This window comes from Lampetra planeri, chromosome 24, assembly GCF_965212315.1.
Source record: "Lampetra planeri chromosome 24, kcLamPlan1.2.h2, whole genome shotgun sequence".
In the NCBI taxonomy this organism is placed as follows: Eukaryota; Metazoa; Chordata; class Hyperoartia; order Petromyzontiformes; family Petromyzontidae; genus Lampetra; species Lampetra planeri.
In genome coordinates this window covers 12144541-12288719 of record NC_136130.1, presented here as the reverse complement: position 1 = coordinate 12288719, position 144179 = coordinate 12144541, and the positions used below count along the sequence as shown (strand labels likewise).

At 50.1% G+C, this 144179-nt stretch overlaps 2 protein-coding genes across 6 annotated transcripts; one reads left to right on the top strand and one right to left on the bottom strand.

Moving 5' to 3' along the window:
- Positions 1-46607: 46607 nt before the first annotated feature.
- On the bottom strand, positions 46608-106988 carry HSDL2 (hydroxysteroid dehydrogenase like 2). Its single transcript, XM_078605744.1, has 11 exons — positions 106593-106988; positions 96596-96759; positions 94087-94185; positions 92613-92727; positions 86138-86241; positions 84409-84507; positions 83030-83224; positions 77027-77098; positions 74611-74769; positions 49150-49278; positions 46608-47641 (listed from the first exon to the last, which is right to left on the bottom strand). Exons 1-11 carry the CDS (start codon positions 106607-106609, stop codon positions 47529-47531), a joined length of 1266 nt encoding a protein of 421 aa, XP_078461870.1. The 5' UTR covers positions 106610-106988; the 3' UTR covers positions 46608-47528.
- A 1786-nt stretch (positions 106989-108774) lies between these two features.
- On the top strand, positions 108775-143576 carry LOC144726812 (polypyrimidine tract-binding protein 2-like). Of its 5 annotated transcripts, none has more exons than XM_078605743.1 (17): positions 108775-109160; positions 110558-110597; positions 110749-110797; positions 112291-112342; positions 112829-112998; positions 113765-113911; positions 115187-115321; positions 115577-115687; positions 119508-119697; positions 122686-122736; positions 124746-124790; positions 132049-132263; positions 137111-137144; positions 139430-139522; positions 140432-140642; positions 141696-141773; positions 142670-143576. In XM_078605743.1, exons 5-17 carry the CDS (start codon positions 112876-112878, stop codon positions 142800-142802), a joined length of 1566 nt encoding a protein of 521 aa, XP_078461869.1. In that variant the 5' UTR covers positions 108775-109160; positions 110558-110597; positions 110749-110797; positions 112291-112342; positions 112829-112875; the 3' UTR covers positions 142803-143576. The 5 variants fall into 5 exon arrangements, with proteins under 5 accessions (XP_078461869.1, XP_078461866.1, XP_078461864.1 ...); XM_078605740.1 differs by having other exon boundaries at positions 110749-110964; XM_078605738.1 differs by lacking the exon at positions 110749-110797.
- The last annotated feature ends 603 nt before the right edge of the window (positions 143577-144179 follow it).

Below are 144179 nucleotides of genomic sequence, written 5' to 3'. Positions count from 1 at the left end.
CACCACCATAACTAGCATCACCACCACCATCATCATCACCACCATAACCAGCATCATTACCACCACCATAACCAGCATCATTACCACTAGCATCATCACCACCACCACCATCATCATCACCACCACCATAACCAGCATCATTACCACTAGCATCATCATCACCACCACAACCACCATCATCATCACCACTACCACCATAACCAGCATCATTACCACTAGCATCATCATAACCATCATCATCGTCATGACCGTCATCATCACCATCATCGTCCACAGCAGGAGGCCGTGTCTAACCGCACTTCCAATGAGCACGGTGGGCTATGTGCGGTACGAGAGAATCTCACGCAAACTTCGCCACGAGTCATAGGAGCAATTTCCCACCACTTCCGTGTGATTCCTCTTATACGCGAAATAGTCGCACATAATGGGATCACATTTGCGGATACCAGAATTTTCTGTGGATAAATGTTGATCATGGATAACGGAACTGATGGATGATAGGTTTGCAGATAAGACGAGCTCCACTGTAATTATTTCTAGGCATCCTCTTGCCGGGGGGTTGACGGTGGGTAGGACCAGGCACCGAAACAAGACGTGAGAGAGTGCCTGGCAGCAAGAGCTGGGTGCCCCAGGGATGGACGCGTTGCGTTACAACACAACGCCCGCACATCCTGCCCGATACACTGCAATAACGCCAGAATTATTCCTTCGATTTTGATTTCCTTTCATAGCCTCGCCTCTCCCCGCGCCTTTGGAGCGCGGCCACAGCCCGGGCCGCGCGCCTCTCACGCGCCGCGCGCCACGTGGCCGTGACGCCACGTGGCCTTGCCGCCAGCTCCCTACAGCCGGCACCCAGCGAGACGCAGCATGGTGCTGCGCCGGCAAAGGGGAAGATAATTTCCATCTCTCCTGGGCCCCCCCCCCCCCAGTATTGGGACGTAAAACATTGCAATATTCGTCAGTTGCGTGATACTACGCCGTTCTAGACAGCGCGTGCACGTGAAGGTCTCCCCCGCTCCCTCGACCGTGACGTCTTCTTCGTCTTCCCTTGACGCGTCCCGTTTTGTGTACAGCGCCTCTAGGGTGGCGACCCTCGTTGGGGCAGAGATCCAGAGCCGCTGCAAGGTCACGATCACGGCCACGTTCTCTCACGAATTTTGTTATTCCAGCGACCTCAGCGAATATTGCTCTTGAGCTTGGTCAAACAGCCAGATGCCACGTGGTTCGGACATGCTCACCCACTCTGGTTAAATGACTGCAGTGTACACAGCGCAAACTAAGGATACTCTGCAAGTATAAACGCAACACAACGTACTCAGAGAACCCTTCTGCTCTCACACCCAGCTGGTATACCCAACTCCGGAGTGCACGGCAGGCCACACTGATGATAGGAGACTCGTTCTGCGCTTTCCCAGTTTCGTTCCTCCAGCAGATGTCAATTGTCGTGTAAACACGTCATAGGTTACTTTGGATTTCACATTATTTATCGTTTTTTTGTTACCACTGCACAAATGCCTTTGTAGACGGTGGAAATGTATTTCACTCGGTGGAAATTGTTGCAGCCATACAAAGCTCTCGCAACCCAAGGTTTAAGTAATTATTTTTCTTTATAAATAATACATTCCATTTACAGCATTGGAGCAGATATGGCGAGGCTGCATCAAGTAAGCAGCGAGACGCAATGCCACCACAGTTATTCAGAGCGAAGTTATAAGACAGTTTCTGAAAAGCAATCCCTGCGTGAACATACGTGGAGATGGCGTAGTCATTATAACAGCAGAAACGAGCTACAGCAAACGATAGATGTAATGAAGACGGCTGCAGCGTTAAACTCAGGATATGCAAGAGCAAACTAGCCTGAGCTATTCATAGCAAAGTCACATTCATACATCTATCATTATGTGCAACCACAGGCCATTGCGAGCCAGCGTTCTAACTCTGCACCTCCGATGAGCACGGCTGGCGACGTACATTCCTATGACGGGGCCCGGTCTTCCCACGGGACAAGGGCTGGTGACGTCCATCAAAGTTGTACTTGCTTTATCGCCCTAGAAGGATGATGGAATGCGTCGACACATGACCGGAATTTTAACTGACTGCCTCTCAATCATGAGATGTGTGCTCTGCATTATTGCGCAGGCATGATGCAGCACAGCCGGTAGCTCTCCGTAGCCATACATAATGCGTGCGCAGGTAGCATGTTGAGTGATGTGTAGATGCTCGCACTAATGCAATGTCACAACATAAACACCGTTAGGCCCATATCATGTTTCCAATAAATAGCATTTGTGGAATATCATGGCCATTATGTAGCCGTAAGCAAAGATGATATTCCACAATCGGAGCTATGGATACAGATCGTAAATAATACTTAACGCCGCGCCGGGCTGTAATTCTGTTGTGGTTGTGGTTGTTGCTGTCACGTGCAATCTCGACACGCTGGCCACCAAACCAAGAGGTGCACTCCACTTACACATCACTCAACTAAAAACGACTCTACTCTTTTTATTTTACCAGGTAAGGCCCACTGAGCTATATAACTCTTTTTCAGAAGCGACCTGACTGCCACAAATGATCGACTAATGAAGTGGCGACCACGGGGAGAACACGCAAACTCCAAATATACAGCAGCAGGCGTCAGGGTCGGGATCGAAGTCACGGCCTCCTGTAGACCAGGCGAGGTAGTTAACATCTCGCAATCGCGGCGCCCCTTACTAATGAACACTGCGGTGTCAAATACAGCTTCAGTTTCTTCATCTGTGGGAAATCAATCTTAGCCGTGTGGTTTTCACGTGACAAGATTCATAGATATAAAACCAAACATACGATGTAACTGGAATTGGCCAAACATCTCAATTCTGAAAAAAACCCTGCGAATGATTCAATTGGGATTACATGCGGCAGCAGCGGCAGCATCGCCCTCAACTGCGAACACTTGGCAGGACCCTCCTGAAGAAGAGTCCTGAGACTCAGCGAGGCACTGAACGGTGCGGATGAGTCGTGGTGCCGCGTGAGGCTACACTAGGATGAGTCGTGGTGCCGCGTGAGGCTACGCTAGGATGAGTCGTGGTGCCGCGTGAGGCCACGCTAGGATGAGTCGTGGTGCCGCGTGAGACCACGCTAGGATGAGTCGTGGTGCCGCGTGAGGCTACGCTAGGATGAGTCGTGGTGCCGCGTGAGGCTATTTTTAGCAATGCTGTGCGCGTCGTGTCGGCAGCGGGCTGCTGCTGCTGGTACCACGCTGCGTCTACCTGACAGGGCTCTTCAACAACTCCTCAACCGTCAATTACATTAAAATCACTACTGTGGAATATTTCATTACACTTAACACGCACACATTCGCTACCTTTAATTACATTTATCAAACTGCCTATCGCACACCGTTAACAAGGAACATTACAATCCATGATTTTATCTGTAAATTGCAATGTATTATTTGCAACTGACAATTTAATGAATTTCCTTCCAAACGCAGTAGTATTATACTGCGACGTCTATGCTCCCCGCCTGCAGCAACGCGAACTGACCAGCGTGGTGAAGTATGGTCAAATCACCCCCACGAACGGGGGCACGGCGTACTGAAGGCCCTCAAACAACACTCTATTGGCACAAGCGCACGTGTATATACATGGACTGTGAATGTAACACGCAATTATTGCCTGCCCGCCTGTCTTTATCAACACATCCGTAGCGCAGCATCTTAAACACATTTGGCTTTGGGCGAGAAATGCCCCGTTGCCAGGTGTGGGTTGAACGAACATCGGCGCGATCACGTAAACCTGTAGAGGCAGCTCAGATTGACTTCCACTTGGGTGTGGATGGTCACGTGGGATGACAACGGCGACGAGACGTTCGCTCCCCGCTGCTGCTACGGTCCAGCGGGGCGTGAAGAGGCGGGGCTCGGAGGCTCCGGTGGTTGTAATCATCTGTCAGGATACCCACAGAGACAACAACAACAACATCTGTCAGGATACCCACAGAGACAACAACAACAACATGTGTCAGGATATCCACAGAGCCAATAACAACAACAACATGTGTCAGGATACCCACAGAGCCAACAACAACAACATGTGTCAGGATACCCACAGAGCCAACAACAACAACATGTGTCAGTATACCCACAGAGCCAACAACAACAACAACATGTGTCAGGATACCCACAGAGCCAACAACAACAACAACAAGTGTCAGGATACCCACAGAGCCAACAACAACAACATGTGTCAGGATACCCACAGAGCCAACAACAACAACAACATGTGTCAGGATACCCACAGAGCCAACAACAACAACATGTGTCAGTATACCCACAGAGCCAACAACAACAACAACAAGTGTCAGGATACCCACAGAGCCAACAACAACAACATGTGTCAGTATACCCACAGAGCCAACAACAACAACAACAAGTGTCAGGATACCCACAGAGCCAACAACAACAACATGTGTCAGGATACCCACAGAGCCAACAACAACAACAACATGTGTCAGGATACCCACAGAGCCAACAACAACAACAACAAGTGTCAGGATACCCACAGAGCCAACAACAACAACATGTGTCAGGATACCCACAGAGCCAACAACAACAACAACATGTGTCAGGATACCCACAGAGCCAACAACAACAAGTGTCAGGATACCCACAGAGCCAACAACAACAACAACAACAACATGTGTCAGGATATCCACAGAGCCAACAACAAGTGTCAGGATACCCACAGAGCCAACAACAACATGTGTCAGGATACCCACAGAGCCAATAACAACAACAACATGTGTCAGGATATCCACAGAGCCAACAACAACAACAACAAGTGTCAGGATACCCACAGAGCCAACAACAACAACAACAACATGTGTCAGGATATCCACAGAGCCAACAACAACAACAACAAGTGTCAGGATACCCACAGAGCCAACAACAACAACATGTGTCAGTATACCCACAGAGCCAACAACAACAACAACAAGTGTCAGGATACCCACAGAGCCAACAACAACAACATGTGTCAGGATACCCACAGAGCCAACAACAACAACAACATGTGTCAGGATACCCACAGAGCCAACAACAACAACATGTGTCAGTATACCCACAGAGCCAACAACAACAACAACAAGTGTCAGGATACCCACAGAGCCAACAACAACAACATGTGTCAGGATACCCACAGAGCCAACAACAACAACAACATGTGTCAGGATACCCACAGAGCCAACAACAACAACATGTGTCAGTATACCCACAGAGCCAACAACAACAACAACAAGTGTCAGGATACCCACAGAGCCAACAACAACAACATGTGTCAGTATACCCAGAGAGCCAACAACAACAACAACAAGTGTCAGGATACCCACAGAGCCAACAACAACAACATGTGTCAGGATACCCACAGAGCCAACAACAACAACAACATGTGTCAGGATACCCACAGAGCCAACAACAACAACAACAAGTGTCAGGATACCCACAGAGCCAACAACAACATGTGTCAGGATACCCACAGAGCCAACAACAACAACATGTGTCAGGATACCCACAGAGCCAACAACAACAACAACATGTGTCAGGATACCCACAGAGCCAACAACAACAACAACAACATGTGTCAGGATATCCACAGAGCCAACAACAAGTGTCAGGATACCCACAGAGCCAACAACAACAACAACATGTGTCAGGATACCCACAGAGCCAATAACAACATGTGTCAGGATATCCACAGAGCCAACAACAACAACATGTGTCAGGATATCCACAGAGCCAATAACAACAACAACAACATGTGTCAGGATATCCACAGAGCCAATAACAACAACAACATGTGTCAGGATATCCACAGAGCCAACAACAACAACATGTGTCAGGATACCCACAGAGCCAACAACAACAACAACATGTGTCAGGATACCCACAGAGCCAACAACAACAACAACATGTGTTAGGATACCCACAGAGCCAACAACAACAACAACAACATGTGTCAGGATACCCACAGAGCCAACAACAACATGTGTTAGGATACCCACAGAGCCAACAACAACAACAACATGTGTCAGGATACCCACAGAGCCAACAACAACAACAACATGTGTTAGGATACCCACAGAGCCAACAACAACAACAACATGTGTCAGGATACCCACAGAGCCAACAACAACAACAACATGTGTCAGGATAGCCACAGAGCCAACAACAACAACAACATGTGTCAGGATACCCACAGAGACAACAACAACAACATGTGTCAGGATACCCACAGAGCCAACAACAACAACAACATGTGTCAGGATACCCACAGAGACAACAACAAGTGTCAGGATACCCACAGAGCCAACAACAACAAGTGTCAGGATACCCACAGAGACAACAACAACATGTGTTAGGATACCCACAGAGCCAACAACAACAACAACATGTGTCAGGATACCCACAGAGCCAACAACAACAACAACAACATGTGTTAGGATACCCACAGAGCCAACAACAACAACAACATGTGTCAGGATACCCACAGAGCCAACAACAACAACAACATGTGTCAGGATAGCCACAGAGCCAACAACAACAACAACATGTGTCAGGATACCCACAGAGACAACAACAACAACAACATGTGTCAGGATACCCACAGAGCCAACAACAACAACAACATGTGTCAGGATACCCACAGAGACAACAACAAGTGTCAGGATACCCACAGAGCCAACAACAACAAGTGTCAGGATACCCACAGAGACAACAACAACAAGTCTCACACGCCATCGATCGGCTTGAGCCCGCGAGGCTGGCACACAGAGGAGGCTGCCCGGCGCTCCGTCTGGACAGCTTCGAGTGCTTGACTCGAAGTCGAAATGATACCCCATCTACAGTGTCAACTCAGAAGAACACATCGCGCAACATGCACACTTGTAGAATGGAGACATTGTGTGACTCTGTGCCATGTGCCGAGCCGGTGACGCGGCCGAGCGGGAGCGCGTTTTGCCGCTCGTTGCGGGGGTTTTGCGGTTCGTGACTGACGGCCGCCCTAGTTAATGCAGCGGGCGTACTATAGGTACTGTATATTTGTTGAACTTCTTTCGCACCGCACGTAGCCAACCGTGCTCATCGGAGGAGCGGGGAAAGGGCAACAAATTAAACAAAAAAGACAGCAGTGAAAGATCCCGTGACGTGGTGCGAACAACACGCGGCACGAGTCGAGGGCACAGCAGAGGAGCTGCCCAGACGCGGTGAGCATCACGGAGGCAGACGACACGGGTCAAGCGGCACCTCCTCCTCCTCCTGCTGCTGCTGCTGCAGGCCACACCGAGACTCCTCGGCCCTTCACACTCATTCCTGCGGCACGACTTGCGGGGGGGCAACTCTTCTCCCGTGGCTGTCCCAGCTGCACCCGCGGGCTGCGTCACCGCGGCGCCAGGTGCGGCACAGACGTCGCTGCGGCAACTCTCCCCGTGAGCGCCGAAGGCACGAACGCGCTGGCGCCGTTGCCCGCACGCGCCGAGAGAGCGGCTGTGCCCGCTCAGCCCTCTGTGCCTTCCTGCCCACGGGCACAATTCACTTTTGTGAATTCAAAGTCGCATCATGAGCCCGTGTGTGTTTCTCCCTCTGCGTATCCTGCCAGCGCAAGTCTCGAGGGTGGACGATCCCGAGAGCGGGGGCATCGTTTGGACTGCACGCGTGCACGTGCGACTGCCATCGGCCTTGCCACAGCGAGTCGACCTTCTCAGCGGCTACACACCCACGGGGCTCTCCCGCCCGGCTCCACCGTGAGCGCCACTCGCTGTGGCCGACTCGCTCGGCGCTGCTCTCGTGTCCCACGTCATCACCACCCGCACCACCACCACCACCACCCGCACCACCACCTCCCGCACCACCACCACCCGCACCACCACCACCACCACCCGCACCACCACCACCCGCACCACCACCACCCGCACCACCACCACCCGCACCACCACCACCACCACCCGCACCACCACCACCACCACCCGCACCACCACCACCACCACCACCCGCACCACCACCACCCGCACCACCACCACCACCACCCGCACCACCACCACCACCACCCGCACCACCACCACCACCTCCCGCACCACCACCACCCGCACCACCACCACCACCCGCACCACCACCACCACCCTGCATCACCACCACCCGCACCACCACCCGCACCACCCTGTATCACCACCACCACCACCCGCACCACCACCACCACCACCCTGCATCACCACCACCATCACCACCACCACCCGCAGCAGCTGCTGTTGCTGCCGGCTCCGTCCCCTCGGCGGATGTCCCATCGGACGAGAGAGCAAGGGTTGTGGGGTGTTTCTAGAAAGATGAACTTGATGATTAGATATTAACTTGACACTTTACAACCGGTGGAGTAACTGGCAGCAGCAGCAGATGGTCATGGCGAGTTTTGTATATTTGTTCCAATGGCAACATAAACGGCAATGCTGTGGAATCTAACGCAGTCGTTCCTGAATGCGACACGAACCGCAGCATACGGCGTGAATAACAATAGCGATGAGAGCTGACGTGGTACCGCCTTTCATCTCTCAAGGCGCTCCGCGTCAACGACGGCGGCGGCACGGGGTAAGCCGCGGCTGAGTCGCAAGAGGAGTCGCCCTCTGAGAGTCGCCGGACTTGTTAGAGACGCGGCTTCGTGGACTGTTGAACTCCCTCGGCACGAGGGAGTTCCACAGTCCAGGAGCCACGCAAGCAAAGGCCCGAGCGTCTGTCGACTTGAGCTCGTTCTGCTGATACAGAGAGGGCCATAGATGACTCCACACGTGATAGTCTCTACATGGATGTAGGGGAGACGATGATGCAGATGAGAGTGCGTGGCGGGCCACGGCGGGTGATGTGTGAGCGGTATATCCACCTCCGCGTGTAGCACTGTCTGTGGTATCGATGAGACGCGCTACAACGAAGTGCTTCATTTCGCTGAGGTTGTTTTAAGTTAAAATATATGAATTACGACAATTGCCTGGTATGACGTGGTTCGGTATGACGTGGTTCACGACGACGCTTCTTTTACAGCTCAAGATAAACTCGCGCTCAAAATAACGACGTTTTAGGCTCCACTCCTCTCTGCTGCTGCTGCTGTGAGACTCGTAAGAGACGAGCAGTGACATCTCCTTCGTGGCCTCGCCGAGCAGATGACATCTCGACAGCGATGTTTCATGCCGAGTGACACATCTCGTGACGCGGCGTGCCCCGCAGAGCGTGCAGGCCACACCAATGAATTGTGTTACCACACAGCCATCACCCTGCGTGTTCAGTATTACCTGCATGTACAGTATTGCCGTGAATGTTCAGTATTGTCATGCACGTGTAGTGAAATAGCATCGGTCACGGAGCAGCGTAGCGCTGTTTGCTGGCAGGCAAGGGGATCTGCAGCTACAGCAGCCCTGACTGGCAGCAGGTCACGTGATGGACCCCAGGGGGATGGAGGGGAAAGGTGACGGGAGGGGCGCGTCGAGAACCCGCTGGTAGGTTCCAGAAGGGGGGCGGAGCCAGGCCACGCCCCCCAGTACAAGAGGGGCCCCGGGAGGGGACCTCGGGGCTGTGGGGTCGTCGCCATCGCCGTCGTCGATATTGCGCTGCGAGACGCTAGTTGGCTGTCTCGGTTCAGTGCCAGACTGCTCGCGTAGTGAATCGGCTCGCGTAGTAAATCGACGAGAGAGAGAGAGGAGAGTGGACACCAGCTTGGCGTGTGAGCTGTGCAAAGGGCGCTCGGTTTAATAAAGGAGCTGCCTCCAAGCATTAGCGTCTCCAAGTCAGTCACTACGCACGTTGAGTGATACTACACAGGTTAATATCACCACGCATCTTCTTGGTTATTTCGGTAAAGTCACGTAGAATGGAAATAATAAAAAAAACATAATAAAACAATTCTCACGACGTTTCGGCCACAACGCAAGCAGCCGTCATCAGGTGAAGAACAGGTCTGTCGAGAAGACAGTCTGAATTATTATTTCCATTCTACGCGACTTTACCGAAAGAACCAAGAATATGAATCCCTGCAGTCACGAAATGCATGTTTAGTATCACTACGCATGACGACGATGATGGTGACGACGATGATGACAACGATGATGATGACGACGATGATGATGACGATGATGATGCACGCCGGCAGGCGAGCGCTGTGCGTAGTGAGAGACACGAGCGTGCAGCCTTCGACTGACTGAGCGCGCGAAGGCGTCTCGCTATGAATTGCGCGCTGTCCACATTGTCGTTGGGCTGCAGCTGCCCGCGTGCTCGCGCCAGGAGACGGAGCCCAGACGGGCTGCCGGGGGCACCCTGCGGGTCGCCACCGCCACGGCGTGCGGTGCGCGCCTCCCCCCCCCCTCCTCTCTCTCTCTCGCGAACAGAGAGGAAGGACGAGGCAGCAGCCCCTGTGGCACTTGGCACGAGATGCCTTGCGGAGTGTTTTTATTTGTGAATTTCCAGTCAATGGGATTCTCTGCTGCGTTATCACGCGGTACGCATCGCCAGGGCCGGATTAGGTTTGGGGGGGCAGGGCTGTTATAGTTCTGCCCCCCCACCCCCTCATTGTCTATTCAAGTCGTCTCCTCGGCTGTTTTACCCCCCCCCCCCATACCCGATGCCAAACACTCCGGTTATATTTACTTTGGTTATTTCAGTTCTAGTTTGTCAATGTGGTGCACGAATTGTAAAGCTGAATCAAAGTGAAAACTGTTTTAACTTCAGCACCTCGCAAATATCGATGCTGCGTTTTTAATTACCCAATTACCTAGAGTGTGTATCATGCCGTGCCGTAGGACTGCGTTACACCGGTTACAAAGCTGTCACTGTAGCTTTGCCCCGGAAGCCCCGTGCGTGAGCCCTGCAAACCATTTGCCTCGCGGAGACTCCCAGCAGCGCCGTGGCAATATCGCGCCGACGGTGACGCTGCTGCTGCTGCTGCTGCGACTCCAGCTCCAGTCTCGTGTCTACAAATCATCAGCTGGGTACCCTGCAGGTGACAGGGATAAGCTGTGGGCTGGCTGGCTGGCTGGCTGCTGTGGAGCACCCGTTCTTAACATGCGATTCGTTTAAAAAAAGACTTGGAACAATTGATAAGAGGCACATGTTTTGCTTAACAAAGTGTCTGTGGTTATTTTAAAAGTAATACATACGGACTGTGCCGTGTTGAACTATTGTCCCGACGTAATCATGCTGCTATTTCTTGCATTTCTGCCCGTGTCATTGTCTTTAATGCAACAAATAAATCCAAGACCAGAATGAGAACGCCAATGTGTGTGTCGCTTTCCTCCGTATGTTGAATGTCTTTAGCACATCAGGCAGCAGCCAGCCGTGCTAATCGGAGGTGCGGGGGAAGGACAACGGACGAAGCGCACACACAAGCCATCGCAAGCGCCCGTGACATTAACAAACCAAGCTGCAGTTTGATCAGTGCTCTTGGCACTTGTGGGACAGAACCTTTCCCATAGGAGCGGCTCCTGATGAGAAATGATCTGAAGCCTGCTTTTCTAATTCGCGTGGCAGTTAGGGAAAGTGCTCTGCTGTTGGGGAAAGTTGAAGGTTATTTTGCTTAACCATGCGGTGAGAAGTGGAGAGAGGCCAGGATATAGTCTCATTTGCAAGCGTGGCCTGAGTCACCGACTCGACAAGAGCAAGTAGCAGAGATGACAGCGACGCAGCAAACAGAAATTGGTACAAAACAACTCTGCAATGTGAAAAGAATAAAATATTGCACACAAATGAACATTAAATAATATCACAGCACGAATATAATTCAGTTTTAGGAGCATGACAAATATATCGCATCGGGTGACTTGCATTCGTATGTAAACGGGCAAAGATATGGGTCAAATGCAATTGCAAGCGAAGCCGTGATGATGGGAAAGGGTTAAAAGCGTTCCAGTTCTAGACGCCATGAATTACGCAGGGCGCAGTCAACAGCACGCGCGCGGGAGGGGCCGCTATGCTGTGGATAGCGCGCGGGGGCTGTGGGGGGGGGGGACCTCGGGGGCTGTTTGGGCTGGGGGGAGGGCTGTGTGGGCTGGGGGGAGGCTGTGAGGGCTGGGGGGGGAGGCTGTGTGGGCGGTGGGGGGCTGTGAGGGCTGGGAGGGGGGGCTGTGTGGGGGCTGTGAGGGCTGGGGGAGGCTGTGTGGGCTGGGGGGCAGGCTGTGTGGGGGCTATGAGGGCTGGTCGTGGGAGGCTGTGTGGGAGGGGGGGGGGCTGTGAGGGCTGGGGGGGGGAGGCTGTGTGGGAGGGGGAGGCTGTGTGGGCTGTGTGGGGCTGGGGGGGAGGCTGTGTGGGCTGTGTGGGGCTGGGGGGGGCAGGTCTTGGATGTTGCAGCCGGGCGTGGGGGAGCCCCAAGGCTGCGCTCATTTCGCATTCACGGTGCATCATCCAGCGCCACTCCGACTGCCGCCATCCGTTTGCCCCTCCAAGTTAAATTTACATTTATTTTTTCATTTGTATTTTTTTTTCTATCCCGGTCATATGACTTATTGTGAACATTAAGATGTTATTAAATGTATGACAAATGATGACGTGAATGCAATTTTGCACTCTGAGTCTGGTAATTAGTATAAACAGCACGACTCGACTGTGAATATTATTCACGTAACAATTCAGCCCTGAGCGATTCCATAGATTGTCATAATTTGCGTTCGCAATTCAATCAAATAATCCATTCCTCTTTCGTCTATTTTTTGTCCATCTCATTCGCATTGATTGTCCTTTTCTTCAGTCTCCTTTGCAAGAGTCGCGCTCGCTCCTTACTCCGAAATCAACATTCCCATTCCATGTTGATGTCATTGTCATAAACCCGTACATAGTGCATTCTCACATGCGTGATTCGATTCCGTGCATCGTGACCGTAAGCATCAATATTAGTCGATTAATCAATGCATCGCTGGGACTGGTCTGGAGGACACGGCCAGACTTCATCAGGGCACTCAGTGCGTCTTCTGGCACAAACGTGCTTCGAATGGTCGGCCTCTTCACACCGAGTTGCCGCCTTCAAGGTACAGAGACACCAGGACACATCGTGGGAAGTAGAATATCTGACAATACCGTAAGAGGAGATAACTCAATGCAAATGCGTTGTCTTGAGTGGCGTGTTGTTGCTGTGATGATTAGTACGCAACTGACAACACCTGGGACTAATGTCCAGGGGAGCCTTGCAGTTTGTGCAGGACAGTGGCAACCCAATTCATGGTTTAGTGTCGTGCAATATCACATCGCATCCATGGGCAATGCACCACCAAATCTGAGAGGGTGAATGTGTTTTCATTCACGCTATGCCTTGATTTATCCAATTCCATGTTTGGGAATCAAATACTTGTGATACTTCCTGTGAATCACTTTGGAGAGAGCACAGCGCATCGCTGGACCGCCCTCGCAATGCCTATTTTAGTTTCTGCGTGAAATCTCAGTGTAGCTGTTCAGTCCCCGTATGTAACTGTTGCTGGTCGCTTCTAACCACGGTTAATTGGAGGCGCGTCTACCATGTCAAGCTGCGCTCGTGGCAAACCCAACGAGTGGCTGTGTACTTAGGGTACTGGGAGAAAATGGCTCATTCCTCTTTGACAAGAGCAACATGTGAAACGTCCCCGCACGGTGAGGCGGGCAAAACGCTTTGGCCCAAAACCCACCCAGAATGCGTCGTGATTTTGTGCTCCCGTGATTTGCAAAATGTGCACACGGACACCACGCCACGGGAGCTGCGAGGAAGCCACTCGGAGTTGAACATTGAACGCAATGACGAGGCTGGTGCCTGATCACGAGCCTCGCGTGGGCAGAGCTCGGCAGGACCCGGGGGCTCCCAACGCTGCCGTGGCCGTCAACAGTTCTCCGCAGCCGTTCTGTGTGGGAGCGGGCAGTGCTCGCGATAAACACTGCGCGCGCGTTTCTCTCATTGGCACGCTTTTGCACCAACTCCGTGCCCGCCAGTGAAAACACAACCCAAACATTTGCGCCACCTTGGTTTGGTCATCATCGCATCAGCCTTTGTTCATGGCTAACTAGTTGTGCCGCTCGCGAAGGAGATTCATTGCATGCTAATTCGGTCCGGTCGGGGGAACGCAAGCAGGAAAATAAAATCGCAATTCAAATTTCAACGGTTGTGCAGTAAAAATAATGCATTTAAACTGTTCACAATTTCACGATAGAGTGATGGACACCATGATGAAAGTATTATCCAGATAAACAATTATAATTTACATCAATTATATATGGCCTCAGCCATCATTTACCTTCTAAATTTTAAATACATATTATGTATATATCCCTCAGGTTGTTTCGTAATAATGACTATTTTGATTTATGTCGTGTCTAAATGTAACCGCATCTCCAGATGCTGCACCGAGCAGCGGGACGTCACAGGGACAAGTGGGACCATTTGCATAAAATATCTCAAGTCACTTTGATCCCGCGGCTTGCCGTGTAAATCCGCGTGAAACAACGGGAAATTACACCGACGAAATTTTATGCAAATAGCCACTGCCATATTTTTTTTTTACTTAATGATGATGACAGAAAGACACCTGACGTATAGGCAGGGTAGAGGAATTACACTGAGCATGAATCTGAGCAGTGGCAGGGAGCTGGCCGCACGGATGGATGTGGGGAGGGAGTTCTCGCTGAGCAAAGATTCAAAGATTTTGACGTTAAAATTACATTCGTATTCGTCCCTCGCACGTGTGACCTCCGCTTTAAACGTCGCACGTGTCGAGCCACGAGTGCTCGCTAGTCCCACGTGGCCGCCTGCTGATCCCAATCATGAATTGTGTCCCACCTCAAGAATGATCTGCTCCACGCTTGACGCTGTTGTAAATCGGAGGTTTGTAAGTCTACAGAATCAATGTTAAACGATGAAACTAAAGCCATGAACAATGTATTCATACAACGTGATGTTGTCCTGCTGCTGTAATGAGTAGCGAGGCAGTGCCCATCTCTCTTTTACATGCACGAGCCACCACCTTCCACATTGCTATGACGGGGGAGAGTCCACTCATACGACAGCCAGCGTCGACTTCCCCACAAAGCGGTACCTATTTTATTGTCCCCGGAGGGATAATTGACTGAGTCAACCCAGAATTCACAGCCTCGCTCAGTCACACAGAAGCCACGTGGCACTACGACAACGTTACAATCGGGCAGAGCACAGCCAGAGAGCGGTGCGTGGTGAATGTCTCGCTGGGCTGGGACGAGCTGGGACGAGCTGGGACGAGCTGGGACGAGCTGGGACGAGCTGGGACGAGCTGGGACGAGCTGGGACGAGCTGGGCGTTCGCCTCCCCCTGATGGGATCACATTTGCCCCCTCGGCTCCAGCTCAGCTCTCTCGTCAGGTCCGCGGCACGCCGGCAGAGACCACATTGCCATCCCTCCTCGCTGACAACGGGGCTCCCATACCACCTTTGAACCACTTTACTTTTCCTCGGATAGTTTATAAGAAGAGGAGGATAGGAAAGTTGAGGAAAAGAATGAAAAGTTATTTTCATAACACAGGTGCCCTTTTCTCGTCAGCAAAGAATAGGAATGACCTTAGCCGCGCTACCATCGCCTCTGTTCAGGGGTTGTCTGGCAGCGACTTCACATTCCATTAATCTCCTTCTAAGCGGCACGATAACCCATCGGACCTTTCGCTATCGCCACTCTCTCCCTTTGCTCGATGCTGTGATACCAGAAAAATCCACTCTGAGGCTCACAATGAAAAACTGGAAACTTTGTCAATTATACTCGAAAGCCACACCCATGAATTGCAATCCTCTACTCCAGAAAGCTGTCAGTCAAGCAGGTGATAACTTATTATATGCATGATACGCCTAAACCCCTGGCATTCTCTTGACTGTAGTTCATTATTGCTCCCGCCAAATATTTGCTGACAGTGTTTCACTCAAGATGTTCTTTCCAATGAAAAATCTGGCTCTGGATAGAGGAGATGCGATGGACTCATAGCTCCCTCCCAGTCACGTGCTTGCCCGCCACTGTGCAACCATCGCAAAACCGCAGCCCCATGGACTCCCCTCACAATGTTGGGTTCATGGTTTGCACGGCCCGGGCGGAGCACGCTCGCCGCTCTTTGCAGAGGTTCACGGTTCAATTGCAGCGGCCGCCCCGATCGTATCAACTCTACGCACCGTCCGCTTCACAGTGGACCTCACATCGTCGTTGTCTTCACTCGCGTCAGTAGGCCGCTGTGTGCCAGCGTCACGATACAAATAGGCGGAAGTCGAAAATGAAACTACAAATTACCCAATTGGGATTTCACATCGCGAGCATCGCCCCCTACTGGCAGACTCATGCCCCGGGTCGCCCTCGAGACTCATCCTGGTCACTTGAGTTCTCAACTGGATGAACAGAATACTAAACTTAAACGTAACAATCCCGCCTCGACGCTTTAGCGAGATGTGCCGAGAATGGGCGCGTTGGGTAATTGGGTCCGAGGGTGTTATCATGCACGTGACAACGTACGATCACAGTATCGCTGTGCATGTCACAATTTCCCGATGTCTGCGATAACATTTTCGCTCGTGCGTGTGTGTGAGTGTGTGCAGGCTGTGACGAGGATTTGCACGTTGTCAAAGATGCAAAAAAAAACACCTCCAATGTGTTCAATATGCGATGCGCTAAAACCACAGCATATAGACTTTAGCATGTGCGTACTGTGAACATTGACTAAGTGTCAAATTGTCCTTTCATATTCACGCGTGAGCTGATGGCTTTGTCTTTTGCAATCATTCCCGTATAGCGACGGTCAGAGCACCGGGCACAAACGCGAACACAAAGCACGTTTGAGACGTTTGAGACGTTTGAGATGCTCGCGCCGGCGTTCCTCGAACACCCTTCGGCCACGGGCAATATTAAACATCACATCAAGGCCTTACTCTCAATCGATAGTAATTCATTCTCAGCTGTCTCTGCTCGCGTGGTGTGGGAAGTACTTGAGGCATCCCTGAGAGAGAATGGCCTTCCGCTCTACGACTCAGCAGCGAATATAAATACCGTACTGTACCATATAAATACCATACTGTACCATGGTAGCGGCACCTCACAGGGAAGATGCCTCTCATCCACATCAGCGTGGTCACTCAGATCGATCGATCACTCATCCCGGCACTGTGCACGACGACCCGCGAAGAGAAACCCCGCTGGCAAAGGGACCGCGCTGGGCTCTTTCACGCTTCTAAATAGCGAAGGGGATCCTTGAGCTGCGGCGTGATGAACGACGGCTGTTGAGCTCTCACTGGTGGCGTGGAAGTGGCGTCGTGTGGCCGACTCCCTCACGTCCGTCGGAGCACGACGGGACGCGCAGTGTTGGCACGCGGCGCAGCGGCACGAGACGTCGCGCACAGATCCCTGGCGGGGCCTCCGGGAGAAGGCATTGCAGATCCAGGCCGTGGCTCTCTCTAATATCCCGTAAACGTCACTGTGTGTGTGGCAACACACGCACACGAGCACAATGCAGTCGTTAGTTATCCAATACCCCTAAAGTTCCCTTTGAAGTTGATTTAATTTGGGTTCTTCTTTGGTTATAATACAAATTGTGCAACATAGCATGTTTTTTATATGTATCTAGCTACATTATCAAAAGTTGTTTTTATTGATGCAGACATGAACAGTGGCAAGCAACCCAAGGGTGACACAATGCACAAGCAGACGCTGACGCACGACATAGAAAAATGTACACGTGCTGTACTGGGGAGATGTTACGTGTGTAATATGAGAATATCCGGCTCACTAACGTATCACACCTTGTCATGGTGATTGGTTCTGCCGGTCCTGGTTTACAGCCAATGGGGGGAAGCCTGGGGGCATGGCCCTGACGTGATGGAAGGGTGACAGCTATGGAGATTGGTTCTGCTGGCTTTGGCCTCAGCCAATGGGGAGATGAGTCAGGGGCGTGGTCCCGTGAGCTGACGAGGGAGCCTGGAAGATTCGACGCAGGCTAACGGGGATTGGCTGAAGCGTACCACGTGATCCGGATATTAAATAGGGGTAAAGAGGAACGACACGTGGTCAGAACGGGAACCAACGGAGGAAGGAGCCACGCGAGAGCGGGGCTCCGAGTTGCCACGTGGCAGTGCGTCTCTCTCGGTCTATCTGTCCCTTCACGTTGTCTACCAGCAGCGTGAAGTAGATGTAACACGAAGTGAATAAAAGACGGATTCCAGAAGTCGTCTCAAAGAGTCTTATTACACGTGGATGCTGTACTACAGTGGCCTGGAGAGGTGAATGACCAGAACTTTAAATGAAATAAATACCCGTGGGGCGATGACGTCAAGTAATAATGAGTTGGCTAAAGCCACTGGGATGTGCACCACCCTGTGAGGCCCACAGCGTGAGAAGCCACAGTGGTGTTGCTGCACAGGGGCTGGGAGAAGCCGCAGTGGTGATGCTGCTGCACAATGGGGCTGGGAGAAGCCGCAGTGGTGGTGCTGCTGCACAATGGGGCTGGGAGAATCCGCAGTGGTGCTGCTGCACAATGGGGCTGGGAGAAGCCGCAGTGGTGGTGCTGCTGCACAGGGGCTGGGCGAAGCCACAGTGCTGCTGCTGCTGTACAATGGGGCTGGGAGAAGCTGCAGTGGTGCTGCTGCACAATGGGGCTGGGAGAAGCCGCAGTGGTGCTGCTGCACAATGGGGCTGGGAGAAGCCGCAGTGGTGGTGCTGCTGCACAGGGGCTGGGAGAAGCCACAGTGCTGCTGCTGCACAATGGGGCTGGGAGAAGCCACAGTGGTGCTGTTGCTGCACAATGGGGCTGGGCCACTCCTTCCACTGCCTCAGCACCACTAAGAAAATTGAACAACGAGGGTATGAAACATCTGATATTGTTTTCAGGAGTCAAATGTCAAAGTAATGTCTTACCCTGAACCAGTGGTGGAATTCCATATTCCAAGTGTGAGCTGGGCCTGGTCGTACTGGATGGAGCTTACGTCTCTCGTTTGGGAAATTGCAAGCTGTGGAATTCTCCAGAAAGTGGTAAATTATTTTATTGACCCAAACCCCAGAAGGGATGATGGCCTGGATCAACCTCCAACCAAGGATTCGAAATCGTAGCCTTCGGATTGAAGGCCGCTCGCTCTACAACCGAGTCATGTGGCCGGGTGGATATTATTCGACACAGCCCGTAACGGCACTCCGCAGGGGACTTCATCTGACCCGAGTGACCCTGGCGTGACCCTCACGCCCTGCGACCAGTGCGTGGCATCAGCACCGGCCACTCGTGCCTTCAGTGGGTCATTAACGGCCACGTGCGGTCACGCACGCCACTCTGCGCACGCTCGAGTTGTTGTGAGCACACTTTGGTGCTCCTTCTGTAATGAGTGAGTGGCATGCAGGCGATGTCACCAGCTGTCAAAACAAAAGCCTCTCAGCTGCATGTAAGAATATCTCTGTGTGGATAAATGATGTACTTTACATACAAATCTGAAGAAAAAGGTTGCAGTGTTTAGGATTTATAATTCAGGGGGCATTGGTACCGAAATTGCTGCGTTTGAGAAAGGTGTCACCCATTGAACATTTGAAGTGCACTTCTGATTTGTAATTTGTTGTGATAAAACGTGTTGCATAAAAACAATTCGAGCAAAGGTGGTAATAAAGAGTGGATTTAAAAGTAGATATGAATACAGACAACCCCCCCCCCCCCAACTGGCGTGCGGCACGACGCGGTGGTACGAGACCAACAGAAACAGGTGAAGCTGCAGACTGTGACGGCGTGCTCACTCCATTGCTGGCCGAGGGGGCCTCCACCACCGGAGGAAGCTCTAGAGAGCCCCCATCCGAGTGGGGGTATTTGGCCTACTCTTCCAAGCTGGCAAGACGTCTTGGAAGAGGTGGAAGTAGCAAGCATTACCCCAACACACGCAGCCGAATGAGGGTGATGCACTAACTGTGGCGAACGCATTCTCACCAAGTTGACAGAGGTGGCGGGATTGAGAAGCGTGCACCACGTTGCCGTGCCGGGAGATCGAAGAGGCGACCTCTGCTGCATTGCGAGTCCAGTGTACTACTCGCCATTACGTAGCGGTCTGTACAGCTCTCGGCTTGCACGAACACACACACACAGAGCGGTGCACGTGGTTTACACGAACACACACACACAGAGCGGTGCACGTGGTTTACACGAACACACACACACACAGAGCGGTGCACGTGGTTTACACGAACACACACACACACACACAGAGCGGTGCACGTGGTTTACACGAACACACACACACACAGAGCGGTGCACGTGGTTTACACGAACACACACACACACACAGAGCGGTGCACGTGGTTTACACGAACACACACACACACACAGAGCGGTGCACGTGGTTTACACGAACACACACACACAGAGCGGTGCACGTGGTTTACACGAACACACACACAGAGCGGTGCACGTGGCTGTTGGGGAACGCATTCACATGTCCCGACAATTGAGTGCGGGCTATTCGGGCTGTGAGAGAATGTAAACTGCATTATTCAAACCTTCACATAACATTCAGAGATAGTCAATTGAATGAGATACGGTACTGCGTGCTGTTAAGAAAGACGCAGTCACATAACAGGAACTTCAAATATATATGTGGAGTAATATGTGAATGTATCACAATGTTAGAGTCTATAATTGTGTTACTCTTGTGGTTGAGCACTGGCCACATTCCCCTGCTCGTGTGCAGCATAGCAGATGGCTCCACGTGAATGCACCGTGCCAACACTTTGGTTACTCCGCGTGTAAGTGGCTGGCACCAACGTGACATCGATCGTGTTTTAAATTCACCTTGCTCACGGAAAAACATGAGAAGACAAAACTCAAGAGACTTTCCCCCCACTACAAACTGAAATGATTGACGTCAATATGACGGTACCCTGAAGACCCTCGATGCAGAACGCGGTAAATGGGACTTTTACTTTGAAGTGCCTTTGCCGGATGAAACGGGAGCTTGTCAATTGGAAGAGCACTCCGATTGGGCCACAGACTGCAGCCCCGGGGGGTCAATAGACAACCTTTGGGCTCGAGTGAACAGGCGCGTGCTCTTTGGCCTTGAAGAGGCGCTGCAGAGAGGCGCGGATACCCATCACCGGCCCGCTCGTGGCGCTTCTATTGTTCATTTGGACCTCTATTAGTCGACCTGTGCGCGCTGTTGTTGTTTTCCTATTAAACGTGCAGTCTTGTAGTTATTAATGAAACTTGCGTATTTAGTACTGTGAGTAGCCCGTGTGTTTATCCGTCGAGGCAGTGACTCGTGTCAATTCCCACGATCAGGGCCTCATTAGGAGGGTCACGTGCTTTTACATTCCAGTTGGTGACTTCATGACAGATGAGAGGTGGGAGATGAATATAAAAATACAATTTTAAAACAGATTACAGACCATTCTAACGTGACGTCCTATTAATTACTTGATTTCAACGTGATCATGTATCCCTTCCACGAGGCCCATTCGTCCTCTCCGTGACGACGCAGGGGACGCGCACACACAGAGGCAGCCTTCCACACCAAAGCCTCCTCCGCACAGATCGCCTCTTTGTGCCACGGTTGTATAATGGCAAAACATATTTAAATGTTTTGTATATGTACATCTCTAAATCTAACTTTTGAGAAGATTACTTATCTTGAATATTAAGTAGGCACTTTCTATACTGAATTCACAGAAAAGTGGCAGTTATCTTTGGATGCCATTGGACAGTTGGCGTTGCCTCAGGCAGAAGCCCCCCCCATGTGACCTCACGTCAGCCAATCGTAGCTGCTCAACGTTTCTCAAGCACTCATTTTCATACCAAAAATGGCTCCGTTCTTGTATTGTTCGTGTTATTTTAACGACTGTATTTAAAACAACAAAAACAAATCTTAAATTCAACAACAAGGGATGATTATTCAATAACAAGCGATGATTAGTCAATAACAAGCGATGATGGGTCCATCCCCAGTCCGAGTCTCGTGGTGTTCAGCTTTACTGCAGCGTAGGGTCATGGACGCACAAATAGACGAACAGGATCGTTACAGTGGTAGGGAACTCCTCTTGTGAAGAGATGAAGAGGCTCGTTCGAGTGGTACGGAACTCATCTTATCCGCGGTCCTATTATCCTTGGTTGCTGTAGGCTCCGTGAAAACTCACATTATCCGTGGCCCTATGTCTCACTATTCGCGAAGCGGGTTCCAAAATGCGATTATTTCATGGAGAAGCAGAGTTGTGCGGTAAATTACTCTGAATATACTCTTTGTTTTTTTCGGTAAAGTCACGTACAGTAGGTAGAAAAATAATAGATCACGACGTTTCGATCGCAACACAAGCGATCGTCATCAGGTGGGACAACCACAGCAAGAAAAAACTGCTGAAGAAGGCTTACTCTGAATATCTGAGGGTTATCCGCAAATATTTCGTCCCCCATTTTGGACGTTGTCTTAGTTGTCTTGCCTACATTCAATTGCCGTACAGAACTCCCGCTATTTTTGTTATATATATATAGTTTTTACAATTAAGAGTATTCAGTTTCGGCAATATTGGTCTCCAAACGATTGAGACGGATCAGCGGAGCTCTGCTCCTGTAGTGGGCAATGGGAGGAGCTTCCTGTCTGATGCAGCAGCAGGGAAACGAGATTCACGCGCAGCCCGTGAGCATGACACAACAGGCGATGGGTCAGTGTCAGATTCATCGGTTACTTCATTCCCCCCAGAGTCTGGGATTGATCAACAGACTGCACCAGTGGCTCGGCGAACAGTTGCCGCTCATGAACCTTTGCACGGTTGAACACGTGGTTAGGTCCACGTGGCTAGTGGAGAGGTTGGCGCGAGGTGCCGCCGGTGGTCGTGTCGAGCCGAGAGTCGCGCTGCAGGGGGAGATGGAGTTTCCGCAGCGCTTCAATCTCAATTCCCCGATGGAAGTGGCAACCCTCAAAAAGACCAATGTGGCGACAACACGCACGCCGGCAGATTGCTTCTCTGCTGCTCTAGGCCTCGGAGGAGCCTCTGCACCGTTCAATTCTTGTTCTTCGTTATTGACGAACTGACCCGCGCGGTCTCCCGAGGCTTCAATGCCCCGGCTCATTTGCATACAAGAACGAACACATCCACCACTCGTAGAGCCTGGACGTGCAATGAATCACAGCGTGTGCCTCGGGAGGGAAGAACGCCGGGCTTGCCCGAGGCTCTGTGGCCAATTAGCAGTGGGTAGCGTGTCACTCGGCGTGTCCCCAGATGGATGGGACTGTCCACCTTTAACCCCCTACCTAACCTCTAATATGAGGCTGATCATGCATTCTGTCACACTGACATTTGCCTAGCATGCATTAGCCTACTTTGTGTCATTACTGCGTGCAGGGTGTTTAAGCACAGGCGTGTATCGGCCAAGGGATACGTGTGCGGCGGCTTGATTCAAGAATAATGGCAAGTGTGCAAATATGAGGTGCACTTGATCATGCGGCTGACAGGTTTCGCATGGGGTCACGGGCTCGGCAGTGTTCCCGGAGACACTCGCGAGGGCTGACATGCCGCTCTGCGAGGTTGATGACTGCTAAACCACGCCGTTCTGAGCCCCCACTTACACACACACACAGAGACATCTATTTGTTGTTCTTGTTGTTGTTAAATATCGACTCTGTCCGAAGGACACAATTGCATTCCGCTGCGAATGTTCACGGAATGCCGCGCAGGCACGAGTGTTCCATATTGATGAAGTGAAAACAATAACGTGGCAGTCCGCGCCGAGGTGTGGGCCGTATTATAAATAACGCGACGCCTGCGGTCTTGCAAAACGGCCCCAAACACGCACCGGGAGCTTGACTCGGGGCATCCCCGCAGACACCACGACCGTGCGTCGATGGAGAAGTCTCTCGTGCAGTTTCCACCTGCGGGATTATACATCTCTACTGCAACACATTGGATAATTGTATCCATGATGATATGGGAGAGTGGCTGTTGCAAATATTACAGGTTAGGGTGACCTGCAATGAAGATGCTATCCATGATCACTGATCTGCAATATGTCTGATAACAGAATTAATGTGGTATCGAGATACTCGATTGACCGTGGCGCACCCATCCACACCGCTGGTTCAACTACTGTGCCGGGAGGCGACACCGGTGACCTCTGGATTTGCGAGTCCATTGTACAAACTGTTCACTAGACATTTGTAAAAAAAGAGCTTCATAGCTCATCGGATTCCTCCAGGATAAATAAAGATCCTGATTCTGATTGACATCACGGCAGCGTCCATCTGCTCTTTGTATTCAAAGATGGTTGAGGATTATTCTTCACAGTTATCCTCAACAACCCAGTCAACCCTGGCCGTGCCCGAGACAGGAGTGGGATGATTTTTAATTGAACCGAACGCAGTGTCCCTGCCCTGCCAGCGGCCTCGCGTGCAGGGTCGATGCTGGGACGCGAGCGCACCGCAGCAAGCGGCACACAAACGGCACAAGGAACGCATCGAGGCCGGGCTGAGCCGCGCTGGCGCCCAGGGCGACGGTGGCGGGCGCGTGCGTGGGGGGGGGGGAGGGCGCGCTGATCATTCACGCCGCTGCCTTGACACGGGCAACGGTGCCACAGTCTCACGTATTGCGCCGAGTGAGGACAGAAAGATCGGCAGAGTTGTGGGTGGAGATAGAAGTGTCCACCGAGGCACCGCGACGCCGTCGTTCGCTCCATCTCTCTCTCTCTCTCTGCCCTCACGCTCTGCTCTGAGCAAGTGCCGCCACTAGAGGCCGCACTTGCGAGCCCCTCCAGGGGGAACTGTGGCCGACTCTCCGATGCAGGCACGGGCTCCTCCGTAGCGGTGGCGGTGTGGCCACACTTCACCCCACCACACGCGGACCCGTTCACTGACTGCGGTGCGTCTCGCAATGTAAGAATGGGGACACAGATATGGGACACGCTGTGCTAGAAATACACCCGCAAACTGAATTAATCTCATTGTAGCCAAACTCCAATTATTCTTGGCTGGATGATTCATTAATTTAATTATCAATGGGTTAAAATGAATCTGTGAATAATCCGAATAATGGATGAAACGTGCTCCTTATATCATTAATATTTTTAACAATGCAACACGTTTCACGGAGCAGGATGTCAAGGTTTACAATACCAGTCTAATTATTTTTGTTAACAAATAAATAAATAAAGAGCTCGCCTCGACACTTCAGCAAAAATACACATTTCTACGATGTACATTTTTACAATTATATGATGTCACGTAGCGTAGAAAAGTAAGTGACCCATAAACCCAGCCTCGTGCAATAACGATGTCAATTATTTATCCAGAAAAGGCGCCACTACAATCTCGCATCTGTTTTTCAGCAGCGGCCTCCATTGGGATGTTTGTCCATCTCAGTCTGAATGGGCGCTTCGCTTTTGTAGCAAGAATCGGGAGAGCCCGGGGAGAAACCCCATAAATACCACGACACTTAAACGTCACCTCCTGGCCCAGCGGGTTTTGGGCCCGAACAAAATCATCTGCGTGACCCACCAACCCTTGCCTTTAAATGTAAGGCTTAGATCTCCTTCTCACAACTGTACAGCTTTTAAGCCCTCGAATCAAGAGCAGAGATGTACGTTGTGGCAAACGTCTCCAATGCCCAAGTGGCCAGCGGGAGGTCGAGGCAATGCGCCCCCACGTGGTCCATGGGGGAGCAGTTCCCGACTCCTCGCCTCTTGCTGTTGCGCGACGTCCTCTGCTATCTGCCGCCACAGCCGTTTAACAGGGTCACCCACTGCACCGATCGGAATCTCGAATCGCATCAGCTCAGCTCTGCTTAGCTGCTGAGATGTGACGAGATCGGGCGCATTGCGCGTGATCTTGTCAGGGGTGAAACCCGCATGTGAAGGAAGGGGCCCCTCGTCCACGTGGAGGGTGGTAATCTCAACGCAGCTGCGGGGACCGCCTCACCGGTGGAGCATCGTACCCCGCGCCCCTCCTCCACTCGTGGCCGGGCTAAGCGGGCCGCATAACCCACCGCCATCATCACTCCACCTCCATCATCACCGTCACGAGAATGCACCCCACTGCAACATTGCACGTGTCTGAGACGCTGCGTGGAGCGTGTTCCTCGGGTGTCCACATCCATCCACAGCCCCCCACCGCCCCCGCCTGTGTCCCGCTGGGTGCCGGCCCCGCTTTAAGCCACTGCGCTGGCGGCAGCGGCGGCACAGAGAGAGTTGCCTTGGGAGTGGGGGGGGGTGGTGCCTGAGCCCCATCACACGCGATATCGGATCCCATAGCCCTGATCCCATAACACGTGATATGAGTTCCCATAGCCCTGATCCCATCACACATGATATGGGATCCCATAGCCCTGATCCCATCACGTGATATGAGACCCCATAGCCCTGATCCCATCGCACGTGATATGGGATCCCATAGCCCTGATCCCATCACGTGATATGGGATCCCATAGCCCTGATCCCATCACACGTGATATGGGATCCCATAGCCCTGATCCCATCACACGTGATATGGGATCCCATAGCCCTGATCCCATCACGTGATATGGGATCCCATAGCCCTGCTCCCATCACACGTGATACGAGATCCCATAGCCCTGATCCCATCGCACGTGATATGGGATCCCATAGCCCTGATCCCATCGCACGTGATATGAGATCCCATAGCCGTGATGGTTTAGCGAGCAGAGGTCTCGCCAAGTCGTACAGCTCGGCTCCAAGTGCCGACCCCGTAGGGCGCCCGGGCGTGGATGGACCCCCCCCCCCCCCCCCACTTGTTCCAGTCTTAGCCCCTAAATTATTCATCGTCGTCTTCCTCCGGTGCTCAGTGGCGCTGAGAGTTTGCTTGGTTCGCGGGGACTGCGCCGTGCCGCGCCCTCTCGGGCTCAGAGGCTCGAGGCTTGCTGCTGTTGGTGCTGCTGCTGCTGCTGGTGCTGCTGCTGCTGCTGGTGCTGCTGCTGCTGCTGGTGCTGCTGGTGGGGGGGGGGGCACCAGGAGGTTTGTGGCACCGATCCTTTGGAGTTCCCCACAGCCAACGTAGCACGACACGTTCATGCAGTGGAAGTCAATTCACAGTGTAAGCACGGTATTTGTCAGTGAAATTTAGTCTGGAGCGCAACAAAGAATCGCACATTTTTGCACGCACATAAACACACTTTGCTGCTGCTGTGCACATCTGAGGCTGCTCGATCGGGTCAGACGCAGTGGTGGTTGTGTGTGCAGTGGTTGTGTAGTGGTTGTGTGCTTGAGATGCTTGGCAAACATCACGTGACGGAAACATTCAATCAGTAGAACGGGACACGGCATCATTGAAGCTCTAATCAATTTGCAAACGTCCCTTACAATGAGAGGAAATATACCCAGAGCTTTCCTCTTCGCAGATTACATTCTGCCTGCTTGAGCACCACGCTGGCTGGCTTCACATCTCATTAACATAAATATTATAATAACTTACACCCGTTACACATCCACCAGAGGATCAAGGCCTCCCCACGCAATGTCGGTCATGGGCGGGGGGGGGTAGGTGACCATACTTCACCTCACTGGTCAGTGCCGGTTGGTGCCAGACCCACCTGGCTGGAGACAGCAGCAGCTGCTGTCTCGAGGTGGCAGCCGCGCGGTGCTGCCCGTCTGTAGGAGACGGGCAGCCGGTGAGTCCGCCAGGGCAGCGGGCAGACAGCACGCACGCGGTGCGATGGACTCTCAGGGAGAAGAGGTAAATGCGAAGAGTGCAAATTACAGACGCGTTTAACGGCGCGATGCCATCAACGCGTCTATAGTCCACACTGAACGCGACTACTTTAGGCTCCTAACGTCTCAACAATGGGATATAAGTTATGCTCAAAGTCAGATGCATTCGCTAATTATCGTGTTACTTTGCTGTCGCTATCACATATATATATTCCATTCACATATATATATATTCCACTGCTTCATTTCTTATATATACTCACATCAATGCAGAAGAACATTGACAAACAACATCTTCTGTCAGGAGTAAAAGTTTAGAGCATTTAAAGAAAAACAATTTTACATTTCGCGTGGCTACAGCGGCGCTGCAGGGTTGTTGTTGTTGTGGCTGCTGCTGCTGCTGCTGCCAGCGGCTGCGAGGCGAGGGGGTTTTCATCGTCACTGCGCCGGGACAGCCCGGACAGCCGGCGGCCTCCGGGGGCCCTCGCTGTCAGAGAAAGTCCCTTGCCGGTGGCCTCCATTTGTCGGCTAATGGGGAGAAATGCTGTCAACAGGCAGCACGCCGGCCGCTGGAGGCCCGAGTGTACATCGCGTCTCGTGGCGCGCTTGCCGCCACGCTGGGCGGCCGGGTAGATACCGTGGAGCGTGCAGGCGGTGCAACTGCGCCGGGCCCCGTGCGCCGGAAGGGGCCCAGATGCCGTAGCTACGAACTAGGGGCAGCAGGGGAGACATCGGTTCATCAAGCCCCGTTCCCCCCCCATGCAATCCAAGAGGCTTGGTCAGGAGCACTCGCCGGAGATGAAGAGGGGCATACGCACGACCGTGGGTGGCTGCTTTAATGCGCGTCCTGATTTCAGTCGGAATGGCCGTGGCGAATGCAAAGTGCCCGATAATAACGCGGCAGACTGGTTAGCTGGAGGGCACCAATATCAACACCGTACGGAGTGTTATGCTTCTGCTCACAAATTGGCTCGGCCACTCGATCTCGCGCTCACGTCCACGCCGCCCGGCCAGGCGAAGCGAACGCCTGGCGGCACGGCCCCCACTGCAGTGCCACGGGTGGCGCGCTCTTGGCGAGTGCTCGGGGCAATGGAGGGAAAGGCTTTTGGAAATGATGAGTGGCGCTGTGCGTGGGGTTACAGCGAAGTTGCATTGTTTTGGTGGAAATAACAAAGCGTCTGCGTCTGCCACCAGAACGCGAGGGAGCGATAGCTGCGTGCGTCGTGTGCGTCGCACGCGACTATTACGCTCAGTGTGCCATACAGGGCCAGCGGAAAGGCGTAATGGGATTTTTTTTAATAATGGGGGAATCTTTATATATTTTTAATGTGTCCAATTTTTCAGAAAAGTCATTCTTGGAATAGTTTTATTCTATGTGCGCTACCTAACGGTCCTAACGGGCCCAACGTTAAAACGATAACTGTGGGGTGGGATGACGGAGCGATCTGTCACTCTTACAGCTGCTCTGTCTGCACTCTGAATGGGAAACGTGGGAGCGAGGCCGTAATAATGAGCAGCTATGGAGAAATTGGAGAAAATTTTCAACTTCTGTTCATTGAAAAGAATTACTCACATCCCCGGCAGGAGCTGTGGTGCACTGTACGCATTTGTACATTTAGGGCATTACCCTTTTAACTCCGCGTCCGCTGAATGTAACAGCCGCCGTTTCGCGAGTGCATCTGTTGCCCTCGCGAAGTGATGAATGTCCCCCAGTCACATCGCGGCACGTGCACGCGAACCGTTTATCTCGCGTCGCAGCAAATGAAGGGAGCAAGGTGTCTGGTGATTGTTTGGTTTTTTGAGTTTAGTTTAAAAAAATATACATAACCAACGTTATGAGCGGCCAAATTCATATTATGCAGGTCAGTGTCCTGCTGTCTTTATTAGTTTAAGATAATTTTACAAAGATGTTTTAAGCAGATATTTTCTTTATCAGGAGAGGAATACGAGGTCATATAACGCCGAAGTATTTTATTCAAATAAGGCACCGTACACGTGGATAGATCTCTCCATTCATGTCATTGCTTGCTGTGACACGTGATTAGTCAATGGGGTGCCAATTTTGTGCAGGAAAAGATTGGGAGATTAATTTTCTATTTTGCTCTCTGCTTGAGGACAATGATAATTTTCGCTTGAACCCAGTGATGGTTTTATATCACTCCAGAGCGCACGAGGTTCACGTAGCAATCTTTTCATCTCAGCTTGTGGTCGTCTCTTATATGACACAATCTCGCATGCACAATGTTTCCACTTTGCGTCCTTGACTCGCCGACCCGTGGCTGGTGTTTGCTTCGTGGTGGCGCGATGCTTGCCAAGTGGCCGATTTTTAGGGCACTCGATCACAGCTTGCTGACGACGCGATGCGCGTGAAATGTTTTTGCTTCGTTGCTAAAAAAGTATTTCACTTCCAATACGCACTGTGACGACTGGCTGGCGATCCTTGTTTTATGTATTTATTGTTTATACATCGCACCTGATTACCGCGCCCATGCGAGTGAAATGCTCCGTTGCCCACTAATTGTTTTCCAAGCGCCTAGGTATCAAAGCGGACCAGCTTCGCGGATCAAATCGCATTCTGTTATAACGCTGCAAGTGCTCGCATCGCAAATGGCAAGAGGTACGGTGCAGGCGCGGCCCTGCAATGTCTCGCCCACGCCGCTGCTGGCGAAGAGAGACTCTGCGAGAGGGTGTCCGAGAGAGAGCGGCTCCAGAGGGGGTTTGTCTGACTCGTCCATGCCCATGGAAGTTCCCACATTGTACCCCGCCACAGGCGGCCTGCCGATCGCCGAACTGTGATGATGCCCCCCCCCCTCGTCTAAACTGTTGTGTCGACAGAGGCATGGGCAGGCGTTGAATCAGCTTGCCCACCGTGTCAGCCGCCGCGCCGGGAGGTCGAACCGGCGACCTCCGGGTCGCGACTCCAGCGTGCGAACCGCGAGGTCACGGCGGTGACAGCAGCAGCAGCAGGGTCCACACGTGACTCATGGTGGCCAGTTCCAGTGAATACATCGCAAGTGGCCACGAGCCTCGCGGTCCCACCAGTGCCCCTCCTGGCCAGGGCGGTGATGGAGGGCACACAACACGCACACAACACACAACACGCACACAACACACATACACAACACGCACACAACACACACAACACACACATCACGCACACAACACACATAACACACACCACACACAACACACAACACGCACACAACACACATACACAACACGCACACAACACACACATCACGCACACAACACACATAACACACACCACACACAACACACAACACGCACACAACACACACAACACACACAACACACACAACACGCACACAACACACACAACACACAACACGCACACAACACACACAACACACAACACGCACAACACACACACACAACACACACCACGCACACAACACGCACACAACACACACAACACACAACACGCATACAACACACACAACACACAACACGCACACAACACACACAACACACAACACGCACAACACACACAACACACACACAACACGCACACAACACGCACACAACACACACAACACGCACACAACACACACAACATACACAACACGCACAACATGCACAACACGCACACAACACACACAACACACACAACACGCACACAGCACGCACAACACACACAACACGCACAACATACACAACACACACAACACGCACAACACGCACACAACACACACAACACGCACAACACGCACACAGCACGCACAACACACACAACACGCACACAACACACACAACATACACAACACACACAACACGCACACAACACACACAACACACACAACACACACACAGCACGCACAACACACACAACACGCACACAACACACACAACATACACAACACACACAACACGCACACAACACACACAACACGCACAACACGCACACAGCACGCACAACACACACAACACGCACACAACACACACAACATACACAACACACACAACACGCACACAACACACACAACACGCACAACACGCACACAGCACGCACAACACACACAACACGCACACAACACACACAACATACACAACACACACAACACGCACACAACACACACAACACACACAACACACACAACACGCACACAATACACACACACAACACGCACACAACACACACAACACGCACACAACACACACAACACACACAACACACACACAAAACGCGCACACAAACACCACGCGCCTTCTCCACACACCTGTCGCTCCACATACAACATAACCAATGCTGGCCAACTGCCAGACGAGTCGAGGCAAGGACCCTCGATGGGATATTTTGGTCGGAAAATAAATAGGAGATAGAGAATACTCCTCAAATGCGCACTCATCTTAGTCATGGTAGTCATCAAGCCACCCAGCCTCTTCTGTAGTAATGAGAAGGCGATGTGTTTCTAAAATAGAAAATGTACCTCCGTGTCTGTGTGAGATCCCAGCGTGCTGGTGTTCCTCTTTGGCTGCGTGACCTCGGGGTGATGCGCCTCTACGCCGATGTCAAAGGCTGCAGGCGGATTCAAGGGCTACAGACAGTGCCGGACTAAGCTAGTGCGGGGCCTGTAGCATATTCTGTTATAAAGGGGCCCTAAATAAAAAAACATAAATATGAATACACAATTTTTTTACTTGCACAATGAAGTAATTGTATTTGATCATTTTCTATACAGCCAGATAATACGACAAATCGCTAACCTTAAAGACCCAGTCGTTCATAAAAGTTGAAGGCAGTATAGTACTACAGTAATAGAGCAAGTGCAGAATCACTGAACCGGAATTGATCAATACAATAAATTCAGCTGTGACGGTCCCACCTGATGACCGAGACTTGTGTTGCCTCCGAAACGTCGTGATTTATTATTTTATTTCTATTATTATTTCAATTTGTACGTGTTTTATTTTTCCTACGTGCCTTTACCGAAAAAACCTAAGAGTATGAATCCTTGCAGTCACGAAAGCTTCAAATCTAGAACGGAATTGATAGCTTGAAAGCATTTAGCGCGGGCCCTTGAAAGTGCGGGGCCCATAGCTACTACATATGTAGCTACTACATATGTAGCTACTCGGATAATCCGGCACTGGCTCCAGCTGGGGAGAGCGTACGCTGCCGAACCCGCGTGGGGCTTTAGCACAATTTACAGCCTTCGCAGGAGTAGGACTCGGAGGAGTTGCTGACCTTTGTGAAGACAACGCGAAAGTAATCGTCGGGCGCTCGAAGTCGCGTGCATCGTGCGCAGTGCAGGAGGCTGCGAATCTCACGGCAAGAAGGGTTAAGCGCCTTGTAAGTCCGTCCCGGCACGGTGGAGGCAAGTTGGTTGTCGTCGTGACGAGGGAGAGGACCTCGTGCCCCCCCCCCCCCCCCCTTGGTGGCGCTCCCCCGGGACACGCCGCGGGGACTCCACCCAGCGGAGGGCCGCGCCGCGGGCACCGCTGGCGAGCCCGCTGGCGACCCCGCTGGTGACCCCGCTGGCGAGCTGGCCGGCACCTTGCCGCCGGGTGCGGCCGGGGCCGCGCCGACACCCGCGGCGGTGTCCCCGCCACTTGCCGGGCCTGAGATTTGCCACCCGCGCCCTCGAGGGTGCCCCACGGGGCCCCGCGTCTCGCGGCGGTGGCTCGGGCCGCTGCCTCAAATCGCCTCCCTTCGTCGACTCTCGAAGGCTGTTGCTCTCGTCGGGTTGGCATTGATGTTTGTGTCGGCTGAGAAGTGGCTTCAATGCCACGTCAATCTCCTCCTGGCATTGGGCCCGCTACGCGAAGCTGCTGGTGCCGCACGATCTGCCCGTCTCGCTTGTCGAGGACCCCGTGGACTTTCGTTTTGCCTCTCGCTCTCCAAGCTCAGGGGGAAGCGTTCGTGCGTCAGCAGCGTCAGGGCCGTCCGTCGTCCTGTGACATAGGGAGGGCCGGCCACAATAACTCGTGGAGATGATCCAATGTGAACAGAACTTTAGAGGTGTGTTGCTCTTAGGGGACTCGCTATTACAATGACTAATGGCCAAACTGAGCTGGGGTCACTTGGAGACACACACCAGAGTCAGCAAGGACTATCAGCATGCATGGCTGGTGGTGCGTAAAGTCAAGCCGCCTGGTGTGCGTAGCAGTGACTGAGCTGGCGTTTCTTTGCTTCGGTGGCAAGTTCATATTCCTCTCGCTGGCGTTGTACAGAGATCTGGTAACGCTTTTGTGCTGAACTTATGACAGAAAACTGCACATTGTTGATAGGCCTACGCTGACTGAGAAGTATGTCTGGGTTTGGTCTGCGGTGGAAAACGTGGAATCCTTATGCAGGCAAACTTGCGCAGCCTCAACCTTGTGTGTGCACTTGCCCAGCGTTCGTCTGAATGGAGTGTTCTTGGCAATAACTTGAGCCCATCCAGCAGTATTTGTTTTACAAGCCTGACTTTGCTGATGCGACCCAGAAGGCCGGAACCGGTGCAGAGTAGGCTGATTGATGTAAGTGCTGCTTGGCAATGGCGGTGTGTGCTCGTAAACACAACGGAGGTCGACTTGTGTATGTTTTACCCATAATGCCCAGGCCAAAGACAAATTAGCGGCGTTTTTTGTGTATTGCAACTGGGTTTTTTGGTTTTATGTGCAAACAAAATGAATAAAACTTATTAAATGTAACCATTCAAATTATATATATGAACAGGAATGATTTTAAATTGCCTTTCCTAGAGATAAACACTAGGCGCATTCATTCGTGCAATGTCACATTCACACAGTGCACACTGTTACAAACGGGCCCAATGATGGCACGTTAATATATTGCACGAATACAATTGTAATTACAGTTCACGTGATTCTCAGCCTTCTACTGGGAAATGCAAAAACAGGTTCACAAATTCACACCGACGCTGCATAGGTGTGCACCAGGCCGTCACAAAGTGGTGTTTCTTTCTTAAATTGATGTGAACGTGTGAATTAGATGTTATCAACAATATTTTAAGCATTATTTCTCCTCATATTTGTGTTGTAACAAAAAGAGAGGAGTCGTGGTAACAAAAAGATTGACCTTATTTTTGCTCAATATCTGGGATAAGGGGAAACTCCAAACACTGCGCACACAATCCGTTTGGTTGCCGCAGCTCTCGCAAGAGACGCTGCCAATTCGCAAGACAGACTGCAAACATTTAAACAACACCACCTTCAACCCCAATCTGCAATATTTAATAATTGGCGATCCTGATAACACAATAATATATGATGATATATGCATGCAGAGTGCCCTGTAGAAAGCCCCCATTTGCACCTCACAAAACCACAGCACGACCATGAGCACCAAGTGATCACAAAAACGGGGTTGTGTTTATTTATCAGCTCTGTAGACAATACATGAACACTGGCTCATCCAAATGTGTAGAGAGAATGTACCCTACCCAGATCTGTCCCTCCACATGCAAAACATAATCGTCTTAAATAATCTCTTACACCCACACATCCGGCCTCACGGCCTTCTGGGAGTGCACAATATCAGCAGCATTGGCTCAGTTCAAGCAAACTCGAGACCGGTTTTGACATTCAGTGTCTCGTCATCAGTCAGGTTTGCTTGTACCAATGCTGGTGAACTGCGAGATATTAATTATAGGCAGGGACTTTCTCTCGTTCCGTGTTAGCTCTGGGTTCGAATTCGGCTGAAACATTACATGCGTCGAAAAAATACATATGGGTCCTAATTCGACTGAAATATCGGGTTACGATGATGATAATAATTCCCTCTACTTATCCAGGATAGCCTCGCCGCGGCTTAAGACTCTGTTTAAAGCGGTTGCTGCACTGGAATGTTTGGTCAATCCCATTCACGGAGTGTGCGTTCAGCAGGCTGAGAACGCGAGGCCGCGGTGTGACGATGCCGTCACGAGGGGCTCGCTCCTCCGTGTGGCCGAGGCGTCTGTTCGGTGTCTGTGCTGCTGGGCGCGATTCTGGAGGAGGAGGAGGGTGGCGATGCGGGGAAACTCGCAGCGCGTCCCGACTGGCCTCTCGATCCAGGCGCTCATCACCGCGCCGCCGATGCTTCTCTAGCAGCAGCAGCCTCCTCCACAGCCGTCTCGCCATTTGCGCCTCGGGCCAGCCATGCATCTCGGCAATTATTCTGAATTGCCCGCTCGTAAAATGGGACAAGGTTTACACTCGCGTAATAAATGCACGCGCATCTCCACCGGCACGCACTCGCCCCGACACTCTAAAGAGCAACAGATTCAAGCGGTGTGAACGGGCACGAGCTCGGTAACTTTGGGTGTTTTTACTATGTTCGTAAAATATCAATTTATTTTGTGCTACTTCGGTATAGACATCTGGAATATCCACACACGGTGTAGAGTCGGCGGGGCAGTGGTGAGCCCGCTGCTGTGCCACGGGTAACGTCGGCGGAGAGATGCACGGAGCAGTCCTGGACAGCAGCACTGGCTAGCACCGTGAAGTCTGCTCAAGCAGCGACCACGTGACCAGCGGGCGGTCTTCATCCAGCAGTGGCTTGACAAACGGCAGCACTTTGTTGTGACATGACATTCTACGATGTATAAACACACGTATCTGTATTTGTGCATTAGCTGCGCGGATCACCAAAACATAATTCCGTAATTAGTCCTTCACATAGAGACGATTGAACGTGAACCTCACGGATGAGACGTGAATTCGAGTTCTGGGGTACTCGATTCTCCCAGCACACATGACACGCGCATTCGGGAACGGAGGGGCTCCCACAGAACAAGCAGCTTGAGGCGAGGGATGTGAGCACATGGGCAGCTGCTGGTGGAATTCCACACGAGGAGGAGGAGGAGGTGGAGGAGCTCACAAGCGGGAGGAGGTGGGGGAGGTGATCCCGGCGCCGCTCTCGTCGCCGCAGTCAGCTCCCGGCGCGAGCATCGCACGCACATTTGCTCTCGAGTGAGTGGCGCATGAACCCATCAGGTGCCGGCTGACACCATCCCAATTCCCCGGGCTCCCATCTCATTCTGCGCGCAGTGTAAGCTTGGCTGCCGTGCAATGTGTGCAGAACATTTCAATTCGCGTTGAACTCTGACTGCTGCCCCTGCTGCAGGACGAGCGCGCGCGTGGGCACCGCGTGCTGCTGCTGCTGATCGCGGGGGAGCAACGAGATGCGCACGTGGCGCCTCTCCGAGAATGTTTCCACAGCACGCACCGTGCTAGCACCCACCGTGCTGGCACCCATCCCAGCCAAGACGCCTCATTGCTGTGAACGACGTTATCAAAACAAATGAGATGCAACTCGCGAACACACAGGGACGCGTGCCCTGCCGTTTGTCGTACTCTGCCCGTGTTTCATCGATTTTCTTACGTCCATGAGATATTTGGCCTACTCTTCCACGCTGTCCGGACGGAAGAGACGAGAACACCCACACTTTACCCCACCACGTACGACCTGCCGAGCGACGTCACCGCTGCGTGGACGGTGCTGGCTTAGGGGAGGTGGAAGGGGTTCGAGAGTCGCGCCCCCGTTGTTTGAGGTGCCGTGCCGGGAGAACGAACGGCCCCGGCGACCTCTTCGACGGCAAGCCCGGGGCGCGAGCCGTGACACCGCAGGAGGCTCGGCAGAGAACGCGGGGACCTCGTGCTGGGGATGCAAACCCTGAGGGGCCATCGAATCTGAGGCCGGAGTCTCCGCTTGTTGCGGATCTGCAATGTCCACGAAGCCGCGGGGCCCCCGAGTTGCGCGCTCCTCCTCCTCCTCCGTCTGGGCACCAGGCAGCCCCCTCGCCTCCCGCCATCTCCCTGCTGTGCCACAACCCCAAAGCCGCAACATCCAGATCGCGACATCGTATTTTCATTTTCTTGCCCCCGCTGCAAGGCTGGATGTGTCGTTTAGCCCAATTTCTAAATGTCACGCTTTGACGTTGCTAATGTAATGGCTCGTGCTTGTGGTCTCCTATGAAGACTGCTGCAGTGCGGCCCGCCTCATCGCCCTCCAAACGCTTCGATACGGAGCATGCAGAGACAGTTTAAATCTTCACGCGGTTCATATCAACCCCCCGCCCCCTCGGGCTGCCATGAATTAAGGACCCCCCCCGCCACCCCGGCGAGAGGCGAGGCTGTAGACAGCGGACAGCAAACAGACAGCAGACAGGAGACAGACAGCAGACAGCAGAACCTTCCAAGTGGCATGACTCTGAACGAGGCGCGCAGCGGGAGGAGCGCTTTGAAAGCCCGGCAGAGGGAAGAGGTTGAGATTCGAGTCGGTGACCCGTGCCCCGTGGTCGGACCCCCGCTTCTCCTGGCATCGTGGCAGCGGCCCAAGCTGGGGCGAGGGCTCAGGGGGGGGGGGGGGGCAGCCTCCCCACACATCACAAACCCCCCCCTCCCGTACGGCCTGAACAGACTTTTTAGGGCTGTTAGCGAGCACCTTTGGAGGCCGGCACGGCACACGAGGGCTTTGGTGGCCAGCACCACGCCCGGCCGTTTACACATCGCACCGGGTACTCGTTTGATGCTGAGTCGACCTAGGGGAGGCCCAGGATCAATTCAGACAATCGTCATCGGTGTTGGCCGTGAGCGGGAATGGAACACTGGTCGGGTGCTTCGTAGCCGCGGTGTGCTCACCACTGCGCCACCGCTCCCCTATTCACACACCGCGGGCTGCAGCAGCTACCGAGGCTGTGACGCAACTCGAGTCCGCTCCCTCGCCGTCCCGTGAATTGTCGCGCTTTGCAGTCTCGTCATTTTGTTCAACAACAGTCTAATTCCCTCTTCACGATGCCGGTGGTGCATTGCAACTGCCCTGCAGTAGCTGCATGCGAGTTCTAGAGCAGCAGCAGCGGCGGCGCTGATGGAGGCGGCAGTAACACAGGGGGTGTTTCCTCTGATGGCTGCACGGCTGGGAGGGGGGGTATTCGTGCTGCGGCGTCTCGCTGCTGCCTCGTGACCGAGTGGATGCGCACGAGGTCCTCAGGGCCTCGGGCCACGCGGAATCAGCACGCCCACCTGCGCATCACGTTCCTTCATGTTGCCATGCATTTTAGAACAAGAGTGCAACCACACTTGCATTTCATTAACACGATGTTGCTTTAATGGTGATATCCCATCTCCCGTGTACACGAGAAAGCCTCGGGTAAATCGGACAGGACGGGTTCTGGTGTTTTTGGAATCGTGCGGTCAAATCGAGACTCGGGCCCAAAGTTGCAGCGACACCGTTCAAGGGCGTTGCTGCGGCAACCCCTCGGAACTGATGCAATCCAAGGAATAGAAATAATTTGCTGCGTGAATTTAAATCACATCACAGTTAATTTGCGCTGCAAAAAACAGGCTTCCTCAACATCGTCTCACAGAGGAGGAGTCCCTCTCCCCCCTCCACTACGGAATTAGATGTCGCGCTTACAGACACCGCACAACCTACCAAGATACAATGCATACAACTCGATACAATGTATACAACTCGATACAATGTATACAACTGCTACATCACTTGACGGATACTAACATCCTACACGTAACCTTAAGACGGGCCGAGTCGTCGTCGATGACGCGACAACAACATTGTACTGCACTCCCCGTGTTCTCGGCTACTCGCGCCCAATGAACAACGACAGAAGGCTGGAAACCCCCAAACTCGTCAGCGCGGCGTGACGCGGCCTGTGATGCTGGTGACGCCACCAAGTCCCGACCGCCACCTCCCGTCCAGCGGCACGCATTGTAACAGAGACGTGTTTAAACCACAACCGTCTTCGCGTTGTCCAATTAGTCGAGAAATCGAACCGACGATTTGGTGGAGTCGCTGACGACGTAAGAGCACCGGGGAGTGAACCGCGCAGCACGCGGGGACCCGGCAGCTTCACATCTCGAGGGAACGGCTGAGCCCGTGGGCTGGGGGGTGGCCGTGCCCACGGCTGGTGGCGAGGCGACACTTCCCGCAGGGCGTGGGAGCACACGGGCCAGCAGCACGGCCCCTTCGCGTCGCAGCGCCCGCGAGGACGTCTCGAAGCGTCTGAAGTCGCCACCGTCCCAGAACGACGGCTGTGTGAATACTAATAATAATAGTAGTAGTGGTGGTGGTGGTGGTAGTAGTAGTGGTGGAGTAAAGGGCGTTGGACTCCAGCGGGCGTGGACCAAGTTGCTTTCATCGGGTTGGGTTCAAACGGATTGCCTTGTGCGTATCGCGAGCAAAAACGTTCACGCAAAGCGATGTAAATTAGTACTTTGAAGATTTGCATTTGTGCAATGTTGGACGTTTAATCACACGCAGGCTGATTGGTGAGCGCGGCGGATGAACCGCGGTGCCGTGGCGGTTCCTCTCCGTGGCGCGACGCCTCCCGCTGGACTCAGTTCCAACCCCGATCGGGGTGCCACGGCGAGATGCAAAATGGGCAGAGGATGCCGACATCATCATCATCTTGTTGTTGTTGTTGTTGTTAGTGTGCGAGAGAGAGAGAGAGGGGGCATCAGTACCGGTGGTTCACGTGTGGAACGGAGGTCAACATTTGGATAGGTCAGCAATAAGGGGAAGACCATGCCAGGAACAAACTCTCTGTGGCTGATGGTCAGTGGCAAGAGGGGTTCTGAGGTTATCAGTTCAGAACAGCGAGTAAGAGGAGACGACATCAGGGGATACAACACATTGTGCGGTGACGTCGCTGAGCGCTTGTCTCTTGTTGCAAAGATTGGTGGTTCAAGCCCAGCAGGCGCCCTAGTTAATAGTGCGTTAACCAGACAAGATGCGCCATCTCACCCTCAGTGGACGCTAAAGATTCTGTGGCGTTATCCTAAAACGAGTGGAGGCCAATGAGTGCCGGCGTCACGGTTCGCATTTGTCATACTCGCAACGTTAAGTATTTTGTTAAAACAAAACCGCCACATCGCCGCCTACTGGCAGACCATACTCATCTGAGAAACACAGCGTCTTGGTGATGATATCCTTGTGCGATACTGACCAGCCACCACACATTACAAGATGTGTGGACTTAGTGTGTCAACCATTACACCGCGCGGCAGTTTCTCTAAATGGTGACTGACCTTTTGCTATTTTGTTCAACAAAGTAAAACAAATCAAATCACTCCGTAAACATAGCAGCATTGCGATCCACACAATGTCCTTTGCTCTCGGCGTGTTAACAGCACTTGTGACGGTGCTGCTGTATGTTCTCATGAATCCGCAGTGTGAATGTGCAACCCATTACACAAACACGCTGGCAGTCGCAGATGACATTTCCTCAACTCGGGTTAAAGTGACGAGAACGGGGACGATCAACCCATAGTCAAGATAGCTCGCAGAGGCAAATGTCAATGCATAGCTTCCAGATTAAGCTAGTGCGGGGCCTGTAGCATATGTTATAAAGGGACCCTAAATAAATACAAACACAAATATTAAAACACAATTTTTTTACTTGCATAGTAAAGTTATTGTATTTTTTCATTTGCTATACACCCAGTCGTTCATAAAGGTTGAACGCGGTATAGTACTATAGTAATAGAGCAAGTGCAGAATCACTAAACCGGAATTGAAAGCTTGAAAGCATTTAGCGCGGGGCCCTTAAAAGTTCGAGACCCGTAGCATGTGTAGCTACTTTTGCTACTAGGATAATGCGGCACTGCGTATGTGTAATCTAAATATATCAATTAGGATATTCCTGAGACATTTCATTGATATATCCAAACTTTTTAAAGCACCGTTATTGGATTTTGGGTAATTTATATTTCGTCGGTGAAAGTGAAAATATAAAATTGGCGCCGGGGCGTCTCTCCACTCCACCAGATGTGGACACGGCACATTCCCATGGCAGGGACCAGTCCCCTCCATGAAGCGAATCACTCTTCACTTCCGACAAAGTACAAAATAAAGAGATAGACATATCGACAGTTAGATAGACCACTCAACCAGCGAAGATAATTAAATCAATCAATAAACGTATGACAGCAATTAGCCAATTAAATCAATCATTCACACGGAGCACGATCAATTAAATCAATTAAATTATAAAATAAATCTCAGTAAAATTACGCCAATCAAACGATCACTTATAACAAATAAATCAATAAAATTATTAAGGCAGGCTCAGCCAATTAAATCAATCAATCACTAACACAAAACTCAGCCAATTAAATCAATTACTCACCTAAGCTCAGCCAATGAAAGAGGCGAGTGAAGGCACGGCCCAGGGGAGTGTTGCACCACGACGCTGACCCCCCCACCCCCCCGTGGCCCCGGCGAGCTCTCGCCATGATGTTCCGTCTTCGCCGTCTCGTTTGGACGATTCTCTTCATTCTAAGCATGCCATCCTCAACCCTGATCGATACACTGCTGGATAACCCCCCCCACCCACCCAAAGTCGTCTCTGCCACCTCTCACGATCTGGGGATGCAATCGTGCACCCAGCACTGCACGCGCGCCAATTCCACGGTTCCGTCTCCTCCGTGACGTCCGTACTGTCGGTCGGCGTCCCATTCCCTGGCGGCCACGGTTCGATGCACGTATCATGGGCATAATAATTTAATTTAGTCGAAGAATCGATGCACGCTGCATGCCTCCATAACAACCAAATGAATTCGTGGAGGCTGGATGTGAGCCAACCTAATATAAGCACAACTCTGATAAACGCAACACATCCTTCAATTGCCTTGGGAGGCAAATGGCAACTTGTGACGCAAGCGCACGTGGCCTGTACGCACGCCCGGCTCCCCAAGAGTCGTGCTCATGTCGAGTTCCCACTGGACTGAAGTGCCGCAGGCTCCCCTCTCAGCTGAATAAAACTACAACTTGACATCTGTGAAGAAGGAGCTTTACAGCTCATCGGATTCCTCCAGTATAAATACAGATGCAGGCTGCACTGCTGCCACCAACGTTGGTTGGCCGTGTGAGAAGCGAGCGATGATCCCTGCCGCCGCCTCGGCACCACGCGGGGCGCGAGCAGACTCAGACTCGGGGCTCGTGCTGCGGGATGATGCACTGCGGCGACACCCACGCAGGCGCACAGCCGCTGCGGGTGGCGCAGTGGGGACGCACTCACCACAAACTCGATTTGGAAGTGGACTTGGGATGAGAGATCAAAGGAAAAAAACGTGGATTCAATCGACCTCCTGATATTTTTTGACGCGAAAACATCGGTATTCTTTCGATGTTTAAGTGTTTTTTTTAACCAACCATTTACATTATAGTGCAATGCAAATATCAAAATGCAATGCTACATTCCCGAAGGAAATAAAGACAGTCATCATAAAATAGCAAACGTTCTAACACAGCTGTTGTTGCAGGGACAGACATTACCATGTGGCGTCTTTTTGTTTAATCGAACGTGTCCCTCGATCAACAGCGACGACGACGACCTTCACCCTCACGCCGAGGGCCGAGCCGTGGAACCCGGAGCCAGGAGCCCCGTGGCTGCTGGGCCGACTACTCCCCTTGTCCGTGACGAAGTGGAGAGTGGACTTTGCGGATCTTATCCCGAATGTGACATTGTTTTTATAGCTTTATTTTGGTGATTTCCGAAAACGTATGGTTTAGCCATGTTTGTTTGTTGAAGTACACAGTTAGCCTGATCACTTTTATCTAAATTGTCTTATGGTTGTTATTGTTTGACTTGCATCCCACTGGGATTTCTGCACACAGCGTTGATATACGGTGCTTTTTTCTGGAAGACTTTTGCTGTTTTTTCCTGGATTTTTATGTTGCGCGTAGTCACTTTAAGATGTTCTTTGTTCATGTGTTTGTTTGTTGCGGTTGCACCCGAGTCAAGAGCCACATGGCTCACAGGGCGACACCTCATACAGGAAACTGAAAATGTAGCAGACACCCAACGAGACCCGTTGGCTCGTGGGAGCAGAGCGACTGCACGGCGCGCCTCTGTCTGCCACGGCCACCGCCGCCACCACCGCCCTGGCCACGTGCACTTCTCTCGATGCAGAATTTCGTCACTCGCTGGGCATGCCGCTTTACTCGCCGCTCTCTTCTGGGGGGTAAAAAAGTGTGATTTTAATTATGTTTCACTTTTGTGCTGAGCCATTTACACAGCGAATGTTGAGTAAATGCCACACCGACTCGGCATTCTCTGCAGCCGCTCCTCGGCCTGCCAGTACAGAGCCCCCCCCCCTCTCTCCTTCTCTCGCGCGCTCCCTGCAGATGATGCGCCGAGCGGGGAGAACTCAGGCTCCACGCAAAACGAACCCCCCCCCCCCCCCAAGTCAGTGGTTGTGGCTGCTGTCTTTACGCTGCTAACAGGAGACCAACAAAACTCTTCCTTCCATGCCGCTCGCCCTCTGCTCGAGTCGCGGTGTGGAGCCGCAGCGTTCACGACTCGCTGCGATAGGGCACCCTTGCTGCTATCTTTGACCCTTGATTGACCCCTGTGATAACACACGGCCATGCCGAATGCAAACCGCACGCGAGATCCCGTGGTAATGATCATCACCGCAAACAGACGACGCACATTCGTGCGGGTCGCGTTGAGCACAGGATCACTCACGGGCACGTGGCGACTCGGGGCCCTCGACCCCGCCAGGACTCGGGGCTCGGGACGCCGACGGAGCTCCCGAGTCTGGCCACAGCTGGCGCTCACAGAAGGCCCAACACACCTACAGACTGTTGGGGCAAGCGCTGTCAGCGAGCATCGATGATGAAGATCGACACGGTACACGAGGGGCGAGTTGCCAGCACTGCGCTCGACCGCCTTTGTCTCCCCAGTGGCGATGTTTACACATCCCACAAAGCACTCATTTGAGGCTGAGTCGACCGAGGGGAGGCCCGGGACCAGTGCAGATAATCGTGACTGGTGTTGGCCGCGAGCTGCAATCGAACCCGGGTCGCCGGGTTCGTAGCGCAGCCCAACTCGAACCACGACACTCGAACTCCCCGCAGGCGAAACTCCGACACACGCCTCGAGTCAACGTTCGGTTTAAATTGGGAATGTAGCAAACAAGGTAAGAACACTTCTAGATAAACAATGAATGGACGTGGACATCCACAGACCGTTTGAAACGTCAAATACAGCAGCAGGCACGTCTCTCGGGTCCACGACTCAAAGGGCGATGCCTTCTCTGTGCACCCTGTAGGTCCCTCACCATCCTCACCATCAGTCACCATCTTCACCATCCTCACCATCCTCACCATGAGTCACCACCCTCACCATCCTCACCATTCTCACCATCCTCACCATCCTCACCATTCTCACCATCCTCAACATCAGTCACCATCCTCACCATCCTCACCATCAGTCACCATCCTCACCATCCTCACCATCAGTCACCATCCTCACCATCAGTCACCATCCTCACCATCAGTCACCATCCTCACCATCAGTCACCATCCTCACCACCCTCACCATCAATCACCATCCTCACCATCCTCACCATCAGTCACCATCAGTCACCATCCTCACCACCCTCACCATCAGTCACCATCCTCACCATCCTCACTATTATCAATGCCCACATTGTTCCTCTATTCGATCCGACCCTGTAGCCTGGATTCTATCTGCGCAAATTCTCTCCAGGGCTCCCTTGTCCGCTGCACGTGATAAAGGCGGTCCTTTAAAGAAATAAACATCGACATTTAACCAAGAAGTGAGAGAACGTAGCGGGGAGAGAGGTGGGTGGTGAATGTGTGGCTGTAGCCAGCTGCGGATATGATTATAGCCGGTGTTGTCAACACATCCTCTCAGCGGCCCACTTAAAATAAACTACCAGCTAAACAACTCCGAATTCACGTTGAGGCCTCCATAGATTGTATGTTTCATGCTTAGATACAGTCATCTCCTCAGAGGAGGTATGCGAATTTGCCTGAAAAATCTCTTGGCCGTGCAGCAAGAAAGCCCCGATGTGATTGCCAGTGGCGCCGGTCACCCTCGCGGTGCCACGAGAGCGCGCGAGAGAGAGGGAGCCGCCCCGTTGCGTTTCATCAATGAGTCGCAGACTGCTCTCATTCATTCCTCGTTGTTTTCGATGCGTTGTCAGTGACGAGAGATAACCACCGCACGTAACGAGCATCGCTACCAATACTGAGACTTGCCTCATTACTGCAATTTGCAAACTGCTTTGTTTTCAGAGTAATTACATAATTCCAGCGAAGTTTCCCTCCCCAGTTTTAAGCACCAGCTGTTAAACAGACTGCATGATAAACTCACTTCCAAATAAGCTACATTAATAAACGATGTGAATAAGCTACATTCGTTTCGGGTTTCTTTCCTTGAGTCCGCGACATAATGCGGTCAAGCTATAGTAAACAAACGGTGAAGACTCCATCATGTAGAGTACAGTTTAACACGTGGGATTTCGCGACCAATATCATCCATATACAGGTGTTTTGGGTTAGATCGCGTAAATATAAATGTGTCGTTAAACCCGCCACCACCCGACACAGCCAATTAGTGAGGTTTGTCACGTAAACAGAACGTGTCAATTCGTCACTAGTACAGCACACCGGTGTGTTGGAGAACAAATCCACAACATTTACAATTCACCCAAACCCACCGTTATACATTTGGCACGTTCTGTTTACGTGACAAACATTACTAATTGGCTGTGTCGGGTGGTGGCGGGTTTAACGACACATTTATATATTTACGTGATCTAATCCAAGAAGCCCATATTATGTATGTAGAGTACAGCTAAAGAGAGCAGTGGTTAACCCTGTCTTGTTTCAAGATAACAGGAGTTTGACGTTTCACCGAACGGTTGTGCCTCTGACCCATCGAGCGTGGCCGACAGCACGACCGCACTGGACCTCGCGAGCCAAGTCGCATGGAGCCCGGCGACTCTGTGGATGGGTGATCGTTGTCGGTGTGGGATTGTGATGCGCGGTCTTCTCAAAATAGCTCGAGACTACGCAAGGTGGCGGCCCCCGCACGCTCAACGGCGGAGACGGTGCATCTTGTAATTTGTGCTTGCGTTCAGCGTTGGCGAGGCAGTCACGTATTATCCTATTTTGTTCGCTGCCGCCAAGTATATCTGGAGACGCGGCGGCAGCGGAGCAAGCTGCGTGCTCTCGCTGCGCAAGACGCACGGATCAACCACGCAGGCTCAACTGGGGTTTAGGTGTTTTATTAGACGCAGTACTTCCACAGTAATTGCTACTACATAACGTAATAAAAATCAATGTGTTTCAGTCCCCGCTGAATACATTCACCAACAACCATTTTTGTTGTCGTTGTAGAACATTCCACATTCTGCTTGGTGTTGTTTACATTTGCATGTTCTCACCCAGCAGCCATACAACATCAATATTCACCCAAACCCATTGTTATACATTTGCAGCACAAATCATGTTATTCATCAAACCCAATGCGTTTTCACATGGGCTGCACGTCTTAAAATGTACGTAAGCACAAAAGGACACATTGCTAAAAGCTAAATTCATTTTAATGCAGTGAATTGATGTGAGCGTGTGTCGTGATTATAACCGAGCTGACAGATAACGAATTACAAATGGGGAAAAATGTGTAGACACGTTCCACGCTAGCAGGAGCAGCACATCGGTTATAACAGACTAGCGTAGTGGTTGCAGTAAGGCACGGCTGATTGATATGTGGAGCATGTAGAACAGGGTGATAATTAACAATGATCCGCGCACCTGGGACAGCCGCACACAACAGAGCGGGTGGCCGGAGGCCACACGAGGCAGACTAAGCAGACTAAGCACGCAATTCCGATGCTCACCACAGGCATAAACTGCCAAGCAATACCACTTCCCATCAACACAGCACTGCCAGGAGCTGGTATTCCTTTGTCAAACAAGTGAAAAGTAAAAGAACGCTTACAATGACAAACTCAGGAGTCAACAGATACGATGGCCTTCATGTGTAAGATGATAAGGTGCCATGTCATTTTACGTCCGCATCATTTGAATTGCCCCTTTGCCGCGTCGATGTTACCTCCTGAGGCTCTTTCGGAAACCACAAAGCGCTGGTTCCATGCACAGCCGATGGCTCTCGCAGCACGCTCGGTGCCTACAGTTTGGATTTCATCTGAGACATTAGTTTCTCGAGCTTGAGCGCCATGCCCATGTCTCCCTTGATCTTGAGCTTTCCAGACATGAAGGCCATGGTGGGCTTTATCTTACCTGCAACAGAGCATCACACCACATAATTCAACAGTACATGTAGGTTATTTTAGTATTATTATTTCTCTGCTCATATGGAAATTACACTCTTGTACTCGGTAGAGCTGCAGCCCTGCAACTTCTCGCTCACACCACTGCTGGCAGAAGGGTCTCTACTACGGAGGGCTCTAAAGAGCTCCCCTTGGAGGATCTCAGATACCTGCACCATTGTTTTGATTGCCGCACCAGGAGAGGGAATCGAACCGGGGTCCTCTGGATTACTCATCCCGAACAAGTATTAAATAATCTACAAAGCGTACAAAACAATCAACGTTGTAAAGTAGTTGTTATAACTGTGTGGAGAAATATATTTAAGATTAAAAGTGTGATAATTGACATGAAGGAACTTGTATAAAATATATGCCGAGTAAATAATATAAATAATTATTATTACCATATCCTCCAAATATATGCCTTCACTCTTATGTGAATGAAGCATTTCATTTAATTGACCTTGCTAAATGTAATCTATCTTGATTTGAAGCTTTCGTGACTGCAGGAATCCATACTTTTTGGTTCTTTCGGTAAAGTCACGTAGGTAGGAATAAAATAAAATAAATCACAACGTTTCGATCGCAACACAAGCGATCGAAACGTCGTGATTTGTTTTATTTTATTTCTTACTACGTGACTTTACCAAAACAACCAAAGAATATATAATCTAATTACTATCATTGACTATTGGCCTTCAAATTAGGAATTTAGCAGTTACATAAAACCACCTTTATCGTCGCAACATTGTCAGTGCAACACTTCCTAAAACGGATTTTACCACTCTTGTTACGATCAACGCGAAGCAGGCAGGCACTGGCCAGCGACCAAAACACATCGAGCGGAAAATGGAAAGCTAACGTTACGCTCGTTGAAGAAGCCAATTGTTTTAAATTCAACTAAGCAGCTACCGCACCATCCGGACGACACGACCCGGCGCAGGCGCACGTTCAACGCTGCGCACCGACGAATCGGGAGCCTGGCGGTCAACGCAAGCTCGCACGCCAAACACAATTACACTCATTAGGCCGTTAAGATATTACTCTTCACTTGGTTCTGCTCGAATGGTTTACATTTTTGAATGTGTGAACACAAGCCACGCCCGACGTGATGCTGCCCGCAGTGCAATGGGCATCGCAACGGACTCCAAACACAGGGGTCGCCGGTTCGATCCCATCTCCTAGCGCCGCAGTTGAATCGACCGAGCAATGTATGTGGGCAGGTATCGCGGCGGAGTAGAGCGTGGGTACACCCACCTCTTCCCAGACGCCTCCGAGTTCGCGACCGAACAACGATTCGTCCGCTTTGTGAAATTTGCGCACGTTGCAAATGATTGTGCTGTTATTAACGGCAGTGTGGAGGAGTAGGCCAAACACTCCCAAGAGGGGTTTACTCAAGCGTCCTCTAGCGGAGGCCCTTCCGCCGGACGTGACGGGCTGCGCCTTTGCCCGCGGTGCTGTGGGTCCGCCGTGCGGTACCTGCGAACATGCTGACGAAGTCGCCGCTGTCCAGGCTCATGACGACGTCGGCCTTGTCGGGGGACGGCCCGTGGCCCGCGGCTCCGGCGCCGTTCTTCAGGTCCAGGTACCAGGTGCTCGCGTGCTCGCCTGCGCCGTACAGTGGGCGCCGTACAGTGAGCACCGACGCGCCCCGTCAACGGAAGAGCTACGGCGCTCGCGCTCGTACGGCGCCACTTCAGCAGATCGTGACACGCGCATCGCAAACCACCTCACGCGCTCAAATGCCGCCCCCCGCCTGCCCCGGCCGGGACAGCTGTCCCCGTGCTGGCACAAGGCGACTCTGTGCCGGCCTCCGAGTGGACATTGGTCTGCCAGTAGGGGGCGATCGTTGCTATATGCGAAATACAAATTGAGTAATCCGTGGGTCATTTCGTAATTTGGCAAATTTTGACCCTGACGCTGGCACACAACAGCCTACTAATTTCGAAGGATCTTTAACATCCACTGCGAAGTAGACGGTGCGTATTTATGGTTCTGCAGTAATAACCAGGGTGGCCAGCCTGATTCAAACCATGATCCTCGACAACATGCAACAGGCAGTGGAAGGGCTAAAGATGGGCCATCCTTTGGGTTACAAGTCACTCGAGAAAACATCAGTCGAGTTATAAAATGTAGAATCTGCATCACGTCACGAGACGTTTCCATTCTGAACACTCGCAGAGCAGTGCATCACCCCGTGCTCGAGAGCGGAAGGTGATAGACATCCCAGAACTACTTCTGAGACCCCTTAAAGAGAGGGTACACTTCCCACAAAACCCTACATAGGAAGAATTGTTCGCCGTATGGCATTCAAACCCAAATGTTTAATTCTCAGAACCGTAACCTTTACAAATTAAATGAAAATCCAAATGTAATAAATTTTGTTAAGGTGTCATTGATGCGCCAGGCTGAGACCCTGAACTCGCTACACGAGAGAACCTGGTGTCATCACCGGCTGAAACTCAGATCCGGAGCCAGGAGCTCGGTGGTGATGGCTCGGTGCCCTGACCCCCGAGTCGCCCGCACACCTCGAGGAACAAAGTCACTTAATTACAGTTTTAGCGCAACGATGGGAAAATTAGAAGCGCGACGCTGACACAAATCATCATTATGTTGTCAGTGAATCACCCAGACTCGACTAAAAGCAGCACTGCAGCACGCAGAGAAAGGCAGCCAAGGCGCCTCTTTTGGTTTCCCAGGCCAATGTGTGGACTGACATTCCAAAGCAATACCACGTATCACATTTTCATGTGAAGCAAGACATTCGATTCAAAAGTAAAGATAACAATGAATTATCCAAAAAAATATAACTTCGCACAACTTCAGTCAGGGAATTTGACATAACGGGATTTGAAAGCACAATATATATTTTGTATTCACAGTTTTCATCAAATATAAATATGTCCATAAAAGGAACAACATTCTGTTTTCATAATAAATGCCATTACAGTAGACACAGCCATTGATAACACTTCAAACAGCGGGAGTAGACACCAGATAGAATGAGCCCACAGTCACGGGAGATAAAAATGCAAGCGGAGAAACAAATATGAGAAGAGAGAGAGAGAGATACGGGGAGGTGCGCATGCAAAGCCATTGTTTATCTTCTGCACGGCAAAACACCCTCCTCCCCGTGTGTAATCTCCCAGAGTCATTAGGGAGAAAGTGGGGATACTGCGAGAAGCAACGTGTGAAGAAATAAGAAAAACGGAGAGCCACGATGACAGCGAGTGCGCGTGCTCTGCAGCCAGGAAGCACTGGGCATGCGTGCAGCCAGGCTGCTGGCTGCTTGGCTTTGTCTGGAGATGGCTGCCTGCAGGATGACTCAATCTGGGCTGTGCAGCAGAGCTTAGATCGCCGCGTCACGCACGAGCAGTCACACTGCAAAGGTGGCAGGGAGGCACGGTGGTCACACACTCGTGCCTCGCAGCAAGGAGCCCCTGGGCTCGACTCCCGACTCGGATGCCGTTCTGCGTGGAGTTTGTGCGTTCTCTCCCCCCGTTCTGCATGGGTTTCCTCCAGGGTTCCTTGGATTCCTCCCATAGAGGAATGTACGATGTCACTTGTATCGAGCAAGCATCTCAATGCGGACTAATCATCTGAAAACGACTTAACTGGTATTACACGCAGCAGCAGCAACACCACTCCCACTGAAAACACTTGGCAGGACCCTCCTGAAAAAGTGTCTTGAGACTCAGTGAGGCTTTATTCGGTAAAGTGTATATATATATGCAACATTTGATGAGAGATGAGCGTTGCTTGCAGGGGCCTGGTGGGAGGGGGGGGCTGGTGATGGGGGTGCTCCACTGCTCTGCTTCCGTATGTGGCTGGCACCATTTTATTCACCCCACCGTTTGTTGCAGCTAATAGCTCCGGAAACAGTTGCACAACTTACAATGTGTCTAATTGCACGATAACGTACAGCCACATGGTTTTTTGGAGCCAGTTTGGCCAACATTCGAGCAGCTGGTTGTTTTTGTAATGTTATTAGTTTAATGCCTCATTTTTCAGCAGGCCGCTGAGGTTGTGCCGTTCTGCGATACGGTTCAGCAGCAGCAGCAGCAGCAGCAGCAGCAGCAGGTGACTCAAGTTTTACGACCTGCAAGCTCCCGCTGCAACATCCAGCGCAGGCCTCAACGCAATCGCTGCACGGATCATTTACACCAGCCCACAGGGGATTATTGTGTCCGTCTGTCGTGCATCCAAACATGGGAGGGGTGGGGCTGGATGGAGAGGGGAGGGTGGGGAGGGGCTGGGTGGGGAGGGGCTGGGTGGGGAGGGTGGGGGTTGGGAGGGGTGGGGCTTGGTGGGGAGGGGCTGGTCACCCCGTGGTGCCCTTATAAAACTCAACGTTTAACCTACTCACGCCGGCTTGTGCCCGCCCTCACAGTCGGCCATATTTGCGGAATACACCACGCCGCCGTTGACCCTGGCCATTGACCGAGCAACCGAACGTTCCTACCAGCTCCCTCCGCAGGAATGTGTTTATTGAAAACCACCACATTCCCAAACCATCAAGTCCCCAAACCACCACATTCGCAAACCACCATGTTCCTAAACCACCACGTCCCCAACGCCACCACGTCCCCAACGCCACACATAATTTGCTCTTTCAACCCAGTCAATGTTATTTTTTTATAGCCAGCTTCCTGTTTGTGTCAATATTTACCACGGTAATAATATATTTTTCTCAACCATATTTTTTACACGGTTAATAATCCCACATAAATATCAGATATAAATGCGTCTTGTGTTTATAGACTGTCAACATCTAACTCTAAAATCTTAAAACATAAACTACAATGAAGCACCAACCATTGTGAAGCAAGCACAGCTTAGGTGCAGAAGAGTGGGCGCACACAGCAAGACTGATTCATCACTTAGCGTTCAACATCACGCCCGTCGTACGTGTATTATGGAACCGTGCGTGTAAGAATCAGGCGTTTTTGATTGGCGAATGTTGCGTTTTACTGTTAGCAAACCACCCAAAATCTCATCACATCTCATAAGCGAAGTGGGTCGGGGCCTGGACAGTGCTCCTTGGAAGGCCAGGCCGCTGTGCCCCACTCGGCAGCTGTGGGCCGCGGCGCTGCGAGGGGAGCAGCAGAGGGCACTGCAGAAACATCCATTGTTGTACTGCACCCCTATGCTCCCTTGTTTACCGCTCGCTACCTTTTTACCCCAGGACCCCGTCCAGCAGTAGACGGACAGCAGGGCCGCAGGTGGTTCACACAAACACTCCGGCCACGAGAGGCCACACGTTCACCGCCAAGGCAAAAAAAAGAATCAATTCTGGAATCGAAGTTTCACTCCGAATTCTGACAGTTCATTCCGGCTCTGGGGGGCAAATGATACATGTGTCATGCCAGGGTGCCACCTGTCGGCCAGGAGGGCTAATCACGGGTATGGGCGCGCTATACAATAACCAACTAGAAGGGGGCGTGTCTGGGTTAAAGGTAAAAGGCGGGGTCAGTCGAGAAACGGTATATTTTTTATGAAGCTGCTGCTCAGGGATAATAGTTTCCCCTTTATTCCATCTTCCCACGCGGCAGTTGACCCAATGGGAAAGTTTCTCAAACCCGCCCGTCTCTGTCCACCCAGCGGTGCAAATGGGTTCACCCGTTAGTTGATATTCCCACCTCTTCGAAGATGTCTGGCCATTGTGGAAGAGTAGGCCAAATACCTTCTGGAGGCCCTTCCACCAGCAGTGGCGTGAGTAGGTAATTGCAGGACTGCGCCTTTACCTCTCAAGAGTCTCTTCGCAACAAGAGACGAGCTAGCGTGGCTAGCGTGGAGCTAGCGAGGACCTAGGGTGGAGCTAGCGTGGAGCTAGCGAGGACCTAGGGTGGCAGGGAGGAGCATTGCAGGGGCCACGCCTTCAAAGGAAACATAAATAGCTCACGTAAATCCATTAAACCCACGTGCTCTGTTAGGACAATAAGAAATCTCATCATGTGATAATAAGCAGCTAGTACAAGGCTGCCAGCTACCCGCTTCTGAAGCCCGTATTACGTCTGTGTTCAAGAACATCAGGCTTGCGAAAAACAGCTTCCAGGAAACCACGCTTCTGTTTAAAAATGTCAGCCAACGTTGACATGTTAATAATAACAATACAAGACCGCATAAGTTGCAACAGACAGCACTGAAAATGATGTGAAGTAGTCAAAATAATTTGCAATAAGAAACTCTTCAACCCACATGGTGCTCTCTCTCTCTCTGTGCCTTGTTGTTTTACACCATCACTGTGCTCCAACATGTACACATGCATCTGAATTCACAACGGCCATCTGCCTCTGTGCTTTTAAGTATCACAACAAAGAACCATTTAAAGTACTTTTCACATCATCCGAGAGGATTTTAAAAGCCGCCGATTGTTAAAATAGCTGAATTTTTAATTCCCTGGTTTAGGTGTTTTTATTCAATTTGAAACCACAGACTCTCGTCGTGACAGAGAGGGGTTAAATTTAAAACCACAAGGCAGTGATTTGTCAAAGCACAAACTCGCCAAACTTAAAGACTTCTTGTGAAATTATCAAACGCAGTTTTGACATTTCACAGAGGAGTCTGTTCGATTGATAACAAAACAAAACCACCTCGGGGTTTGGAGAATGTATCGACTTCCAAGAGCGAGCTGAAGTGAGAGACCTCAAATACGATTTGAAGCTTTTGGATCGCGGCGTCGAAACACCGGCGGAGCGGCCGCAGCCACCCACGGCGTCACCACCACCTTGCGACAGCTCACGCCACGGGAATATGTAAACTCCACCGCTGGTTCGCGGACGCTAGCGGACGCTAGCGGGGATGAATGCTGCTCTTTTGCGTAGGGGGACGCATTTGAAGAATTGTAAACAAAGAAGAACGTACGACTCCGACAACACACGAAGGTTTAAGAAATAATTTAAACTGTTTAGAAAAATGAGGACGCTTCTCGGAAAGGGACGATGGCCGACGGTCAACAATAATCACGACGGAATGGGAGCCAAGGAGTGGAACGCGTTCAAGAGGACATCAACGGAGGAGAAAAGAGCGATGAAATCAGCTCGTGTGCAGGTGCTGCTTGGTTTATTATTACAAAGCAGGATCGTGAGAGATGGCAGTGAATCGAATGCGGTTGAAACTGATAAAGCTGTTAACACACACTTTTGGGTGTATGAAGATTCCATCGTACGAGTCCCATCGCTCTCAACTCCCACACATCTGACGTGGCGTTGGCGACAATCGTGTCGAGGTTCGAGAGAGCCACAGGTGTTCCCCCAACATCTCTGCCGTGGTTGTTTCACACTATTCAGTGAGATGCAGGAGAAGATCACTCAAGCGTTTCAGTTTTTTGGCACAAACTTTATCTGTCGCGTAGGCCCAGCATTCAACCACGCAGTTCAAGCTGCAGTCTAATTAAAATGATTCAATAGTGGATGACACCTGTGTGGACACCGTGTGTTATTTTCGTGTCTACATCGCACGCGTCGCTCGTACGCAGAGCGTGGGTGCACTGAAGCATTGGCGAGCGTCGAGCGTTCAGGCTCACGCACTGCACGGCGCACGTAAGGATGTATTTTTTAAAATCTATTTCTGCTAATTATATACTCGTGTGACATTCAGACTAGCGCGGCTAATAAAACCTACACAAAACATGGATGAGGTTGACAAATGAAACATTACAAACGAGGCAAAAATAATTACATTTTTTAATCGAATCACGGCCCTGAAGAGCAAAAGAATAACCGAATGGCATCCCTCACGCACAGTGGTGTCTGCCTTCACTCAAGGGGCTCTCCAAGTGGGGAGTGATGGCTCTGACCACAGTGGGGCGTTCACGAGAGCACCCACTCGAGATGTCAGCATGGCCGAGGCCCGCGACGCCACCTTTCGCCATCGCCGCGCTGCGGTGGTTCGTGGCCGGAGCGATACCACCCCAGGTGTGGCCGCTCATCCTCACTGGGACCAACGGATCGTCGCCGTGCCACTGCCCTGCCGTGGGCATCAGCGCCCTTCAGACTTTTTCGGCTAAGTTCTAAAATGTTACGACTGGATTAATCCCGCACACACACACACACACGAGTAGGGAGATTATCCGTATCGCAGTAGACCGTGCGCGTCCTGGGCACGGAGCGGCCGTCTCGTGCCGCTGCTACGCGGTGGGCACGGAGTGCTCCTTCGCTTGAAGCAACCTGAGAGCCACCCACCAGACCTCCCCCCGTAGATCCAAACTCGAGCACTCCGAGAGCCAATTCAGAATCTTGATTTATCCTCGAGAAATCCTGCAGGAATCCGATTCTAAGTCTTCTCTTTGCAATACTTCCGAAGCTACAAGTACTCGGCCATCATTATAACTAAAAAAGAACAAACGTTGGCAACGGATGTGTGGAAGGTGTTGATATAGTCGTGTAGCATGAGCATAATAATATGACGTAACACACGATACGCAAAATAAATGTCTTCCAAAGTTCGAACACCGAGGAAGGAAATTACACAGCGATATTCACTGCAAATTGCAAAATTAGCAATGAGCCATCCATTCTAGAAGCTGGTTGCATGACCAAGAAAATGAATCTCATTGACAAATGTAAATTTCAATACTTCTGACAAATACACGCCCTAGAAGTTGCTGCAGAACGAATGCAGCAAACCCCATGCATCCGGACTCATGGCATACTGCAAACAATTAACGTTGAATAATTACTAACATTTTAAAACACATTTACACGTAATTAATACCAAACACACTTAATTAACACTTCATAACGAATATCTAAATATTTATAATTTAACAACATATAATTCACGTCACTTAACACAGCCATTAAGCAGACGTGGAAGGCTTTGTTCTTAAACTCTAAGAAAAAAAGGCCGATTCCCACGGGCTTGAAGAGAGTAGTTGCGTTTGTGTAAACAAATAAACAACAAATAAACAACAAATAAACAACAAATGTAAATCAAACGTAAAACGAAAGGGAGAGCGAGGGAGAGTGCTAACAAGAAGTCGACCGAGGTGTCTGAGCGCATGGGCTCACTGGATTCCAAACAAGAGAGGAGTGAGATGCTTGAGCATTGCTCGTGCGGATATGCAGACCGTCTGGCGGCGTGCAGCTGACGTGCTGCACATCCTCGAATCTCGCCCAGATCGGGAAGAACACGACTGCCAAACCGAGTGGAACACCGTAGACGTTCAGAATAAACACCTCATTCGAGACCCAAACATCGTACCTCCTGGCTTTGAAATTCCTCGACGACAACGGGGTAACCATCAATGGCATCAGAACATCAACAGGCTGATGCGCATGGGGCCATGCAACGCAAACTATGGACCGTGCAGTAGACTACTGTGGTCTGCACTTTTTGAATAAAGAAATAGCAAAACGACACGGACTCTCTCCTGAAGCCCTCTTCTCGTCGTCGCTAGCAGACCTCGACATTGGCGTTCAGCTCCTGAAGAGCATATTGCCAAACACAAGAGCACAAGACAATGTGCTGGAGAGTGATCCTCCTGCGGGTGAGTGTGTGTGTGTGTGTCATGCACGTTCTCATTCATTTGGTTTGGCTGGATTTTTGAGATTTATCCACAATACTCGCTTACTCGAGTCCAGCATCTCGAGGCTTTACGACAAATAGCTTACTTAGGCTTCTTGTACAAGAATAAGTACATTTCCCAGGTTAACAATGAACAGCTTGTTATGTCATGTGCAACTTAACATTCAAACCATGTGTTTTGCGTGCGTGCAACTTGTCCGTGTTCTGTTTAACAACGAGTGCAGCGTTTCATTATTTCCCCGTTTAATTTTCCTCAAATCTCCCGGGCAAAATAAACTGCGTCTCAACGGCTCCCACCGGGTCTTAAGCAAAAAATGTACGTGTGTGCATCAAAGTTCGTTTTTCTCAACAAACCACCCGAATGCCAATCTGCTAAAGACGTTTTACCATGAGGTTCGTTGTGAAGCGTAGAATCACCGAGAATATTCTGGGCGGCCCAAGAGAGCGTTCCAAGAAACTTCAGCTCATGGGATAACTGCTGCATGCACCACAGAGGTAGTCACTCAGAACAAGGGACGTACCTTGTGAAAGTAAAACAGATCTATGTATGCCACTTCATCCGCATTGTTTTACAAAGATGTAGAGGTGTAATTGTGTATGGGAGCGGATGGCAAACAAACACAAGGGGCGTGGTTAGGGCCGTACACATAGGAGGTGGCCACACCGACGTCCGCACCTGCATCCCCCACGGGCCCCTCCCGGGGGGGCCGCGGACTATAAGAGGGGGTGAGCCGGAGGGCTCGAGGTCGAGGTATCAGCTTTAACCAGCGAAGACGGAAGACCAGCTAGAATAGGCCCCGGAGCTCCCCTGGCTCGCTGTCCTTATAAGGGCCGACCAGGGCAAGCCGGTGGCGTGGCCCCGAGAGCCCAGACTGACGAGCAGGTCTGGGAACTCAGGGGGTCGGATCCCAGCTTGACCAGGGCTGGGACAGGTAGCCTCCCCTAGCTCCCTAGTGGAGGACTTGGGCTTAGGTTAGCGGGGCTTAGATGTTGTGTCTCCCTGTTAGCCGAGTAAGGGGACGTTACCCCTTAGGTCCTGTGTATACTCGCTAACTGTATACAAGTTGTGTTAATAAATAAGTGTGCCTCCGATCCCGTCGTCAAGCCTCCTGAGTAATTACTACATCTGGTGTCAGAAGTAAAACGTCCAAAGATGGACACACGAGGGACGACACGTACCAGGGAGTCGGAGAGGGAGGACACCGCGGCCGAATCACCACCAGATGGCCGAGGTCGGATCGGAGCAGCCGGGGCCGAGTACACCCGCGCCGCTACGACAGGAGGGGGGGGATGCGTCGGCCGAGGGACTTCGGCTGGCTCACTCCCACCTGGCGGAGCTGCTCTACGCCGCGGCCGCCGTGTTGGAGGAGATCACGCGGCTGGGAGCTGGAGGGGCTGCGCGGGAAGACGGCAGCAGCCGACGCACGCCGGCATTTCCCGCCACCCCGACGCGGCTCGCGGTTAAATTTCCCGCCATCACTACAGTGCGAGCAGAGGGCGGGGCCGGCCTGCGTCAGGTGACTGCTGAGGGCCAAGCACGAGCCGTGACATCATCAACGCCGGCCAGCGCGTCAACAACGGAGCGACCGGCGATGCCATGCTCACAGCCCGCCCACACTGTAACGTCGGCTGGGAACGAGGGAGCGAGATCCGCAGCCACGGACGTCGCCTTACAACAGCGACTGCCGCCTCTCAAGGAGTTCGTGGGAGCGGCTGGAGATTGGGGCGGCTTCAAAAGGCGGTTCATCGCTCATCAAGAGATGGCGAACTGGACGGACGCCGAGGCACTATGCGCGCTGCCGGCGATGCTGGACGACGACGCCCTGGCTACCCTCACCTCGGCGCCTAAGGAGAAGCGCGCCACGCTGCACCTGGCGCTGCAGCTGCTGTCAGCCGTCTATGGGCCGCCTTCGGACTGCAGGCAGCTGTTCCACGATCGGCATCGGGGCGCCAACGAATCGCCCCTGGCCTTCCGAACGGCTCTCCTGGCCCTGGCAAAGGCAGCTTTCCCGCGGATGGACGAGGAGGGAGTGGACGCCATGGTGGCTGAAAAGCTGCTGCTACTCGCCGATGAGCTGGACATCGCCGTCTTGGCTCAAGACGACGGAGAGATGTCGTCCCTGCTGGTCGCGCGCCACATCCACGGGGGCTTGCGGTCCCTGCGTCGAAAGGCTGCCAAGGGGGTGGCCGGCCATGCCATGGCGGCCACCGCCCTCCCATCAGAGGAGGTCTGCGGGGTGGAGCGGCGGGGGGAATGGAGATCGGCGGCACCGCAGGCTCGGAATGGACCGAGCCGCCAGGAGCAGCCCAGGCCATCTGGGGCGCTCACACGCTGCTACAACTGTGGCCTGCAAGGCCACGTTGCGTCAGGATGCCGGGCTCCCCGTCAGCGCGGAGCGACACCTCGTCAGGACGCCACGCCGTCTCCACCCAAGCTCCAGCAGAGAAATACGGCGAGTCGTGGCACCTCACACGTTTGGCCCATGCACACATCCGACACACACTCACGCGCTCAACTGAACAGGGTTCGAAAATCGCCGCCCATCGCGCGCGATTGTTCTGAAATGCGGCGAGCGCTCCAACCGGGTCAGTGGTCGGAGCTCGCCCATCGTGTCGTTGCTGCGTCGGCGGGATCATCGGTTGTGGTCGGTCATATTGATGGGGTAGAGGTGCGGATTTTAATTGACACAGGGGCGTCGGCGACCATTATATCTGATTTGATTTATAACATCCTTCCCGTTCAAAGTCGTCCCTTGCTCCCTGTTGACGTGCCATGCTATGCTGCTAACGGGGGCTCGCTGGGCATTATTGGGCAAATCCGCGCCAAAGTTTGCATTGGAGACATTAAATTATCCGGGCCTGTTTTGGTTTCCTCCTCACTCGCGGTTCCGTGCCTGTTGGGGACGGATTTCTTGGCCAAAATGCCCATCCGTATCTTGATTGACCAGGGGTGCATCGAGCTCCCATCGGGCCGACGTGTTACATTTTTGTCTTCCCCCACCACGGAGCGTCGGGCGTTTGCCACCGTGCAGGCGCTCGTGACAAAAACTGTGCGCGTACCCCCGGGGGCTCAGATGCTCGTCCCTCTTAGGTTGCGTCGGCCGTTTGCTAAAGGGGTTGCGGATCGGGGGGTCTTGTTGGGACCATCTCGGGCCGGGGTCAATGGACCCGATTTGCTAGCGGTTCAGACCATGGTGAAAGGGGATGGGGACCCCTTCATTGCAGTCCTTAATGTAGGATCGCGAACGGCCGTGGTTCCTCAAGGGACCGTGCTTGCACACGCAACGCCGGCGCCCTATGAGGAACCACTCGTGGGTCAGGTAACCACCGATCCTCCGTCGCGACCGCATTCGGACTGTGATGACGGATGGCTGGATGCACTTTGCGCGGGATCTGTGGATCTGTCCGACACGCAGCGTGCGCAGCTGCGAGTTCTCCTGAAAGAATTTGCCGACGTTTTTAGTAAACACAAATTTGATATTGGTTGTACTAAATTGCTGCGACACCATATTGACACGGGTGACAGCGCGCCAATCCGCCAAAATCCCTTTCGGCTCAGTCCCGCCGAAAAGGATCATGTCAAATCGGCTGTTGATGACATGCTTGCCGCCGATATCATTTCCCCTTCCAACAGCCCGTGGGGCGCACCGATCGTTTTGGTGAAAAAACACGACGGCTCACTGCGGTTTTGTGTCGACTTTCGGCGATTGAACAAAATTTCTGTGGCAGATGCGTACCCGCTTCCTCGAATGGATGAGTCGCTCGATGCCTTGGCGGGGGCGCGATTCTTTTCCACCCTCGATTTACTATCTGGATTCTGGCAGCTTCCTCTGGATGACGAATCAAAACCTAAAACTGCTTTTCGGACACCGCAAGGTCTCTTCCAATTTAACCGCTTGCCGATGGGCTTACATTCTGCGCCGGCAACTTTTCAGCGGTTAATGGAACTGGTCTTGGCAGGCTTACAATGGGATTCGTGTTTAATTTACTTGGACGATGTCATCGTCTTTAGCAAATCCTTCGAGGAACACCTCCAGAGGCTGCGTGCTGTTTTTCTCAAAATGCGGGCTGCCAATTTAAAATTTAAACCGCAGAAGTGCCATTTGCTCCGCGAATCGGTGCGGCATTTGGGTCACATTGTTGGGCGCTCGGGGATATCCACTGATCCCGCCAAAACGGAATGCGTCAGCTCCTGGCCGACTCCCACCTCGGTGGGAGAGGTCAGGAGTTTCATTGGGTTCGCGTCGTACTATCGACGGTTTGTGGCTGACTTCGCTACGATCGCGAAACCATTGCATGCCTTGACGTCCAAGGGAGTCAGGTTTCATTGGGGGCTGGAGGAGGAGGCTGCTTTTCACGCCCTCCGGAATGCCCTGGTGGGGGCTCCGCCGTTGAATTACCCCGACTTCTCACAACCCTTCTTGCTCGATACAGATGCAAGTAACACGGGCATCGGGGGCGTGCTGTCCCAACTCATTGGGGGCGTAGAGCATGTGGTGGCTTACGGTAGTCGGGTACTGTCTCCAGCGGAACAACGGTACTGCGTTACCCGTCGGGAATTATTGGCAATTGTTTATTTCATTCAGCAGTACCGCCCATATCTGTACGGTCGGCGTTTCACCGTCCGTACAGATCATGCGGCCCTACAGTACGCTCTGCGGGTTCAACAACCATCGGGCCAGTTGTCTCGATGGTTGGAGATTCTCCAGGACTACGACTTTGTCACCACATATCGTAAGGGCGTCCGCCACACGAACGCTGACGCCCTGTCACGGTTGCCACCCACTTCGGAGTGCGCTTGCCTCCTGGGTTCGGGGCGTTGTAGGCCCCCGAACGTCACCACCGATTCGGTCCTCGTGGCCGCCGCCGATGCGCCTTTGGCTTCGGGTCCTATCGAGCAAGAAGGGAGGGATTCGTTGCTGGGGTTGTCGGTCGCGGAATGGGGACGCCTCCAAATGGAGGACACCTCCCTCCTCGCTCTGCGCCGTCGCGCAGGGGGGGTTGGGCAGGGGGTGGCGAACATTGACTCGTGGGGGTTGTTCCAGGGTCTTTTAATGCACTGGGACGGAAAAACCCGCCGCCAGCAGCTCGTGGTGCCTGCAGCATTGAGGGGTAAGGTGGTATGGGCTGTTCATGAGCGGCTTCTGCACTTGGGGGTTCACAAGACCTTTGCCACGCTCCAGCTTGATTTCTTCTGGCCGGGCATGGCAAAGGACGTGGGGGATCTCCTGGGGTCGTGCACGCAATGCGCGCAGCGAAAGCCACCAGCTAGGGGGTCCAACCCTCCGCTGCAGTCCATAAAGGTTTCCCGGGTTAACGAGCTCGTTGCGCTAGACATACTCGGGCCATTTCCCGCTACACCCAGGGGGAATAGGTATTTATTGACAGGGGTCGAATACTTCACGAGATGGCCTATGGCCTGGCCCCTGGCCAACCAGTCGGCAGCAGCCATCGCGGAGGCCTTTGTCCAGGGCTATGTCCTCGACAAAGGTGCTCCGGAACGGCTGCTTACTGACCAGGGTAAGAATTTTTCGGGAAAACTCCTCCGCGAGGTGTGCGACCTCTTGGGTACGGAGAAAATTCGGACCTCCCCGTATCACCCTCAAACTGACGGGATGGTGGAACGGCTACATCGGACCATCACGTCTATGCTGTCCCAACAGGTGTCCGAATCCCAGACAGATTGGGACCTTCGCATAGCCGGTGTGTTGCAGGCCTACAGGATGGCTCCCCATGCGGCCACCGGATTTTCCCCTTTCTTTTTAATGTATGGCCGCGAGGCTAACCCCCCTGTGACGACCCAGCTGAAGCTCTCGGCGCCTCAGGCGAAGTCTACCTTGTCCGAACACGTTAAATTTAACATCAGCAAATTGTCTGAGGCGCGGGAAGCGGCCGTGCAAAATTCTGAACTCCGCCAGAAGGCGAACGAGAGGCTTCGGCTGGGGCGGGTACATGTGTTCAAATGGAAACCAGGGGACAGGGCATGGTTGCACTGTCCCCAGGTGCCACTGGCAACCTCGTCAAAGTTGGTACGGCCGTGGCGGGGGCCAGTGGAGGTCGTACAGGTCTTACGGCCGCAATGTGTTCGCGTCAAATGGGGGAGGCGTCGGTGGTACGTGCACCCCTCAAGGTTGAAACCGTTCATTGCGCCGGCCCGTGGTTCACACACACACACGCATGGCCAAACGTGTGAGGGGTCCGCCGACTCCCCGACGTCGCTGCTCTCGCCTGACATGACATCAACTGTTCCATCTCCAGGTGCAACAGGAGTGACGGGTCCACGCCCGCCAACCCCTCCCGGAGGGGTCGGGGGTCACTCGGCAGCGACGCCAGACTCTCTTGCACCCGGACCGTCACCAACCACCACTGAGCGTGCCGGGTCGAGCCCTTGTGACGGGCCCGCCGCGAGAACGCGCGCCAAAACGCGCAGACTATTGTGAGGTCGGCCGTTGGGGGGCCCTTGCGGACAGTGGGGGAGGGGCATCCGGAGCGCGTGTATATATGTTGGGTTTGCGGAATGGGGTATTTATTCGGGAGGGTGCGCCGGGTTATTTTTTTTTCTCTTTCTTCTTCTACCTGTTTCCTGTTGTTGTTGTTGTTATGACTGTTCTTGTTCTTGTTAAATTTACGCGAGGCACACACGGTTTTGGGGAGGCATGCACCTTTATTCTGGTTTTTTTTGCAGCCGGGGACGGCTGCGAGCTGTACAGGGGGGGGTGATGTAGAGGTGTAATTGTGTATGGGAGCGGATGGCAAACAAACACAAGGGGCGTGGTTAGGGCCGTACACATAGGAGGTGGCCACACCGACGTCCGCACCTGCATCCCCCACGGGCCCCTCCCGGGGGGGCCGCGGACTATAAGAGGGGGTGAGCCGGAGGGCTCGAGGTCGAGGTATCAGCTTTAACCAGCGAAGACGGAAGACCAGCTAGAATAGGCCCCGGAGCTCCCCTGGCTCGCTGTCCTTATAAGGGCCGACCAGGGCAAGCCGGTGGCGTGGCCCCGAGAGCCCAGACTGACGAGCAGGTCTGGGAACTCAGGGGGTCGGATCCCAGCTTGACCAGGGCTGGGACAGGTAGCCTCCCCTAGCTCCCTAGTGGAGGACTTGGGCTTAGGTTAGCGGGGCTTAGATGTTGTGTCTCCCTGTTAGCCGAGTAAGGGGACGTTACCCCTTAGGTCCTGTGTATACTCGCTAACTGTATACAAGTTGTGTTAATAAATAAGTGTGCCTCCGATCCCGTCGTCAAGCCTCCTGAGTAATTACTACAAAGACGTGCTGGAGGGAGCCAGTGTAAAACAACGATGTCTATTCAAGACACACAAGTGGACACAATTTTCCCCCTTCACATATCTGCACCTCCATAAAAACAATTTAAACATTATTTACACATTCTCAGCAGCAGCCTTAGTTCAACACAACCAACGCTGGACTGGTTTCATCATTCAGTGTCTCATCAGCAGTCAGGCGTCATTGAACTAATGCTGGAGAACTGCCAGGTATGCACAGGCAAGGACGCCCTCTGCTAGATACGGGCCCTAGTTTGACGTAAAACTTGATAATACCGAACCCGAGGCCGCCGGGCGCGTCGTCCGAGAAAATACAAATAACGAAGCAGAACATTCACGTCCACGTATCTGTCCCTCTACATGAGAAAATGAAAGAATCCTTATTTGTATACACATCCCATCAGGTTATATTTCACAGCAGCTTCTGATCCCATGTGGGCGTTTGGGAACCTGTAATGAGCCTGCAGACAGACAATGCATGGCATCGTCTCCACAAACTCCCTCATTCTCAGCGGCTTGTTGAGATGTTCCTTATTATCCCATTGGGTACAGATGTGATGAATGCACCAGGAGTACGGAACGTGCACTGTGACTACACAGCACTATGCGTATAACCGCCTGATCTATAAATATGATCTCGTGTTACTAGAAGCCCTATGCCTAATTAAAATTACAACTTAAACTGGGAAATAAACACAAGAACATAGAGTCATACAGACGACTGCTTATATTGGCGCTGTCAGTGCTGATAACATTTAACAAGGCAGTGTAACTACAGTGGTCCATTTACACATACCCCTCTGATTTAGAATGACCCTTTTAATTTTTTCTCAAAAGGCGAACGAATACTGTGAGAGCGTTGGCTTCCGTGCGTTACGGGGGAACAGAGGAGGAAGGCTGTGGTGTACGGTGGAGATCACAGATCTGTGGCATCTCCCTCACTCACCCCGCGTCTACGCCGGGAGCAATGTGGGTGTGTGCTACGCCGCAAAGGAAGAACCATTTACACGTTGCATCGCAAATTCTGTGACAGAGGCTCCGTACATTTTTTTGAAAGACAAAGAACAGGAGGAACCGAGGCGAGCGTGTTGCATGCAACAGGATACGATGATTATCAGCCCTGGATCACAATCTATAATTCTAGAATTCCCCCCCCGCCCCCGCTATTTCGGTGGTGTATCTATAAAATCTCGGGCTGTACTTTCACAAGAGAATGTTTCCCCCTGCAAGGCAGCTGAAAACGAACGTCCATCTATGAACCCTGACCTGTGCGTTGCACGCGTTTGAATTAAAAAGAGCGCGCACACGCACCCACGCGCGCGCTGCGTGCAACTTGCACCGAGCGGTGAGCGACGCCGAGGGGTCCACAGTTTAAGGGTTATGGGCCTCCACCAGAGACGCCGAAACCGTTTCAGAAGATGGCTTCCGTCGTGCGGCCTGCCATTAGAAGTCTTTGGCCAGATGTTTATTCCAATTTAATAAAAAAAAAAATACATTTGAATGTATTTACGCTGCATTACGACCACAATGATTGCGAGCTCATAAATTCAGTCAAGATTTCAAGTACATGACTGTGTTATAATATTACGCTGCAGCAGTAAATATATAAAGGGGAAAAACCTATAATCAGTAAATATATACTTACGTATTTACAAACATAAGAAGCTTGGGGTTTTGACTTAACTTGCCCACCAGTGTCGGGCGTGTGAAGTGCAAATTCTCGGCGTGTGAGACGCAACCCTGAAGCGATTCTACACGCGCAGTGCGACGTCGAGGGGAGGCGACGCTCACTGCTCTCCCAGCGATGCCGTGCACCGCAAGCTTCTTTTAAAACACTTCACGACGGTGCAGAGGTGCCCCACTGACCACCCGAGCCATCGCCACATGCACCACACGCGTGCTACGCGGCACACGCGTGTGGTGTGGCACACGGCACACGCGCACCATACGGGGGGGAGCGGGGCGCTTCCGAGCAGATGGGTCTCACGGCGGCCGTGCGACGCACGATGCTCTGAGAGAGAAGGCAACTGTAGAGGTGCAGCCCTGCAGCTGCTCGCTCAGACCACTCCTAGCAGAAGGGCCTGCTGCAAGAGGGTAACTCCAGAGAGCGCTCGTCTCTACTGGGCATTTTGGTCTACTCTTCCATACTGGTCGGATATGTATGTGTCGTGCGTATTCGCTTTGTAATCTCAACGCAATTTTGTTCGGTGCGGTCAAAGAACGCCTAGGTTTTGTTTCCCAAGCATTCAATTTCATGAAGGATTTAAAATAAAACGTGAGCCTGTCGCTGATTAACGCATCACCCCACGCTGATCCTTGCACTGAATATTTGCAAATACAACATCCATCACGATAACAACAAATAATTAATGGGAGAATATACTGATGTTCTTCCATAAATTATTAATATATATTTAAACTATTTTGAGTTCTGCATTTCAAACATGTTCCTATCACCAAGGCACATTTACCTTTTCATGGACATTTAAAAATGCAAAATATATGATTTGCACGCAAAAACATAATATCGCGACGCATATTCATCACAATGCAAGCGCACAAATGGCACCGGCGGCACATACAGGGCCTAACAACGCGATTGTAATGAACGCCAGCGCTCTGTGAAACTGGAGCCGTGTAAACGACTGCCGTGTGTGGCCTGGGCGCGATGCAAGAAAATTAACAACCGCCGAGCGCGAGCAAGACAATGGATGCATTGTGAAGACGTAATTTTGCGTCCGACATTAATCAGAATAGCTGGCTGCTGGAGTGTGCTCTGGCAATTAAAAGACTGCATCAGAGAGAGCTGTGTTAATATTTCCATTTAACACAATTTCGTATTCATTTGCACCCCAGATTAAATGTAACCTTCTATTCATGTTGCTAAGCAACCCCCCATCTGGAAGCCAAACCGTGTATATATTCTGCAACAGAATTGGTTGGAGTTGTGTGGTTTTTACTTTCTGCCTTGCGACATTGCAATTGAAATACACGGTTATTAAACACTGCACTGGGTCTCGGATAATGATGAATACGCACAAGTCTAATTCACCGGGAAGCGGGCAAAACACCGCACATTACTTGGCAAAAAACCCAGAAATTAATGCAAACATATTAGAGAAAGAATAATTATATTTTCATGACTTCAGTTTGAGTCTATTCCAAAATCTAATCAGCCACATTGCTCATTACAGTAATGAAGTTGATAATGTAATTGTGTGCATTAATCAAATGTTGTAGCTATTATTATTTTTTGGTTTAATGCACAGAGAGAACGACAGTCATGTTCATATCAGTTGCAATAAATACAACTCTTATTATCTGCAAAATGAATTACTCCCGTTTCTGCATCTGAAAGTCAACCAGGAATGAATGTTAAATTGCAAGAGATATTATCGATGATATAGCCATTTAATCGATTCTTAATTGGTTAAAACATCACTCACTGCATGTCAACCGTGGTTGCGAATTGAACTCGGGTAGCTGGGTTAATAGCACATGCCACTAACCACTATGCCACCGCTCCTCCCGTCTAATATATCCCAGGGGTTAATACACCGAGCGACGCATCACTTCCCTCATCCCTAACACGCTCCTTCACAAGCAATGCTACACGAGAAATCAGCACGTATGCATTTATCCCTGTTATCCGCTGACCCTAAGGATTCACAGAGAAGTTAATCACAAACAAAAACGGTATTATGACTGTGATATTATAGCCACGACTAAGTATGTATTACTATTATCACTCTGCTTGTTTACCAAGGGATTCCTCAACGAGTCTTAAGATTTGTGTTCAGGCACAAGCTCGATTGAGGAATTTGAAGATAATTTTCAGCAATGGAATGTTTGGCAAACACCAGTTACATTGGTTTATTGGCTATGGGAGAAAACTGGATGACCCGGAGAAAACGCATGAAGCGGTACAAGGGGAGAACGCACAAACTCCACGCAGAAAGGCGCCCGAGTCTGGAATCGAAGCCAGGCACTTCTTGCTGAAAGGCATAAGTGTCATCACTGCGCCACCACCCTATAATCAGGCCGAGTGGTGCTGCTGTGCCGAGTACACCGTCTCACAATCGCAAGGTTTATGAATTCAAATCATCGTTGGAGGGCGGCTCAGCCTGTCATCATCTGTGCGGGGTCAGCGCAAGGAGTGCCGCACTCCCGCCGGGAAGTACGCGGCTGGCGTCTCACGGAGACAGCGGCGGCCGCCCCCCCACCCCAGCGGCGGAACCTCCAGCGCTGCCACCGTGCGGCTCGTGCGAGCGTGTGGCGAGGCTGGCACTCCGTTGTTACGTTGGTGCGACGACGTCCCTGCCGCAAGCAGCCAAGAAAGTCCAAGGGACTTGAGGCTCAAGTGAGCGGTGTTCGTCTCCTCTGTTGAGTACAACTCCTGTGTCCCTGTGCCTCCCCCGGGCAAGCAATCTAGGTGACACTGAGCTTGGCCCAAGTCACTCGTAATGATTTTCAGCAGCCATGCTCTATCCAATGCTGAATGAAGACCAATACGATGTCTCTGACTTGTGGGATGATCGATGTGTTCCTCTTTTTGTCTCTCAATGTAATCCACGCATGTAGTCCACGCATGTAATCCATGCATGCATGTCTCTCAATGTAATCCATGCATGCACTTCTCCATGCTACTTGGCACACTTTTCTCTTTTTTCTTTATTAACTTTAGTTAATTGCCGTGTTTCTGGACGTGTGGCACTGCAGGTAGTGCGCACTGATGACGTTCTTCTTCTTTAGGCACTCCGGAAAGTTGCCTTCATTATCAAGTTTAGCTTTCCAAAGGCACTCCTTTTGACGAACATAAACTTTAGTATTATAGCCAGAACTACTGCATGATCAAAGTTTTGGACGACCAAAGCAACTTTAAAAAAACGTATCTGGCCTTTCAGTGTCGGTGCACGAGGAGATGTTAGGAGTTACATGGTTAAGACCGGGAAAGCGATTGTGAACCTGAGCATAGAAGAGAGAGCAGCGCGGAGGTGATGCTGGGTGGCATGCTGGAACGCGGCGGGGCAGGGTAGGTCACCCAGAGAGCCTCGTGAGAGGCAGTCGGCGATGGACAGGGAGCACACGAGCGGTGGTGGGGACACAGTGGAGCCAGGAGTGCCAGCTGTGCTCCAGGGGCCACTTGGTTCTGCTGGGCTAGCCCACGTGGCAGTTGCATGTCAAAATTATTGTCATTTTCCATCCACCGCCCAACAGGCCAAGAATTCTGACGTAAAACTACCGCGTGGCCTAACCAAAATAAAACAAATACGGATAATTGCATTGGCTACAAAAACCTCTGACATATACCCTACGCTTGTGCTACGTGGCAGAGGGAAGCGACGTAGGGGGATGGCGGTGCCCTGGACGTCGTTCGCCATGACAATGCACCTACCCTGGTCGCGGAAGGCCGTCCTCCGCTCCGTGAAGCGATGCACCCTCGTCGTGAGGTGCGGCTGCCTAGTGCCATCTCAACGCCGACAATATTTTCGCTATAATTGGCAGAGAAGGCAGCTCAGTGCATGGTCTCGCAGGCGGGAGGCTGTAATGCGATTGGCGTTGCATTGGTGAGATCGTTGGACATTGCTTGGCTGAGCCGGCCTCAGGGCCACCCGCAGGCCCAATCTACTCCACGGCAATATCTGGCATACGGACAGCATGATGCCGACATAACAATACCGAATGGCAGCTACAATATTGACAACTGAAAAATGTGATGCAATGGGAATTTACATGAATGTAAAGTCAATATGTTGCATTCCAATTAAAATAAGCCGTTACGGGGTAGAATTTGTGTACTAATTGTGGCAAAAGGCTATGAAACAACCGCACGAAGATAACTTGGCTGAAGCCCAGGCTCGCGTTTAGAATGTGATTGATTTTTTAATTAGACTAATTGTTTCAGTGCAGCAAGTGCATCTGGCTATTGAACCAACACCACTGGCTCTGGCTCGAGTAGAATATCACGGAGCAGCACGTTACATCAAAGTCTCGCGTAAATCACATCACCACACTCGTGCAGCCAGGACGGCTTTCCTTAATATGCCACGGGCAAGGCCGTACATCACACTAACGCACGGATAGAGCCTCGCACACCCCATCACTTCCACTTTTTAAAATCATCCTTCTCTTCTGTTATGGCAAGACAGCTTGGCTTCGTAGTGATTTGATATTTGCCATATCCACAGTTTAAGGGTTATGGGACATAAATTGCAGCCTAACAATAAACGTGGCGGCTTTGCAATATTATGACGAACACATCATCTTTACAATGACAATTATTTTTGATTTTTTTTACCATGCATTTCATAAAAATGTAATTTCACGGCAATGTACAATAAACGAGCGGCAGCCACTTACGTGCGCTATTTACGCGATCAATCACACCCGACGTGTCACCTGCTAAGGAGGAGGTGCGCGCCTGCCAGCGCACAGCCACGAGATGGTAAGGGTCGACTCGGCCCGGTGTCCGTCTACCACCACTTGGGGGTGACTCATCAGTACCTAGCCTATGCTGAGACTTGCTCCTGCCATAGACTAATGGAATGTCCACTCTCTGGATCAGGACTGCCAGTCGACACAATGGACACTCTCACTCTCCAACAGGCAATGGAGCACGCGCACACTTGAGACTTTTGCAGGATGTGCACATCGCCCCGCGCCTACGATGTTTACGCCAGCTGTTTCAAATTAAATATCACTGATTAGGAATTCCATGTTTTTCGGACAAACTGTGTAAGTCACACAAATACGTGAACAACCACATTCAAAGCAACATACTTGCCAAAATGCTGGCTCAGGGAATGACCAATGGTATTCAACAATCCATCGCTGGACGAAGGCATCCTCAAGCCATTGCCGTTTCTACGATGCGGTCCTACGATGCAACAATGCACCCAGCGCCTGCGTACGAGTTGATCTCGTAGCTCCATCTCCATGGCATGCGTCCTCTCGGGCGCGTCCCCTCCGGCTGCCACTCCACTGTTACTCTCCTGCCCAAGCCCAAAAACTTTTCTCCACCGCCGGCCACCGTCCGCTGTGGCTGTGACGTGTCCTGCCCAAGCCCGTTTTGTCCATGTCTCTGATTCATATGTTGCAGTAGGCAATACGGACCAAGCTGTTTGTCAGCAAGGCAAAGTGCAAGAGATCGACAATATGGAACCCCAAGTCTAGACAGTCAAGTGCACGTATGGCAAGCCTTGGTTTGTGTTCAACATCAACATCAAACCTTAATTTGAATGTGTTCTTTGACTGTGGGCCAAGGCAGAGTACTTACATTTTGTTAATATCAGAGTTATATGATCACATACCTCTCCTCTGAAGGTAAAAAAAATTGCTGCCACATTGACCCAGAATTGTCTGCAGCATCAAGTCAGGAATGAGGACACTGCCGCGGTGAAGCGGTTCGCCCACTGATACAGTGAAGCGGTTCGCCCACCAGACTCGCAATCCACAGCTTGCCGGTTGCGTCTCCCCGCACAGCAGTTCAAACAAATGGGCAACTTTATTAAACACGAGCTGCCCTAAATGGGTTCGCCACAGTTAAGATGATGGGACTCTGATTACCCTCGTCTCTTCCAGGACGTCTGGAGAGCGTGGAAGAGCAGACCAAATACCCACAACAGCAGCTCTCTGTGGAGCTTCCTCTAATGGAGGCCCTTTCATCAGCAGTGGTGAGCAAGACATTGCAGGGCTGCGCCTTTGCCTTTTCCCCGGGTAACTTTGTGCACCCCGGAGCACACGTGCGAACGGTCAGCACGAAACGCCACGGCACGCGGGAAATTTTGTGATTTGTTGCGTTTCTAAAATTCGAAAACTCCGTCGTCGATTTATCAAAGGAGTAATACGAAGTGGGCAATATCACAGAGATAAAACAAAGTTGTCTCGAATTAGGTTTGGATTTGATTTTACGAAGATAGGAAAAACACATTTTCTAATATTATACCTAAGCTGTGAGTAAAAGGTTTAATATAAACTTAAAACAATATAAACTTCAAACAAAGACAGATAAAGGCCTCTTCTTCATTCTTGTTTTGGTAAATATGGGACCGGACAAATCTAAGCAGTGTTTTGAAGCGTTCATTTGAGGAATAGTTTCAGACGTCCAATCACGGACTTCAGACCAAGCTTTGAATTTGTGAAATATGAAAGAGCACTCCTTACTCATCAAAAAGGCTTGCATCAAATAACAGATATGAACCAGTATAAAACGGACATATTCAGTTGCATTTTGTGAAGATATTGCCCGGTGTAGGAACAGGCACGGTAACGTTACATTACCCAGAACGCTACCCGTTAGTTTACCTTGAACTGAACCAGAAGATGCATTCTGAGCATTCTGGCAAATCCAGTGTGAAGATGCGCACTGCCATCCATCCCGATAACAATGGAGACATCTAGCCTCCAAACTCGGGCTAGAGGTAGCGGTGGAAACGTGCTGGCACGCGATGGGTTGCCAAAGCGACACTGCTCACAGCTCCCAACACGTGGGCCGGCACTTTTAACAAAGTTTAAGCATCGAGCAACACTGTTATGTTCGTATGTATGTTTGTATGTCTGTATGTATGTATGTATGTCTGTATGTATGTATGTTTGTATGTATGTTTGTATGTTTGTATGTTTGTATGTCTGTACGTATGTATGTTTGTATGTATGTATGGACACGTTTCAGGGGAAATGTCAGTGAACGTGGGCTGCTGCAGGGCGGATCGGTTTCGTAGCGGCGCTTCTCCGTGCACACCGAGACCGCTGGCTCGATGAGCATCTACATCTCATCTACGTCTCATCAAACAGAGTACCCCTGGGAGCACGGCCAGCTGTGCTTGTATCCAGCTGTGCTTGTATCAGAAGTCGCCCATTGCCTTCCTCCCACCAGTGTAATGTAAGGGCGTGGTGCTTATAAGAGAACTGTCCCGATAGAGGGTGTGCTTATATCCAGCGTCTCCGATCCAAGACGGCGCAAGGCACCCGGCGCGCAGAGAAGAGAAGTTTCTCCGGATAGTGCCACTACAATTCTAACCAAGGAGCAAAGCCAATTCCGAATGTTTACGGTCAAACACGAGGTGCCTTTAAAAGTGCAGAAAAAGGCTGAAATGGGATCTGCTTTTAGTCTATTCGATAAAAATGGGCCATTAACATTTTAATGACCTAGAGACTACATCGAGAGATTAAAAATAATAATTGATTCGCAATACATCATTGGAAGATTCTTCTTCTTGGAAGATGACCAGTGTTGCCAAAGAAACATAATTTACCAGTTTATCAACCAGCCAAATATACAGGCCCCAACACCTATGACGCAGGCTACGTATGAGCGTCCTCCTATCAGGCTTCAACCCCGCTCAGATGGCCAATAATGTTCATGTTAGAGCCATATCGTAAGGATGAAGCAAGCACAAGACAGCCAGCCAATTAATTTGATGATGCAACAAAGCCAGTAAAATTGGGATCAGCTGTGCTGAAGAACCCGATGGCCCAAGGAGGAATTGCTTGGCAGATGGCCAGGTGGCTAAGCCCAACGCCTGAGCACGGAGCTGGAACCGCTGAAACCCGGGGTTCGAGTCCGCTTGCCAGGGCACCATTCGGAATTATGCAATGATTCTGGTTTGTGTGTATGGGTAATGAAAGCGGATTGTGTGACAACATATGCATTATATGAGGTGGATTCATAATTAGCTTTACTTGGCGATTTAAAGATGTTAGCACAACTAAAGTGTAGCCCTCGCGGATTGTAGCAGCAAGTTAATTACTTGGTCTTGCTCCATGGGCAATTCGGACCTGGGCAGCTGCCTGTGAGTGAAACAGGTTTTCAAGTTTAGAGAAATCATGGTCTCAGCCATGTTAGGAATGACCAAACCATTTGCTTAAATTAAATTTAGTGTTTCACTTAATTAGGCTTTTGTTTTCTTGCAGCGCAGCAAATCGTCCATTATCCTGAACTCCTCCCACCTTTACCAACAGGCACCAAAAGGCACGGTGAAGTACGGTCAAAATATCCTTCTCGGTCCCCCAAGGCGTGGGGAGAGGCCCTCGTCCGTCAGCGTAAACGACAAAAACGGGCGGCGTCTGTACAGTCCTGACAAGATGAAAGCGAGCCCGGAAGGAACGAGAGTATCGGTGACAATACCGGAGAGGTCGAACTGGAAGATGCCACCGGTGGACTTGACGACGTCGGCGGAAAGGAAGTGGCGGATGCGCTCGAAGGTTTTGCCGATGGGCGCTGGGCCCTCATGCTTGCCGGCCTCGCCTCCGGCCGACGTTCCGGCTCTGAATGCCGGCTTCCCACCTGAGGGCCGACAAGCACGACGGCGGTGAGGCGCGTGCGCCCCGCTCTGCTCCCGCGGCAAAGGGGGTCGACGATGGGGCGTGATTCACGCTTCCATCGTTAACACAGCGGGGCGCGACTGAAGACGTTGACGTCCAGGCTGCCTTGTGTTCTCACCGTCCTCAACGCTGGACGTCCCGCGCCGAGTTGCAGGCTCTACCAGATCAAACTGTGTCCCCCACCAACGAAACGGGGGACTAAAAAACTTAGTTGTGAGGTGGGCGATCCAAAAATGTCAAGATTATTTAAAAGAACCCTTAATTAATAAAAAAAACCCGATGTATTTTCTCCAAACGTGGTGGCCACATGCGCCATCATTAGGGATGGATGTTAAAGCGCTCCCTTGTAGAAATGTATAACTCCGAGTTCCCTCGGTAGCGAGACAGAGTTATTGTGTCCTCGCGTCAGACAAGTTAATCAGCTGCAAAAATGAGCAATCATCTCCCACCTCACAAAAACGGGCTCCTTGTGCAAGTGTTCCGTACAGCTTAATGGCGATGTATCACTCCTGTACCAACCCATTACATTTATAAGGTGGATATTGCCTTTACATAACAAGTTATCTTAACGACCAAGAACTAGGCCCACGTGGAGACACTAAGAATATCTTTCAGCCAACGACAAACAGCCAAGAGCAACAGCGAACAAGGTACTTGAAAGAAGAGGGGAGAGATAGGAAAATGAATGGCGATGCCAAACAAATACAGCATACACCGGTAGAATATGCAGAACCCTGTACAACTATTAGGAAATGATCGAAAACATTATTTAGAGAACACTAAAAAATTGAATTAGCCACGAGCGTGAAAGTAGCAAAAAGGAGATTGATGAAATGGCTGTAAAGCCTTGAGAAGAAAGATGGAACCACAACGCATGATTAGAGACAGACTCTTGAAACCAGTAGATGCATCTTAAGCAGACCTCTATAGCAATAAAAACTCCGTAGATCCCAGGAATGAAGCCATTTTTCTCATGAGCAGGAGGAAGGAGCAGATGTCGCAATTGAAGAAATAATGCCGTGTCTTTCATCTTGAAGAAACGAGCCGGTGAGATGATGCGAGGAATGATTCCCCTTCCCTCCTGCAACCTCACCGCGTGTACGGACCCAATTGCCTCCATCTCTCGCCTGATGGAAATCATTCATTATTTATTATTCTTACTCCTATTACTACTACTACGACCAAAAAAATGAATATACGCTCTCATGTATGGAAATGTGTAAAATATTTTGAGACGTAACCAGTTGGCAGGTTGACAAGAACACGCTTCACTGGTTTAAATTAATGTAATGGCAAATCGGGGGGAGGTGCACCCGTTAACATTCTCTACATTGCATTTTATTTACATTTAGATGTGCACTGCGACTTCGTACAAGGCTGCTCCAAAGAGCGAGCGACACGATCTTCAGATGCTTTATTCCACAACGAGCATTTAACACAAGTGGGCAAACTATAGAGGGCATCTGAGAAGACATTTTGTTTATAAGACGGGAAACCCGGTGAAGACACGCGGCTCAACGCTTCTCTTATCCGCGACCTGTGACCCACGACTGCCAGCATCCACAGATCAAACTCAAGCCGCATCAACTCCCATTACCCAGCGGTCAATTCTTCCTGATTTAAGACAGAATTGCTAATAAAAGAGCTTACGTGTAACTAACTTCGGCCGGTGATAAAGTCATCTTATTATGACCCGTGGGATCTGCGGATAGAGGTTATGTGAATGAAAAAAGTGCACGCTTCCATGCTCGTATCATGAGCGTAACAATAGATTGATTGATGCACCATCACGCCCCTAATATGAGAAGAGAGATTGTGGTTGATGAATAAGCAAACCGGTGGCAAAGAGGTGTTGTCCTTACATCATCAGAATGATGTGCAGGTGGTATACACTACAGGCACATCGTGTGCGTGAGACTCACTCGCGCGCGCACACACATGATGAATGTACAATTAGCAGCCTCCTGCTGCTGCTCCCTTCAACGGAGGAGAATTTCAACGCTCCGAGGCGGCGCAATAATAAATTAGCCCGCTTCGTTGTGCGTCGCGTGGCGGTCATTTTCCACGTCAGCAGACGCTGCGCCTCATCTCTCTCCCAGCGCGGTTAGGCAAGAGAGGCAGCCATGCGAGAAGAGGCTGTGACACGGCGTAAAAGCCGCGGTTAAAATGTCAACCGGTGTCTTTAATGAGGCGGCGGCGGCGAGGGTGGAGAGACGCACCGTACTCCTCCATCTTCTTCACCAAGTCCTCGGGCTCCTCGTCGAGGAAGAAGTCGGGCAGCAGAGGGTGGCCTGCGGGTCGCAGATCGCAACGATAGCCGGGTTACCCTCCACGGTCGCTCTCCTGACAGCGAGCGCGTACAAGAAACCCACGAGCGTTCACCACAACGTGCCGTGACAGGCGGCCATGGGGCTGTGCTGCATTGTGGGCAATTGTAAAGGTAGAGGTGCAGCCCTGAAATGATTTGCTTATGTCACTGCTGGATAAAGGGCCTCCACCAGAGGGTTCTCTATAGAGCCCCTCCGCAGGGTGTTCTGTGCTGCTCTTCCATGCCGGCTGTATGTCGTAGAAGAGGTGGGATGACCCACACTTCACCCCAACACGTGCAATCTGCCGATCGACTGTACTGTACTATCATTTATACCCTTGGGTGGACAGAGGTGGAGGGATTTAAGAAACGTGTCTATTGTTTGTCATGGCGCGCCAGGAGAACAAACCAACCGCTTCTAGAATGTAGGTCCGGTGTGCTCGCCATTAAACCACAGCGACATACCGGCTTGTCAAGAGGGATGCAACTTAGTCATTAGATGCAAGAGGAAATGATGAATCAACATCACTTGAGTTTAATGATATCTACCAATTCAAAAGTCCAGCATGCTAACCACTAGACCACAGCAGCATTCATGTGCAATATATTACATATTGACACCTTACGATTTTCAAAATGTTGAGAACCTTAAAAGGCTATGCTATCAAGAACATTTTAATAGTACTTTTAAAGAACGTATCATTCAGTAAGAGAGTATTAAAAAGCAGACACGATAAGCTCAAAGTGGCAAACGATGTAGTCAGGATTTACGGAGAGGAGCACGGCGCTTGCTAGCGGTTGATATATAAAGAGGAGCTATAGATGGGAAAGCCAGCTGACACTACGGGATGCACGCATTCTGCCAGGAGCACACAGCGAGATGGAAACATAATTGCAAACATGACAGCAACCAGCATGGAGCCTAGCAATCAGATTCATGGCTCAGTGTTTCTCTTCTAAAGAAGTGCACCAGGCATTGACAGTGCAGCGCGAGGCATGCTGGCTGCTTACGGAGGAGTGGATGTTGCAGACATGTCTGAGTGGGTCATGAAATTTAATGGCAGCGTTGCATTAGTGGTTAGGAGCATCATGTTGTCACTCAAAAAAAACCATTACCGGGATGGAGAGAGACCCAAATAAACTGTACAAGCATGCGAGCATTACTGAACTGCGTATAAATCCCAACAGCCGTGAGCTCTTGTGAGAAATATGGAGCAAGCGGGACCGTTCAAATCGTGGTTATTTGTTTAACCGAGTGAGAATTAGTCTAATTTGCCAGTGACCTGTTTGCATGAGCCTACTTTTGTCTCGGCCTGACCCGCCACGGACACCCACAGCGAGTGGCGCCGGGAGTAAGGGCAGTCAAGCGATGTCACGGGCTCCTTGTAATAGGTCGCACGGTGTCACTTGGCTGGGGTCAGAGTGCTTCCTCATCGTGATTGTGGTTCAGCACGGCTGCCAACGACCGCGCGTTCGTCACCACGTGGGTTTGCGCAGTTGTGCTGCACGTGTTCTCCGACGGGCGTGATTCTACACAATGTCCGGCATTTCGCTTCACGTCCTGGGAGCTGCTCACCCTCGTTACCCTCCTCCAAAACCTTTCTGAAGAAGCTCCCAGCACGCGGAGCAAAACGTCGGACATCGTGATGAACAAAGCCTCGTACAAGTAGGAAACGCATCGGAGAGCTCTGGTACTTTAGACGTTGTAACTGCATAGAATTATCATAATGATAATCCACAAGGACACGTGAAGAAAGCTGCATTGCGTATATTAACAGCTTCCAACATTCGCATACTGGCTGCGTAGCTCTCGGCAGCAGCATTAACACATTTATGAGTCCGTGTCCAAAGTTCTGTTCATATTCCATTCCACCCTTTACACGCGAGGGTCCCACTGGATTAAAACAATATGCATTACCATGTACATTAGCTTGCCTCGTGCTCCCTGCCACAATCTAACTTTAAACCCACTCCTATCGTTGCAATGAGGTGCCTCGACATGACAATGTATTCAGCTGCTCTGCAATATCATCCGAGTTGCCGAGCACTGTACTGGGCAAGCAAGAGTGAAGCGCTTCAATAACGATCAGTACGCAGCACCACATCCATCACCGCCACTTACCAAACATTCCACACGTTTCTTTTAGCAGTAAGGTCACAGTGTCCATTAGGGTTTCCGTCATATCATTTTTCACGATACGATATCAATTTTCACGATATAACATTTTTATTGTGAAATCCGTTTTCTGTAACTTTGTGACTGTATATTTGTTTCATTGTGTTTGTTTTGGTGCTTTGTCGTACCTCTGGTACGAATACAGAACCACAGTTCTTCAACTGCAGTAGGTAAACACAAGCATGCCAACGCCTTTAAATCATTGTAGCTTGACAATCCATAACGCTTATTACGCAGCGCACACTGCCAGTTGTGCATTAAATAATTAAACAAAGCACAACAGAATGAAATTACGACTTCATATAGCCACCACTAAGCTGTCAATTACTCCGGAAAACTGTTTTTTAAATCACTAATTTAATTATAAAAATATTTTATTTAGAACTTCAATTACTGAGTTTGTTATATTTAAGATTAGTTTGTCAGAATCATTTGTATAAAAAAGAGGAACGGTATTCACAATATAACGATATTTTGCAAAACTAACACGCGATTACCTTATATCGTACGATATATCACAGTACTGTCACTTCGTAGCCATCCTAGTGTTGATTATATGATACGTATATGACCTGTATAATCGTGTATTTCACAACGAATCCTATAAACGTCAGTGTAGCACAGAGCCAACGGGCTAGGCCCGGTTGGTTTACCCATCGCGCCCACACATCCAAACGCGTCCCTTCAGCGGGCAAGGTTACACGCAGCGCTGTTGCGGAGTCTGCGAGGCGTCCCATCGGCGGAGCATCTCACATCCGCCGACACAACGTGTCTCGTACAGTGCATTTTACGCGAGCACTTGAAGGTGAGGATCCACTGAAAGCATCGCGGAACACCGAGAGCATGAGTGTGTGCCCGCAACATGGAAACGCATGCCATTATGCGGCATGTAAAAGCATCAAACCCATCTTTGATCTCGGTTGGGGGGTGTGCAGCCCCCCCACCCTCACGCGACCACGCGGCCCCCCATCTGCAGCTCGGCTACTTTCATCCGTTTGACTCCTCGAAGGAAGTGCTGGGAGGAAGAGATGCTTCAAGCCTCACCACTGTGTCGGAGCTGCTCGGCAAAACTGCCTTCATGTGCGGCAGATATTTTTTTTGCAACAGGCATATGGATACAGCTTGCCTTCTGATGCACGCATCTGATCTACGGCAATACACTGTCACATAGCTGATGTCCGATCACACAAAACCGCGTTGCGCATTTGTACCGACCCGATAACGCTCTTCATGTTTCATTCTTTTTAAACAAATGCATCTTCCTCCCAGAATTATTTTGAACGTTTGACATTTTGTCCTGAGCCGACATGTCCCTGGCAGGGTGTCAACCCCCCCGTGATACAGAACGGCCGTGCAGTGCCTTGCTCGGTGTCCCTGGGGGCGCTGTCACCGAGTGTGATGGAGCAGCATGCTCCTGCCTGGCTTCACGAGCCTCGGGCCTCAATGGTAATCTTAAGGGACACGTCGTCAGGCGCCACGAGTCTTGAGAACAAAGCTTTAATGGGAGCGATTAAAATTTTGTTCGCCAGTAATTACATCTGGCATCAACAGGCGATAACTCTGGCTGCCGCCTGATGAGGCTGGTTGTAATTACTGGCGAAACGTCATACTCGAATTTTAAATGTTGTGGGTTTACTCTCCAACACACCGGTACTAGTAACGAATTGGCATGTTTTGTTCACGTGACAAACCTTACTAATTGGCTGTATTGGGTGGTCGCGGGTTTATCGACGCATTCATATTTTCACGATCTAACCCAAAAACCTATATTATGGATCGTATTCTTTTGTTGCTGTGTATAGTATACAGTGTCATGTATCCGACTGTCTGATAGCTTTAATAATTATGTTGTGCTGTGATGAATAATTTTTACTGATGGAATTCAGGAATGTTCCTTCACTTACTGTTCCGAAATAAAATCAATGACCATTCGGGAAAGTCCCTGAACCTTGCATGGAACGCAGTGAACCTTCAAGCAGAATAATTCTGTATTCTGCTTGGAACAACAGCGGAACATTTCTTCCAATCATTTGGTTGAAATCGCTCCTTATTAATTTAAATGTTGAGTCACCCCCTAAATTGTGGTTTCCCAGCTGTGGCTCTCACACGTGGCATCACGTAGCGGCTGCCTTGCCCCGTCTAAACACAGCCGGGAGGGGATCCCAGGTGCGTGGCAGTGCGGACGAGTTCAACGCGCCACACAGTCCAACCGTAGTGACGATGCCATCGCTACGCTCTACAGAAGCACTCTTCTCATTAGCAAGGCTCTAAACTCAAGTCGGGACCTCCTCGGCATCCAGCTACAGCCAGCAAGCAATTGGACTGTTGGGTTGCCGTCGTGCAAGAGCAGCTTACACGGGATTCAGCTTCATCCCGCAGCGCAGCTCCCCGCCGTGTTGCCGTGCTGCCGTGCTGTACCGCGTTACTTTCTCCCATTATCAAAACGATCTGAAAATTTTAAAAAGGGTCGAAAATTGTCCTTAAACATCCCAAATCAGATTTTTCTTTCATCCAAAACTCATCTGGCGCATGTAAATGGACTCAAAGTGAAACATCACAACCAGCTGTTACACAGCTGCTGCTGCTGCTGCTGCAGCCGAAGAGCACCTTCCTCGCTCAGCACCATTGACAAACGAGAAATCATTAAGGGGTGACTTGTGACATTTATCTTGGGGCCCGCATATTCATTGGCAGAAATATTAAACATTCAACATCTTTATAAAATCATACAAAGCAGGCTGCCAATTAGATGCGTTAAATCTTCAATATTTGCTCTGGTAATTGACAGCGATGACAGACACCGCGGGCAACACCCACCAAGGCCGGGTGATTGAGTGACTCATCTTCCCAACGATGAACGGCTGTTGTGAATGGTTTTAATGAAGAAAAAAAATACACCTGTTATACCGGTACCGCGAGTAAATATAAGCACGTGCAGCTGTTAATGTTAATAAATCAACGATGTTAACACTTGTGTCGATAAAAACACTTGTATTGCATCATCAATCCATATTATGCGAGTGAAAATATTCAAGAAGTGTTCACCAGCATCAGTTTCCTTGATGACATGCCGGAAGTTTTACTTGAAAGACCGTGCTAATAATGTAACTGGCAAGTTATTGAAGCCATTGCATCAACAGCGTGGTCCGTGCAGTCCCTAAACGTGTGTTGCTCACACACGGCAGCTGTGAGAGCCACGTGTCCGTACATCACCGCACCGGTGAGCGCAAGCTGGTGAGGGTGGTGAGGGTGGTGGAGGCTACGCTGCTCCGCCGCCTGCAAACCGGCACTGTGGATGTCAGGGTTGGTGGATCGCACGAATTTGTGAAACTTCTTCCTTTCCTACTCTTTGGTTTTTTCGGTAAAGTCACGAGGTCACCGTCTCCTGGCTTGCCAGGGTATGATGGCAGTATAGAATGTAGCACAGCCCCACGTGTGCTCCCCCTGTTCTGGGTCTCCTCTAGGCTCTTCTCATAGCTAAAACAACATACAAGGTAAACTGGTATTGGACCAACATCCAAATTCTGAAGAAGACCTGTAAATTATGGAATTGGGATTACACATAGCAGATGCAACATCGCCCCTCTACTGCGAAACAAAAAAAACACTTTTGCAGGATCATCCTCAAAAAGTCTTGAGAAATAGTGAGGCTGTCATGGGTAAACAAGCATCATCATCACCATCACAACCATAATAGAATAACGATACGTCGTCCGGTGGTAGAGAGGCTCACGGTACCTGGTGACATGTGGTATATGTCGAGGTTGGTGATGCCCTCTTTCATGAGGATATCCTCGTCAATGACGAAGTTCCCGGTGAAACTCGTCGGCTTGCACAGGATGGCGTAGGCGGCGTCCGCCATGATGTCTGGCTTGCGGCACTGGTTGGCCATGCCAGACCCGGCCAGCATTTCCATCGCCGCCGTGTGGATTGCTAAACGGCGAGAGGCGACGTCATCAGCCCAGCGTGGATGCGATTATTCTTATTATACGTAAGCAGGCAAATACGCCTACATCCAGAAAATCTGTCACACCACATAAAATAACTTATTTCCAGATCCTATCGGCCATATGGCCTTCTGGGAGCAACATTGGTTTAATAAAAGTTCACTCTGGACTGGCTTCGATCTTCAGTGTCTCATTGGCAGAATGAAGCCAATGCTGCCCGACATTCATGGGCGAGGGCTCCTAATAGATCTATCAGACCACTGCGTATCGCAGTAGTTCGCAGAAAACTATTGACAGGGAAATAATTACACGTGGACTTTCCACCTTTTGTTTCTATTATTGCTTTTTTACATAATCCATTAATAGGTATTTAAACTGATTGGCAATTCTAAAAGGTTAGCAAGTCTTGTGGTGCACACTAGTGGCCAGACACATCATAGACAGAGTTAGTTATTCTTATAAATGTCATCAAGTCCATGATACTCCCAACCTGCTAGGACGCAAGCTGGCCAAGAGACACAGTGCAGCTGTGGGTTGCAGACCACCAAACATTGCAGCTCACGAAAGACGCTACCTATTTTGCCAACCAACCGTCGCGAACCCATTCGTACAGCAGGGTGGACACAGAGACGGGGCGTGGAATTAAATAAAACATGCACCGCCGTACGGGAGATCAAACCGGCCGCCTCTGGATGCAAGTCCAGTGCCCTGACCATGACACCACCATGGTAGCACCCCTGCTGTCAAGGGGCGTGTTGGTTTACATGGAGAGAAAATGATGACTCAGCTTCACTCGAGTTTAATATCTAAAAAACGATGCGAACACTTTACATTTCAGTTGTGTTGTGGTAAGGGATGAGAGTGGTTGTGGATGGGGAGGGGAAGAACAATTACCCATGAAAAAGTCACCCCAAGGCAAAGGGTTCCTTCTGTGAATGTGCACAGTCAGCGCGGTGTGGACTCGTGCTAATTCATCCCCTGGGTACGTGCTCCCTGATGCCTTTGGAGTGCAGCAGGGCAGTGGGATGGTTGGGATGCGATGCATTGTAATGCGCTTTGAGTTGCTGCATCTTTTAAGCCAGCTCCACTAAAGCATGCAAATCCCTGTCCTTAACGGACATAATGAGTGGGAATGACATCACAAAAATATCACAAAGGTGCAGTGCTCACCTGTTTTAGGCCACAGGGCATTGACGGCAATTTCACTGCGGAATTCCTCAGCCATGCCCAGCACACACATGGACATGCCGTACTTTGCCATCGTGTAAGCTGCAACACAGTTTTGCATGGACATTACACAGAAAGCAATACGAGTTTGTAACATTGCATCAACATTGTCATCATTCATTCTTTATACCACGACTCCCTTGCAGTACATCTCAAAGTGCCAACAGCACAAAAGGCATTACCGTCACACCATCAACCACACCTCAACAATCGTTACCAAACTCAAGCCCAAATGTCAAAAGACAAAAACAGGGCGATAATACATTTTTAGAAGGCCCTGAGCCGGTGATGGAAGCTCCTCGTTCCCGTGACAGGGAGCAGTCGCTCCCGAGGGCAGCTGGTGGTGGGATTTGATTTGCTCGAGTGCCCGATGGATGACGAGGTGAGATCAACGCTGCCGGGATTTGAAGTTGCAACCTTTCGCTTGCAGCGGCACGGCTTCGCCGGACTGTTTCACGGAAACCAGCGACGGGAATTTATTCTCAATTACAATTTTTGTCAATATGATCCGAATAAACATTGCGCGTCGAAAAATGTAAGCTGTGATGAGGCAAGCAACAGAGCAATACAATTAGACTTTGTTGTGCGTTTTTAAGTATACTCAAAAAGGCCGTTAGGTGTGTTTCCTGTCGTGTTAATTGAGGTGTTAGGCTCGGAAGAAATGCAAACGCTTGCTAAATGGCCTTTAGGTAATCCAGGAGGAGACACTGTGAATCAAGTTATTACATGTGGAAGTAGCTTCCACATGTCGCCCCGCATGCCACTGCGATGGTCGTGCAGGGTGGCAGGTTCTACTTTGGTGGGGGGGGGTTACGTTTATTTATGTTCATGTTTCAATAAAGTGAAACTAATTCATTTTTCATATACGGTAGCATTACCGCATGTTGTGAAACTGCACCGGCGCTTATTTTGGCGCGTGTGTGCGTGGGCACAATCGAGTGCGTGTCGTCTTGCAGACCTCGTCCCAACCGTTTTTCATCCAAGAAAGGCTGCAAGGCCTTAAAGCAAGTATCAGTCACAAGGCCTGGTGTGATACAATAACGATACTAGAAGACATGGAGCAGTCTGCCCAAGAGCGATCTTTGCCTATACAGTATACAGCCAAAGCAGGCCTGGCAAATATTAATATCAGCACCTGTAAATCTTACAACCTCCTTCCTTGATAAGTATCTACACCTTGGGAGTATACCAGGCTTCGGTGCATGATGCGTTATTCAGCGTGTCGATCGGTGGTTATTCAGGCTGGTGATGTGCTCTTTCTCTTCAATAAAAACAACAACCAGTATCCAAACATGCAGCAAACTACTTCCTGTAGTAGAGAATCTAGTTAATGGCATTGAGGACCAATTCATGTGATGCAGTAACGTCGGGTGAGTTTTCTTAACAAGAAGTCATGTTAAAACTATTGCACAATCTAAGTCCTTTGAATAAGGATCCAAAATTATCGTTAAAGATCTAAAATCATACTGAAGAGGAGGCTCTATGCGGAGGCTCACTAACGAACCAGCGATGTATCGTGCGTGATTTAATCCTCTTACATTGCAAGTTGTTACCCACAAACTCATTAGCAATGAACACGTGTGTATGTCTACCAGATGGCCGTGCTTCAGAGCGAGCGGTTAGGCTGGCTGAGCCGCACAATGTCAGGCACTTGTCAGCGTGCGCAACTCACCGCAGTGGTTCTTGAACCACACGGGATTCATGTTGATGGGGGGGCTGATGTTCAGGATGTGCGGGTTTTTGCTCTTCTTCAGGTAGGGGATGCACACCTTGGACCTGCACAGGAAGCGGACGTTACAGCAAGGACAACTCCACGTCAAGAGACCCACAAAACGTGAAACTCGGCAATCTGAAAACAGGCGACAAAGCGTTATATGTACGAACGTTGAACTTCCTTCGCACCATACGTAACCAACCGTGCTAATCGGAGGTACGGGGGAAGAACAACAAACTAAACACAAAAAACTATTCTGAAGAAATTAGTTTTCAATCTAGATTTAAAAGCGTTGAGACGCAGGAAGCTCTCTTGCAGTAGGGAACTGGCCAAAAGCCCCGCAGAATTGCAACTTATGGCACACAGTACGTGACAAGATAAAACAAGGCTGTAAATAAAATCTAAAGACTTGTGAACTAAAGTATGGTACTGTACTGGATATAAACCTGGAGCTAAAACTGTAAGTCGTGAAGATTAAAGTCAAGGGATTCATTAATCTCTTAAAAAAATGTATTAGCTAAAAGCACATGACAGCCTATTGACAGGCAAATAAATTTATATTCAGTAGATCTCAGGAACATGCAAGGATCAGGTTTCAGGACACCAATTCTAATACTCCCATAAGATGTTCCAAATATGCCCATGAAAAAAACCTACAAAAAAATCATCATCATCATCATCAGCCATCCACCACTAGACTAAGGCCTCCCAAATCGCTGCCACCTTCAAGGGTCCTGCAATGTGTAATTACCCACCAAGCACCTGATGTCATTCCGACATTTCTTCGAACGCCGTTTAGGACGCGTTCAATTCCTCGGCTGCCACTCCGTTGTCATTATCCTTAACCACAGCCCTCATCCCCTCCGGCATCACACTCTACCCAAGCCCACTCGCTTTTCTTAACGGCACGGATGATACCAATAGCTTGCGTATGTCCTCTATAGTGTTCCTCTCTTGCCCTCTCTAAATGTCATCCTAAGCGTGCATCTCTCCGTGCTTATTTGCGCACTCTTCCAAATTGTATACCATACGCTTCGTTTATGGCGCGTGTTTCTGAACCGTGTCATAGCAGGCAGTACGCACTGATTAAAACATTTCTTCTTGAGGCACAATGCTGGGTTACTTATCATGGTCGAGTTCAACTTGAGAAAGCACTCCCTCCAAACTGTTTATACATTTCGATTTAAAGCTTTCGTGACTGCAGGGATTCATCTTCTTGGTTCTTTCGGTAAAGTAACGTAGAAGGGAAGTAATAAAGTAATACAAATAAAACATAATAAAATAATTCTCACGACGTTTCGGCCACAACGCAAGCAGTCGTCCTGCTTGTGTTGTGGCCAAAACGTCGTGAGAATTATCTTATTATGTTTTATTTTATTATTTTATTATTTCCATTCTACGTGACTTTTCCGAAAGAACCAAGAAGATGTTTATACATTTCCTAAAGAAAAAAGGTGTTACATTCAACAAGTAAAAAAACACGGTAATTGCAAACAATTCAGACGTAGCCAGTCCCATGTGTAGAAACGAGGCACAGCGGTCCCCTGTGGCAGGCAAAGCTCCCGTGATGGTCTCCCTCCCACTGGGAGTCCACACTTTACAGCAGCCATTGCAGAGGGACACGGGTGGGAAATCACCCCGGCCACAATCGTCCCCTGCCTCCCTTGGGTACCTGCGCTCCCAAATGTCACTCTTACGAACCACTTGGCTGGAAAATGGTCAGGCTACGGTATATAGAGTATATAAAATGTAAAAAATTTAACACTGCACCAGTTGCTTGTTAACACTACTACTGCAAACTAAATCCACTCATACCCCCCCTCTACATTGCATATTATTAGAGTTCGAACTTTTAGTCGATTAAGTTATTTAAGAAAATCAATGTTAGAGTCAACTATGTACTTATTTTGTGGTCGATTACTCAGACCCCTTAATAAATGGTGGTTGCCCCCACTTCCTTGTTCCTGAAGGCAGGAAACCCCCGACAAACCACGCCCATCGTGACACCGCTGATGACGCCGACGAAGTTACCCAGCCCCGCCCATCACCTCCCATCCAGCGGCACATGTGGGAACAGAGGTGTGGATCTGATGATCGGCAGAGCGATCGATTTTTTAATCAGAAAGCCTGGCTCCACGTATAGTTAAAATTAATTCTCAAGACATTTTAAAAGTAATAATTGTAAGATTACATTTTCGACATCCGGCTTTCAGAGTTAACCAAGGTCCGTCCTATTTTGATTTGAAGCTTTCGTGACTGCAGGATTCCATACTCTTAGGTTATTTCGGAAAAGTCACATAGCTAGGAAAATAAATAAATAATATTTCACGACGTTTCGATCGCAACAACAAGCGACCGTCCTCAGGTGAGAGAGAGAAACATGCCTCTGTGACGAGGCATTATATAGAGGGGGAGCGTAAAGGGGCGAGAGGGTGGGGAACATGTCACATTTGTTTTCTCTCTCTCACCCAAGCCCTCTTTGAATTTCATCACCACCCTCTCGCCCCTTTACGGCCTCCCCCCCTCCGCCTCTATATAATGCCTCGTCACAGAGGCATGTTTCTCTCTCTCACCTGAGGACGGTCGCTTGTTGTTGGGATTGAAACGTAGTGATCTGTTATTTATTATTTCCTATCTTCGTGACTTTACCTAAAGAACCGAAGAGTATGTCTGTCCTCTTGTTTGTATATTTCCAAATGGAAGTGAAAGCAGTGGTGACCTGGGAGTAGAATAGCCCCGCAGGAGTGTGAATCACTCATCTGCACATAGAGTGCCATCTGGTGGGAGAGCTAATGTAACCAACCTTGTGATATATTCTCTGCGTCGTTCACTGCGGAAGCTGTGTCACTGCCGTCCGCTGAGCATTGCACGATATGAACGACTTGCATCTCATCTCAAACTCTGCAAAGGCCCCCCCAGTGGCAGCTGTCCCTGCGCTGCACACGGCGACTCAACACCTGCCCTGCCAATGGTCATTTGGCCGCTCAGTGGGCAGGCGATGGTGGCTGTGTTAATAATCCCTATTGAGTTTACTCAGCACTAGAATAAAGACCACCATCTGTCAATCACTCAAAGTTTCATCAACGTTTGTGCATTCAGAAAAAGAAAATGCATTTAGCGACATCACAATACTGTTATAAAGAAAGCAGCCATAGCTTGCCATTTATCAACACCTTGACAATAAAGTCAGTGCTGTGATACATAATCTGGTCTATGTCCCAAAGGACGATGTCATAGTACTCATCACCATCAGTCATGATGGATCCACTGCTGGATGAGGACCACCCCACGACATTCGTCATCCTTAACGGGCTCGTAATGCCATAATCTATCTGGCCCGTGCACCGGAGCCAATCTCATCGCTCCATCTCCGTGGTGGACATTCTCTGGGGACGCGTTCTCTCTGTTGGTCGCCATTCCCATCGAGTTGCCATCACCGCCCCCCTCCCCCCCCCCCCCACGTGATGAGCCCCGGGCCAAGCCCACAGACTTCACAGTCAGCACGGTGTCTCTAACCTCCGCTCTGCATTAAAAACCACACCAGCACTTGCCATGGATACGTAAAAAAACACACGTGGAAAACATGAGAAACCAAACGAATCCCTTGATCGAACGTTCACGTCATTGACCGCTGAGCTGATGAGGAGATGACGGATCTCGTGACCTCTCCTCAACCCGCCCCTACACGATTACCAACAAAAAAATTACAATTATTGACAAATCACTGCACAAGCCTCGCTTCTTCTTGTAGCTCCCCGAACGTAATTGTGCCGAAACCATTTTTCAAATGCGAATAAGCTGCATAACATGACTCGCTTGAACACAAAAGGTTGACATGCACATTTAAGATTCAAGGAGACTTTTGATGAGGCCATTTCCAGGAGCACGTATCACAATAGCTTCCCTTCTTCAACATCGCGTATCAATGCTGTTCAGGTCTCGTCACAGTCAAATGTGCAATGACCGAGGCAGACCCACAAGAATCTCAGAGAACACAAAGCAATATCTGGAGACGGATTACATCTCACTTGATATTGATCGTAAGCCATGGGTACAGTGGGTTGTGTGTGAAACCTTCCAGTACCCGACCGCGGAGTAATAATGCAGCTTCAGGCGATATACGCGCAGCACAGCGTGCCGGCAGGGACAACATTCGGGTAAAGAAAAGATTAATGTTAAAATGTAAATGTTTGTTCAGGTTTATTTTAATCCAACCTTTACCTATTATGAAGGGGTGATGACAACAGTGGTAGTGTTGTCTTTGGCCTGCACCCGTGCTATGTGATGTCTTGATAAGAGACACAGTTGATTTATTGAATACGACTCATGGAATAAATGGTGATCCATTTATAAATACCCCATTTATTTGACTTACTTTCTTCCCAACAGCTGACTGGCTCCGAATCTTAAAGAGGAACAGAGAAGAACCGTGCTATCGTATCGCAAATTCTGTGACGCAGGTTCTATTACAAAATGTAAAGACAAAGCCAAACGTGGTAACGGGACCGTGCTGCGTGTCCAAGATGCCGAGCTGCAAATGCAGGGCTTTCTACCGACGATGTTTAAAGAGTATCTGTAAACGGACCACCCCATGCACTTGTATTGTAATGACTGAAAGAAGCGTATGCGGCTGCAGGGATTCAAGGTTTCGTGTGAGCGCCGGGTCCGAGGTCTATAGTGCGTTCACAAGGTCCAAGTTCAACGTTGGTATCTGATGGCAGATTAGAGGCTTGATCAAATAAGCATGCAGTTTTGTGATGTGGCTGTTCTGATGGTTTCAAAAGATACAATGAAAGCCCACACAGGCCATCTACAACAGTGGAAGTCCACGGATCTGTCATCCCCTCTCCTACAAGTCCTGCTATCCAGAGGAACCCTGCTGCAGATTCATGTCCCGTCCCCCCCCCCACCCCCGTTACTCAATGAATTGAGAGTTAGTGAAGAGATCGGTAGCATACAGACACACTTGCTGTGACAGGGAATGCGATGACGTGGCCGTGGTGAACATATGCACTGTGGGACATCCCCCAACTAAAAACAACGAGGGCAGACAACGATCTTGCTTACAAACATGACATCTTATCTCCTGAATAAGACCTCGGGGTTAGGCTGCTTAGATTATAAGAGCAAGATGGAGATGAAGATGATGATGATGTGGGCAACGGTATAGAAGGTGAGTCCATAGCAGCAGGGATATGTTTTGGATAAAAAAAACGATATTGTATTTTAAATTTTTGGGGCAAAATTTCAGACTTCATTTCATATTCTTGAATTTTGGATTCAAATGTATTAAATTGTAATAACTTGAATTGTCTGTAACGTAAATTTATTCATTAAAAAAATGTTGGTTATTTTAAAATAGAAATTGACCTTCCATTTCTATACCTCCATCAGAAATAACAATCGCAGGCTGCCACCCTTCAGAAAGGTAGGGGTGGGATGATTCACCCTCCCCCCCCTCCACTCCCTTCGCTTAGGCGCCAGGCTTACGCGCGCCCCAATGAGTGCTTCTTCATGAATTCCGCGCGTGTGTGTCGATGTCGTAGGGACGTGATCGCTGCTGGCTGTTGTCCATGTTGCTCTACGGGGGCACGATGATTTTGCGTGCACGTCGAGGTTTAGACAAAAGCAATCTAAAAGCATAAAAAGAGTTTGCAGCTGTGGAGTTGGTACTCATCGTCAGTTCATAAAGAGACTCATCAATGCATAGGACATTTCAAGTACCGATTTTCTCGTCGCACTTTCATTTCCCTCTTAAAAGGAATTACAATCACTACGAGGACCAAATTAACTTTCTTAAACACGATTTTCAGACGCGCCACAATCGAGCTTGCACAGCCAGCGCAGAGTAATCCTCTGGGCTGGCCTAAGAGCAGTGGCATTCATTAAGTCACGGCCGTTTAGCGGCATTCGTAGTAAAGCAGACACCCTGCACTACAGAGAGAGAACTGGGTGTGCTTCTTGCAGCCCCGGCTGTCTGTGTTCGCCCGGCACCGCCGCTTGTGATGGTGAAGGCTGCTTCTCATCTGACGTGCCCCGGTGGCTTTAGACTCTCTAGACAGAGTACAAATCAAACACTGCCTTACACGTTCACGCACGCCTAATGGCTTTTCTTTGTAGTGCGAGCCAAAGAAAACAATTTAAAAAGTTTGCACAACCACATTCTGTTCAATGGGACCACTTGGTCGCAATTTTGAACTGTAAACACGGCTGAGTTTACACCACCAACTGTGGCGAAGCTATCGATCTCAGTTACGGTATCGACACCGGAATTAGCGCAACAACGCGGGCGCAGGAAAGTCCAGTCGCTGAATCACCTTGAGACCAGGCACGCTCTCACATTTTCAATACAAACATTTAACTCACTCCCTGCACATGCAGGTATATAAACACCCATAGACAAAGCAAATATTAATTTGTGCGAATGTCTCACGTGAGATAAGTGCCCCGAAGGTTGATGCCCGTCATGAGGTCCACCTTCTTCATGGAGGTCTCGAGCGTGCCTGTCAGACTGATGGCACTTGCATTGTTCACCAGGATATCAATTCCTGTCCAACACAAAACCCAAGCAAACAAGACAAACAAACAAACAAAATAAATGCTTGGCCCATAGTTTGACAATCATCGCGCATCTCATAGATATGACATTATTTTTTAACAAAATATCATCGAATTTTCATGAGCATTGAAACTCTGGGAATTTAATGTTGGCAGTTGCTTCATCACGGTTTCATACATTTCACAAAAGCCACAATGGGAATTATGGATTAATATAAACTATCACTATATAGCAAATGCCGAGCAAAAAAAACAAGAAAAATACTGGTCCATTTGCGTTTTAATTTCCCAGGATCACTGTAATTCCCTTGTATGAACATTGAGTGCTATATACACACAGTGCTCGGGTGGGCAGACATCACACTGCTGTAGATGAATGCCATCTCATTCATGGGTCCCACTAAATAGCACACGTACTGCCGTCGTAACCAGGGGATGGCTAAATATGGCATGTTGCCATTTTATCTTGCAGCCTGGGGAAGTGCTGTGGTGTGTGCCTCTCTCTGTGAAGTGCATCTCGTCTCCCTGTGCTAAACAGCAGGCACTCACGCACACACACACGTGCAATGTAGTGCAAAGTTCATTTATACTTGTTAATATGTAGAGGCTGCCTGTCTCAAAGTTGCAAGGCTGGTCACAATTGGAACTAGCTGAGTTAACCCCGTGTTCAGGATTGACTCAGCACATCATCCATTTGGGGTCAACAAACTCATGGCCACTTGGTTGGGTCATCAACAGTGGTTGCTCTCTGCAGCGACTGGTCCTGCAACGGGCACGTCTAGTGTGATTCTCCGCTATAGGTGGCTATTGAGCTGAAACCCCAGTTGTAGATCACATTGTAAAATGTTCACATGAGGATCTAGAAGGATTGCCATGCATAGGGCACTGAAGTGCCTCAGCAACTCAAAGCATCTTACACCATGTCTCATCTCATCCATCCCGCTGCTCTGCTGCAGCCTAGCCAAGGGGACCTCCAGTGGCAGCTGCCCCTGTGCGGCACGAGGTGAATGCAGCACCGGCCTGCCAATCGGCATTCAATGTCAGTAGGAGGCAATCTTGCAACGTGGCTTTTCCGAAATAAGTCATTTATGAGTAATCAACTAAATTTGGACACTTTGGAATATGACGCCAGCGTACATGACCTAATCTCTTAAGAACAACACCACAAGGCATTTAATGTCAACTGTGAAGCAGACGACGCGTACGATTACGATGAGCACAGCCGCAGTATTAACTCGGGCGACCGCTGGGCTCGAACTGTGAACCTCTGCGGCAAGCGGCCACCCCTTGCACGCGTCGTCGCCCCGGAGTCTACACACAGAGCCTGCCGCCGGTGCAGCGGCGCATACCTCCAAACGTGTGCACGGCATTCTCCACGGCCGTAGCCACCTGCTGCTCGTCCCGCACGTCCACGATGCACGGCAGGGCCTTCCCTCCCGCCTCCTCAACTGAGGGGCAAACGCACAATGGCAGATGTCAACAGCAAGTCGGCAACAGCTCTATTCCGGCGAATTAACGTGACGGGATTGTCTGCATTGGGTTCCAGTGATCTTACTAATACACTGACAAGGAATAAAAATGATGCACACGTGTGGATTCTGTAAAGCTCTCTGACGTTAGCTCAATTTCATTACCTGATGAAACGTCTAAAAGTCTCAAGCCACCGGTGAGAAGGAGCGTTATTGATCAAAATGTATCAATATAATGGCAAGTGTAAACAACGTCTCTGCGAATGTGCCAATCTGGTTGGGTGGCAGAGGAATTAATAATAATAATTTTGGCAAAAAAACTACTGCCACACGTGGGCTAATCCGAAAAAAATATGGTTCAACAAGCAGAATTAATGTATGTATGTTGAACTTCTTTCGCACCGTACGTAGCCAACCGTGCTAATATTTGCCACCTCTAGTAGTACCAAATTTTGCTTTGGCACATAGACGATGAAATGAGTTATGGAGCTATGATCACAATGCATCATAAAATTATACTCTGATTGTAGATTTGCATGCAGACACTGTATGGCTTGTAATGCTGTAACATTCATTGCATTTAACAGACTTTGTTCCAAGAAAAGTACACATTCGGTCAATTTCGTGGTCTGAACACGTATACAGAATAAAAAAAACATGTGAATCTCTGCAGGACACTACTCATGCCAACCATTTATGCGCGGAGACAAATTGCACATGGGGGTCACAGTGACTTGAAACGGAAGACAGCCTGTTCCCACTTCACATCCAATAATGTACAACGGTATAAGCAGTGCGGTGCCACCCATTCGTGTGGACCACTGCAAAGTTGCATAAGCAATGAGTAAGATTATCTACCAGCTTTAAAAACTGCTAAGATGCGACTGGAGCATGACTACGGTTAGAAGCCATGAGAGGCGTTTCGCGTGTCTCCTGGTGCTCAGCAGGGGTGCAGCGTGTTCACACAATCTGCTCAGTCAATCAGTGCTGTGGAATATCTAGATTTGAAGTTTTTGTGACTGCAGGGATCCATACTCTTTGGTTCTTTCGGTAAAGTCACGTAGGCATAAAATAAAATAAATTAAAGATGAATGGATATTCGGACCGCATTATCCGCAAAGCTGTTTCTCCAACCATGGAGAAACAACCCCCTGAGACACCGATTAAAACCATCAAGTTACCATACATAGCAGGCGTTACCAAAAATATTTCCAAAATCTTAAACAAACACAAGATCCAGGTCCGATTCATTACTGTACACAAAATCCGTTATCTAATCCCATCTGTGAAAGATATCATTCCTGACATGCAATATCCTGGAGTCTACAAACTAAGTTGCACCTGTGGTGATTGCTACATTTGGGAAACGAAACGTCATGTCTCGGACCGTATTCGCGAACACAAGGCAGATCTGAAACACGGCAGAACTAATTCCTCCGCCGTGGCTGACTATTGCTATAACGCTGTGGGCTCTCATGATATTGTTTTTTCTGAGACCAAGGTACTCTGCAAACCTTCGGGCTACTATAAAAGGTTCGTTCATGAAGCCTTCCAGATATATAAACATAGACATAACTTCAACTGGGAAGATGGATACAGATTGAGCAATCATTGGAAGGATGTTATTAACCTGGTAAAACCACAACTACTTTTGGCCTGCCCTCATATCCACATCTCCAGTTTCCAAACCCTCCCACTCCCAGCCCCGCCCACTTCCCTTCCTCGGCATTTTCTGCCGTGCTTGGAGTCTTACTTGTAGCATCCACTCCCCCTACCCCACACCCCCACCTTCCCTGTTTCTCCTCCCTGGCTCCTCCCCCCCTTCTCTTGCCTATATGGCCTCTTGTTGCAGCAGCTCCTTTTGCCCACTTCAGCAATTGTTTCTTGCTGTGGTTGTCCCACCTGATGACGGACGCTTGTGTTGCGCCCGAAACGTCGTGATTTAATTTATTTTATTTTATACCTACGTGACTTTACCGAAAGAACCAAAGAGTACGGTGCTGTGGACTCCCTGCCCCTCTTCAAGTCCAGTTTTGCCTCTCTCTCGCTCTACAAAATAAATATTCCCACCGTTTCTGTACGGGGTCTTGCAATACGGTCAAATTCAGATGCTATATACGAATCCAAATAGCATTGCATTGTACTCAATATCGTGCTTGACACTGAACAAAGCGTGCGACTAACTGATGAACGAGCCTGGTTCCGGTCCACTCCTGGCCTGTCACGGAGGCGAGACGAGAGACGTCACGAGCGGGGGACTGCTGGCGGTGCATTTGTGGCGGTGGTTCAGGGGCGCCGTTCTCAGGCCGACACCGCCACGGGCCGGCACACTTTTCACCGGCTGTGAAAGCGGAGCGAAGGCTAAGCAGGCATAGTGCCCGGTACTCACTCTCTTTGGCCGCCGTGTAGATTGTCCCGGGCAGAGTGGGGTGCGCCGTCGCCGTCTTGGCGGCGATGACGATGTTGGCGCCATCGCGGGCGGCTTTCAGCGCGATCGCTTTGCCAATGCCGCGGCTGGCTCCGGTGATGAACAACGTGCACCCCGCGAGCTTCCTGCAAACAGCAACACGGGTCCCCTTCATTACCTCCGTACGGGGAGCTATCACTGTGGTGTCACGGAGAGCACACTGGACTGGAATTCCAGAGGTCGCCGGTTCGACTCCGACTCCTGGCGTGGCAGTTGTAACAATGGGGCAAGTTTCTTCAATCCCCTGGGGCCTCTGTTCACGCAGCTGTACAAATGGGTGGTACACCCACAGGTGTTTAATCGACCAGTCGTGTGGGGCCAGGTAAAGTGTGGGTATGCGTACCTCTTCCAAGATGGCTGGTCAGCACGGAACAGCAGAGCAAATACTCTTTAGAGATTTCTTATGCCAGTAGTGGAGTGAGCAAGCAGTTGCATAGCTGCACCTTTGCCTCTTGTCGACCTCTCATTTGGTTTAATCAAACACGACGGTGCTTCAATCCTCAAGTGATCATCTGTTAGCAGCCCTCAGCCAGTGGTGGAAATTACACATTCTCATGCCAAGGGCCGTTAAACCCAGAGGACAACCACTGAGAATTCCTTGCAGTGTGGTAGCTGTGTTACTAACCCCCAATGGTGGGAAAAGGGATACATCAACTAACCAAGCTCTTTTAAAGCTGGCAACCCTGCAGTGTGAGCTGAGCTCTCTCACCACACAGCTACTCGCACCGACCTGTCCACATCAATGATGATGTTGTCATGTTAACAGAGGCTCTCAACAGCTCTACTAAGCTCCCCCTTCAGGGCCTTGGTAACTTTCTAAAGGGTGACAACAGCTATATGACTGCACGAACATGTGATATTTAATAGATTCAAGATTTAAATAAAAAATCATGCTCATGATACATGAATCAAATTATGAATGCGCAAGTTATGGGCAAATGAGGTGCTCAGGCATGAGGCACGAGAGAGTATGAGGGACAATAGCAACAAAGTCGTAAACACGACGCGATAAATAATTGATTCTTGAATCGAATCCGGACCCTAAACTGTGGCAGTTCATGAAATCACTGGAAAGTAGAGGCAGCACATGCCTAGAATGAATAAGAGCCTCCCAGTCACCTTGTGGAGTGCGAAAGAGCAGGGGAGTCAATGTTTTGTACTTCTACAAAGATTTACAAAACCCAGGCTGTTCACTCCGGGGGGCCAAGCCACAGTTACCTAAAGACGTCGGACTAATCAAACGCATGAGAACCCCTGGCTTACAGGATGGAAACACGGCTAACCTTATCTCTTAGCAATAAGTCCTACTAGCAACATATTCCTGATGGGGTACAGATACAATGTACGTACTTGAATCTAGTAGGGGTGGGGGGTTCAATGTGGACATAAAAAAATAATTGCCATAAGCAAGGCAATGGGTTCTGAATTATGAAAAGGTCAAGATTATCCATCTCGACAGGTACAGACAGCACTCTGTGTGCTCGGCTCTACAGGGGCCATGAGGCTTTCCAAGCATGAGTTGTACAAATAGTTCTACATACTTGACCCAAAACTGCCCAGTTTTATATTCAAATAATTTGAGTAGCTTGCCATTTTCAAAAATGGAATTGCGTTAACTTCAATCGTTTCTGCTGGTGGCATGAACTTTGATTAAATGTGGCAATGATCAGGTGCAGCACCACAAGTGCCTGCCCACCCCATTACTGGCAGAACGGCATCCACAAGAGGGAGGTCAAGGGTGCTCCCTCTCGAGGGCCTTTGCCCTACACTTCCGTGCTAGCCACGCGCAACCTGCCAATCAACGCACTGTGGCGTGTCCATATGTATACCACTGGGTGAATAGATATGGGAGATTTAACAAAACCAGGCCATTATTTCCACCGCCGCGCTGGGAGATGTTTAGCTCAGAGATGGAAACCCGAGCACTCTGCTTGGCTGAGCCAGGGCATATCGTCTGCATATGTCGGCGCTCTCAGGCCTCCATCCAGTTTGGTCAGAGGGCAACCCTGCTCCTCCTCCACAGCACAGTCTGCAGCTGTCCGCATTTGCAGTGTGGCCTGGAAGTCCGCTGAATGACCTCGTCCAGTGAGAAAACGGTTCAACAGAGCCCTTGCATGGCAAGGTTGCAGGGAGAAAGATGGCTGATGGGTGGTTGGTTGCATTGATGAGAAAATTATAATAACAAAACAAGTGATCACTGCAATTATGTCCTCCTCTCAAACCCACTGCAATTTATATCTCAAATAAAAATAATCCAGGACTTGTATGAGTAATAGCAAGCTTCCAAACCAGTCCATTAATGGAGCCTCCGAGGCTATAACCTTGAAACTGTAATCATGGTACTTTAGTAGGTATTCTGCTGCGATGTAATGGTTAGCGACCTGGACTTGCAATCCAGGTCACCGGTGCGACCTCCCGGGATGACAACACATTTAGTCGATCGGCAGATCCTGTGTGGCGGGATAAAGTGTGGGCACTTTCACCTCTTCTAAGCGCGGAAGAGTAGCTCCAGAATAGCTCTAGAGAGAGTCTCTTATCTAGTGCTGGTCCTTCTGCCAGCAGTGCCATGGGCATTACAGTGCAGGGCTGCACCTTCATTTGCATTGTATTAAGCTGCTGCCTTGCACGGGGATCGGCGCTCACCCCTCCCACGCATCGCTGGTCCAACAACCCCATTCCCCCTGGCAGGAGCTCACCCCCCCGCACCCACTTCACCACCCCTCTACGCTATCACTGCTGTTGAGCAGCCCAAGGTCAGCTCTGTAATAGTTATTGTAGTGCTCGTCTCGCCCTGAATCTGGAAAGCTGGATGGCAGATTTTGTAGCGATCAGTGTCGGGGCTCCGTGGTTATCGCGAAAACATCGGAAACGGTGCCGACAGGCGCAGACAAGAAAACTCCCGGCGCTTGCAATAAGTAGCCCACGGCTGCCCGACAAAACTCAACAGAGCACAGAGGGCCGTGATTCTACGCACCACTTGCAGCCTCATCTACTACCACCGTGAAACAAACAATGAGGCCGTAGTGCGGGCAATGGCCCTTCATAGCACATACATTGGGCTGTTGAGAAGGATCATGACATAGTCGATGTTTCAGGCAACGGCCTTCTTCATTGCACATACATCGTGCAAAGAAAAAAGGACATTTCCCAAAATGTTGCCTCATATTTTTTTCCTTTTAAGGTCACAGTGTTGTCGAGGGATGTGTTGAGTCTTTTTACAATCACCTGTGTTGTTTTAGTAACATGATTATCCATCTGGCCAGTAAAAGTATTTTGAAAAATAAACAGTGCCTAGTAAAGTTGACACTGCTGTAATTTATTAACAAGGACACAAAGAAGTAGACTAATTCAGCCTTGAGTAATGGGCTTATTTTGAAATTAATCACCCAACACTATTTGCATAAGTACCTTAAATGCACTAAATCAAACAATAACCCACTGCATATCTAATGATCTGTTTTCCCTACCTTGGGCAGTGTGCATTTCCTATGAAACTGCAGTGCAAATATTATGCAAGGATTTACACCACGTGACTACACGTTTTGTGCATTGTTCCATCTGGAATGAGCCTCTAGCAAAAGATTTATTTTCATAAACACCGCGAGGTAAAGTTTTAAACACAACAAGGAATGGGGCAGTGAGAGCTTCGTTTCAGGAATTACAGGCTGCATCCCTGTTGGAATATTGTACTCATTCTCAGTAAGAAATACGAGGTGGTGATGACAGTGAGGTTTTCTTTTATCAAGCACACTGTGAGATTTGTTTTACCAAGCAATATAAGTTTACAACTAACATAATTCTCGAAGGTTAATAGATGTTATCCAGCTGGATATTTCATGTTATAAAGCATAATAATTGTAAGCTGGCTAACGTACACCTGCATGTACATTTCCATATCTGAATCCTCACCACTAATCTTACCACTATATGTTGTATGACTTGCATGAAAAATTAACTGTCGTGTGCTAATACTGGCAATTTGGTTGAAACTTCCCAGTAATATATGTGCAGTAGAACGCCTCTTATCCTGAACCCCATTATCTGGGACTCATTATCCACAGGAGTTGTTAGGTCTGCAAAAACCCCTATTACCCATGGCCCTATTTACTACTACAATGAGCCAAGAATGTCTGTGTGTCCCGCGCGTGACGTCACTCCACGTCGACCAGCCCCCCTCATTAATACTCATGACCAGGTGACATCCACCACATGGACCCCCCCCCACCATTAATATTAATTAGCGGGTGACGTCACTCCACATGGGGGGGGGGCGAGGCGCCTCCTCCCCCCTCCTCAGCGTCAACTTACAACCCTCACGTCACGCGATCTCCGTCACGCTGTTGATACATAGAAGTAAAAAGGACGTCGTGATGAACAAGGTATTATAACCTTCAAATGAAATAAATCTGTGTCACCGCGGCCTTACAAATTGCCCACGAATTGATGCAATGAACATCATGTCGCACTCTGCTTTTCACTTGCAAGTTTCAGATTTACTGAAATACACCCGTCCTTGGACGGGCAGAAGGCGAGTACTTCATATTATCCGCGGTTTTCCCATCCTGCACTGTAGAACAGCATTCCTATTATATGCAGTTTTTGTGGAAAAGTGGAGTCGTGGAACAAATTCATCACATTTTTAGCCACAAGTTATCCACAATTTGTTTAACATGGTGCTAAAATAAATTTCGACATTTAAAAACTAATTTTCGGCTAGAATTGGGTCACGCCATTAGTGAAATGGTGTTTAAATTCCTATTCAAATGCTAATGAATTGGAATTTAATCATTCTTTTTGAGGAAGTTTCAGCCAGGTAGTCATGCCAATGCACACAGACGAAGAGTGTTCAACCGCTTAGCAACTGCAAGAGCGGTGGAACGCTTCCAGATCAGCCAATGGTACCAGGGCAGATTTAAAAGTGTGCTGGAAGTGTCTGTTGCCCATGACATCTGAGAGTCAGTGAAAATATTGCACACAGATCACAAACACGGACTTTTAAATTCAGCAAGGGTTTTTTTTTACTATGCTGGATTAAATCCACAATTTTTACTTATCAATCGCTAAGAACCTGTAACAGGTCTCAGGACACAGGGAGAGATGTGTTACATGACTGGTGAACTCCAATCGGCAGTAAAGGCAAAATGAACAGCACAAACAAGATAAAAACATTAATACATGTAATATGTGCCAACTAAATCTAACCGTGAAAGTAGACGTTAGGTAGTCGGTCAAAAATTAAATGAAAAATCCAGTGAAAATGTAAAAATTAATAAAAGACGTGTGTTTGCGCATGCAGCCACGCTTGTCTTCATCATCATGTAACGTTTTACTCTGGAGCTGCCTCCTCCAGGTGACAATAGCCATGCCGAGAGTGTGCATTGGTAACACATGATAGTTTGGGGAGATGGCTGCCACAACTTCTGAGATTAACTCGTCTGAGTGCACTTGCTCAGCGTGGCACAATGTAAACATTCCCTGTCCTCCATCCTTCACTAAGCATATCTAACCCACCTCCTTCATATAAATCGGACAAAAAATGTTCTCCCCTGTAATGTCTTTCTATCGTTATGAGAAATTAGGGCTTTTGGGTGGCAGAGTGGAAACAGTGGTAACACTTGTGCCTCACAACAAGAAGGACCTGGGTTTGATTGCTGACATGGGCGCATATCTACGTGGAGTCTGTACGTTCTCCCTCCCTGCTCTGCATGGGGTTCCCTGGTTCCCTCCAATAGCTAAAAGCATGTCTTGGTTAGAGGCCAAACATCCCAACGCAGGACCATCTTTAAAGATTATTTAAGCTATGGAATGAATTCAATATCATGATATACTAGTCTTTCGAGTTCAGAAATATATTTTAAATCATGCCAAGACTCAATTTAAGAAATGTGTGGCAGTAAGCGTGAGTACACTCACATTATTGTTCATTAAAGGCTACACACATTATCCCTACACCTGCTCACACAAAAAGTGGGAAAACTTGTGAATGTTGCATGAACTAAAAAACAGTTTAATATACACTTACTAGTTTAAAATACATCAATAAACAAAAACGTAGATTACGCTTGGATTAATAAATGCAGATACAATTAAAACCACCCCCCTTCTCTATAAAAAATAAAAACTGGAATGAGATCCACAATTGCACCTATGAGAGCTAAAAATAGAAGCACACGAGCCCAATCCTGCACAGAGGTCAGTGGAAACGCCGGGCGACGGGACACGTCTGACTTTGCACACAATGTCAAGGGCGTGCAGCGCCACAAGATCACCAGACGCCTCGTCACATCGCAGCTTTTCACTCCTCATCACAATATATATATCTTTACCCTGCACAGAGAGGTGTCTATCTGCAGCGCCGCAGAATCATTGTAATTGACAACCATTCCATTCGTACATGGCCACTGCTGCCCACAAGGGGTGTATTGGTTGTGCGACGATGTACCTCCCCTCGGCGATTCAACGAACTGTCGCGATTTAGGGATAGACAGAGTTGATCCTTGACCAGGATTCAAACTCAAACCCTTCCAATCGTGAGTTCAGCGTGATAATCACAGCACTGGTCTCTTTACAAAGCCCAAATTTCCTCTTCGAGCGATTTTTCCCTATCCATATTTACCTATCTGACGCGGCCAAACATTTAAACCACAATGGAATACCATGATGTTAATTTTGATTAACTAGATATATTTAACATAGAACATTTATATATTGAAAAAAGACCAAAACATAAATGTGGGCAAATCGTAGTTGATCAACTACATAAGACTATTGTGTTGTTTAACAGGTCAAGTATTATTATAGTTTAAATTGAGTGGAATAGTTCAGTTTCTAGCTGAATTTGACTATTTAATCTAGACAACTGCTAGCCTCTGGTTATTCTATGGGTCTTTCGGTAAAGCCACGTAGATAGAAAAATAAGAAAAAATATCACGACGTTTCGATCGCAACACAAGCAATCGTCTCTCACCTGAAGACGATTGCTTATGTTGCGATCGAAACGTCGTGATATTTTTTATTATTTTTCTATCTACGTGGCTTTAACCGAAAGACCCATAGAATATGTATTCCTGCAGTCACGAAAGCTTTAAGTCAGGATTTAGCCTATGGTTGTTAATGCACTATCAGTGTAGAAATTATCGTTTTCAGAATGATTATTGCGTTAAAATATCATGGTATCAATCATTGTTGATCAGATGAGCATGTAGGAAGGTTCAAACAGCTGGGCACATTCGGGTATGTTTGGTCATTGTGGCAGCCATCACAGTGCACCAGTGAAAGGGATCACCTGTCATCTCGTTGTTTATTCTAACCAATACCAAGCCTGTGCCAGGCCAGGTGCACTTTGAGGCCACGTGAAGTGTCGAAGGCTCGCTGACAGGTCTCGGGACAGACCCAGGTGCCATGGGATGGCTGCCTGAGATGACTGGTAGATGCACCAGCTGTAAACCCTACTGTGCCAACTTGTTATATTTTCGCCGCCCGGTGCTCCGCTCGTTGTTGTGAGCGTCGCTCCTCTGCCCTCCGTTGTTGCTGGAGGGCGACTGCCTCCAACTGCCCAGTAGCAGCGTCCTTCACGAGTCTCCTCCATAGAGGCCAATCTTGATACCACTGTTACCAGTCGTCAACAAGTCCACTCAGCTCCCCATCCTCTCAACCCGCATCAGTCCGTCTCTTCTCCAGCTCATATCATGCCCATTTAGCGCCCTCTATGCAGCCAAACAGAAGCTGCTTAGGCATGCGGTGGCTGGGCATGTGGGCTACATGACCCAGCCAATGCAGCCTTGCCTGCCAGAGGAGCTCACTGATGGGAATGTGTCCAGACCTTTAATGGATTTGTGAGCTCCTCACACAATCCAGCCTGGTTAAACCCAGGATGGATTGTAAGCATGCCAGCCTGAATGTGTCTTACTGGTGCAGATGTTCTATTAGTGGGGTCCACGTTTCACAAGCATAGACAAGGGAGGGCATGACTCTGGCCGAGGAGACCCGAAGCTTCGTGTGGAGCGACATACCAGGTGGCTTCCACACAGTATTGCGCAGCCGATGAAAAGATAAGGCTGCCCAGACTGATTCGGAGTGAGACCTCTTACTATCAAACCGGTGCTGGTCATAAGCATACTTCCCAGGTATGGGAAACTCTCCACTCTCTCCACAACTGCTCCATCACCAAGACACACACACACAAAGCTGGGACCTTTAATCCTTATTGTTAAACATTGCTACATGCGGCAAACAGATCATGTTTATCGCGTGTGATAACTGAAAATGCAAAAAAAACTAAATTAACAACCGTATACTAGCCCAGCACTACTTGCAGGTATTAAGATACATTAAATTTTGTTTGCCCAGGTGAGAATTTAAGAGACCAGGATAGCCTAATCTGCAAGAGTGATCCTGATCGCATCTTCAGGGCAACATCGCTCACCACAGCAGGTTTTACCACATGGCCTTGGCGTGGGTGGAATTGTCAATATTTATTTTAATATTTAAAAATATTTATATTTTCTTCAGGAATGTTCCACATTGAGCCATAAAAATCAAGTGTGACACAACAACAACACGGATAACAGGGGGCCTGACTGATAAAAGTGTTCACATTGCCAGTCTAGTACACGCATTTCTTTACTCACAGACCTTTCACCCACATCATCACTTATAATAGGTATATTCTACGATTCTATGCATGCATTTTGAGCTTAGAGAATGGAAATCAATAAATGAATTGAGGCATCGTGACAGCCCTATTAACAGCATTTCAAAATTGTCCCACGGTCCGTTTTAGTTCTACACAGTATCTAACAAATATGTCCCAAAAACAAGATAAATCAACACAAAGTAGGAATAATAAATACTGGACATCATTAAATAAATCAAACACACGGGGCTAGAGACACGCTCCCTGCTATTGAATGGTGAATGGGCGCAGGAAAGCATCGCCAAGTGGCTTGACCCTGAAACTCACAAGAATAAATATTCCCACAATGCAGTGTGTCAGCAACATCTTCGGGGCCGTCCATAAATGACGTCATGCGATTTTGGACGATTTTTGGACGATTTTTTGACCCCCCCCCAAAAAAAAAACATGCTTCAAATCGCTTTAAACGATTGTCATTGTAGTGCGTATTTAATGTGGCGCTGCACTCTGATGTTGTAGGAGAAAACATTTATTAAAAGTATATTTAATTAAGTAGAACGTGTTGTCTATATTTATTTAAAGTTGCGCATTTTGATGTGACGTCACATTTCTCCACCCCCCCCATCACACATCGTCTGACCCCCCCCCCTAGGTGCGTGACGTCATTTATGGACGGCCCCTTATAACTTGACTTGGAATAAGTTTATTTAGCAATGCATATTTGTTTTATTGATGGGAGGTACATACGTCTATTGAAAAACTGCTTTCAGAACACATAAAGATCCGCATTCGAATCAGGCCCCATTGTGTAAAGTGCAATCACCAACTGTTATCCATCTCTATCGCCTCTCTTTATACCATCATCAGTGCCGCTGCCCAACACGTCGCATGTTATATTTTACTCTTTTAAGGCACTGTCACTGACGAATGTGTCGAGTGGTTGTTGGCTGTGTGTCACTGCCAATGCAACATCACCAACTTGCTTGTTAGAGGTTGAAGTTTGAGACACGTGGAGGACAACACCGGAGTGCACGGCCCATCGGCGCACAGCTGACGGGACACAGACCGGCAACTATCGACTGACAGGACAGAGCTGGCCGCTGTCAGCGTGCGAGGCAGCCACCGCACGACTGTCAGCAGATGATCAACACGGCCGATGGTGTTAGAAAGACGCACACAGACCGGACTAGCACAACAGCTGATGGCGGTCAGGAGACAGGAGGAGGAGGAGACGCAATGGTCCACACGCATACACAGCCATGGACGAGAGGGCATCGCACTCACCTTGTGTTGGGCAGCATTGCGCAGGAGTGGAGGGAGTAAGGACTACGGAGACTTGTGAGTGGAGGAGTTATGGGACTCTGAGCCTCAAGAGACACACGCACACACTGCCTCTCCCCAGGGGTCGCAGACTCACTCCCCTATGTGGGTCAAAGGGCGAGGGGGGGGCGCTGTGTGTCACCGCGCTGAGGTGGCTACGAACGAGCGGCTGAGCGAGCTCGGCGCTCCTCGTGCGGCAAACTCCGCGCGCTGCAGGCGGCGTCTCTCTGCTGCTGCTGCGGCAGCTGCTGCTGCTGCTGTCCCCGCGTCTTGACGAGAGCCGCGCACTGTGCACACGTGCAGCTCAGGGGCACGCACTGGAGGACGCGCCGCCGTGCGTGGTGACGTCAACGCAGCAGCACCGACACGAGGAGGCGCGGTACGTGATGACGTCAGGTCAGCGCTTGCATTCGGCTTTACGGTGCGTGATGACGTCAGGACATTAACTTCCGCCAAGGCACGCGCCGCTGTTGTCGTCACGCCGGCGCGTCTGCATGACGTCACCGCGCGGGCAATGCCGCTCCCTCGGTACGTGATGACGTTGGCGCGCCAAGCGTGCAGACGCAACTGTGCGCAGTGACGTCATAGTCGTACGCGACGACGGCATAGCCACACGTCATTGCGTTACTTTTGTGTGGGAATAGATGGAATCAAGAATGTCTTAGGTTTGCAGTTGTTGTTAACTAGTAAATGGTAAGCTGCCTCACAGGGACTTATTGAAAAACTGAATAGAGAAAGCTGGAAAGTCGGGCTTTAAATAAGTATTCCGTGGTTTGTTACGCAACACAAAGCAGTTGATGTGTGCAGGGGCAGTATTAAGGGCGGATCGAGATAAAATTAATGAACGAAAGAGGTGGATGAATGCAGGATCGAGTGATACTGGTAGGAACCACCTGGTGACACCAGCCCACAGGGGATTATTGTGTCCGTCCGTCGTGCATCCAAAAATGGGAGGGGTGGGGCTGGGTGGAGAGGGGAGGGTGGGGAGGGGCTGGGTGGCGAGGGTGGGGCTGGGTGAGGGGTGGGAGGGGTGGGGAGGGGCTGGTCACCCCGTGGTGCCCTTATAAAACTCAACGTTTAACCTACTCACGCCGGCTTGTGCCCGCCCTCACAGTCGGGCATGTTTGCGGAATACACCACGCCGCCGTTGACCCTGGCCATTGACCGAGCAACCCAACGTTCCTACCAGCTCCCTCCGCAGGAGGAATGTGTTTTTTCGAAAACTGAACTTAAGAGTGAAAAGCAACACAAGTTGTGCGTCTGTCGTGTTCCACCGGAGCACACGATCAGCCCCCGTGACACTGACATCGGAAACCGACAAAATCTGACAACCGCAAAGTAGACACCAATCAGCTACAGCGCGCCGTGTGACCCCCCCCCCCACACGAGTCGCGCCGTGTGACAGTGACCCCCCCCCACGCGTGTCGCGCCGTGTGACCCCCCCCCCACACGCGCGTGTGACAGTGTAATTGTGTTTTGTTGCTTCGCGGTTGCCGCTTCGCGCCTCCAGTCCCCGCCCGTGTCACTGGCGGCGCGCCCCTGACGGGCCCCGTGTGGCGCTGGGGGGTGGGGTAATGGGGGGAGGGGAGGGGGGTGGGGTAACGGGGGCAGGGGGTAACGGGGGGAGGAGGGATGAGGGGAGGGGGGTAACGGGGGGAGGGGAGGGGGGTGGGGTAACGGGGGGAGGGGGGTAACGGGGGGAGGAGGGATGAGGGGAGGGGGTAACGGGGGAGGGGGGGTAACGGGGGGAGGGCGGTAACGGGGGGAGGGGGGTAACGGGGGAAGGGGAGATGAGGGGAGGGGGTAACGGGGGGAGGGGGGATGAGGGGAGGGGGGTAACGGGGGGAGGAGGGGAGGGGGGGTAACGGGGGGAGGAGGGATGAGGGGAGGGGGTAACGGGGGGAGGGGGGGTAACGGGGGGAGGGGGTAACGGGGGGAGGGGGGATGAGGGGAGGGGGGGTAACGGGGGGAGGAGGGGTGGGGGGTAACGGGGGGAGGAGGGATGAGGGGAGGGGGTAACGGGGGGAGGGGGGGTAACGGGGGGAGGGGGGTAACGGGGGGAGGGGGTAACGGGGGGAGGGGGGATGAGGGGAGGGGGATAACGGGGGGATGAGGGGAGGGAGGTAACGGGGGGAGGAGGGGAGGGGGTCCCGCGTGTCTAGCCCCCCCCTCAACTCATCATCACAACGACAGATCCGGGAATCGATTTCACGGCGGCTGTCGCGCCACCGCGTGAGCTCGGAGCTCGCCCAGCCGCGCGACGCTTGCCGACAGCGCGGGTCTCTCTCTTCTCTCTCTTCTCTCTCCTGCGGCTCTTCGTCGCCGAGCTCGGCAAGCCGACGAACGAGGCCGACGAACGAGGCCGCGCTGAGCCGCGCTGAGGCGGCCTGGTGGCTGCCGCCAGCGCGCAGGAATCGGCGCGCCGCCTCTCCGCGTGCCCCGAATCGACGGCGTCTTTGGTCGGCCGCCATTTGCCGCTGTCGCTGCTGCTGCTGCTGCCGTGAGGCCCCGCACCGCCATGGACATGGACGGGTGAGGAGGGGGAGGAGGAGGCGCCACGGGCTGTGCGTGAGACTGTGACACGGGCTGTGCGTGAGACTGTGACACGGGCTGTGTGCGAGACACCACACGTGTGACACGGGCTGTGTGAGACCACACGTGTGGTACGGGCTGTGTGAGACTGTCACACGGGCTGTGTGCGAGACACCACACGTGTGACACGGGCTGTGTGAGACCACACGTGTGGTACGGGCTGTGTGAGACTGTCACACGGGCTGTGTGTAAGACATTGCACGTGTGGTACGGGCTGTGTGTAAGACATTGCACGTGTGGTACGGGCTGTGTGTGAGACACCACACGTGTGGTACGGGCTGTGTGTGAGACTGTGGTACGGGCTGTGTGTGAGACACTGCACGTGTGGTACGGGCTGTGGGCGAGGCACCACTTATGTGGGCATGCGTGGAGATGTGCTGATATTATTTCGGGTTAATGGAGCGAACAAAACGGTACAAGTGTTTGTCCCAAAGAGAGCGAGAGAGAGACTTACTTCCCTGCCGTCCATAGGAATGTGGAATGTCCACCACAGGCTCAGGAGCGCCAGAGCAGTGATGAGACCCGCCCTACTACACCCATTGTTGGCGTGAGCTGCCACTGATCTTGTCTCTCGCCTCTCAGGGAATGGTGACAAATATCTTTCGTGATTAGCAGATCTCTCCTACAAATCTCCGGACTAGTGTTTGCATTATGACTGCAGGTATTGCGGTCTATGCAAACATGACTCCTTGTAAAAAGGTGTCAGTTTTGTTGCCAGATAGAAGGGTAAAGAACCAATTATCATATTTTTACTGGCAAATGAGGTTCCCATAGTGTAGATGCTTGCCCCGAGCTCTCATACTCTGATGGTGCATTGTCTTTGAGTTGTGCGCCTTTTGGCGTCATCTGGTCCAACCCATGTGAGACTAGGCTCTAAGGAAAGCTGTCTCGGGTGTGGATCAATCAACTTTAAGGACAGTGCACATTATCAGAGTTATGTTCTTTTGTTTGTATTATGACTGCAGGTATTGCGGTCTATGCAAACATGACTCCTTGTAAAAAGGTGTCAGTTTTGTTGCCAGATAGAAGGGTAAAGAACCAATGATCAAGTATTGATTCGTCAGTCAAGCTGACAGCTCAAGCGTTGCAAGTCATTAAATAGTGAGGCATGCGAATTGTTTCGCCAATGTTCAGGAGGCTAATGTTTTGGGCAGTTATCCTCTTTCAGAACCGGGGCTATTAACATTAACGTCAGCCTCTTACAGTTCTGTATAGATACCATCTGTTGTTATGCAGTGTTCGTGATACTAGTGGTGCGTGATTATGTTTGTACTGATGCCTATGCAGGCCATTAATTGTAGTTTTCTGATTTTTTTTGTGCCATGTGTGTGTTTTAGCAATAGTCGATCAGATATGGGATCACCTGCTGGTTCAAAGGTAACTAATTTCTACACCAGAGCTTTTGATTTGTTAAAGTCACGGAGTGTGTGTAACCCACATTGTAACGTATTAAAACTACAAGCGCAAAAGGTCATAATGGTCATTTGTGTAGATTTCACCCCAGCCTGCCATGGTATCGTTTTTCTAGATGATACAGGACAAGTACTCCTCTGCATTCGCTGCACGGTTGACGTCTGGTGCGCGAGCTCCACGCCGTGACTTCCGCCAGCTGTAGTCCTGACCTTGCTGCTGCCCGTGCCATCGCACCTTGGCGACCACTTCCTTCTGCTCGATGCCATAGTTGTAAAGTGGGCACCCAGCCTTCGAGCTCTGCTCTTTGATGTATCCCACCATCCAGCTTCAGGTCTTCCTCCTAGTAGCTGATCTCGTGGCGACACTGCAGCACGTGTCTCTCTCCGGATCTCTACGCACAATTTGCATTTGTTCCCAATTCTTTGTCGGTCATTTGTCCACCGTGTCATGGCAGGAAACATCCAGTGGCTGAACACCGTCTTCTTTAGACACGTTGATAAATGCTTTTCCTCACCAAATTTCAGCTTCCAAGTCCTGCTCTTATACTTTAACAATTATAATGCAGCGTCTGTCATTGTAGTTACAATTAATCCTCCAGTCTGGTGTCTGTCTTGCGAAGAGATCTATGAGCCTTCTAATGGCCTCCGAGAACACGTGTTAAGTTGATCCGTGAATTCAAAGCGCTGTTTCTCGTTTATCTGCTTTGTACTCTTGTTGACATTTATGGGCCAGAAACTTCCATGAAATCAATTCTTGAGCTGGAGAATTGTAAAAGACATTTCTTTGAAACGGAAGGCAATGATGGGGGGAGAATATCAAGTTAAACAGCCATGGGAGTGAATCTAGCCGAACACCGCACCACTTTCATGACCGATAAATAAAATAGATGTCTCATTGCCTCAGGGAACTCGACAAAATCATGCATTACTGACCTGGCACATGGGAAATTCCGAGATTGTTGTGTTTACACAATGAGAAGTCTGAATATTGAACCACTTATTGGCCCCGAAACTAAGTATTTGAGATTTAGTGCAGGTAATAGTGGTTTGAAATATATTTTAAATTGGGAGACATATACATACAAGATGGCTCAGAATAATGGTTGGAATTGCAAAGCTGTAAATTCATTCATCCTATCTCTGGTGTGAATATATCACGCAAGTGATGTAGGGAGGAGGGAAAGAGGTGGGAGAGAGATTGTGTGAGGACACAGTCAAGAGAATGCAATCTGTGTGCATATTCACCGTAATTGGGAAGTCGGCAAGGGGGTTGGAATTTTAACAGTAGTATCAGAATTCCAAAGAGGTGATGCAGAGCCCAGTCAGGTGTGAATGTTAGAACCCACAAAGGATTGTGGGCTTCCTAACCACATGTTTCACAGAGTAGCTGAGCAAGCAACATCCATGATCTTGTTCAATAGGGTCATAGATTGCCCAAATTACTTCCAGTTGATTGCAGATTTGCGGATGATGATGTGTGGACTTGAGTAGGAGCTCCTCTCATTTGGGAATTGTGTCATCTATATTTGCTGCTGCCATTACCAAGGATGATGGTTCAATTCGTTTACAATGGGTAATGCAATTGCTGTTTATTGCTATGTTATACGATAATAGATTGCCTTCAATTGGATTTTTTGAATGACTTGTGTTTGTTTCAGAGGGGACCGGATAATCTCTACTCTGCTAGTGCTCCTAAGAATGGCTCCACTGGTAAGGGTCAATGTGCCTAAATTGACCGATTCAGTTTGTGTGGTCTCTTTTTTGCACCTGGGACAATCAGCCGTCTCTGTGTTACGATGCGATAGGGAGGCTGGCCTTGATACATCTCAGGGCCCATTGTTCATGTTTCAATCCACTGCTGGATGAGGACCTCCCCGCGCCGTACAGGTCGTGGGTATCGTTTGACATACTCACGCTAGTCATTGCGGGGTGGTGAAGGTAGGGAGCGTAGACAGAGCATACTACAGTACGATTCTAAATATTGCTGCACTAAAACATACAAACTATGTCATCAAAAGTGTTGTTTTTATTTTAGTAAATAATGACTGTGGTTGGATCAACATTTAATAACTAAGAGTAGACTTATTTTTTCGACTACTATATTGACCAGACTAAGAGAATGGCTAAATGAAATCTATAGGCGAATTCGACTGGTTGTTGTCGTGAAGACTGAATTACCACTGCTGCCCTCTGCAGCCGAGGGCAGCGAGAGCAAGAAGTTCAAAGGGGACTCGAGCGACGAGATGCCCTCCAAGGTGCTGCACATCCGCAAGCTGCCGGAGAACGCCACGGAGGCCGAGGTGGTGACGCTGGCGCTCCCTTTCGGCCGAGTCACCAACATCCTCATGCTGAAGGGCAAGAGCCAGGCGAGCGCCCCTCCATAACACCCCCACCCACGGCCGCCTTGCTCGCAGGCCCCCACCGCGAGGGCTGCAAACGATTCGCTCCCCCTCGCAGTTTGATGAATTGTCGTCGTACACAAGAACATGCACTACATACACAAATTGGAACCAGTTGTTGCTTACGTGTGCGATTCGGTGCTTTTATTGTGAGCATGATAATTTGTTTATAATTCATGTATTGTTACAATGGTAATGGCCATGGTGTGTGATTTAAATGTTAGTTTGCATGTTTATCCTTGCACTCAGCGAGTAGAGGCTTTCTGTATTTGTAAGTGGAGTTTGAGAAGCTCATTTTTAAGGCAGTGTGGTTATCCAGCCAATGTCAACTTACAGTGCCATTCCAGCCACACACACCATAGTTCACATTTCATATTTGGCGAAAAGCGATTTCCCAATCCTCTCATTGCAATGAGAAGCAGCTCTCTGTGCTCAAGTGTCAATTGGAAGTGTGTTTACAGATTTTTGCTTAATGAAAAAGATTACTCATCGTCTACCTTAGATTATTATGACAGTGAATTTTATTGCTTGAATCAAACTGTATACGCCGCTGATTTTTTTTACTGCCATTACAAGGCAGACCTATAATAACAACATTCTAGCGCTTCTGGTGGCGTGTCTTTTGCCACTAAGCTCACTCCGTTGCACCGAAGTCGAGGGCAGACGTTCGGCGCGTTTCACAAAGCGCAGACTCGTGACAGCGCGTGGGCCTCTCTCGCTGCGGCGCGTTCAGGCGTTCCTGGAGATGGCCTCGGAGGAGGCGGCCGTGGCGGCCGTGACGTTCTACAGCACGGACCCGCCCGTGCTGCGCAACCAGCCCGTCTACGTGCAGTACTCCACTTACAAGTCCCTCAAGACCGACAACTCCGCATACCAGGCGGTGAGCGATCGCTTCATTGTGCGGGGAGCGGTGCTGACGCGGTGTGACGCTTGCTAACACGCCGGGCCCGCAATACGGAATCAGAATGTTAATTTAGACTGGAGGAATCCGATGATCTATCAAGTTCTTTTTCACAGATGTAAAGTGGGGGTGGATCAGAAAGTTTCAACAACAAACAATACAAAAACAATAGGAGTGCAAAATAGAGAAAAGGTAAGCAAGTCACTCTAAATAAATCTGAATACAGTATAAAAACACATTTCATAAGTGCATTAATTCCTGCCGATTTATGAAGGTCACGGGGTCAAATTCGATATCCCCGCAAGCAGTCGAAACAATGGCCGAGTTTCTTAAATCGCCCGTGTCGCTGTCCACCCAGCGGTGTAAACGGGTGCGGCACGGTTAGTCTATCGGCAAGTTGCCTATGGTGGGGTCAAGTCTGAGGACTTCCACCTCTTCCATCACGTCGTGAAGAAGCTCTCGTCACATCGAGTGAAGCGTCGGCCATCATTCCAACACGTGGTACAGCCCGTATCAATAATGCTTAGACAGTGATTGGAACCTCATTGTACAGTTCTCTGTTAATCCACTACTGGATGAGGGCCTTTCCAAGCCACCTGAGTCATGGAGGTACATTGACTGTACTTCACACTGGTCAGTGTGGTTGGTGAAGACGGCCTGCATCGTCGTTGGAGCATAGTACAGCACAACTGGAGTTTCCATAATACTGTTTTTTTCGGGTTAGATAGCGTTAAAATAAAAATGTGTCGTTAAACCCGTCACCACCTGACACAGCTAATTAGTCAGGGTTGTCACGTAAACAGAACATGCCACTTCGTTACTAGTACAGCACTAACCAGTGTGTTGGAGAGCAAAGTCACAACATTTACAATCCGAGTACGACATTTCGCCAGTAATTGCAACTAGCTCCACTGCCTTCTGCTACAACATAGCCTCACAGTAGCCTATAACACCTAGTCTATGGTTCCTTCGGTAAAGTCACGTAGATAGAAAAAATAAGAACAATACAAAAATGAAAAGAAAGTGAATAAAAAAAATAATAAAAACATCACGATGTTTCGATCGCAACAAAAGCAATCGTTATGCATGGTATTGGTCACCCATCCAAGCACTATCCCAGGTTGGTGACATTGTGGGCCGAGTCGTTGAATAACATTTAAATGTGTTATTCATACGTCTCAAACTGACACCAACCCTTCACCTGTGATCCGATTGCGCGACTCACCTTAATGTGCACACGCGCGCCGGGAGCAGAAGGCCCAGGCGGCCATGATGGTGGCGAACGGCTCGGACAGCGAGGAGACCAACTCGGCCGCCCCCCAGAGCCCGATCCTGCACATCATCGTGGAGAACCTGCTCTACCCCATCACCCTGGAGGTCCTCCACCATGTGCGTATGCACGGCCGCTCTCTCCCCTCGCCTGTGACCCGCGGCCGCTCCGCGCTAACTCTGTCCTAGCGCACTCGGCTGGCTCGAGCAGTTGACAAACCTAACCACATCCTCAACTCTCAAAGTTCTTAGTGCAAAGCTATACTTCTAGAAATCATAGCGGATGTTTCTTCGGCGGAGATTTAGCCAGATTGTAAATTTGTCACTGATGACTTATTGAACAAGTGGCATCTGTCTGTTGTTGTCTTATTGCAGGTGTTTTCCAAGTACGGCACAGTCCTGAAAATCATAATTTTCAACAAAAACAGCCAGTATCAAGCCCTGATGCAGTTTGCGGATGCCAGTAACGCACATCAAGCTAAAACGGTGAGTAACTTTATAACACTATCCAGGTCGTGTTAGTGCAACTAAGATGTTTACAAGAGTTGTTTTAAAAGTAGTTATGTCAACTTCCAGTGATGTTTCTTAGGCAAATCCTGGATGGAGTGTTCACCGGGAGATCTCTGAACGGAAATGTTTCGGTCTTATAAAACGATGCAAATATAAGCGTAAGCAATGTAATTACGAGAAACAAAAACATGTCAAATAATCTAAACACAAAGCAGCGCCGTGTGAAATGGCAGCTGTGGCTAACTACGTGTCCACACCTCACAAATTTACACGTGCATCATCTAGAGATCCACATGCAATTACGGCAGTGGTTCCCCCTCAACCGCTGTCCACCTGTAAGGGTTTTTGGGAAACGAATCGCGTGCAAAACACTTCCCTTTGCCTTGCGGACCAGCAGGGCTTCACGCGCCACAGGTTGGGAACGGCTCACCTGGAGGGTGTTGAAGTCCATGCGGTGCTGTGTGTAGGTCCGTCCACCGCACAGCTGTGCGGCCCGTGGTGGTTGCGGCGGTGGCGGCCTGCGTTCACACGCGTTACGTCAGCGTCGCCCCAGCCGCATTGTTCGCGGCACCCCACGGCGCTTCTTTCTCGTGTCACCAGTTTGCCGCTGTTAAAGTACGAGTTGGGTCTTCGTGCGGTGCACGTGCTTCCGATGTTTGCTAGACACGTCCTCTGTGACTTGGAGAGCGCAGTTTAAAGTTAAGGATGTAGATCTTCATGCGCACACAAGGTTTCTACTTGCGTACGCGAGACTTGCGTGTACACACGTTCACAAAACCTCTGTGTGTGTGCGTGCGTGCGTGCGTGGGCGCTGTCCCATATTAATTTATATTTTTTTGTGCTTACCCCATGCTCTCTCTCTCTGCCCTTAGTCCTCTTGTGTTTTATAGATCGTGTTGTAAGGGGCTTTGAGATGCATCGGCATTTAAGTAAAAATAAATGCAAATTCTGATCCTAAAGACAAAGCAGTTAGTGCTGCATTAAGGAGGTTAATCTTGCCAGTGAAGTCACTGTGTGCTTGACATTCACTTGAGAGCAGGTGATGGCGTTGGTAATGGTTATAGTGCATTTAGCGCTTCATGTAATGAAACGGGTATGGTGCAAACATTTAGAGAACACGACATTGAAGTGCAGATGTGTGGATCGTTTCGTGGAGAAAGGGAGTGGATCACATTGCCCTGTCGCCTGCCTACTGCTTCACTCTGAGACATCACATGGGAGTCGCTCCCATTGCTGGGAATTGGGCAATCCTGGAATGGGGGAGGCACAGCTGTGCATCATCTCCATCAGAACCACCATATTCTGTAGAGCACCACCTTAAACAAACGCCGACAACGCCAGCCATCGTAAAGCTGCCAAGAAGGGGCCATCCATTGAGTACGTACGCATGGAGGGGGGCACATGGAGGGGGGAAGGGGGGTTAACCCAAATGCGTAGCTTGCGTATGGGGGGGAGGTCGACTGACGATGTGCGTTCGCATAGGAAACGGGGGGGGGGGGGTGAAGCCTCGATTATAATGCAGCGGGCGGTGGCCTATCTGTTTGCTTAAACACGTTAATATTATTAATCCTTGATCGTTTATGCGTGGATTAAATATTGGCCGTTCTGTAGGATTGGGGGGGGGGCGTCAAGCGTACGTACGCTGGTGGGGGGATGTAAAAAGTATACAGGGAGGGGGGGAGGGGTCAAGTTTTGACAGATTTTTGCGTTCGTACGAAATGGATGGCCCCTAAGTGTCGCATCACTAATGCTCAACACCAGTTAAATAATCCCAGTCTTGACCATGTGCAGGCACGTGTTCTTTAAATAAAATAAGAACCCATTGAGACATTTCCTTTTGTGAAAGTGCCTGAGTTACACGCAGGAGTTCATGGGCAGGCTGGACTGCTCCGGCAGAGTAGTGGCGGCTTGGGAAACGGATACGTCCAGTCTGGCGGCATTATTGGAAGAGGACAACAGACTTACATTTTGATTTAAAGCTTTCGTGACTGCAGGGATTCATATTCTTGGTTCTTTCGGTAAAGTCACGTAGAAGGGAAATAATAAAGTAATTGTTCTATATTAATATTATTTTATTATTTTCCTTCTACGTGACTTTACCAAAAGAACCAAAAATATGACAACAGACTTCTGAGCCTGGAGGTCATAGAGGCCTGTTGTGTCAGGAAGGTTATAAGAGGTTCTATTTGTGGTATTTCCTGACCCTGAAGTCCTCTGAGGGCTCCAGCATTGTAATGGACATGGAATGGCTAAACGTGCATGTGAACACCGCAAAGTTCAAAATAGAGACCTTGGGGTCCATAAGGGCCAGCTGGCCGGCATAGATCTTAATGTTGCCTGCCTCAACACTCCAATAGTATCGTTTCACAAGAAGTTCCTTGTGTTTGACCAAGGGAAGACGGCTTTAGGTTGGTAGCACGACCAGAAACTAACACTTCCACTACGTTATGACTGCAGAGTTCTGTTAATGTTTTGGTTTGAGGTCTGGCTGATAATGTGACTGAGAAAAAGTTCTATTTTTGAATTGGTTGCATTGGTGACACCTGCAGGTAATTATTTTGTATTTTATATAAGTGGTGAAAAATTAATTTTCAGAAAGAGATCTACTTGCCAGTGTGCCTACAGAGGAACGTTTTGAGTCAATATAAAATAACTACACAACTTAACCGTAGGATGATAGTGTGGGCAGCATAATATCTGCGGTTGCTATGTTACTTAAAATTGGAAAATATTTTGTCAAAACGAGCAGCGTTGAGCCTCGTTACGAAGCACTGGCCCGCATTTAAAAAGGCACCGCAGAGCCACTGCTGGGCAACATAATGCTGTTTGCCATCAAGAAAGTCTACACCTGCCATGCAAGACCACAACGATTAATCCCCGTACAGAGGGAATTGGGGGCAAAATGGCGATCCGAGCGCTCTGTCTGGAGCGGCCTGATGGTCTGCAGCCAGGATAGAGACCCACTTTTTGATGAGATGGCGCCCACATAGAGCAGGTTTGACATTTACAATTGATTGCAATGCAACTCTGTTAGCGCATTGGGACTAGGAAGGGCACCCAATAATTTAATTTCTTGAGTGGAATTTAAACTTAAAATTGCAGCAGATTCATTGAGATTGTGGCAGTGAGTGACTTGCAAGTACACTCTTCAAGCGTTGGTTTTCTTGGCTTCACCTCGTGACGGGTTTGTGGGAATGTCTAGATTGTGGGAAGAGTTTTGGCTTTTAAAGTCTGACCATATTTCCATCATTGATATTATTTTAATTGGTTTTTAGAGTTTTAATTTTGACTTATATTTTCATTAAATCCGGGGCTGTTAGAACTTGGAAGTAATTTTCATGAAACAGTAAAGTAGTTGCAGAAACCAAGGCCACTAAGCACATGGCCAGGCCAGTCCGAGCACTGGTGAGTGGGTTTTGGCCCAGGCTCCCCCACAAGCCTCACAGTGCCAAGCCAACAGAGCCGTGTGACTACCTTGAGCGGCAGCCTCTAGCTGCTTGACTACACGTGCTTGACTGCAGCTGCTCGACTTGGTAGAGTTGACAATTACTCAACCACCGTGGGGACTTGGTGAGGCTACAGGGCCTGCAAGTTGAGGGCTGCTCCTCTTCCTGGAGCACCTGCCGGTGGACTAATTGTTCATTGTCCCAGCTGTGGACCCTTCTCAGTTGCGGATAATCCATCGGGTGCTATTATGCAATTTTTACCCAGATGCCACCACGTGCAGTATGGGTAATGAAAGGTGCTTTTTTACTAAAACAACTTAATCCCCCTGTCGGACCCTCGCGGCGAGCAGATGCTCGACGGGCAGAACATTTACAATGGCTGCTGCACGCTGCGCGTGGGCTTCTCGCGCCTCACCAACCTCAACGTCAAGTACAACAACGAGAAGAGCCGCGACCTCACTCGGCCCGACCTGCCGGCCGGCGAGGGCCAGGGCCCGTTCCCCCCGATGCGCGCACAAGGCAAGGAGACCTCCCTGCTCGGTACGTGTCCGCACCCGCAGCGTCCGTTGTTGCGTTGTGGCACCTCTTTATCGTTAAGGTTATGACCACCCTTGTTTAGCTAGGAAAGCCTCACTGAGTCGCAAGGCTATTTTTTTCAGGAGGATCCTGCTATGTGTTTGATGTAGGAGGGGACGATCGCAATGTGTTTCGCAAAATAGTAATATGGGAGTAATTTTTTAATTGGACCGTGATGCCGGCACACATGGCCAACTCTTTTTCGGGATATGTCCCGTCCACTGTGAAGCAGACACCGCGTATTTTTTTGGTCAACACACTCTCAGTATTAACCAGGGCTGCCACCGGCTTGAATCGAAGACCTCTGCATCGAGCGGCAAGCGTGCTCCCACTGGGCCGTATCACCGCCCCATGTGGCTGTGGTTCTCACGATAAACTAGGTACGTCACGATTCGTGAGTTATTCAATTTGTACGAAGGTCATTTGTAAGTGATGTGACAACATTACAGTTAGGATAATTGAGCAAACAGAAATGGCACAAACAAGGTGTAAAAAAACTGATAATATAAGTACGACGGTACAGATGAGACAGAAAAGTGCAGATTTTTAAACTGAATTGCAACCGGTGATTTCGACAATTTTATTTCTGTTTTGTTGAACAAAACGTTTGATGCCGACTAAACAGAGGGATTGATAAATATAATGAGAATTAGATCCTCTGGTGATGTACGCAATATACGGGCCCGACCTCAAGGTTAGTGGATTAAAGGCACCGCCGCCACACCTGCGTCGTAATCACAATCTTGCGAGCTCTTCTGGGCCGCGTTTGTTTCCCATCTGCTGCGCGTTAACCCCAACGACCGGCTGCCACGCGGCGAGTAGCCGCGTTGCCGCCATAATTAGCTCCGCCGAGGTTCAGGGTGATCACATCGTTAAAAAGAAACTTCACAATGGATGCTTAACCTAAAAACATTCGCTAGACTTCACAGCGCAGAGAAGGTTGTTCCAGCAGTTCGCCGTTTACCTTTCCAGGCGTGCGCGAGTGCAACGCTGCCATTCTGTGTAATCTCCTTGGTTCGCTTCACGGGAACAGCAATCATCGGCGTTGCTCAGCATCTGGCGAATTATCCTTCACGTAACATTTAGCTCCCCGATGCGTGTTTGAGTCGTGCCGCGTGTTGTTTGGACGTGCGCTAAGGCCTGAAGGACACGTCGGAGAGCCGTGCAACACGTCCATGATGACCCGCGTGGCATTGTAATGGAACGTTTCGTTTCGATAAGCAATCTCTAGAAGAAAAAAACTATTTTGCTCATGAGCTGAGCCAAATTGTGTGGAGAGGAGGGACTCTCTCTGACTCAGGTCTGTTTTTAAAATAACATTTTGGTCTTTCTACCTTTCGGGCCCTTTGGAGCAAATGTTACAGACAGAGTTTGAACACGGAGGTAAAAATGATGCTGAGAAATATTGGTCCCGACGGCCTTTAGGCTGGTACCTCTAGATAGCAATATCAATTCCAATTATTTCGCTAGGAAATGCTCACCAGGTTGGTTTGTGCAAACACAATTTTAACCAATTCTGTAAACAAATATTCTTCTGAATGTGGGAGGAAACTGGAGAACCTGGAGAGAAAGTCCACCACTCACGCGAGAGCACCTCACAGCCCCACGCCGACAACGCCTGGCAAGCCCTGGTGCTCCCCAATCCGACAAAGCACTGACCGACCGCAAATTCCGCTTTGCTTCCGTAATCCGATGAGCATTGCGGCTGCCTGCAGAGGTGTGTGGAGGCCCAGGAGTGGTTTACAAATGGCTGGATGTGGACATGACAGTAGTTATATTTTCAAAGTATGAACTCTTAGCCTTTAATGTTTCCGTGGCTGTTTATCCAATGAAACTACTCTGACCTCTTCCTTCGCAGTGCAACTGCTGAAGACGAAACATATCACAATTTTAAGTAATACCTCAAATTGTGCACTTTATCAGTTAAAACATTTTGCAGTGGTACACGTTGACACAAATTAATAATAAGAGCAACATGAAGGCTAGGTGAGTCAGAAGGAAATGATCAAAAATGTTTACATTCGGATTGTCCGAGCAATTGTGCATTTCTATAATAGAAAAATGGTTAAGAGGGAAGAGTTATTCACTCACTGCTTCAGGTCTGTGAAGTGTCGTGATGAAGGAGCAGGCTCCACATTAAGTATTGACCCTCGCCGTATAGCACCGAGATGCCGTGGTGTGCCTTGGCTGGCGAGGGTTTAGATGCGGTGCGGCTAAACTACTAGTGTGGTTTCACTTTGTATTGGCTGCTGAGAAGCGTGGCCTTGGGCAGGACACGTCGCGAGAACGGATGATGGCCAATGGTCATGACTAACGACAGATTGGCAGCCAGAAGAAGGAGCGTGCCCGGCAGGACGACCACTGCGGAGATGAAGGCACGAGATTGGTTCATGTGCTGGATTTCGATGGATTGTTGCGTCCATTGCGAGACCGAGGGATGGCGATGGCTTAAGAAGGCATTTATCCAGAAGTAGATGGATCTTGGCTGCTGCTGAAGATTCTCATAGTTTTGTAATTTAAACATTTGATTTGAAGAAATTTTCCATCAGTTTTGACCATCCAGTCTACAAGGCTCCACTGCTTCCAATTTTATTAAGAATGAAAAGTATGTCCCGGCATTAAAGAACCACTCACTTTATCTTTCTCAGAGCGGCACTCGACGGAATAACCGCCGTTCTGGCAGAAAATAGCCTTGGAAAGCTTCCCTGCGGTGCAAGGGAAGAGGTTTCACCACGCGAACAGCAGCGTTCAATTCGGCCGCTTTCTGTGCGATGGAGCTCACAGTAGTGGGTGGGTTGATGCAAAGACGGAACATGGAAGGGCGCAATTTCCCCACAAATCCCAACCCACATTTCAGCCAGGTGGAAAGGAGGATTCTGCCTGCATGGACGCGTGGAGCTTGGCAGGAAAAGAGTTCCAGGTGGTAATGTCCCCCACTCTGTTTCTCTGCAGGTAACCCAGCCCTCATTCACGGAGGCTTCCCCAACATGTCCCAGTCTGCAGGTCGGTTCCTCCTGCTTTTGTGTGCTGCATGCATTTTCGTCAGATGAGGTTGCAACTCCATATCCATGCCGATTGCATCGCAAAAATTTGCGATCACTTTCTGAGTTCAATTTGTTGAGGACAGAGATGTCCCTGACCATTAGAGCTAAGTCATTCTCATACGTTCATTCACAATAAAGGTTTTATGGGTTAGATCACGTAAATATAAATGTGTCGTTAACCCATCACCACCCGACATAACAAATTAGTAAGGTTTGTCACGTAAACACAACGCGCCAATTACTACTTTAGCAGACTGGTGTGTTGGAGAGTAAACCCACAACATTTACAATTTCAGTACGACGTTTGGCTGGTCATTAAAACCAGCTTCTTCAGGCGATTTGCCATCATTGTGAATAAATCTGCATGTTTTGGTCCCATTCAGATATTCATCATTTGGGCTTCTCCACTTCCTATAATTCCTTCCCTTAAAAAACCCAAAGTATTCATTAATGAGCTCTGGTAGACACTCGCGTCACTCATTTCTCACTCCAATCATCCTCTCATCTTTGCACCTTAACCTGGTTTTACATTGGGCACCCGTTATGATGCTGTAACAGATCGTAGCCTGTTAACTCTGATCTTTTAGTGAGCTTTGTTACCTAGCTTGTTGGCAGTTGGTGCAGTAAGTGTAAGTGGGGATTCACACCTTACCTACTCCATTGGTAATAATTGCACGGTACGTTGGAAACCCGTTGACTGTTGACACGTCTTCACTTCTGCAGTGAACCCCTGTAACCTAGTTCTGGCCCTAATAATACCCTGTTACGTCCCAAGAGACACAAGCCTTATTCTTGGGTCTTTCGGTAAAGTCACGTAGATAGGTTCAAAGAAATTTTTTTAAATAACAAAAAGCATGTTATTTTCTTTGAACCTATTTACTTGACTTTATTGAAAGACCCCAGAATATGAATTCCTGCAGTCACGAAAGCTATAAGTCAACACAAGCTCTGCTGCAATGTTTCCTTTTTCAACACTCACCGGCCGTGGGTAAAAATAACCGCTACTTTTCAATTTCACTAGCTGCTCTTCGTAAATGATTTGAATGCTTAAACAATGATTTGTTCCGAATCCCATAGTTTCAAAGCGAGTGTGTCAAAGGCAACCAGAGCACGATGATTTATGCCGGCCTGTTATTTGTTTATATTTTTTAATGCGATTTTAATGATGCAACAGCTGTTGTGTTTTTACTGTACACTTATGCCACAAATAGTCTGCACTGTGTTGTACTCGTTACAGTGCAGAACAATGCATTTGTCAACTAATTGTTTATCTGCACCTGAAACAAATTACTGTTTTCGTAAGTTGGATTGAGAAAGATAGGGTTGCATTGCTTTCTCTCCTTTGTTTATCTCAAAGTGAAGTGAAGTTTCTCCGTGCTCAGAGTAGTATGGGTTGCACACATCAGCATTCGAAGCAATTGGGCAGCGCTGGAAATTCCACATTCCCATTATGGGGGCCAGTCTTTCCATACGACAACCACCGATAACCTTGCAAAAGTTGGTCCTCATTTCGCTGGCCCAGGATAACTAATACGTGATTTGGTGATGCTGCGTTGGCAGCGGTGCACACGCACATTTAACAAACGCAAAAACTCAACACACTCGTCAACAACATTGCCTTTGTGTTTAAGGCCGTGTTGTTGTTGACGGTGATGAGTGTGTTGCGTTTTTCAGGATAACTAATTGGCCGAGTCAAAACCGGCGTGGAATTGGACTCGCAGACTTCCAACTGTGAGTCCATCGCGCCACCTTTCTGGATGAACCTCGTTATGTATGCGTCTCCTACGTTGTGTTTTACGTCCAGTGCACACGAGCCTGCTTTACGTTGCCAGCTGTGGCATCGCGCTTCCCCGTGCGCCCGCTGTCCCTCGTGGCGTCCACCCTTGGGTCTCCGCGGAGTTTGAGGTGGCGTCGAGCAAGGGCTTAAATTCTCTCGGCACGAATTACTAACATCTCTTTCTCATGCAGATCTAAATCCGCGGCATTCTCAAAACTACTTCCCCCATTCTCCGGGTGAGTGCGGCAGACGGCTCCATCACGCTGTCGCTAAAATCACGCTGTCACAGCGCCTCTGTGTTGAGACAATTCCTCACCGTCATCGTCACGATTTGGTGCATGCACTTCATCTGTTTTATGCATTGTTACGTTCTAACTATTCAAATGAAATAGCACAGGGAGCGAGAGTTTTTGCTAAACAGTTAATGTTAGCGTGGTGAGTGTACAGAAATAATGTTAGCAGTGTGCGTTTAGTACCGGTGGCATGATGCATCGCGTCGGCGATTAATGTTGATTCTCGAACGTACGATATAGGCATGGAATCGCAGTGTATGAATTAGTTTTTTTTTATATTCGGATATGTTTTAACTGTTTTGTTCACGTGACATTCTCCAGCCCATCAGATGCAGCTCCACTCACTAAAGGTGTTAAAAAAGGTTACAACCCTTTTGTGTTTTTTTTATTTTCATTTTCGACAAAGCCAACCTAGAGTAACAGCACTAGGATACAAGGTGTTTCTGCATCGGTATAGACGAATGGATCTGAATATTGTACTGCCATTGAAAGCTCGTGGGCTTTGAGCCTTACTCTGCGCTGTGTGCGCGCCTACATTCTCAGAGCTGCCACGTGGCAGTGCTGTCCCTGTTGCTGTGCAACAGCACCACCAGCCGCTCTCATCAGGAACTGATAGCAGGCAGAGGAGCGTTGATTCACGGTGTCCCGTGTTGTTGGCTGAAACGTGCGTTGGTAAAACGTGCGTGGGTAAAACGTGTGTCGGCAGGTCGGCGCTCTCCTGTATACTCAAGTGGCGTAGCTGCTTGTTGTTGCTGAGAGGTTCGTGGTTTAAATCCAGCGGGCCACCTTGGTAATTCCTGTAAAATGTACGTGCTGTCTGCTTCACAATGGATGCTAAAGATCCCCTGATGTTATTCGAAAAGTAGTCCTTTTTGTGCTGGCTTCATGGTCCACATTTGCCATATTCGAACAATTACACTGCAAATCATTCAATTGGAACTGCTGTTTGCTTACAGGTCAGGTATTGAGTCAACTCTGCCGCACAGAGACGGCTGGCACTCGGGGTGCCCTTTCAAATGGTTGAGCTGAGACGTGGATGCACGTCGCTTATCACGTGTGAGGCGCTCTGAGGTCCCCCTGTGTGTAGGAGGGGCGGCTCTTATCGAACGCAAATCACGATTGTGATCGTGGCTGTGTTTGGCTGCTGCGGACACAGCGGCTCCCCCGTCCCGTAAGCGTGGCAAGCGTGGCAAGCGTGGCAAGCGTGGCCGTTCACTCGTTCCCTGGGACGTGGCCATGAGCCGTTGAGTCACGCTCGGCACATAGAGGGATCGCCCCCTGTAGAGCTCGCTCAGGGTGGTTCAGGTCAAGGTTCGGGTTGGATGTTTTCACACAAATTACTTCAGTGTTGTCATTCACTGGAGTGGAGATCTTAGAATAGATGTTTTTTTGCATGGTTTAGAGACTGAAGTTGATGTGAATAAGATCTAAGAGCATTAAGCATTCTGGACAATGTGTAAAATAGATAAGCGGACGATGTTTTCAGCAAACAGCTGTCTCTCCACGTAAGATACAAATACTTCTTATAATTCAAAGTATTTATTACAACCTGTGGGTTCTTGACATCAATGTGTAGATACACGTACACCGCTGTGGATTCACTGCTGGATGAAGGCCCCCGCACACTGTGCGAGTCACGGGGATTGTTTGACCATACTTCAGACCATACTTCACCACGCTGGTAGGCGCGGGCTGGTGTTGGGCAGGTGGAGGGCAGCAAGATTGGGTGAATGGCGTCGTAGGAATGTGCATCTCACTAATGCACTTTGGAAACTCGCCCTTCTGTTTACCGCTTGTTCTGTCGAAGGCCAACGTGAACTCTAGGTCACGCTTTCTCCAACAACATTTCCCACTTTCATTCAATCCCTGTTAGCTTGCCAAGGACGGTTCTGCTTCAGTAAAGCCCTTAATCTTCTACCCGGAGACATCCCATTCACCAGCATCAGTCTTCTAAACCGTGTGTAACAAAGGGACCCAGGCTGCTCGACAGAGTTGTCCCCTGCAGGGGCTGCAGAGTGAACGCCGTGCCCTGCACCCCGGCAGAGTGCAGGGCACGGTGGGCAGATGTTAACTACCTCGCCTGGTATGCAGGCGCTGTATATTTGGAGTTTGCACGTCTCTCTTCCCGTGGTTACGTGGATTTTTCTCTGGGTTCTCTCCACATTTAGAAACATGCGTTGAGAGTATTTGGCTGCTATGAATTTCCACCACTTTGTTGAGCTATTAAATGTGGCCGGGTCTCTTCTGAAAAAGAGCTAAATATCTCAGTGGGCCCTTACCTGTGCTGTTTAGTTTTAGATCAGTGTATTCACTATTAGGGGTATGATGCTGCACCGATTAATTGATTCAAGTCCATGTGTGTAAGAATCAACGTTGCCCTGTCAGTATGAGTTGTATGGGATGATGCTTATGTGGTGTAAATGGTTAGCACACTGGACTTGCAATGCAGAGGTCGCCAATTCTATCCAATCTCCCGGTACGGCAGTTGAAACAACTCGCAGGCTTCTAAACCCCCCCACCCCCTAACTGCCTCTGGTAGGTCGTGCGTGGTGGGGTAAAGTGTGGCTACTCTCAGCTCTTTCAAGGCGTCTTGTCAGCGTGGAAGAGTAGATCAAATATCCTCTGGAATCATCTTCTTAGGTTTTTTCGGTAAAGTCACGTAGAAAGTAAAATAAAATAAGAACAAAAATCACGACGTTTCGGAGGCAACACAAGTCTCCGTCATCAGGTGGGACCGTCACAGCCAGATTAGCTGTATCAAGTGAGGCAATGATTCAAGATGTAATCCCTTAAAAGCGAGTTGAGGGGGGAGGGAGAGGGAGGGGGGAGCTCATCAGACTATGGTAGCCAATGAAAGGAACGTATCGGGAGGGAGGGGGGGCGAGGCCAAAAGGGTGGGCGATGGACGTGGAAGCGCTTGTGCCCAAGCGGCCAATTACTGCACACGCCAACACAATGGAGCGATTGTGCGCAAGCGGCCAGCCACTGCACCCGCCAACACAATGGGCAGAGAGGAGGAGGGGGAGGTCTAATACACATCCTCCTCTCTGCCCATTGTGTTGGCGGGTGCAGTGGCTGGCCGCTTGCGCACAATCGCTCCATTGTGTTGGCGTGTGCAGTAATTGGCCGCTTGGGCACAAGCGCTTCCACGTCCATCGCCCACCCTTTTGGCCTCGCCCCCCCTCCCTCCCGATACGTTCCTTTCATTGACTACCATAGTCTGATGATGAGCTCCCCCCTCCCTCTCCCTCCCCCCTCAACCCGCTTTTAAGGGATTACATCTTGAATCATTGCCTCACTTGATACAGCTAATCTGGCTGTGACGGTCCCACCTGATGACGGAGACTTGTGTTGCCTCCGAAACGTCGTGATTTTTGTTTTTATTTTATTTTACTTTCTACGTGACTTTACCGAAAAAACCTAAGAAGATGATTCCTTGCAGTCACGAAAGCTTCAAATCTAGAATCCTCTGGAATGGCTCTCTTGTGCAGGCCCTTTTGCCAACAGTGGCGCGAGCGGGCAATTGCAGGGCTGCTCCCTTGCCACCCTTTTATTTGTTGAGTGTAACGAGTTCATGAGAGTCCTGCAGCCACTAGAGGCCGCTGCTTTCACAAACTGTTAAAAAAGGATCGATTATTCAGTGGAATTGCCATCGTGATCGTCGTCATTGAATTGGCTTGCGATGGGAGGCGAAATAACGAGAGCGGCGATGAGTAACTCACCAGCCAGGCGGCTCAGCGGTATGGGGAGCTGCTCGCAATCAGAAGGTTACGGGTTCAAATCCTGATTGGGGGGTTGACTTGGCCCATCATCCCTTCATGGTCGATAAATGTAGTGTTTGTCTTGAACTTAGACGAATCTCTGCCACACCGCTGGCTCAGGGCTGTAAACAGAAGATGAGTACCAATGCCTCAATGCTCATTTCAGCAGGAAATCGCTTTGACCTTTGACTTTTAGTTACTGCCCTTGTGGCTGTGGGTAGCACCCACCCAGAGTCCAGAGACATTTGTAAATTATGCTCGTAATTGGCAAGAAGCCTGCGGCTAGGTTTTTAACTACATTTTGGACATGGTGTATTTTTTATGCAGCGTTGCTGGAGGCATGTAAAAAATTAAAAGCAATTCGGCTGTGAAATGGGTGGTTAAAAAATAGCCTCCCAGGTGGCGAGGCCTGTCATCCATTAAGGCGTGAAAATGGGAATTCACAGTCTAACAATTACTCAAATATAATGTGTTTTTATAGCAGGCATCGCCGCCTCCTGTGAACACTTGGCAGGACACTCCTGAACGAGTCGTGAGACTCAGTGAGGCTTCCTTGGTAAACAAGAGTAATCATGATAGAAAAAAGAAGACTTTATCCTTTTGAAAAAAAGGCTTTACCATTTTTTTTATTATCTTATTACTCGCAAAAGGGACCTGTAGATATAAGCTTAATAAGAATGATATCTACACTGGACCCTGAGTAACGTTTTGCACCACCACACATTTTGAAAAATAGAAACACGCCTTGGTTCGGCCAGGCGTGCACCCTGACCTCTCTGCTCGTTTGCCTGCACTGGGTGAGCACGTTTAATCAACTGAACATCGTTCACATTACACCGCAACCGTTCTCGTGCAACGTCCTCACAAATGCAATACATCCGCGCGTTTGTGCGTGCGCTGACACATTGAGAAAATGTTCACGCTCGCGGATGACGCACGCGCACTTACGGAGGGCGGTGGGTTTTCATGGAAACGGCGCACAAATTATTTATTTTCCTTTTTACTCTTCTTAGCGGGGAGAGGCGTTCGGCTTTAATCATCGTGTCGGTGCAAAACCCATGGTCAGCCTGCTCCGCGCCAGCAATGTGGGGTGCCGAGCTAAGGCGGCTTAACAGAGGCCCCCCTTGAATTTATACGGCGACGCTGCGGATCCCGTCGTTACTCATCACCCGCAAGCCCCGGGCCGTGCAAACGCAGGATGTGCTCAGATCACGCAGGGGAGGCCGCCTCCCTGCCACGGGAGACACGTCAAGGGATTAACGTTTCCTCTGCCCTTACTCCATCATTGCATTCTGGTCACACACTCAATTTCGATCGTCAAACACCGCGCGGGGGTGGGGTGGGGTGGGGGGGATCCTTATCACGCTGCCCCAAGCCCCCAGTCCCAGCACAGCTTCTCCCAGCCGTCCGCCTGCCCGGGTTGTTTTCACCGTCCCAACTCTGCTTGTAATTTAGTCGTAAACACCGCAGCGTGTCCTGGTTAAGCGATTAGCGGTAATAACTAAGCTCATATTTCCGTGGCCACGCGAATTTATGTTTGGCGTCGCGTCTCCGCCGCCTCTCCCCAACGCGCACGTCGCTTGCTCCGTGTTCGTGGGCGCAGGGGGCGAGCGTGCGGCGAGCGTGCGGCGATCAAAACAAGCCCCAAGTTAACCCCCAAAACGGGCCGCGGGCTCTTGACCACGGGCGGAGGACATGCGAGGCCACGGCTGGCGGAGACGCCCTCACGAGGCTCGAGTAGAGTCGGCGGCATTGCGCTGCGGTGAAAGTCAACCCGGGATAATAAGGTCTTGCAACGTCTTCCGTGATCGTTGGTCGACGACACTGCCGACAAGGCAATGGCCCTTATTCACAGCGGAATCCAATCTGGACGGGGAAGCTGCAGTTTTACCTTTGAATTAACTCCCCTCCGACGCGTTCTGGGGCGCGCAGCGCGTGCCGTTTTTCGGCATGAAGTCCAAGGTTTCTCTCAACGTGCTCACTCGAGGTCGTGAAGAAGAAGACTCGGCGGCCAGCACGTGGAGCAGACCCGCCACACACGGGAGTTGAACTGCCACATTTTGCTGTGGGCCAACCGGAACGCGAGAGAGCCCGTCGGGTCACGGATTGACTTGCGTGTTGCAAGCGTGCCTCGGCAGGCGTTGCCAGCGCGGGTCACGGAAGGGCGCGCGCTCCGTGTTTGAACGCAAAAGAACCCGGTGCCATTTAGAGTCTCTGTGAGTCCAGCAGGGACTGCTGCTCCCAACGGGGGCCACGATGCCGCGTGCAGCAGCTTGCGGCGGGCTGCTCTCTGGCGTCGGGGCGCGCGTCACGGCGTCACGGCACCTCCGATTAGCACGGTTGGCTACGTAGAGTGCGAAAGAAGTTCAACGTACATAGAGTTGAACATACGGAGTCACGGCATTGCGGCGTTACGGGGCGCTGGGAAAATTTAAAGGCGTTGGAAAGTTTCCAGCAGATGTTCAAATCTGAGAAATAAGAGAGAACCCAACGGTGTGGATATGAGACACCTGACTGGCGATCGTCAAGGATGTTGATCATGAGTGATGTTTTTAATTAGCGTTACCCTCATTTATACCGTGTTGTTTGGCAAAATTACATTTTCATTAATATATTAGTCGGTTTTTATTGAATTTTAATTGGTCGTGCATTTATTTTTTAATGCAAATTAGTTTTCCAGATACTGAATAATTGCTCGACCCTTTCTGAGATACCTTGGCATGTAATTAAGGCTCCCTCTTATGATAATGATTTAGTTTTTTAATTGATATTTCTATTGCACCTTTCAGCATGAAAACAAATAGCACCTTGCCTTATAGTCACACATCCTGGATACATTCAATCACTGACCATGCACACACTTACGTGCAATTCTTAGATGTAAAGTTCATTACAAAAGCCCCGTTTTTCAGGGCTTCTCTGTAACACCAGACACGTGCCAGTGAATCATCAAAGTTGTGATGCACACAAGGTACGTCACCAGTGCTAGCGGGATTGGTTTGTCGGACTGCCAGCAGATAAGAGGGCTCCTCCTCGCACAGTCCGACTTGTGGTGCTTTCAGCAAAGAATCATGCTGCAGGTGCATCGAAGTTTTGTCATTTATGTGGGGTGCGGTAGTGTCGCGATTAGCGCACTGCGCTGCGAAGCTGATGACCCAAGTTCAATTCCAGCTCACGTCCCAACACCAGCGATGATTATCCGAACCGGTCCTGGCTCTCCCCTAGGTTGACTCCGCCTTAATTGAGAACCTGGTGTGCTACGTAAACTTCGCCATTGGTGTAGTGCTGGCCGCCCATCCCCTCGTATGCTGCTCCGGCCTTCATAGGCGCTCGCTAACAGCGCTTGCCCCAACAGTCTATTTGGCCACGGGGGGATCCTTGTACGATGACACGACGCGTGATGGCGTGTGTGTGCCCGTGTTGTGTCTGCGTGCTCCCAGGCTTGCCGAGCGGCGTTGGCGGGAGGCTGCCCGGTGGCCTCCCTGGTGGCATGGGCTCCTCCTTCGGCTTCCCGGGCATGATGGGGCCGCGCCTGGGCCTGCCCCCGCCCACGCCATCCAGAGGCGGCGGCGGCGGCGGCGGCGGCGGTGGCGGCGGGATGCCGGGCCTCCCCGTCAACTCCCCAGTGCTGCTGACGAGCAACCTCAATGCCGAGGTCCCGCCGATTCTCTCGCGCCGCCCCCCCGGTGGCGTATCCACGACGGGGCCCGCGCCGTGGCTCCCCCCTCCCCGTCCGGGGCTCCGGTTGCGTGAGGGCCCCTGGGTAGACTCTGCCCACCCGTGGGTTTGTTCCCTCTCGGCAGCCAGCTCTGCCCCCCTAGGGGTCGATAGTGGAACGGAGAAAGCGACTCGCGGCAGAGTTCCTATGCCCCAGGGGTTTGGCTGTGACCACCGAACTGAGGAAGCCCGTATGTTCATCGGACACGTGGGGCCGATTTCACATATTGGTGGTGGCTTTCTACAACCTCCACAATCTGTGAACTTAATTATTGTTCTTGTTAGAAACCCTATTTGCAGTACCAGTACCTCACTGATAAGAGAGAGATGCAGAGAACTAGTTAATGTGCCTTCAGCTGCTAATAACCGGCACAACATTGCACATAATTGCTGCCAAGTTCTAGATCATGTATTGAACAATTTTTTATCTTGCTCTGCGTTAATTTGGCGTACTCGTTTAAAACACGATTGTCCCACGATTAATTATGCCTTAATGGCAACACTCTCGGAAGTAAAGTTTTTTTGTGTCAAGTCTTAGTACGGTCAAATAGTTTTAGGCCCTAAGGCATCATGGAAATAACCCCTGCTACCTTGCAAGATCTGCGAGTACACACACACATGTGGCCAATATCAGACAGCAGAGTATGGGGAGGGATTTGTTGCCGGCTCCTCACCACCACCTCACCACCACCTCACCACCACCTCACCACCATCTCACCACCTCACCACGATCTCACCACGATCTCACCACCATCTCACCACCACCTCACCACCACCTCACCACCACTGTGTAGCCGCTGCTACCTTCCCCCTGGTCTGGCTCCTCCTGCTAGTGCCTCTGAGTCGTTCTGTTCCAGAGCGAGCGAGTCCAGCGGCACCTTACGAGTTGAACTTATTATTATAACTCTACGGTAGTAAAGTAAAACTTCCATTTCACGTGAATTGTGAACTGGAAGTTTTGAGTTCCGTTCATAGCCACCTTTCCATCCTAATACCACAAACTATGGAGGCTATTGCATCCTGCCATGCAGACGTGCATCTTGGTTTGCGCCCTGCGCCATGAACCTGCCAATTCGAGTTCGATTCCCGGCCACGGCTAACATCGGTGGCGAGTGACATCAGAGCTGGTTCTGGCCTCGTCACCCGAGCCTTCACCAACCCGCACTGACCAGCGTGGTGAAGTATGGTCCAAAAAACGTCCATGACCAACAATGCGTGGAGGGATGCCTTCTTCCTTTGGTTTTGGACTGTTATGGTTATGCACATTTATGATATGTGTGTGTGTATATACGGCAGATTCCAAGGTATTGTAGGGTGTGTTCCCTTGATGTCCTTTGGCATATTTTATTTTGTCCCAGGGCGGCACATATTCTTTTGCAGTTGGCCGAGCTTCTCATCTGCTGGGGAGGATACTCTTGTGGTTGTAAAGTCATTGGTTCTTTACAAGTAGTTGTTGTATCGTATGTAAGAACAGGCACGTATGAGCTGTCAATCCTGACAGCGTTGCTGTTAAACTTTACAGGCAAAGCCCTTGTTAAATTTCCCCATCAAAGCAACTTGTTTGACACTGAACATTCTAAGGGGGTGTCTTTGCTGCTTGTTAATGAGTCACCGTGTGTATGTGTGTGTTGCATGTGGAAGCGGTTTTGATTTTACAGGAATGTTGTGCTCTTGCGTTGTTGTTATTAAGATTCTTACGTTGTTTTAATTAACACTCCAATCTAGCTCCAGCAGCATTTTGTTTGAATGCGGCTCTTTTTGTTCACCATAACAAGCTGAAGGTGCAGTGAGTGTTTCGAGTTAACCTCACGAGTTTGTCAGCGTGTTCACGTGGAGCAGTGCCGCACAACTCGGGAGTAGTTTTTTTGTACAACGATTAATTCTAGAAATTGAAAATTCGAGGATTGCATTGGCAGTGGTGTTGCGTGAGCGCCAACAGGAACATTTGCCACGTGCGCTCATCACGCCGCCTTGTGACAGAAACATGCACTCCAGTTGGGCAAAGTTTCGGGCGATGGGCCTTCGTCTCGAAGCCATGGGTTGTGGGAAAAACTCGTTGAACAACGCCGTTTTCAGTTTACATGAGAACAGTTTTCCATGAGTGGACATGGAATCCTTCAAAAGCACAAAATACCCATATAAACTGGCTCAAATTACAAGTAGAGTTAAAACGGCTGATTTAATATCAATGTAATCCTTATATTCTTTTAAGTAAGTCATTCAAATCTATTTGCAGATCAACTGCATTTGCTTTGTAAGCAGAATTATAGAGTCAACCGTAATCTAAAATGTATAAAGAATTTAGTCGCTCCGCCGTTACAGATGTTACGGCATTTTTACCTTTGTCAAATCTTACCGGACAATAAAATATCTTCAGATGTTAATGATTGCCCACTTATAACTTCACACAGGAGTAGACCTTTTATAGCCATTGCAAAATATTACTTGCCATAATACATTCCTTCGGCACCGTTTGATGATTTTATCCCCACCGTTTTAGTAGCCACGCGTGGGAAGTTGTTCATGTGCCAGCACAATATAATCATTTGTCAACTCTCTTAAAACACCCACCGAGTGTGTGTAGTGCGTGTAGGCCCCGCCGTGGTGCGACGGGCGATCTCCCAACTCCGAGTCGGCTGATCTGTGCTCGCCGAGCGGCACAGCGGCAGCGCTGTCGCCGCTTGTCCCAGAGGTTCTTCTTTCCGATCCCAAGGCGGCCCTGATGATACTATGTAGGTGTACGGACTGCCGTGACGCTACGCGCTGCCAGCTTCACGCACGGTGGACGTCAAGGACCCCTTGACATTCGCAAGATTTGGCCATTGCGTGCCGGCATCGGGGTCCAGATTTGACAAATTATCCGCAAATGCCTTAACATTGCTGAATTGGGATTATGCATGACAATTAAGTTAAACTTATCCTGGTCTCTTGAATTCTCACCTCGTTAAACAAAATGAATTTGGCTGTGAAGAGAAGGGTCCTTTCCCGTGATCTCAGGCGAGTGTGTGTTTCTGTGAAAAGGCAGCGTTGCTTTGGAATGCTTTCCAAAGCCCAAAATCCTCTTTCATCGATATTGGGCGAGTACATTTTAATGCAGCCCATTTGAATCCGTCAAGGAGCTTGCGATTGACTGTTTTTAAAACTCGCTCGCTCTCTACACCTTCACGTAACCCCTTTGACTTGCTGACAGGGCCATGCTCACATGCTGACCTGTGGAGCTGTAGATTGGCATGGCTTCACTTTGTCTCCTATCGCACGTCTGAAACCTCCAATGTCCATTCTGCCCTTGTCTTTCTCTGCATTACTCTTTGCCTTTTCTGATCTCTGTTTCCCTCAGTTTGGCTTCCACAAATTCTTAGAAACACCCGAAGCCGTAGGGCGAATGTGCAACATTTTCCGCAAACACAAAAAGCCAGCGCTCGGGATTTTGCCGTAAGAACTTCGATTGCAACGTTACGGACTTACCAAAGGGAAGATTTATGTACGTCAAAAAATACAAAATACATTACATTTGAGTTACTTCCATTTGACATTAGCTTAATTTACAACATTGGTTTTTCAAAGAAACGCAAAATACACCTAATGTGATAAAAAGCTAAACTTAAATCAAATATATCCATCACATTGCTAGTCTAGCCCTTGCTATACCACAGTCTGCCTCTTACAAAAATTGTGTACTTTAGCAAATCGGCCGCCCAAGTAAATTTCGGTGAACACTTCAACCAAAGCCAAAACCCACGACGCGCGAGGTTTGTACGTGCATGGTCTTTCCTTCACGCGTCCTGCCGATTGATGATTTTACTTCTGGTTTCTGCTGTATCTGTTGGCCTGCGCCAAAATCTAACCACATTCTACCGATCTGATGCATCTTCTCTTCTTGCGCTCTCTCTCTCTCTGTGTCTCTCTGTCTGCTCTCTCTGGCTCTTTCTCTCTCTCTTCTTGCCCTGCCCAGCCACAGCGGCCTCGCCTCTTCTGTCTACGACCTTCAAAAATGCATCTCTGTGCTAATCTAGGAGCGGTTGTCCTCATTCCCTGCCCCCTACTCACGGGCTCCTCGCCGCGGTCGCGAGCCACGCCGCTGTCGTCGGTGCCCTCTCCTCTCCTCCTCCTCCTCACCCCGGCTGATCTTTGTTTTCCTGTTTTTTGGATGGCTCCCTCAATCCCTCCCTCCTCCTCCTCCTCCCTTCCCCTCCTCCCCTCCTGCCTCCATCCAAAGCCTGCATGTCACGCACCTTGCCGCTTCCCTTCTTGCTCCAAGTTCCCGTTGTTGCTCCCCGTCATGGCTTCCCTCTCTCCTCATCTTTCTCTTCCCCTCACTGCCTCCGCTCCTCCAGCGGTCTTTCTTTCCATGCCTCTGCTCCCACCCCTCGTGCTTCCTCTCATCCCCTTGAGCTCCGTGCCTCTCCCTCTCTCTTCTCTCTCTCTTCTCTCAACTCCCTGCCTCCCGCTTGCTGTCCCCACCCCCCCTTCTCCACCCTGGCTCCGCGCTGCTCCATTGCTTCCTCTCCTTTCTGCGCCGTGCCCCTTCTCCTCCTGCCCTCCTCTACTCGAGGCTGCTTTCCTGCACCCATATCTTCTTCCTTTTTACGTCGCTTCATGTTTTTATCATCATGTCCTTGTTCCTTCCCTCCCCCTTTTCCCCTCCCTCTCTCTCCCTCCCTCCCTCCCTCCCTCCATCCCTTCCCCTACCCGCACCTGCCATTCTGTGGACACGACTGTGGCTTGCGTGTGGCTGCGCTCTGCCCGCTCTATCTTGCCGACTCGACCTCCTCCTCCTCTCTCTAGGCGGTTACGCCTCAAAGGCTCTTTAATCTGTTCGGTATGTCCTTGCCTCTACGTGCCCTGCATCCAACCTCACCTGGGGGTGCTACACTCGTTCTTTAACGCCTTCACCACGCCTCGTGGAGCTTCCTCGGGATTTGGTTAAGTTTTTTTCTCGATCCAGATATTAAAAGGTACAAAAGTGGCCCTTGTAAAAATAAATGCTTGGTGCTCCAGTTTACAAATCCTGCGAGCACGCAGGTGAATTAATGAAAAAAAAGGAGAGAATTCGACACCTGCGAATTGGCAAGAGGAATGTAGCAGTCGTGGTGCCGGGTCGCTGGCACCTACCAGAATACCCGGAGGGTACCGAGCCCCGTTCCTCTGTGGAGTTGCGCGCCTCCTAGCTGTGCGTGCAGCGCACCAGCTCGTGCCCGAGAGGGAGTGCTGGCGCACGTTCGCCATCCGCCTCCAAACCCAGATCACCCCAATGGACGGATGTGTGATTAATCTCAGAGCCCATCGCTGCGGTTTGACGTTGAGACGTGACCCGGGCGGTCTGCGCTCCCGTGAGGGAGGCTCGCGGATGTAAGAGGCCGCCACAACGGCTGCGTGACAAACTGCCGAGGGCGCCAAAATTTCCAAACCAATTTTCTCCACAGTAGCCCGTTCGAGGCTGGGATTGATTGGGGCCTCGCCACGAGCAACGCGGAATTTGTAACAGCTGAGCCGCCCCTGTGCAAAGGCACGGGACGCTTATTAAATAAGCGTTTATAGATGCCACTCATTGGGAACGTTTGTGAAGGCCAAAACGGTTTGCCGAGTGTGGCTGGTACATTGAGGTCCGAGGCTGCGGTGTTGGTGAAGGAGTTAAAGTTTCCCGGTGGTCGTGTCTCATCTGTTCATCGCAGATGCATTCATTGTGCTGCTAAGTACCACGGCGTGTTTGATTAATAGCATGCGAGTTCTGACGGATTTGTGTTTTTGCCTCGTTTGTGTTCGTATTCATTAACTCACAGTCGACCGTTTACGTTAATTTTAAATCGCGTGTAAAACGGCTACATTTTTATGTTAGCAAGCGAATAAGATAATTTTACTAAGGCCGAGAAGTTGCAATAACTTTAACAAGTACTGTGTTTGTAAGTTTGCTAACCATTGTTTTTATTCCATGTGAAAGGTAAGGCTTTGAAGTATTTATTTTATTTTATTGGTGACCCCGAAGTGTTTTGTTATGGAAATATCCGTGCATACTTATCTCTTTACAGTGTTTTATGAACATTACGATGCCATTTGGATTCATATAGCATCTATAAACAAGAACATCTCCATTGTGCGATCACCATACCAACCAGGCTAGTCGGCAACCCTCCCAGCTGAATGTATCCCATAGCAACTCGTAATCTGCCGCTACGAGGCACTTACAACTCTGGCACAAGATCCCAGGAACCCTGCGCAGGGCTCGAAGTCGGTGAGACGCGGCACCCGTGGCGCCACCGAGAGCCGCGGCGCTGACGCCGAGGACGAGTTGGGCTGCGCTAGGCCAGGCCCTGCGTGCTCTGTGGAGCGTGAGGGCAGCCACCACAGCCCTGGGGGCAGCAACCACAGCCTGAGGGCAGCCACCACAGCCCTGGGGGCAGCCACATGCATTGTGTGTAGGGAAGCCAGGGTGCTTGTCCCATGGCGTTTGTCATGTTAAAGTATTTCCCCCTCCCACACGACATCACCTGCAGCACACCTATCCACAGTTTTCGGCCAAAGTCATCAGCAACGAGCAGTGGAGTAAAATCAATTGTTGTACTCTACTTCTATGCGTCACCATCTATTTTTATCTGTTTGTACCAACCCACGCTCAAGCAGCTCCGTGAAATATGGTCGAATAATCCCTACAACCAGCGCAGCATTTCTCTAGGACGAAGGCCAAATCACGTGCGGGTGATGCTCCGTAGAGCCGTCTAGTGGAGGCCTTGCGCAGCTCCAGCACTCCGCACGGGGCAGCTTCGTCGCGTGGGAAGTTCTCGCGGTAACCCGGCAGTAGCATCGCTGTAGGCGCGGAGCTAGGAGAGGCAGGGATGTGTACGTGTGTGTATATGTGTGCGTGCACGCGCGCGTGTGTGTGTATGCGTACGTGCGTGTGTGTGTGTGTGCGCGTGTGTGCGTGCGCGCCTGTGTGTGCGTGCGCGCGTGTGTGTGCGTGCGCGCGTGTGTGTACGTGCACGCATGTGTGTGCGCGGGTGCGTGGGTGGGGCACGCGTTGGAGGGGAGGGCGAGCGGCCAGGAGGCGGTGGCTGCTGTCCGCGCGGTGCCGGTGCTGACGTGGGTCTGCGTGCCGCGTGCCGCGTGCAGGCATGTTTGGCGACGTGCTGCGCGTGAAGATCCTCTACAACAGGAAGGACACGGCGCTCATCCAGATGGCCGACTCCAACCAAGCGCAGATCGGTGAGGTGGTGGCCCCCTGGCCCACATGCTCACCGTAGCCCACCGTAGTGCACAGTAGCCCACCGTAGCCCACCGTAGCTCACCGTAGCTCACAGTAGCCCACCGTAGTGCGCAGTAGCTCACAGTAGCTCACGGTAGCCCACCGTAGCCCACCGTAGTGCGCAGTAGCTCACGGTAGCTCACGGTAGCTCACGGTAGCTCACGGTAGCTCACGGTAGCTCACATTAGCTCGCCACACTCCGTAGGATTCGCTCAGGGATCTCGGTCCTCGCACACGACACTTATACTCCCGTAATGCCGGCAAACTCGTTGTTGAGCTGTGCTGGGCATTGTATCTGTAGGGCATGATTTCCAAGGCATGGTTCAGAGGTTACATTCTTCTTTAAAGAGCTTATTTGTGATGAAAATTTTATTTTGAACAAAAAATTGTATTTGAAAAACAAGGCGTAGGTTTTGGCAGGACACGTCGCAAGAAGAGATGACGGCCAAAAGTCGAGGATAGTGAGGAAGTGGCAGCCGTGGAGCGGGACGCGTCTCGGAGGGCGGCCGTGCCGGGTGCCAGGCGGACCATGCCGTCGTCACAGGGTGGCTCGGGGAGGCCTTTATCCAGCTGGGGATTGATGTCGGCTATGTTGATGAATCAAGGTGTGATGGACAGAGCCGGAGTTTCGTAGCGACGCATGGCGAAATATTTGTTGCAGTCATTGGTTGTCTGGGTTGAGTCGATCAACTCACCAGTTAAATCGGGTGCAGCCCAAACCCGGATTCATACCCAGAATTTCTGCAGTGCGGGGTCGGTGCGCCAACCGCCGAGCCACCGGTCCGACTCGTCTCTCCCACCGCGGTGGCACGCGCGCCACCATGGGAGAGAAATAAGCGTCGCGTCCTTCCCGCCGAACCCTCCCGCAGCCATGAGCCACCTGAACGGGCAGCGGATGTACGGCAAGCCGATACGCGTGACGAGCTCGCGCTACCAGACGGTGCAGCTGCCGCGCGACGGCTCCGACTCCCTGACGCGCGACTTCTCCGACTCGCCGCTGCACCGCTTCCGCCGCATGGGCGCCAAGAACTTCCACCACATCTTCCCCCCCTCCGTCACGCTGCACCTCTCCAACATCCCGTGAGATCGCTCGACCCCCCCTCCCCCCCCCGTGATTACCGCTCGCGATGGCGCGACGATGATCGTCGGGTGCCGCGTTGCCTCTGCCGCCGTCGTGTTCGCGAGGGGTGGGGGGGGGGGGCGCGGAATTCGTTACAATCCAGAGCAGCGACGCGATTCTCTCCCGGTGTTTCTCAGACTCGTGAGATTGTGCGAGAATTCCAGTGGTCCGAGATGATGGTCAGAGTGCTTCTTGAGAAAATCCTCCTAATCTGCTACTCGGGTTCCCACGCACGTCTGCCCCGGCTGCTTCCTGCTGCTTTGGCAAAGGCAATCCCCTCGTAGGGATTAGAATTGCACACACAAAATACTAGAAACATCTATGGCTATTTTGGCCGAGGATTGAGCAAACACTCGCACGTGTTATTGCGCTCGTCTAAACAGGAGAAAACCTCACCGAGTCTCAAGACGCTATTAGCGGAGGATCCGGCCAAGTGTTCGCAGTCGGGAGGCGATGTTTCTGTGCATTGTCCCGATTGAGTCGTTTTCTGGAAGTCTTTCAGCATTGGGATGTTTCCGGCTATGGGCGGATACCGGAAAACCCAGAGAAGACTCGCGCAGAACCGGGGGAGGACGTACAACAAACGTATCAGCTGTTTACTATTACGTGGTATTGTGTTTGGATTTGTGGAAAATAAAATAATACAGATGGGCATTTTTTTTACCAGAGTAACTACAGTAACACGCTGTTGGCCCATCGGCCTACGGACATGGGTTACATAAATGTTAAACCCTGGACTGGTTTTGACTTTCTGAGTCTCATCAGCAGGGTGTGGCCTGTTAAAACATGGTGTCTGTATCACCGGGAAAGCCAACAGAAGGCCGCCAGTAGACTGATGGACTAGGACGCGTGCCTTGCGTTTCTATGAAGTGCATCGCTGTGTCTCGTATTTCTTGCTTCATTGCGTCCATTGTTCTGCCACCGTCGTTCCGTGCCATCTCTTTCTCTGCCTCTGATTTCGAAATTATTTGCTGTTCGCATACTGACTGCCACTGAACCTCTCATTCTTGCAGATCCTCAGTGCTGGAGGATGATCTGAAGACCCTTTTTGAAAGCAATGGCTGTGTAGTGAAGGCGCTCAAGTTCTTTGCGTAAGTGTTTTACATTATTGTTCTGAATATCTTTCACCAGGATCTACACGCAAAAGTGCCGCTGATGCGTAACGATGAGCACACCGGAGTTGCAATCCAGAACTCGCCGATTTGATCTCCCGGCGCGGCAGCTGAAACAATCGGCCAGGCCTCTTAAATCCCCTCTGCCTGTTGTCTTTACGTTTATGTCTCACATCGATAAGCAGCTCCTATTTAACGTCTTGTGTGGTAATGCGTGTGTTCTTGGCCCGACGGGATGAAAGATCAGCACGAGACTAAAAGAACATCGTATACCCACAGACACAAATGTCGGCAGTTGCGGAACATGCCTGCCGACAAGGCCATGATGTTTAATAGTTTATGTTAATACCTGCAGGTATGACTCCTGCTAATTCCTGCTCACCTATGTCGGTGTGCTGATAATGTCACCTCACCAATTTAAGGCCCAGAATCGGTGAACATTTTCTCGACAGCAGTCAAGTTCTGGCAACGTACTGATGATGCCGGTTGTAACTACCGGCGGAAGGTCGTCCGTAATTGTTAAATGTGTGCGGATCGCCCCCCAGCGTTCCCGGTGGTGCTCAAGCGACAAACACCGGTGCGTTTGTTCACCTGACGACCGCTGTTTGTCCCCGCCACGTGGCGGAGGGTGCACGACAGACGTTGGCTTCGTACTCGCGTGATCTGACCCAAACATCAATTGCGAATCAATTGGACGTTTAACCGATAAAACCCCAGTAGCATTGTTGTTTTTGCAATAATGGAGGCAGAGTTCATCTGGCGTTTGAGAATGTGGCCGGGGATAGAAGCGGTGACGTGTTTAGGCTGCGCAGCGGCACGCCGGTCCAATGCGCCGTGTGACTTTCTCGGTTTTGTGGTCGTGGTGGTGATGACAGCACCGACCACAAGATGGCCCTCGTCCAGATGGAATCGCTGGAGGAGGCCATCCAGACGCTGGCCGAGTTGCACAACCACGAGCTGGAGAAGAACCGCCTGCTGCGCGTCTCCTTCTCCAAGTCGGTCATCTGAGCGGCGCCGTGCCGGGGGGGGGGGGCGGCCCGCGGCGCCGCCGCCGCCCGCGGCCTCTCGAGCCGGAGGGCCCCTCCACTCTCCGGGAAGTCGGCGGTCAGATTCCCCCTTTGCTCCAACATCCATTCCTGTCGCCCGCCCCACCTGTCTCTCTGTATTAAAGTGAATTGGAATGTTGAGGGTGTGCCCGGTTTATCACCAGTTAGATCTCACTGAGTCATTCAAATCGACCAGAAAGAGAACTGCCTCTTAGCAAGTAAAGTATTCACCCGTGAGATCGTGTGCTGCTGCTGCTGCACTCGATGATGACGGGACCTTCCCGTTAATATGAATCTCCACTCACACGGGCAGCTGGGATCTCCAACACGAGCAGCCTTCGCGCTTCACTTGTGAAGCGGCCAGCTTCCCGCCGCGGGGGCCCGGCCGGCGTGTGGCCCTGCCAGGGTGTGGGCGGTGCCGCCGTTGCTGTGGTTGTGAAGCCGCGGGGTTTCGCGTGGTTCTCCCGTCACACGCGGAGACACGGAGCACGACAGTGAAACTCGTCCATGCCGGTGGCTTCGGTAATCAGTGCCTTCGTTTGAATGCAAATTTCTCATGATTTGGCACCTTTTCCAATTACAAACTCATCCCTGCAGCCTCCGCACCCGAACCCTAAACTGTTTCGACATCATTGCCTTAACATGCCCTTCGACTCTTAAACGGGGCTGCATTGATGCGTTCCACAATTTATCATTGCGGTTTTTTGTTGTTGCAAATAAACAGTTTGAGTACGGAGTTAAGTGTGAGATCGGCTCCTTACGTTGAACACTTCAAGGTTAATCGTCATTCTTGCTCCAAACACTGGAGGGAGTGATGCATTGTGGCGGGGAGCAGGGATGTCTCCGCACCACTGGTTGTTCTATCCATGGCCGCGTGGTCACAGGTTGCTCTGGGTGCCTCTCTCTGGCGGCACTGCACCACCACATCCAGTGTTGTGGAGCCCTGTTTTGTATTTTAACTTTTTGCAAAGGGAATCTTCAAACCCAATAACCATCGCACACTATCCGAGCATTTTGGTGATAACCGTCGGTTACACGTACATGTTTTGAGGGTTGCAGTTGCTTTATGTCACGAGACTGTAGTACGATACATAAGCTATTGTGTTAAACGTTAGGAGCGTCTGTTTTAGGTAAGTTGTACTAATGTCGTAGAAATTGCAGCGTGCCAGTGATGCCAGTGATGCCAGTGTTTGAGGGTTTAGCTCGCGACTCGTCTCCGCGTGATCTTTCGGCACGACGTGGATGCCAAGGAAGTTTTGTGCCGAGTAGAAACGAGAGCTCGTGAGCGCTACGGTGACCTCCCGGGACACCGGCGCACGCCGCCAGTCGCGTGCGGCCA

Coding starts and splice junctions, on each gene's coding strand:
- LOC144726812 (XM_078605738.1), top strand. Junction 113,912..115,186: donor ACAACTCCGCATACCAGGCG/GTGAGCGATCGC, acceptor CGCCGGGAGCAG/AAGGCCCAGGCGGCCATGAT. Junction 115,322..115,576: donor CCCTGGAGGTCCTCCACCAT/GTGCGTATGCAC, acceptor GTCTTATTGCAG/GTGTTTTCCAAGTACGGCAC.
- HSDL2 (XM_078605744.1), bottom strand. Junction 86,242..92,612: donor CTTCGGGGCACTTATCTCAC/GTGAGACATTCG, acceptor CTTCCTGTGCAG/GTCCAAGGTGTGCATCCCCT. Junction 84,508..86,137: donor GTGGTTCAAGAACCACTGCG/GTGAGTTGCGCA, acceptor ACTGTGTTGCAG/CTTACACGATGGCAAAGTAC.